This window comes from Pteronotus mesoamericanus, unplaced genomic scaffold (assembly GCF_021234165.1).
Source record: "Pteronotus mesoamericanus isolate MK-2021 breed Mesoamerican mustached bat unplaced genomic scaffold, CSHL_Meso_final contig_2, whole genome shotgun sequence".
Lineage (NCBI taxonomy): Eukaryota > Metazoa > Chordata > Mammalia > Chiroptera > Mormoopidae > Pteronotus > Pteronotus mesoamericanus.
The window spans coordinates 20,182,046-20,303,941 of NW_026555084.1; the positions used below are offsets into that span (position 1 = coordinate 20,182,046).

General features: G+C 39.9%; 1 protein-coding gene across 4 annotated transcripts; it reads left to right on the plus strand.

Moving 5' to 3' along the window:
• Nucleotides 1-24,905: 24,905 nt before the first annotated feature.
• On the plus strand, nt 24,906-119,918 carry NR3C1 (nuclear receptor subfamily 3 group C member 1). 4 transcript variants are annotated; one of them, XM_054568242.1, is made up of 9 exons: nt 24,906-25,132; nt 29,426-30,622; nt 94,192-94,355; nt 100,513-100,629; nt 103,292-103,564; nt 104,811-104,955; nt 109,546-109,676; nt 118,115-118,272; nt 118,861-119,918. In XM_054568242.1, exons 2-9 carry the CDS (start codon nt 29,439-29,441, stop codon nt 119,011-119,013), a joined length of 2,325 nt encoding a protein of 774 aa, XP_054424217.1. In that variant the 5' UTR covers nt 24,906-25,132; nt 29,426-29,438; the 3' UTR covers nt 119,014-119,918. The 4 variants fall into 4 exon arrangements, with proteins under 4 accessions (XP_054424217.1, XP_054424218.1, XP_054424216.1 ...); XM_054568243.1 differs by lacking the exon at nt 24,906-25,132 and adding an exon at nt 25,852-25,925; XM_054568241.1 differs by lacking the exon at nt 24,906-25,132 and adding an exon at nt 26,647-27,084.
• The last annotated feature ends 1,978 nt before the right edge of the window (nt 119,919-121,896 follow it).

Here is a 121,896-nt window from a genome sequence, read left to right on the forward strand (position 1 = left end):
ACATGAAGACAGGAACAAGTTGTTGAGTATGAATATTCCTTCACTCATCTATTTTACAAATCCTGATCCAGCACCAGAAAGTACCTGGTGCCAGGATTTATTTCCATATGAATTTCTCCTGGGGTCTGACTCGGAAAATATCTGCTGATTTAGTAGCTCTGAGCTGAACCAGGAAATTCACCAAAGTTAGGAGACTTACGGGATTCATGAGGGTCAACCTGAAAAGAAGTTATCCCGAGAGGAAAAATCCTCTGGTTGAAATTTCTCTCCTCTGACATTCCCTGCCTCACATTCAAAGCAAACAGCACACCACCGGTAGCTATTTCTTCACTGAGCATTGTGCAGTTGGCTTCTTCTGGCAAAAGGAATCTGTCATTTCTAATGGAGTTCATTCTTCTGGCACTCTCAGAAAGGGAGCCAGCTTCCACTCTGACTGAGCCAGAAGAAGGTTCTGTTAAGCCCTGGCTGGTGTGGCTCCGTGGATTAAGCAAGGTGCTGTTAATGTCCCACAGACAGTAATGTTGATAAGCACTTAATGAGTGCCTACTCTGTGCAAGAAGAGAGAGAAACAAAGCGCAGCTCCCGCTCTCCTGCAGCTTCAGCTGTAACTTCATAATGAGACTTTGTAGAGGCTGATTCATGTACGTGTCAGGATGGGTGTTATTTTTATTCCCATTCTACAGCTGGGTAAAGTGAGTGTTAAGGAAGTCAAGTTACATGCTAAAGGTTGCCCAGAGGTGATAGCATCAGCAAAATAAATGATCACAGGACTGACAGCATATGCATATGGGTAGTTTAAACTGAAAGGGGAGAAACCGTGAGTGTGTGTGTGCGCGCGCGCATTTATCTAGAAAGAAAGGTGTTGCTCTGAGTTTCTCGGTTTCATTTATTCAGCAAATTAAGTTCAGGCAGTAGTCTAGGCAATGAGGATATAGCTAGCAGTGAACAAAACACAACTCATTGGTGCTTGCCTCTAGACAAGAGAGCCAGACAATGCTGTTTAAGAGGTATATATAATGTGTGAGGTAGAAAGTGCTATGAAGAAAATGAAAACAAAGTGAGGGGAGAGAAAGCAAATGGGGGGGCCTGTTTCAGACAGAATGCGGTGAGGGGCTTCTCTGAGAAAGTGGCATTTGCACAGAGATCTGAATAAAGTGAAGGACAAGTTATGGGGATATCCGGGGGACCCCAGACAGAGGAGCAGCAGGAAGAAAGGCCCTGATGTAAGAAGGTGTTCGGCAAGTTTGAGGACCAGCAAGAAGACCGGTGTGGCTGGAGCAAAGAGAAGCTGAGCATCCACGGCGAGAGGCTGCCAGCAAGGCAGCCAAGGACCAGGGCGTGGACTTTGGCTTTGACTCTGAGTGAGATGGGAAGCTGTGGAGGGTTTTAAGCCAAGGACTGCCGTGACCTGTCTTCATTTTAACAAGATCCCTCTGGCTGAAGTGTGAAGAATAGAGAGTAGAGGGCAAGTCAGGAAGCTGCTACATGCAGTGGCGGCAATGGTGAAATGTGGTCATATGCAGCCTGTATTCTGCACGTGAAACCGGGATTTTCTGAAGGATTTGACATGGGGTATGCGAGAGAGAGGCTTACAGTTCAGATAATTTAACCGAGCTATAAGTCCCTCACAACTTAATATTCCGACATAACCATGAAGGCCAAGGAAAACACCCTTGCCTTGGACACAGAGCCCTTTGGCCTGCATGAGATGACATTATCTCATTAGTCCTGGTTCCACCCATTACCAGCTGAGAGACTAGGGCAAGTGAGCGGCCCTCCCTACTTCTCAGTATCTTTGCTGTGACTTAGGGATGATCATTTCTACTCTACCTACTTCAGAAGGATGTGTTGAATAAAACTGCAGTGTTAAGGCAGGGCAGACTTCAGGATTATTTGCTACAGCATCGGCACCATCAGAGTTAACTTTCTGAGTCAGCCAGTTGTCTTTGGGGGATCATTAATAGATTCCAGGAAGCTCCCCTGCCCAAAAGTCTCCCTCCAACCGCCTGTCATGATGAAAGAATTTCACAATTAGTCTGAGTCCTTTCTGTTAAGGCCTCACGGACCCCAGGCATCCTCCTTTAAAACAGAAACTCTAACTCCAGCTTCTGTCAACCCTTTGTCATTTTAGGTGATTTTCCAGATTAGATTGATTCTCTGTCATAATGGATGGCTTAAGTTTGGGGCAAGAAAGCATAAATGTGGTGCAGAGAATGCACCCGCTGGGGGAAGGTTGCTGAACACAGTGTGGACAGATTGCGAAGATCCCTTGGGGGAGGGGCCTCCAAAAATAAACTCGGACTCTGCTGAAGGACTCGGAGTTCTGTCGAGGAGCCCCGTCATGGTGGGAATCCACAGACCTGCGCTCTGATGCTGCCACAGCAACGCCCCTGGGGACTGGAAGTCTGTCCCCATCCCTGTGGTGTTAGGTGACCACCACCTGAAATCCGGCAGGCCCAAGGCTGGCAAATTCGGAATAGCTCAGTCGCTAAAGCTGCAAGCCCTGCTCCCCACTTAGTGAGATGAGAGGAGAATGCTTGGGGCTACGTGCAGCCAGGAGTCCCACAGCAAACTGATATGGACGCAGGTGTCAGCGAATCAGAGGAGGGCTCTCTCACTGGAGGGTGGTGAGCCATGCCGTGAAGCAGTCACACCAGGTGCCGACAGTGTTTCAGGTGCCCTGCCCCCGAGGTTGAGACTCTGCTCCTGCCATCTTTGCAGCTAACCACCACCCCCCCTAGGAGAGGAAGCTGCGTGCCAGGCCAACGTAACCGTGATTCGAGGCCAGAGGATTTCGTTACTGCCGTGCCCCGAGCGTGGGGCCCTGCTGGCTGCAAAGCTGCCTGAGTCCCACTGTGACAACCCCTTTTACAGGGTTCTCGTTCTTCCTGATCCCACCCACCATGCCTTGCTTCCGGTCTGCGAAGGGGGCCGGAGTCGGGGCCAGTCCTGGCATTGGCTGAGGGACCGCCGCTCTCTCCGCTAATGGCAGCCTCTGTTACTGGAACCGCAGCGCCGTTCCCCTCTTCCCTGGAGGCACCTGCTCCTCTACAACCTGACCTGCAGTTGAAGCACCCTTGTTTCACAGACTTAGGTTTGCAGGGGACTGGGGGCCGGGATTTCAGTCTTCTCTCTGGGGGGTTCCAAGTCCTCCTGTTGAAAATCGCCACATGCAAATGAATGCATCAGGGAAGGCCGTGGCCTACCTGCACTCCCGGAAGCTCCAGAGCCACAGTCCCAGCCCAGACCTGGAACCCTGTTGTTCTGAACCACACCTGACCCTTTTCTGTCTTTTCCCCTGAAGAGACACCAAACAGTACATCCCATGAAGCCACAAAAACTAAAACCTCCTCTCTCCTCCCCACATCCCTGCTCAAGTAGCATTGCGGGTGATTGAACTCGGGACATGCTTATCTGGCACTGAGCGCTAACTGGGAGGTCCTTAGTGGAAGTCAGAGTTACTTACAAGTTCCGAGCAGAGATGTGTTTTTAGTGGTGGCATGTAAATGCTCACCCTCTCAAACAGGGTGGGGCCTTGCTGAGGAGTCAGGCTATGAAATAGAGGGTACCAGCCTCTTTCCTTAAAATAACATGCATTGTGAAACTTTTCTCATAAAAGCAACATATCTTCATTGGAGAATGTAGAAAAGTATAGAAAAGTAGGTTGAAGAAAATAACTGTCATCTACTTCCCAGAGAGAGCCATGTTTAATATTTGCATGCATTTCCTGTGATATAACTTAGTATAAATTAATATATTTTAGAAAATATAATCTAACACAAAAGCATGAACTACATAAGATATATTTTTAAAAGGTGATGTTACTATGTATATTCTATATTCACATACAGTTTATGCATACACATATCTGTATATATAAATAAGTATATATTACTAATAAGTTTAATACAATAAATATATATAAGTAAGTATAGGTAATAATATATATGCATTTATTATTTGATCATGAGCATTTCCCCTGGTAATTAGAAAACCATGATTTTTGATGGCAGCATCCATCTTATGGATGCAACAGCGTTTAACCATCCTCCTGTTGGTTGATATTAAGGTGGTCACTAAATTTTTATTATCACATATGGCATCTCTTATGGTTAATGAGATAGGACATATTCTTAGAAGCAGAATTTCTTTCCCAAGGGATAGATATTTGGCACTTTGGGGGCTGTGTAGCCCAAATGCCCTCCAGACAGTCTGTTCTGTTCCAGTGCCCACCAGGGTTTTAGGAGTGAACTGTGCTGTGGAGAAGGCAGTAGCACACAGTTCAGCCTCAGCTTTTGTTTCTAATTTGCCTTCTGCGGTTTCAGTTACTCATGGTCAACTGCAGTCTGAAAATATTACATGGAAAGTTCCAGAAATTAACGATTCATGAGTTTTAAATTGTGCACTGTTCTGAGTACCTCATGTGGTCTTATCACCTGAGCACTGTATTACCTCACATCATCACAAGAAGAAGGGTGAGTACAGCACAAATATTTTGAAAGAGAGAGTTGCATTCACATAACTTTTATTATAGTATATTGTTATAATGTGTTCTATTTTATTATTGGTTATTGTTGTTAATCTCTTACTGTACCTAATTTAGAAGTTAAAATTTTATCATAGGCATAGATACATAGGGAGAAAACATTGTATAAATAGGATTCAGTACAATCCGTGGTTTCAGGCATCCACTGGGGGTCTTGGAGTGTATCCCCTGAGGATAGAGATACTGTGTTTTCTCTACCTTAAAGTGGATACACAGCCTTATCAAATCACTAAACTTTTTCCTGCCTCAGTTTACATATCTGGGAAATGAGGATAATCTCACTGATTTTGTAAATTGTAAACTATTATACAGGGATGAGATATTAGTTTAACTATATAATGTGGTTAGTGAGCTAAAATAAATTAATTGGTTCTCTGGCATCAGATTGCTGGTTTTGATTTCTCAATCCATGATTCATCATGTATTATTATTAACTTCATCAAGTAACTTCTCTTTTCCTCAGTTTCCTCATCTATAAAATGGATAACAAAAGCCCTTATTTCATAGGTGAGCATGAGATACAGTCATACATTTAAAGCATGTAGCACATTATGAGTTACTATTATTACCATTGTTCGTTATTATTAAGCAGTTAATTTAGACTCAATGTGAAGCTATTTAGAACTCATCAGCTTCCTGTCAAGTGTTCTTAAAGCCCTGGCCGTGTGAGTGTGTCCATATCATGCAGTTACAATTTTAATCAAAACACCATGTAACTTTATTTAAAATGCCAAATCCAATTTGTCAAGTCCATGTTTTCCCAAATGCACGCCCTGAAGTTATAAGCTCCACAGTGCGCCCCAGGGACCTGGGGCGGGGAAAGGGGTGGTCCCTCCAATGGTAAGGCCAGTGGCGAGGCCAAGACCCCTAAGCACACAGCAAACACTGCCAGCTGATAAACAAACCCATGTCTCCTTCTTGGAGCCACAGCTAGACCTCCTTTCCCAGGTCCCATGCCATCGGGTGTTGCCACGTGACCTTGTGGGCCACAGAGTCGCTGTCTCAACCACCCAACTCTGCCACTGCTGCAGGAAAGCCGACCCCGGCAACACACAAAAAAAATGGGTGTGCCACATTCCAGCAAAAGCTTACAGGACCCTGCTGCATGCTGCCAACCCCTGGACGAGGGCAGGGCGAGTGAGGGCGAGTCGGACGATGTGGGTGCAAAGAGAGAAATTGCCAGATAGGAAGGACCTTGTGGACCCTGGCGTGCAGTTTGCTTTTTATCCAAAAAGTAGGAGGGAAGCGTTCAGAGGGCTTTAGAAAAGGGTGTGACCTGGTATCAGTATTTCAGCTACAGTCACCCTATAAACCACCGGCCCCGTTTTATTACTTCCTCTGTAGTCTCCTCTAAGGAAATTCAAAGCAAGCTCTTCACTGAGGGGATATCTTGAGAGAGAGACCAGCAGGCAGACCCTCAGGGGCTTCATGAGGGGCTTTGATCATCTTTCGTGGCCTTAGGGCGAATCCACAGACTGGATCGGAACCCAACTCTGCAGTCCATCTCTCCTCCTGTCACAGTGACACCAAGTAAATTGTCAACGAAAACGGAGCTGCCACATCCGCGCTGCCTATTCTGTCCCCACAGACGTTCCTCCTTTGGAATAATAATGACAATACTCACCATGGTTAGCATTTATTAACCATAACTCTGTGCCTAGCACAGTCTAATGCACTTTACATGTTCACCTGTTTTAATCCTCACAACAAGCCTCCCAGGTAGGAACCATGGTTAAGCCCCTTGCGGAGTGAAAGCCAGAGGCTGTGTGACTTGTAAGATGACAAAGCTAGAATGTGGTGGAGCCGCGGAACTGGACCCGCATGGTGTGACTCACAGTCCGGGCAGTCAACTGCTACAACATGGTGTCCCCTCGGAGGCAAACGTGTTGATAGGTTGCTAGTGGACATGAGTCTGGGTAGGGAAGGAGGGAGGGAAATCCAAGTTCAAGGCCAGGAGGCTAACATGGCCTGATGCATCCAGCTCATACGCGAGCTGTGCTGCCAACAGGCCCTCAGCTTGCAGAGTGATCGGTCACAACACTCTGTGTGCCACCACGCTGGCCATGGTCCTCCCGCGGGGACAGGGCTTCCCACGTCCTGGGACGGGTCTGCTGGAGGGGGCATGCTGAGGTTTGCTTTACCAACTCTCTTTTCTCTCCGCATCTTAGCTTTCTGCCTCCCTGCCTGTTTAGGATAAACTTTGCATCTACTTTATGTAAATTTCATAGTTAAACTCTAAGGGCAATTCCCTCCCTTCCACCTCACCTTAAGGGCAGTCCCAGTATAATGCCTCGTGCCCACCTTGTAAGATGCAAAGCACTTCAGAATGTTTATTTTTATCTTCATTTGAAAAAGGAGTCACATCTGGAGTGAAATGGTAAAAACAGAATTTGCCATACTACATACTGAAAATCCTACCTTCTCACAGTGAAGACCTTGGGTCCTCCTTAAAGGTCAGCAGTGTTACACGCACCCGGGAGTGCTCGGGCGTTCCCTGGGGACAGCATCTTAGCTTTTGAACTCCCGTCAAAGAGGCCAGAACTGAAGGAAAACATACTCTTTGATAAATGATACGAAGTTTGTATGATTTATGAATTATATTCCCACAAGCAAATCGAGTCCTACCTCCACTGACACGGCTACACCGCCCACTGAAGACTCTAGGGGAAAGCTAGCACATTTAAGGAAAAGAGGGCAGGTACTGAGGGTGGAGTCTTCTCTGCCCAGAGTGCTGTGGGGAGGCGTTAATGCACCAGAGCCCCCGGGCGACCTCCGACTGACAGCCGCTCGGTGCCCTGCGAGAGCTTGTACAGTTCTCAAAATGACTAACTTGTACCTGTGTGATAGGATTGGACCCACTAATTAGTGTATTGTAAAGTTTTAATAAAAACTGGGTGTTGTTTTTTTTTTTTTCAAAGTGCTGCTTTGGTGAGCAGATGAATTATCATATGGGAGTTCAAAAATTAGTCAGAGGCGTCTTGACAACCACATTCTTTAAACATGGCCTACTCTTGGCCCCTGACTATTCTTGACTGTAATCTGCATGAACTTTTACTTTTCACCTAGAATGGAACATATGTCTTTTTATAAAACAAATAATAAGGGTATAGCTCTTATGTTTTGTTATTTTAGCTGATTTGTATCAGTGTATCACCCTTCCAGAGAAAATAGGTAGCCTATGTTGGTTTTTAATAATGCTTTTTGGGTTTTTTTATTACTATGACATAAACTTCACCATTTTAGAAAGTAAAATTCAGTGGGTTTCAGTATAATTTGAGTATAATTGTGTATAACCATGCCCACGATCTAATTCCAGAGCATGTCCATCACCCCCAAAATAAACCCTGAATTTATTAGCAGTTATTCCAATTTCCCATTTTTGAAACCCCCTGGCAACAAGTAACCAACTTTTGTCCCTATGGATTTGCCTATTCTGGACCCTTTACATAAATGGAATTACACAATACGTGGCCTTCCGTGTCTGTCTTCTTCCACTCGTCACTATGTGTTCATCCATGTTGCAGCATGGATCGCACAGTATTTCAACCGTTTTAATGGCCAAATGATATTCTATTGTATGCATACACCATAGTTTGTTTATCCATTCATCAGTTTATGGACATTTAGGTGGTCTCTACTTTTTGGCTGTTCTGAATTATGGTGTCATAAACATTCATGTGTAAGTATTTGTGTGGACACATGTCTTTATTTCTCCTGGGTAGATACCCAGGAGGGGAATTGCTGTCTTTAACTTTTTAAAGAACAGCCACAGTGGCTGCACCATCTTGTAACTATCAGCAATGTATGAGAGTTCTCATTTCTCCACATCCTTGCCAATACTTGCTACTTTCCACTGTGTTATTGCAGCCACCCTTGCGGGTATGAAGTGATACCTCATGTGTTAGTGAGTTCCCCGGTGAGTAAGACGTTGAGCAGCTTTTCAGGTACTTATTGTGTCAGGTCATTTGTGTGTCTTCTTTAGAGAACTGTCTATTCCAGTCATTTGCCCATTTTGTTTTTAAAACACAAGGTTGTATTTAAACCTTTTGTTATCAAGTTGTGAAAGTTCTCTGTATATTCTGGATCAATACCTGTATCATATGTGTAATTTGCACATACTTCATTCTATGAGCTTTTTCATTTTCTTTCTAATGTCCTTTGAAATATAAAAGTTTTCATTTTGATTTAGTCCAAGTTATCAATTTTTGCCTTGTTTCCTTGTGCTTTTGGTGTCATGTCTAAGTAACCACTGCCTAACCCAAGAGTATAGAGATTTGCACTTATGTTTTCTACTAAGTGTTGTATAGTTTTCCCTCAGAAATTTAACTCTCTGGTCCATTTTGAGTGAATTTTTACACTTTATGTGAAGCAAGGATCCAACTTCATTCTTTTGCATGTGGCTATCCAGCTGTCCCAGCACCCTTTGTTGAAATGATTATTCTTTCTTTGAATAGTCTTGACACTCTTGACCAAAAAAAAAAAAAAAATGACTGTAGACATATGCGTTTCTGGACCCTCAGCTCTGTTCCACTGTTCTGCTTACCTATCCTTATGCCCTTACCACAGTATCTTGATTACTGTAGCTTTGTAGCAAGCTTTGAAATCAGGAGTTGTGAGTCCCCCAACTTTATTCTTCTTTTTAAAAATTATTTTGCTCTTCTGGATTAATAACTGTTTAAAGCATCACATTAAAAATGAAGTTGCAATGCTCTAAAGGAAGAAAATTTCAAAAAGGCATTGTGACCTGTGTTTGGTATGTAGTTGGTACTTCTGAAAATGTTTGTTACAGGGAATGGATTGATTTCATCTCTATTCTAACTCTAGATGTCAAAATCCTTTCTCCTTTTTTCAACCCCTTCTTCTTTATAAGAAAACTTTTACAATAATACTCTGTGTATGTATCTGTGTATGTGTGTGTGTTTGTGTTTGTGTGTGTGTGTATGAAAGCAGAGGACCTGGAGCACTTCATTAGGGTATTAACTTGTTTATGTGTCTATTTTCCCCATTGGACTATAAGCCCGTGAACAACTAAGAATCACATCTAATTCATCCCTGAGTTCTCAAAGCCTTGTCCTGAGCACAAAGCCAATGCATAAATTTTGGAAGGAGAGAAGACAATGATGAAGGAGGGGATGTTAGGTGAGAAGATAAAAGGGAAGGGAAAGTAAAAGGAAAAGAGAAAAGACACAGCTAATGTTTACTTAATGTTTATAATATTCTAGGCATAGTTTAAAAGGCATTATCTCAGGCATTCTCACAGCAACCTTAGGAGATAAGGACTCTTATGGTCTTCATTTTACAGATGAGAACAGTGAGGCACAGAGTTAAATAATTTGTCCAAAGTCACACAGCCAGCAAGTGGCCTTGGCAGTCTGGCTCCTTGTCGTTCTTAAATACTACACCACGCTGCCTCTCACATGAAGACGAAAATAAAGATCCCTGGGCTCGACCCTCAGAGAGCGGTTCAGTAGGTTCCATGTGGTAGCCAAGTATCTGTGCTTTAAACAAATTCCCAAATTATTTGATGGACAGCTCAGTTGGAAACCAACCTATAAGGAGTGGCCAAATAAAACACTATGGAGGGTCAAAGCAGGGAAGAGTTCGGTGAAATTTCATATTTGGGAGACAAAGTAAGAGAAGGATGAGGGGAAAGGAAAAACAAACTCTTGGTTGTCTAACCAAGACGGAGAACTGAACAAGCAATGAACACCACTTCATCCACTCCCTCCCTTGGCCTGTAGCTGGTCCTGGCGGTGGCTATGTTGCATGCCCTGCAATGACATGTCCCTTCAACCAAGTCCACATCGTACCCAAAGGCTACTTCAGAGTATCCTATGAGCAAATGAATGAGCTATAAGAGCAAATAAGAATAAGTAGTAAGAGAAACGACTAATATTTATTCATCGCTTATATGCGCCAGGTTATGTCCTAGGGGTTTTCTACGTAAGAACTCACTTAATCGTCACAACAGTCATATGAGGCAGGTACTGTTGTCTTCCCTCATTTTACAAGTAAGGAATCTGGGGCACACAAAGGTTCAAAAGCTTATTAAAGTCACATAGGTAACAAGTGGCAAAGCCTGATTCAAACCCAGGCAGGATTACCCAGAGCTCATACTCTTCACCACTGTGCTGCTTCTAGAAGAAGGGAGGGAGGGAGAGAGGAAGGGAGGTAGGAAGGAAAGAAGGGAGGGAGGAAGAAGGGACCCATTAACATTGCAACTGAGAGAAGCCAATACTTAGAGCAAATCTCATTTGAAAAAAATGAGCACACAAATCCTTCTGCACACCTCTGTTGCTGGCCCAGCTCCGGCAGGAGCGTCAGGAAGGCCGTAAGAACGCAAAGGGCACCGGCCCCCGGCGGCTGCAGAAGCCAGCTTGGGGTGGCGATGAGGCCGGCCAAGACTGCTGCCCGAAAGACAGACTCCCACATTAAGGCCGATCGAGTCTCTTTTTTGGTGAATTTCATTAAAATCATCATCTAAAACAGGTGTTTATTCTTAGTTATCCGTGAGGGGGAAATGATTTTTTTTTTATTCCACTGTTTTGATAGCAACAAAAGTTTAAATTATACTACCAGGGGCTCTGAAGGCCTTTTGCTTCCAGAGGGATGTTAAAATATGTAAAATGTCTGAAGGCTACACTTTTGCAGCTGAACTCAGGATATCTAGGAACATTGCTGACTATGTTTTCTGATGATTATTGAAAGTAAGTAGTATATAGGTTACATCAAAGCCAGGGATTGTCAACTCCAGCACTAAGGCACTTTGGGCTGGGTGGTTCTTTACTGTGAGAGGCTCTCCTGCACACTGTGGGGTGTTTAGGACCATTCCTCGCCTCTATCCACTAGATGTCAATGAGACTACACCCTTCCATCAGTGACAACCAACAATGTCTCCAGGTATTGCCAAATGTCCCCTGGGGCAAAAATCACCCTCAGTTGAGATACTGATCTAAAGGAGGCCATTATAATTAATGACATGTCTACAGTCTCTTCAAGGTATTGTATAAAACACTCACTTTTTTTTAATCATAGTACTTTAAATAGTTGGGTGTTATTGAAAGTATTTATGAACAGAATATATTTAATAGCAAAATATCATTATGTTTGTGTCCTTGTAAGAGGGAGAGGAAACAAAGTAACAAGTTAACAGCATGTTGTTGGTGACACTAAAATGGTAATACTATTATTATAACTGTTACCTACTGCTATTATTAGTGCCAAATACAGTGCAAAGATTAGCATACGTAATTACATTGAATCCTTACAATAGCCCTAAGAGGGAAGACAATCACGATGCCTATTTACCAGACGGGGAAACTGAGTAACTAGGTCAGGATCACAGAACAGAAAAATCAGGGTCTATGTTCTCTCTAGTCCTGCCACAGTCCAAGTCACTTCTGCCAATACTGTTCTTTCTTTCAGCACAATCGTCACTCAAGCCCCAGACTGTATCTATCCACCTGCTGTCTACTCTTGCTCATCCTTGAAGTGTCGACCTGCTTCCTCCAGAACCTTCCCAGATTCCTGCCTTCGTCCTCTGACCTCTGGTGCTCCAGTTACAGCCTGTGCGCCTCTTATTGCATCTTTTTGTAGCACATCTATTTGTGGTCCTGTCTCCTTTTCACTGGGAGAGCCTTCAGGACAGAGCCTACCTTATTTATCTCTATCTCCAGTGCCTTGCATATAGGCATACAGTAGGAACAGGAGAGAGCAATAGGAACATAATTACTTCTGTGTATATTAGGAGATGGGCAGTGAAAGTCCAGAGACCAGAGCACAGAAAGAGAGTCCACAAGAGTAAAGACAGTCCCCAGATCAAGCAGCTGGAAGGTGGGGTAGTGCAGAAAAAGGTCCTAAATCCAAAAACAATGCCCAGCCTCCCGTCCCCTCACTCAATGCTTTGTCTACTCTGTTACACAAATTTTGATGGTGATGTAAAAGGGATTTTTGGTGCCATTGATATAAGTAAACAAATGATTCTGTGGGTTGACACATGGCCAGCAATAAATTCATAAAAGGTAAATATTGACATCTGAAGATTACATATATATATATATATCACTGTGTTCAGTGTGTTAGGAAAGCTTGCATGTTCATTTTGGTTCTTTGGCAAATCAGTAAGACTTCAGACAAATAATTCCATTTCTCTTGGCTTTTATTTCTTTTGGCTGTAGAATTGTGCTGGCTAAAGAGCATGTGATCAACTTCTATGCTTTTAAATGTCCTTATTTGAGCATGCTCAGCAGATGTGGAGAATCTATGGTTCTCTTGGGTTTCATAAGGATCAAATCCCACAGCAATATGTAACTTGTGTGGTTTATAGAATTATGGGGCCCTCAAAGCTGTGAGGAGCCTGATAAATCATATAGTGAAAATTTCCAGCTAGCGGCTGAATTTCTTTTACAGAATGCCCAGTAGGTGCTCAATAAGCCTTTCTTTACAATCTGTGGTAGGAGATGCAAAGTGGTTTAGTTTGAAAAAAGCTAGAGTAGCATGCGTGTGTATGTGCGCACATGTGTACATCTCACTTTCTGCAGGGATGATAATGATTTGTTAGTTTCCTTACATTGCCAGTCCCTTGCACAGGTCTTAATGACAACAATAATCATGTAACATAAGAGCATTTACAAATTGTCAGAGACTATGCAAAATGTTTTCCATAGAAGAGCTTATTTAATCTGTGTGAGAACCTTATGAAGCAAATACAATTATTACCTTTACTTTTCCAATAAGGGAACTAAGATTCAGAGAGGTTAAGTAACTTGCATAAAGATGTATGTCTACCAAGAGGTAGAGTCTCAAGTCTATTTCAGACTGAGCTGGAGCTATTAATAACTAAATAAATGTTTACTGAATCCAACTAATGATATCCCTATCCACCACCACACCTACTCCCCTGTTACAGATGAGGAGTATAAAGTATACATATGTACCACAGTAGCAATATTTATACAAGAATTGTGAATTTAATTCAACTAAGGGATTGATTTTTTATATTAGTGGAGTTTTTCCGTCAGCTATCTGGTTTGGGTTTCAATAATAATAAGATATTAAAATAATTTTATTATATACTTCACTAGACCATATTTACAGGTACTATATTTAAGTTAATATATTATCAAATCGACTATAAACAAAGCAATAAAATATAAGACTGGATCGATATGGAAAGCAGAATAATAATTAGGCTTCCCTAAAGAGAAACCAGGTAAGACATTTCTTTGAGATGATTACCAGTTTTGTTTAGTTTTTGTTCATTTGTTTTTTTCTTTTAAGGCATAGCCTAAAATAGAGATGCAATTTCTATATTAATAAAAATGTAAATCTGAGGCAGAATTAGCTAGGATGAGTGAATTAACTAAAGGTTGATATTGTCATTTATGTAGGTGTATTTTTAAATAAAGGAGTTTGACCATCTCACCTAGTTAATCATTAACAGGAAACTCTAGGCAAACTTGTAAAGCAGGTAAAGTCTCTCTCTGGCTTCTCTTTCTCTTTTGGGGTCACCCTGGATGACTGGTAACTTTAGCCTACCTCTCTCTTCCAGAAGGAGCAGCACCTCATGATTTAGGCGCTTATTTCTTACTCAAGAGCCTTTGACATGCAAGTATTAAAGAGCTAACTCCAACTGGCTGCAACAAATGAACAAAATTTATTTATCAGAGTGTGTAATAGTCAGATCTAGGGGTAGCCCTAGCCTCAGGATCTAGACATTCAAATGATACAGTTGGGATTCTTTCTATCTCCAGACCTCTATGCTTTTTGGGGGGCCAGGCGGGTGGTCAACCTCATTCTGAGGGAGCCTCTGAGATGCTCCAAAAAACTTAGCTACTACTGTTGAAAAAGGTCAAGTTTCTGAATAGTCCCAGATCTAGAATGAAGTGTCATGTGCCCATCTCTGAACAAAGTAATAGGTCAGGCCTAGCCCATCCATAGATTTTGGGATGGGGCCAATCCCTCAAGAAACTCATGGACTGAAGTTCGGGAAAGGACAATTTCCCAAATGAAAATTTAGGTCCTGGTCCCATGGATGAAGAGTGGACATGCTACAAGCAAAAAACAGTATCTACCTACCATATGGTCATGCTCAAGGACATCATAGGAGGGAGGTTGTTCATCAAAAGCATTGTGGTGTCCCTAAATAATCCCTCGCAGGTGATACTTCCCAGTTCCTATGTAAATCAATCCTCTTGAATTTGTAATACAGTTAATATAAGGATGGATCCAGCAAAACTGGGGCCATAAGCAAAACACAAGGGGTCTTCAGGTAGAAGCCTGTTCTGCATAGTCATCCATGACTTCTGCTCTAATTGAATTTTTCTAAAATGCCTAAAGGAAGGTGAAAGTAGAAAATGAGCTGGCAATGAATGAGCCTTTTTTTTTTTTAAATAAACCCATTAATGTGGCACATTTGGGTGCTTAATGATTGCTATGAATCACCTTTGCCTGAACATTTTGATGATACAGAAATACTTTCACAATGATGCAAAGATATACATGCAAGGATATTCATTACAGCATGGCTTCCCATAGTGAAAATTTGGAAACAACTTAAATATTCATCAACATATGAAGGTTAAATAAATTATAATGTAGCCAAATATAGAAAACAGTGCTCTTACCTAAGAATGTTGACATGAAAAGATGCCCAAAAAACATCTTTTTGATGATGTAATGAACAAAGTTGAAAGATATACATAGTAAAATCCCATTTTTTGGTTTTTTAACTGCATATATGTGGATGCATGCATTCATACACACATACATAGACATAAAAGCTCTGAAAGTACACATACCAACTCTTAAAAATAGTTATATCTGCAAAATGGGATTCTCTGAGGGAGTTTTTGCTGTATGTGTCTCTGCCTTCTTGCATTTGCATTTTTAAAAATAAGAATGTATTTTTGAAGCATGTATTATTTTTTAAAACTTTTTTTTAAATAGAGAAGTGATATCTAAAGTTCTGTTTTGTTCTTCCAAGGCAATCCACACTAAGACAACCATTTTTCTTGGGAGCCTCCAATCTTCCTTCTATAAAATATTTACCCACTTGTCATATTCATAACTCATACCCTCAATCCTCACTGCTCTCCATTTGCTCCATAGAGTGACCCTGGCAGGACTCACAGCCTCAGTAAACATTATTTATAATAATAATAATTAATAATAATAATAATAAACAATAACTACCTTGTAAAGCATTTGTGCAATGTGCCAACTGAATAGCCATTCAATAACCTATTTCTTTCTCTTCTTTTTCACAGTTTATCCCCTCACTATTTCCATGACATGACTTTAACTATTCATAGTAAAAGTAGATAGATAGATACAGCCAGATATAGATAGGTGGAATGAAATTAAGCAATTAGAAACTGATCAAGAAGACTGTTGGTCCTGATGTATAGAAACACATGTGATGAAATCACTAAGAAGTAAAATAGAAAATGAAAAATCAGGAGCAAGGAAAGAGGAATAAAAATATGCTGGACATCATTCAATAACTATTTGCTGATGGTAATTATAGGGATGGAAAACCCATCAGGCCTATGGAGCTAAAATTAATCAGCAAGTATTCATGGAGTGCCTCCTGCTTCTATTACTGGTTCTGGCTCCCTGCCTGCCCAGTGCCCAGGCTGGAGAAATTTGCATGACATTCAGCTTGTCCAGACAGAAAGAGCAGAAGAAGCAGACAGAGGCTCCCAGCAGCCTTCTCTCCCCCATCATGTCTGTTGGAATCACATTCAAGCGAGACAAATTCCTTCTGTGAAAGACCATAAAACTAGCTTAAACGTTGTAAACATCTCTATGTCACCTGAAAAGAGCCCAGTTAAGGAGAAATACTATATCTGCAAAGCAACAGTCAATTCATTTGTGAACTATTTGAAATTTTTAAGGTAAAAATCCATGTTCTTTTCCTATTAAAATCAGGGGTGAAAATTGGTAGGACTTGCAACAACTACACTTAATTTTCAGGGGTTTTTCCCTTGCTGACAAACATTTTAGGTCATGACTAATCTCCTTAATATGTAAACTATGATGTTTATGTCACTGTTAATATCCTGATAAAGAGCTATTGTGATGGACATCTGTTGTTTCCTGTACGCCCAACATCCCTTTCTCCTACTTTAATTTAAAAGTCCTGTTATGGTCTGTAGGGTGAGGCATGTTCTCTCTCTCTTTCTCTCTCTCTCCCCTCCTTCCTTCCCTCCCTTCTTCTCTCTGATTTGTATCCCCCTCTTAGATATCAGCGGTGGGTGCTTGACCCTCACCGTATTCATTGCTTACATCCCTTGGCCATAGTCATTGGTTTAGGGTTGAGCACATGACCCAACTAGGCCAGTGAAACTCTTCCTAGGGACATCCACTAATATAATTGGGGAGGGGGAGGGGAAGGGAACCCTCTCTTCCACTGAAGGTACTAAGTTGGTAGGATGTTTTAAATCCAGGTGCTGTGGGCCACCAGGTGGAGATAGCCTTCCCAAGAATAAAGTCAAAATGGAGGAAAGGAGCCCTGTCTGGTGTGGCTCAGTGGATTGAGCGCCAGTCTGCAAACCAAAGTGTCGCCAGTTGGATTCCCAGCATAGGGCACATGCCTGGGTTGCGGGCCAGGTCCCCAGCAGGGGGCGTGTGAAATGCAACCACACTGATGATTCTCTCCCTCTCTAAAAATAAATAAAATCTTTAGGAAAAAACAACACAGAGGGAAGTAAAGCTCCGCGATGGAGCCCAAGCCCTTTTGGCATCATTTGAGACCCTGGATCCGGCCTTTCTAACACTCAACTTCCTCTGGACTTTTAAATAAATCATAATCTTCTCTTTGTATTAACAGTTAGGTTTCTTTTCAATGTTCCCCTCCCACCTCCCCCCTAAAAAATGTTCTGATGGAATACTAAAGACAAGCTTTCTTTGTAAGTATTATTTCCATGAGAAATAACCAAATAACCTGGAGGAGACCCTCTAGAACTTAAGTCAGTCATGCTCACTTCCTAGAAACCCCCCTTTTCATCTTCGTACCCACACCTCCTTTCTTCTCCTTAAACACCCAATGATTACTTGGTGCATATGTCTGGACTGATAATGACTTATTACTGTGCCTGTATGCATTTCCTCCAGAGTAGAGATTATATCTTAACCATCTTGTGTTCCCACAGCCTTACAGTGGGGCCTAGCATGTAATAGTTGCTATTTTGTTGAAGGAGTTGTATTTTTGCTGAAGGAATAAATGGATGGGAGAGAAAATTATTTGGGGAAGTCCCTACTATTAATAAAGATTCCATAATTAACTGAAACCATTGATAAAATAGCTGATTATCAGAAGACCAAAGTGAACCAAATTGATACATCCAAACGGAATCCTGAAAGTATCAGACGTTGGTAGCAATGTAGTTGAGAATTTGTCCTTTCTCTCGTCACTGGGGTTGAAAGGGTAGGTGAATAGTGAGTGGTAGTTCTTATTTTTACAAATCATTTACTGTTTTTAAAATTCCATAAAATGTAATAACTTGTCTTGCAAATGTTCAGCCTGCAAGATGGGGTGCAGGTTGTAGGTTGTAAGGGAAAAAGCAGGGTAGCCAGGGGCTTTCTGAGAACTAGTAGGCAATATAGTGGGGCAGTTTATGATAACGTCCTTCTTTATGACATAGCGAGGACAGGCTGCGAACAAGGTCATGAGAAGCATAAACAGACAGCACTGTCTGTGTAGCACAGGGTGATTGAGTGAGAAGGAGTTTCAAAATTAAAACAGGCAAATGCTAAAAAAAAAAAAAAAAAAAGTCTTCCTAAATTGGGTTAGGATCAAGGCATAGGGATGAATAAACAGTACCTTGGTGTAGGCAAAAATCTCAATCAAATTTCTAGATGAGTAAGAAAACTTATGAGTATGTGAGTTCCAGTTATGACAGGTTACTGGTATTTGGAGTTTCCCCCTCCCCGCTCCCACTGCAAGGCAGTGCAGCCCAACTTTCCCCACGTATTTCAAAGATATTTACCTAAACTCTAATACTGCCAGTGCTTCCTTACCTTCTTTGACATTGCTGTTCCTTACTCTGTTTCTCAGGTACAGCTTCTGTGCACTCACTTCCTTCGACCATTGAGCTTTCTTAGTGTTTGCCAAATGGGCTTCCTTTAGCATAGCAGTTCCTAGAAGTCCATCTCTTCCGCAGAGCTGCTGAATGGCTGGTTTGCCTTCCGTTAGTCCCCAGAATTCTTCTCCCATCCCTCCACAGCTTCCCGCCCCCCCGCCACCACTCCAGTACAAGTCTCCATCTTGGCCATAACAATGCCCCTGCATCCTCACTGCTCTCTTTGCTTCCTCTCTTAGCCCCTACAACACAGGCTCCATGTTCTAGGTGGAATGATCTTCTTGCAGATCATTTAACTGTTGGGATGGGGGCAGTCTCTATGTATTTTCAAAGGAAATGAAAGTGAAACAGCAAAGATAGGGGCTACACTCATTTTTCAACGAAGGAGGCAACTTCTCTGATCAGATCGTAGTTTTCAAGTACTGGAAAAAATCTCCTCAATTTTTCATGTGATTCATAAACTAACATACTTTTAAGTTTAATCTTCATTATTAAAACGTCTTCCATCATAACCCTGACTGGTGTGGCTCAGTTGATTGGAGCTTCGTCCTACAAAGCGGAAGGTCGCCAGCGGGATTCCCAGTCAGGTCACATGCCCATGCTGCCAGTTCTGTCCCCAGTAGGGGGCGCATCCGGGAGGCCCCCCCACTGTTTCTCTCTGACATGGATGTTTCTCTCATTCTCAATCCTCCTTCCCCTCTCTCTCTAAAAATAAATAAAAATTTTTTAACATAATAAGATTTCTCCCATCGCTGTCTTAGTGTTGGGACAATCAAAATTCATCAAGCGTGATTTGTTGTGTTTTCCAATTCTACAGTGTAAATACTGTGCCATGGTTGATTTCAAGCTACCAAAGTAACATTTCTGATATAAAGGACATTCATGTCTTGATTTGGCATGTTATAATTTTTAAAAATTTGATGTCAGCTGCTCTCCCTCTCAGGAGCACGTCAGTGCCTTTCAAAAGTACATTCGTGTCTTGTTCAGGGATCCCATACCAAGAATATTTTGATCTTTAAACACCACTATTTCTAACTTAGCTTTAAAAACAAACAAACAAACAAAAAACTAAAATAAAACTCAATGTGACCTAATAAATAAATAGGGTGCAAGCACAAAAATGAAAATGTAGGTTCTCAAAAATAAGCTGATAGATTCCACCTAGAAATTGAGCAGATTAAAACAATCTCTACCAGAGAACAAGGGACAGAAAAGGAGATTAAATCAGAAGAGGAAGAAAGCTAATGACATAATGGCCAGCCACAAATGCCACAAATGAAAACAAAGTACGTAATACTAGCTACAATTATTCAGTGTGCTTGCTCTAAATGTCTCCAAACACTAAAAACATTAGGTTCCTGGTTATTGCAAAACTTACCTTTCTCATCTGCTGATATTTAACCTTATCCTTGAATCAGATATTGCTTAAACTAAGTTCTGCCAGCATAGAGAATATAGACTTCACAGGACACGCATAGAGCATTTCATGCATAAGAGCACAAATTGTGATATTTTAGATTGTTATGGCGAAGTCATTAGAAGTATCACAAGAAGAAACAAGACACCAGGGATGCTGGTAACAATTTAGCATTTCCCAGTTTATGTGGTGATGTTAATTCCAATTACAAAGAGAAGTACCAAAGTGGAATTCATTATGATTAAGAACTTGCTGGACCACATGTGAATTGTTTATGATAGGCATGTCTGGTATCAAATGCAAATATTGAAGCAGAGAAAGATGGGGCATTCAAAGCTCAGCTGGGTTCCCTTGGACTCTTACTTAAACAAGAATATAAGTGTATCCTAAGGCCACGGTGTTTGTTTTAAAAGGCATCTTATAGCTATGATAGCTTCAGGAACAATTTTTTAAAGTAAGCTTTGAAAGCCCACTAAAGCTGCTTGTGTTGGTTTAATATAAAACTAACATATTCAATGGACTATCATATTCAAAATGATTAATGTGTATAAACATGATAAAAATTTTCTTGATTCCAATTTAAATCATAGATTTAAAGTATATGTGGGGGAAGATAGAAAGATACAATAAATAAAACTAGGACTATGATGAGGAATTTTGGGCTATAGAAAAATAAGTCACAAGGAGGTGTCCTTATGTAAAAGGAAATATGTGATCAACAACAGTAGTGGTGGGAACGAATGTGGTATAAGCTGTGATCTTTCTTCAACTGGCTCTCTCTTCACCGACTCTACTCAGTGCATTCATCTCAACTAATCCCACCACTTGTTCTCCATTCTCCCTGGAAAGCAACCAGTTGATGCCCAGGATGTGCTGAACACTGGAGCCAGGGCTAGTTCTCATACTCCATACATTTCTTCTCCCACCTGTGAAGCTGTAGGCTTACCAATAGTTCTATGTGGTTTCCGCCACCCCCCCCCAAAATGTGTTTATTCCATTTGTGCTTTTTATTTTAAAGACTAAATTTAAGTAACTATTAAGTATAATGATGAAATAGGATTAAAAAAATAGTTGTTCTTTTCAACCTAAATGGAAAGCTGCCTTGTAAACAACTGCTTTCAGATGAGATGGACGTAAAACAACTGTAGAAGACTGAGGGGAGGGCAGGGGCGATGAATCATAAAATTTAGAAATCTACACTCTCATTTTGAAGTATTTTTAAATTCTTGCTCCACTTTTTTTTAAATGGAGGAAATAGTAATACTGAATATTAATAATTGCTAATGATTAAACACTTAGTATGTTTCAGGAATTAGTCTAAGCACTTCACATATATTTACCTTGTTTAATCTTTTCAATAACTTGAGTTAGTACTGTTATCATCCCCCTCTTACAAATGATGGAAACTGAGGCACAGATCATTAGGTTGCCCAATGTTACATTCCTCATAGGGGTGGAGGCGACCCAGCCAGTCTGGCTCTAACCGGCAAAGCTGTATGGTAGTTTACACGTGGACAAAGACCTCGAACTCCAGTCAGTGGACTCACAAAAGCTTTAGACCTTCATCAAAGGATTAGGAAACAAATGTTCAATTCTAGGTTTTATGTTTTAAAGTTTAAAATTTGCAAGTATAATTGTTTTTTTATAATTCCCTTGCTTTAACTGACTTTTTAATTTAATTAAATGCCAGCCCAACTGCATCACCTGGGAGCAGGTAAAAGATAGTCGTAAATACAGAATGGAAGTTGGGAAGCTGTATACAGTGGAAGAGAGAATTATTGTAATTAATTCTTTTAACATACATTTTAAAAATTGAAGCATAATTCTATAACCTGCAGACTTAACATTTGATGCATTTTCCAAGTCTTTTCAATCTTTTTTTTATTACATATGTGGAAATACCACTAATTGAAGGATTACTAAATATCAAACCCAAACACCATTTCATGTGCTTCTAACCATCCAGGCCCTTAGAAGTTAAATGATTGTTCAGGGTCACACAGGTAGAATTTGAAATCTGCTATTTACATCTCATGCATGATGTCACAGCCCAATCTTAACTACAAAACTACATACAGTAACTGCTTCCCTCTCCCCCATTTAGCATAGCTTCAGCATTTCCCAGAACATTAACAGTAATAATTAATTGGCAACTTTGACCTTTTATTGCATACATACACCATGATTAGTTGCTTGAGTAGGAACATGACATGATTTCATGTTTTAGGGGAGTTATCTGGCAGTGAGGCTTGGATTATTTTAATGAGAATGGAAATAATAAAACATGAACAGAATGGGAGAACTTACTTGCATGATATAGCAATTGCTATGTAAATGTAAAAGGTGGTTTGGTTACTATTTAGATTTAAGGTTTTATTGGCCTTAGAATACACTCTCAGACCCTTTCCATCCATTCATTCATTAGGTCATTCATTCATTCAACATCCACTGAGCACTTAACTATGCAGTAGTGATATACAGGATCCGGCACAAATAATGCCCGTTTTACTACAAAGTCTTTTATTACAAAATCATAAGCATGTAATTCTGTAACATGACAATATCACACTCAAGCACACCATATATTTTAGGTGAAATGTTCAAATTAAAACTATAAATTATTACACCCATATTATTACCCCACCAACCACACTCAAGTAGGCCTTACTTCTGCTGGACCTTGTGGTGGAAAAAAACAAAACAAAACTAACAACACAGGCCCTGCCTTCACAGAGCTGATGTTCTAATGGGGAAGTCAGAAATTTAATAAATGAGTCCACAAATAATGAACTATCATTGTAATGTGCTACCAAAGTACAGGAGACAATGAAAACAGATAATAATGGGTCTTGTTTATTTTCTTCACATTTTGTTTATTTCTGTAGAATGGAAGCACTAGGGTGTTTCAATACGAGATAATAAAAGTAAGGATCTTGAGTAATACTTGTACACTTTTCATGAACTCATTTGGCCTTCACTACAACCTAGTAAAAGTGATATTATGTTTCCTTGACCCAGTGTTTTATTATAACTGTAAAATATCTGCTGAGCGCCTACTATGTACTGGACTCTGTTCTCACAGTGGGACATACAATGAACAAGACAGATCAGGTCCTTGCCTTGACTGAGTTTGGACATCTCACCGTTATTCCCATCTCTACTTCTGGGACAATTATAGTCCCCCTCAGGTGAGGACTCATCCTATTTATTCTCTAGCAGTAATTACAACTTCCCAGGGTTACGGATTAGTAAATGTCTGTATGGCGATGTGTATAAAACATTTTCAATAGTGCCCAGCAGACAGAAGCTGTAAGTCAGAAGTTAGTAAGTTTATTAACTATTGTTAGAATTGCTGTTATTACAATGTTTAATTTCACATCGTTTCTGATACAGTGAATTTCATTTATTGAACTAAATTCCATACACACTTATTGCAAGCCTATCATGAGATTTGCACACTCTTTCATGGGAATGATGAGGTCAGCAAAGAAACACCTCTTTAATATTGTCTAATTCTGCCTTCCACACTAAGGATAAGCATGTGACCTTGAAAAAGCATTATTCTCGGTAGGCTTCAGTTTCTTCTAATTTTCATGAAAAATTCGCATAGTATCAATTAACTTGTCAGCAAAAAGAGTTGAGGAGGGGGGGAGTCAATAAATGTTAACCATAGAGCATAACAATTCTAACTCTGAAAAACAGACACTGGGTTAATTTACACTTTATGCATGTTTTCAAGTGAAAATGAAAGACTGAAGAATAATAATTTTTTTTCTAATTAAAAAATTAACAGGTACATTTAGACCACTGAAAAAGAAAAATCAGGAAAAGTTCACACTTGCTCAATTGAAAGTGTTTTCAATGGGAATTTTGAATTTAAAGTCTTCTTCCATTTAAAGATGCTCATCTGGACCTACAGGGAAAAAAAAAGAGTGGGGAAAACGTTAATTGGGAACTCTTGTAAAATTGGATATTATTCAAAAAGCAGAGTATCCACCACCTAGAATTTGAACAGATAAGATAAATGAGGCATATTCTTAGAGCAGAGATTCAACTAGAAATTGGATTATGGTTTGGGGATAAGCTAGATATCTTATGGTTCCTTTATATTATATATTTATATATTAAGTATCTATAGATAAACAATTCCTTGTATAACATTTAAGCGTATTTAGAAGGATAAGTTAACTAGCATCAGTTATTTAACTTTCTTTTGAAACATGCATTACATTATTGTAAGTTTGGGTCTTGATTTTCCCCCATAATATTGTTGGTGGTTTTGGAACCCGATCCACAGAAGAGATCTGACTCTAGTGCTTGAGACTTGGAAGGGGGAAAAATGGGCAAGTAGGCAAAGTAATGTTCTACAGTAAATTCTCACTTATTGTCTACTATAACCATTCAAGGCAAGGGTCTCCCTCTAGCTGACTTGCACCAAGTGAAAGGAAAAGTCATCTCTTCTGGATTCGGAAGGGGGGCTTGTTAACAACTGGGTTATTCAACGCCCTTCATAAATATTCTACTGACAGAGGGTTCTAAGTTGGCACAGGTTTTGGTTCCCTCTTTTCTGGGGCAGCGAGCGTCTCCTCCTTTGCCAAGATGGCGGCCTAGAATCGTCTAGGGGAGATCCGTGTAGATTGTCTCAGGAAATGCAGCTTGCTAGAAGCCTAGCTCTCTCCTTTCATGTGCGACAACACGGGGCAGCGAACCCCTTCAGAACCGAGGAAGGATGATTGCCGGTGCTCCGATCGAGAACCTTTGCCAAGATGGTGGCCGCGCCGCCGGGCGGGCGTCAGTGTCCTTTACCAAGATGGCGGCAGCTGGCTTCCGGCACGCGCTTCCCCGATCCTCTTGAAGATGTCAGAGCCGAGGCGGCCGCCGTCGGAGTCTGAGTGGCCAGAGGAGAGAGTGGCTGCGGCCGGGCGCCGGGGCAGGGACTAGGTGGAGCTGCGGCAGCGTCCGCCCCCGTCAGAAGCTGGCAAGCGCTGTCACCTGTGGGGGCGCAAAAGTTACCTCCCGAAACCCTAAAGCAACACAGCACTACCTTTCCCCGAGTCACAAAAATCATAATATATGCTGCACAAGGTAGGAGGCTCGATCCCGGTCCCGGCCCCGGCCCCACGCCCTCAGACGCGGGGAGCTGGGGTAGGGGGCTGGGGCGGGTACCTCCCGCGCGGACACCCCTTGCCCCAGCCCCTCTCCTACGGGATTGGCCACGTGTTTCCCTCGGGCTGAGGGGGAGGTGCGTAACGGGAACAGCTGGAGGGAGTTTAATGCTGACATTTTAAAGCTGCGTGTGTTTTGTTTTATTTGGAGGGGCTGGGGTCCCATCAACATGAAAAGGGTGGGCGACGCATGGAGTCGAGTGCAGCAAGTCAAGATTCGGGGAGGGGCCTCCACGGGACGCTTGGACACGGGCCCTGGAGGGGGTGAAAGGAGAGGTCAGGAGTTGCGGGGGGGCGTACTTTGCAAGCAACTTACTATTTCGTTTGCAACTCGCTTTTAGGCCTGCCACCCCCTGCTTTCCTTAAAAATAATGGGAAAAAAGTGCAAAGAAATCCAGCTCGCCGGAGGTTTTGCATTTGGCGTGCAACTTCCTTCAAGTGTGAGCGCGCTGGGGGAGGGGGGGCGGGTAGGGGTTGAATTTGGCAGGCGGCCCCTCCTTCTGCCGCCGCCGCCGCCGCCGCCGCCGCCGCCGCCGCTGCCGCCGCCTCGCAGACTCGGGGAAGAGGGTGGGGGACGGGACGGGGCGCGGGGGAGGGTGGGTTCTGCTTTGCAACTTCTCTGAGTGCAAGAGCGCGGCGGCGGCTGCAGATGGGCAGCTTTGACGATGCGGGGGTGGGGGACCTGCCGGCACGCGACTGCCCCCCAGCCCAGAGTACGTATGCACCGACCCTCTCCTCTGCTCTGCCCTCCCTTAAGCCTCCCCAGAGGGCGTGTCGGGCCGGCCGCCCCGAGCGCGTCCGAGACGCTGCTGCACCGTTTCCTTGCAACCCTGGAGCCCCGTGCTAAGAGACACACTTAGCGAAACTCGGCCCGGGGACGATGGCGCGGACCACCCCCGCAGCTCTCCTGCGGACCGCGCCCTGGCTCCCCTAGCCAACCCGCTGTCACCCGCAGGGGCGCCGGCAGCGATTGCTGTGAGCGACAGGGCGAGCTCGCGAGTGGGTCGAGAGTCGTGGAGCTGGGCGGGAAGGAGGCAGAAGAGAAACTAGAGAAACTCAGCTTCTCTCCTAAACGCGCCCTGTAGAGACTAGGTCGGCCCCCGCTGCCGCCTCCTCTCTTTTTTTCCTGGGGGTTGGGTGAGCGAGGACGATCCCCGCACGCCCCGGGGGCGGTGGCAGGCTGCCTGGGCGGGGGCTGTGCCGGGGCCACGGGCGTGTAGGCTCCGTGGGGGCTAGGGTGGCGGGGCCCGCGATGAGGGCATGGGGGGCAGGGGCCGTGGCCGCCCGTGCAGTTGCCGAGCGTCGCCAACAGGTTGCACCGTTCCCCGCTGCCGCCGCGCGGCCCCTCGGGCGGGGAGCGGCCGGGGGTGGAGTGGGAGCGCGTGTGTGTGCGAGAGTGTGCGCGCCGTGGCACCGCCTCCGCCCGCCCCCCGCTCGGTCCCGCTCGCTCGCCGCGTCCGGGCGGCCCTTTCGCGTGTCCGCGCTCCTTCCCTCCCTCCTCCTCCTCCATTTTGCGATCTCGAGTCTGTGACGGGAGCCTGAGTCGCCGCCCGCCCGTCGGGGACGGATTCTAGTGGGTGGAAGGAGACGCCGCAGCTGGAGCGGCCGAAGCGTAGAGGCGCCGGGACGGAGTACGCGCGCCTGGGAGACCCGGCCTGAGGAGACGGACGCCGGGCGGGAGGCTGGCTTGTCAGCCGGGAAATGCGAGACTTTCTTAGATAGGGGCTCCCCCTGCCATGGAGAAGGGGGCGGCTGTTTACTTCCTTTTTTTTAGAAAAGAAATATCTCCCTCCTGCTTTCACGCGCTAAGTTGTTTATCTCGGCTGCGGTGGGAGCTGCGGATGGTGGCGGTGAGCGGCGCCTCAAGCAGAGGTAAGAGGCTGGGGGCCGGGGCCGAGTGGCCGCTCGCTCCCCCGAGGTGCCGTTCGGGGGCTGCCGCGGGAGCTTGCAAACTTTTATTAGCCTCGGGGAGTGGGGGTGGGGGCCGGTGAGGGCCCAATGACGGTGACGAAAGGGCACTGCGCGGGTGACAGTGCTGGCCTCTTCCTCTCCCTCGGCCACCGCCCCCCGGCTGGGCCGAGGGGGAGGAACCTGAGCTCTTTTCTGTGAGTGGACCCTCTTGAGCTTCCCAGGGTTTCCAGCCTCTCGTTTTGCGGTGCGGAATTCTGCCCGCCCCCTCCCCCTTTTTTTTTTTAAAGTCCCTTCCTTTTCCCCTCCCAGGGGGCCGCCCCGACACCCTTTTTTACGGCGAGCACGCCGAGCCGCGTCTGATTTCTGATTCTGCTCGCCCGAGTGTTTCCACCCTGGTACTCAGGAGCGCGTCAGGGTTCTGTCGAGGCTCCAGCGCTTCTTACTTCTGGCGGGCTCGCCCGGGTGAGTGTGAGCCGCTCGCACTCAGGGGGCTGACAGCCTACGACTCGGAGACTTCGGCCGGGGCCCGCGTTATCGGGTAGGAGTGGGCGTGTCGGGAGAGAGCTCAACAGGTCCGGACACATTTCTTTATTAACCTCGCACTTTTTATTCCCGCTCCTGCTCCCTCCTGCCGCCCCCCTGCCGTGGTTCTTCGGCGCTTGGCGGCATTTCGCGCCTGACATTCATAAACTGATCCCCTTTTCGGAAAAGACCCTCCGCGGCCGGCATCGTTTTCTGGTGCGATTTTTGACAAGCGCGCGTTTGACGTTTGGGTCGCAGGGTTGGTACTGGCAGCCTTGTAATGCCACTTAAGACCCCACGGTCTCGTTCGTCAAGGCCGAGTAAAGTGCCGGGGTTATTTGCAGTGTAAACTGGGGGATCAAGACTTTGGAGAAGGGAATCCTTTGGTTTTATGAGGCGTTGTTTTGGTCTCGAGTTTGAAGGCAGCTGTCAAAGCGCGTGGAAATTCATTTGGTCCCATTTGATACCTTGTGTTTAGAGATAATTGTAGGATAAACAGGGGAGGGGAAATAAGCAATTTATCCTCAGGATTTGTAGTGACAGATGCCCACCGTTCTCTATACCTTCCTCACACTCCATTTTCAGTGAGGGCCAGTGAAGTGGATGCTTCTTGAAGTCTCCCTACAGGAAAAAGTTTCCTTTCATTGGATGGGATTTGACTATAGTGTCGCAAATGTGCTCAGGAAAGTCTACCCGTTTTTTAAAAACATCCTGATTATTAGCATATACTAGCAACCTAACCCTCTTGAGAATAGGCTCAAAATTGGCATAGATGAAGGTTTAGAATGCAGAGAAAATTATTCTAAGTATTTTATTGGATTTTTTAAAACCTGGATTTATATGAATGTAATTTTACAGTACTGGGAAGGAAATATCTAATTTAGAGATATATTATTTCATGCTGAGGGCCATAAGCAGCTTTAAAGAAATGTACCTTCATCTATATTTTATTGTGTCGTACAGATTGAGAGGCACTGCATTTGTTATGTTTAAATAAGCTAAACTTATAGTGAAAAGCTGCTACGTATTCTGTTTTACTTTTTAAAATCTGCATTTCTTTAGTTGGCCTATGTACAATGTACAGCACTTTGTGTGTCCAAAATTTGAAGGCAGACACTATCAACAGGTATGTTCTGGGAGAATTGTGAGTTTAAAAAAAGAGACTTTTCCTAGCCTATTGGAAAATGAACAGATCATCGCTATTTTTCAAATAAAATATGCATGGTTTTCCAGTAGGTTGTACTAAAAGGTTTGAATGCGTGACTAGCTAGTAGGAGGGGAATTTGGGAATAATTAGAGATGGAGAATTCTAGCATAATATTTATCAAATTTTATGTGTATTGAATCTCAGAAAAGCAACCAACCTTGATTGAAAAGAGGCTGGAATTTTCATGATCATACTTTTTTTTTTAATTAAATGCTTTGACATCAACTTGAACCTTTAGAGTAATCAGATGTAATGAATTATAATGCCTATAATTAACGAAGTTACAGTTCTGTGAGTGGCAGGATGAATAGTCAAGCTTAGTTTGATACAGTTTTGTTCTCAGCCATGCAAATGGACTGTATTGTACTTTTAAATGTAGCACACTAAATCGGAGCAGGGGACATGGCTTTTTTATTCTGGAAGACAGAAACTGCTCTTCTGATAAAAAGGAATTAGATTCGGAGTTAACTAAAAGGTTCATTTAACAGGCTCTTACTAATCGGATCATGGAGATAATGTGACTTTATAGCTTATTATATCTCCCCTCCCCCCCTTTTTTTTTTTTTTTGATAGCTGGTATTCATTGATGGACTCCAAGGAATCATTAAGCCCTGCCAGTAGAGAAGAAATCCCCAGCAATGTGCTTGCTCCTGAGAGGGGCAATGTGATGGACTTCTATAAAACCCTAAGGGGAGGAGCTATAGGGAAGGCTTCTACCTCTTCGCCCTCACAGGCTGCTGCTTCTCAGTCAGACTCCACGCAGCAACGACCTCTGGTTGATTTTCCAAAAGGCCCGAGAAGCAATGTGCAGCAGCCAGATCTGTCCAAAGCAGTTTCACTCTCAATGGGACTGTATATGGGAGAGACAGACACAAAAGTGATGGGGAATGACCTGGGATTCCCACAGCAGGGCCAAGTCAACCTTTCCTCTGGGGAAACAGACTTTAGGCTTCTGGAAGAGAGCATTGCAAACCTCAATAAGTCGACCAGTGTTCCAGAGAACCCCCAGAGTTCAGCATCTGCTACTGTTTCTACTGCCCCCACAGAGGAGTTTCCACGAATAAGCTCTGATGTGTCCTTAGAACAGCAGAATTTGAAGGGCCAGACTGGCACCAACGGCGGCAATGTGAAGCTGTATGCCACAGACCAAAGAGCCTTTGACATTTTGCAGGATTTGGACTTTTCTTCTGGGTCCCCAGGTAAAGAGATGAATGAGAGCCCTTGGAGATCAGACCTCTTGATAGATGAGAACTGTTTGCTTTCTCCTTTGGTGGGAGAAGATGATCCATTCCTTTTGGAAGGGAACTTGAATGAGGACTGTAAGCCTCTCGTTTTACCAGACACTAAACCTAAAATTAAGGATAATGGAGATCTGATCTTATCGAGCCCCACCAGTGTTTCACTGCCCCAAGTGAAAACAGAAAAAGAAGACTTCATCGAACTCTGCACCCCTGGAGTAATTAAGCAGGAGAAACTGGGCCCAGTTTACTGTCAAACAAACTTTTCTGGGGCAAGTATAATTGGTAATAAAATGTCTGCCATTTCTGTTCACGGTGTGAGTACCTCCGGGGGACAGATGTACCACTATGACATGAATACAGCATCCCTCTCTCAACAGCAGGATCAGAAACCTGTTTTTAATGTCATTCCACCAATCCCTATTGGTTCAGAAAATTGGAATAGGTGCCAAGGATCTGGAGATGACAACTTGACTTCCTTGGGGACCTTGAACTTCTCTGGTCAATCACTTTTTTCTAATGGCTATTCAAGGTAAGATTGTTTTTCTGTTTCTTAACATATGAGACAGATTGGTTTAAATGCTCATTTATTTGTATAAATAAATGTGCTTATTCAGGTGAATAACTTTAAGTAGTCTTTTAAAATAGTTATGGTAGACAACCTAAGTGATATTTCTATACATAACTATTTTCAAGTTTCTGTCTGAATATTGGCATTCAGTATCCCATTGGCCAGTGGTTGAAAATTTTATTTAAAAATTTAAATAATATCGCTCATTAACGGCTATCTTAAGTAAAAATTGTCTAAGTTCAAGGGGGTGTAATGTCTGCAGATATAACATGTTTATTGTGTATGTTCATTTAAGCTCTTACATGGCAATGAAAAGTACCCTTCCTCCTTTACAAAATCAAGAGTTCTGTTGTATCTGCACACTTGGGAAGTGTTAACTTGAGATTAAAGGGTTAAAAATAAGAAGTACTAACAATAGTCAAAGCAATGCAGTGAACAGTGTACCAAACCCATCGTATTAGACATTAGGCTTGCCCACTGGGTTGCTGACCTGAAGTAGCCAAATTGTGTCTGCTGATCAAACTCTGTAAGAAAGGAATTGGTGGCAAGTTGGTGCAGAACAAAATATTACTTTCAAATGTTCCCACAAGCTCCCAAATAGATAACTGATGGCGGACATGGTTAAGCTTCATTTCTCAACTATCGTTTGGTGTATTTCTCTGTCTTTTTTTCTCAGTCATTTATAAGTGTATTGACATTTTTATTTTACCTCAAAAGGAGCTGTTAAATGAAATTGCTAGGAAAAAGTTCTAAATGTAGATGTATCCATTGGTAGGGGTTGAGTTCTCTACCCGTACCCTCATCTCCAATTCAGATAAACAGTGGTTGTATATCACATTTTAGGTGTGAAGGAAAGTATGAAAATGTGATTGTAGAAACACAAGATTGATCAATGGGGTTTTTTTGAAAGGTATAGTAGACAGTTATTTATTTGTACATCAGCATTTCAAGTTTTTTCTTAAATATTAGTGATAGTCATTGTTCCCATTAACTAGGCATTGAAGATTTTATTTAAAACTCTCTTTAAAATACTTTTTGTTGTTGTTAAAAGATGTCCTAACACTGAGATGTCTTCTCCTTTTTTTTTCCTCTTTAAATAGGAAGCTTTTCTCGTTGGGGAAAAGTTTAGATTTAGATTTAGGCTATGTTCTATTTTTTTTAAAGGCTTAGTTGTTTCTCATCAAAAAAAAAAAAATAACACCTTGGCTCTTGTGTGTCTTAATGTAGATGACCTACTAACCTATTATTTAAATAATTATCTTTATTTAAAAGAACACTACCTCAACTTTGTATTGCCGTCATTCTGAATTGAAGGTTTAAAATATTCTTAGTAAGGAGATTGGAGATATTTCTTATCACTTAAACTCTTGTGTTTAAATGGTAAAAGACATGCTGTGTTTTAAATTTTTCAATCTCAAATTTTTTGGCAATGAAATTCATGGTTGAATGTGCTTGGTTGATTTGACTAAGCTGTAGGAAATTATTGCACTGATATATATATATATGTGTGTGTGTGTATATATATATATATATAACATATAATTATACGAAGTAAAATAATATATCTTAGAAAACTCTTAGAGATTATTAATGCATTTTGTCCTGATAATCACCAAGGTAGTAGCATTTTCCTTACTATAAAAAAGGCTTGGAACAAGATTTTTGATTCACAATGAACTTTCATTAAGCCCCATAAAATCTGAGATCTGGAGCATAAATCAGGTGAACGTAGTTACCCATAGATCATTAATAATACCTTTGATAGTAATTTATGACCTGTTAAGTACCTTCACGTATTTTTAACTTGAGCCTCATAGCAACCTTACGACGATAGACAGCAATGATGATGTGGCTCTTTCAAGATTCTTTAATATCCAATGCAATGATTCTTTTTACGCTGATGGGTGATTCGAATTATGACCAGTAGTTTGTGTCCTAATGAAGGTGTAGTATTTTATACAGGATCATTTGGTAATGTTTGAAAATTTTATACCTTTTGCCATTAACTTTGGGAACTATGATTACCCAGAACAAAGCTTCTTCCAAATAAATTGAAACAATGTTTCTTTTCTAACCATCATTGAATTAGTCTATTGTTTCCAAACAGCAACCCTGATAACACTAAAATTGGTTAATTGGTTGCTTTATCCTCTCTATATGTTACATGGTTCTAGCCAAACATTAGCTCTGACCAGTGCCCCTGAATGATTAGCAGGTAAATCAATGTGTTGAGACCACAACTGTATTGAATACTGACTTTCTGACTTTTGGTATAAAAATATTAAATGCCACTAATAACTTCACTTGCATTTCTTTTAAATTAAAAAAAATAAATCATTTGACTTTTTAAGATATCACCTAAAATTGCTTTTTCTCAGAATGCCTTAAAAAAAAACTTCACACTCTCTTTTGAGGGGGAAGGTAGTTCCTTGTAATGTGTCAACATGGCACAACCTCCAATTACCACATTAAATTGTAAAATCGCGAATGTCATGTTTGAGCATAATGAAGTATTTTCTTTTTAATGATTAAGTTCTTTGATAGTAGAACAAGAGAAATCTTATTAATATTCAGATGCATTCTTTTAAGTAAAATAAACTAGCCATTCTAACTTAATATGTTTTTTAAACACTGATATTCATTAAATTATGTTCTGAGTATAAACTTGTAACACTGATTAAGGCAGATTTCTGCATAATTTGATTTTCAGCATTGTTTCACTTCGGTGCTAATGGTGAAATGGCTGAAAAGAGTCAGAGAGGTAAATGGTTTCAGGTGGAATTAGAGCTTCTGCTGAGATTATTAGTGTTAAAAGGTTGACCAGTTTTTGAAGCATAAGATTGGAGAGAAAGAATGATGCAAGATGAATTTGTAAACTTGGTTTTAGGGTTTAGGCCTCTGACAACTGGCACCTAGTGAAGCTAAAAACATTTATGTTGATTTTAATCTCTGATTATTAATTACATGTGCGTCTAATTTATTAACATAATGAAATTGAAGACCTATACAAACACAAGATGAGTGATGCAACAAACTCTGTCCCTTTCTCATTTTTGTTATTAACATTGTATTGAATGTTTTCTCAGAAGTAGAGGAAGCATAAGAAGGAGATTTTGTTGTGATTTTATTTATCCTCTTTTTAGTCGATACTTTCTTTACATCCTACTGTTCCCCCTACCTCCTTCCAAAGGTTCTGGCAGTGAGTGTTTCAATTATTTTTTTTTTTAAGATTTTATTTATTTATTTTTAGAGACAAGGGAAGAGAGGCAAAAAGAGAGGGAGAGAGACGTCGCTATGCGAGAGATACAGCAATCGTTTGCCTCTCGCACGCCCCCAACTGGGGGCCTGGCCAGCAAGCAAGGCATGTGCCCTGTGTGGGAATCGAACCACTGGTTCTCAGGCCAGCACTCAGTCGACTGAACCATACCAGCCAGGGCTCAATTTTCTTTTTTTAGACTTAATATTTCTGATATTCACATATACAAAACGATTGCTGAATGTTAAAGGAGATTTGCTTTTGCTTATTTATTTACTTATTTTCAGCTTTACGATAAAAATCTTTTTTTAAACCCTGTACTTTGTTATGGCTGTATTATTAGTAAAAGATTAAAAAAAGATAATATGGACTGTGTATTCAGGTGTTTCAATTTAGTGTGTAATGACTCCGATACAGAAATGTTGGACCAACATGTGGTTAGATCTTATTGAAATTACTTCTTGTGATGTTTCTTTAGCTATTCCATGATATTTTTGTAATTGATAACATGATTTTTATTAAAATGCTCTTTTTGTTTTATCTGTTTGTGTTGCAGGTATTTTAGTTAGTCTAACCCTTTCAATATATTATTGAATGTCTATAAACTTATGAAAGACTTATTCAGAAATATACTTTGCATAAATGTAGGTTAAATGCAAATTGTATTAATAGTGGAATTCATATGTAGGTAGAAATCACTTTTGAGGCCTTTTGAGATTTTTAGAGCTTGGATCAAAAGGGCCTATTTTAGTATGAGTGCCTGTTGTGAAAGAGCATCTGTATTAATTGGTTGGTTATGTAAGTCTTATCACTCTGGCCTGCAGGTGATTGAATAGCCTAGTTATTAGAAAATCTAAATTTACATTAGGTTTAAAATAAGTCTGGCAGCATATCCTTAAAACATATTTGTTCTTTCTTTAAAGATCACCCTAATTTTGCCCTGGTCATGTAGCTAAAGTTGGGTAGAGCGTCATACCGAAACGTCAATATTGCTGTTCAATCCCCAGTCAGGGCACTGAAAGAGTCAACCTGTGAATGCATAAATAAGTGGAACAACAAGTTGATGTTTCTCTCTCGCTCTCTTTTTCTAAAATCAATAAATTTTTAAAAAATTAAAAATCACACCTAATTTTAATTAGCAGTGAGTGCTCATTGTGTACTACTACCAAAGTGAGCCAATTAAACAGGAAAATAGGTTCGTGCTTTTAGCCTTCTAAGGACCTCCTGATAATTGTGTAATGCAGTATTTACAGGTATTTTCCAAATTAATGGGCATTTGCTTCCATATTTCTGAACCATGGACAAAATATATATTGGTGAATTGTGTTGCAAAAGAAGTTTCAAGAAATATTTTGTTGAATTAAGCTATAACTGAAAAAAAAAAATCAATTACTTATTGACCTTTACAGAAGGGTTTAAAAGCCCATGCTCTCCTTCTTGTAGCTTCAGAGAGCCAAATGCTCTCATTGCCTTCCGGCTTATTCTACCTGGGTTTTGTACTTTTGAGGTAAATAAAAATATTCCTATGGAGGACTGCCCTTTTTATAAAAAAAGAAAAGACCCATTAAGTGTTCCTTTCCCTTTGAATTGGCTATGATCTTTTCTATGTGACTTTTAATGGTGATTTTTGAATTCATTTTACGCAGGAAGGTATATTTTAGAAAATGTCCCATTTCATCACAGTTAAAAATTCATTGCAGATAATGACTTCACCCCCAAAGAAACAATTTTGACAGATTTTCTTTTTTCCTCACTACCATCACAAATGTCCAGTAAATACAGGATTTCCCATGGAGTTTGTGAATTAATGGGTGTTGTGGGGAGGGCAGATGGGAGAGGGAGGAGCAGTGAGGGACAGAATGGAGGAAGTTTAGAAATATCAAGAACAATTCCAAAACCCAACAATTTGATCAACTGTCATGAATTCGGAGGACCAAAAAGAGAGCAGTATGGGGCTGTGTATAACGGAGTATATCAACTAGGATTACAATTTAGTTTCTTTCATGTGAGATAGAAATCTAAAGCTAATTGTGGCAATAAAACCCTGTTTATAGGGTTCGTCATTGGCTTTTGCTAGGCTGGTTACAAAAAAAAAAAAAAAAGGATGGAATGAACATTATAATTCTTTTTAGATTACTTCAGCTAAGGTCAAGTTCATATTTGTTGAATTTTTATTGAGGCTGCTATTTAATCAATGAGAATCTACTGGAATATAGTTGAAATAATGATGATATCTTATGTTATAACCACTTCATATTTTGTAGCACACTTTTATGTTCATTGTCATCTGACTATGGAATGCAACCCTTTCCTTTAATAATGTATTTCCATGGGTTGTGTATTTTTTGCTGGAATATTGAAGAAATTCTTATTTAATGGTACATATAAAAAAAAATTATAAGGTTCTGCAATTACTAGATAGTCTTTTAAACTATTTATATTGCGATATAGTCCTTAAAGGCAATTATTTTGAATGTCTCTTGGCCAGTTTAAATATTAATGATTTATCTTTGGTAGAGCTGCATACTTAAACATTTTTACAGAGTAACTCAAATGTTAATTTTGAGTGCACTCAAGTATTTTTTCTTTTGAACAGGTTTCAACAAGATTAATAGTGTCTATAGTGCAGCAAATTTAATAAACATACCTTATTTTAGAATTTTTTTCATTTCCCATATAGGGCACCAAATATATATATTATATCTGTGTGTGTGTGTGTATGTATATATCATGTCATTAAACCTTTCTCTCCCCATGGGGAGAGCATGTAGTGCTTAGGACATGCAGTTTGTTGCAATAAATGTTAACTTTTATTTCTTTTTCTAATAAAATTAGCCTTTATTCTAGTTGATTTCATAATTTTCCATAATGTTTAACTGTGTCTATTATGAAAGTATATTTGATAGCCAATTTTTAAAAGCTATTGTGAAATGACAAATAATTTAGTTCACGATTTATTATTCATGTTGATTGGGGCATTGCAGTGACTTATGACCTTATGATAGTCACATATTGAACATTAAACCTCTACCAGTTTATTATGAACACTGTTTTAATTTGTTGTTGTTATTTTAATATTTTGTTGTTTTATTTTGTAATTACTGGGGATAAGGGCTTTCTTAATTTCAGGATGATTTTAATTGCAAATTTGTTGCTAAAAAAAAAAAATGACCCTCAAATCCCTTCCAAACAATTTGACTTAGTTATTCAATAGTAGATACAGCAGAAAAGAACTAGACTGAAAATCAGAAGACTTGAATTCTAAGGCTGAGTTGAGCCAATCTATGACCTTGAGTTATTAGGTGTTTTGGAGTTGAAATACTGTCTTTACAATTACATAGTAATTATTTTCAAACCATCTCTGTGTGTTTAAAATCTTACAATCCTCTTAACTTATCACTTTAGTAAAGGGGGCAATGTGGTCGGGGATGGTATACAAAGTTGGTTCTTTGACCCTTTTTTTTATTTTTGTATATTATAAAGCACAAGAGGAAAGGAATGAACCCAGATTTGGTATTTTTATGAGCTAAGAATTTAAAGTAATGTAGTTGATGGTACATCCACATACCTAAGCACTGCTGTTGGTGGTGCCAGAGAGGTTAGGGGCCCTTGGGTTCTCAGAGCTTGATTTACGTGTTAGATACAATGATTATAGATGAGAGCTTAAAGAGACTTGAGAGCACATCTACTCCCCACACTCTTTATTTTTTCAGATGAGGAAATGAGACCATAGAGAGTATCTGGAGAAAGATCACCAAATGAGTGGTATTGCTGGGTTAAATATTCTAATTCTCAGTATCTAAGCTCCCCAGCAGGCTTCTTTTAACATCTGGTCTCTAGTTCTAGAGACCTGAAACATAATACAGATTAGCCAGGTGTTTTATGAAAGTTAATATGAAATCAACTAGTTTAGATTTTTAAAAATATCCAGTATCCACTTTCTTTCTTATATATATTTTAACCCTTTTATTCTGATAATGCTGAACACTAATTATGTGATAGCACTATGCTGAGGATGTTATATGCATTCATCTCATGTAAACCTCTTAATAATCCTGTGAAGGTTTTTAATTCTAGTTTCTACATTAAGTTATTGATTCTGTCAATATCTATGAAGTACAGAGGCAGCTGTTATTTACCTTAATCTTACAGGTGGGAAAACTTGAGACATTTAAAGATGAAAAAAAGAATAGTCAAAAAGTCAATACTGATCTGCAGGGAAATATTTTAATATCGTGTTAGAAATTCCTCCTGGATCTTTACAAATTTTATTTGTCATCAGTGAATCTTTAAATATATAAAGGAGAAATGGGATCAAGCCTCTGCTCCCCTTCTTGTGTTCCTCTAGTCACTTAACACTTGCTGTCAAGTTTCAGCCTCTGGAACACAGTAACAACACCCAGCATTTCCACCTGACAGCACTAGTGATGGGTGTTTACTTTGAAAATTAAAATGTACTATAAAAATTCAAGGTGGAATTTTTAAAGCTCTACCAAGCCTATTGAGCACAAAGCAGCATGTCCCTCGTTAGATGAGTGCGTTAGGGCACCTGTGCCTGGGTAGGTGTCTTCTATTTCTCAGATATTCAGGCTTTTTCGTTGTCTACTGTGTATGACCCTTGAAGGGACACAGATGCCAGTTTCATATGGGCTGCTCTGTTGAAAGCCCTTAGGTGCCAAGATCATTATATTTACATTGATTTTGTTGTGTTTTTTTTTTGTTAGTTTTTCAGTGGATTATTTTAAATATTTGTTAAGCCATCTAAATTTAATAGCCATATTGATAACCACCCACATTGTTATCTTTTTTATTAGTAAATGCTAAAATATCCCCTTTGTTTTATTATCTGGTATTCTTTAAAAAAAATACACAAGATCTTTTTTCATTAAGAAACTTGAATTTGCCTGAAAATGAGAATAATGTTATCAGCTTTAAAATTTTTTTACTTTATATTTAGCAAAACTGTGTGAAAAAGAGCTTCTGACTATATTGAATACCAAAATTTATCCTAAGTGCATAAATTTGAGAGAATTATGAAACTTACTTATAAACTACATTTTTTCTTCACTGATCAAGTGGTTAAACAAAACTTGAGTAAGACAGATTTTATGGATGAAACATAAGTCATAAATCTCTTTTATTAATATGACAAAGAGCCAAGTGCAGAAACAAGTTAAATTGCATTTATATTGGTAAACATACCAATGTAAACTATAACTTAAGTTTGTAGGCAGCTTTCTTAAAGGAAAACTTGAAAAAAATTAATTAGAACTCTACATGAAATCTGTTAACTGGAATCCAGCTGAGTTTATTAGGGACAAGGTGTGACTGTAAAATAGATTAATTTTTTTTTTAAACAGAAAACCCAAAATGAAAATTGTATTTCTGAGCCTCCACCTTGGGAAGCTATGTGTATTATTCCTCTTTTGAAATTGCCTTCAGAACCACCTTGTAAGCTGTAAAAGAATACTGGACCATTACACAGTATTAACACCTAAATGTTCTTGTGTAATCAAAAATGTATTGACTATATATATTCCTTAGCTTGATCATTCACTTTATGTGATTCCAAATGATCTGATTACTTCCAGAAATAATAGAAATTTAATCCTCTCCAAAATTATAACATTTGTTTTCTTTGAGGGTTTTTTTTTTTTTTTTTTTTTTAACCCTTGTAGGTATTTCTATAGAAGTTTAAAAGTGTGTTGAGTGTCCCTGGAATAAGCATCTAGCCTCCCCAAGGTGACTAATCTGAAATGGATGGTGCTCAAGTGGTTAAGTTCCGATTTCTTTTCTGTCAGCTGTCAAGGAGCTTTATGTTAACAACTTATATATTCCCTTTTCCTGACATAGTACAGAAAAAAACAGATAACTCACCTCTACACCTGATTTTTTTTCATGACTGTTTATGTTCAAATAAGGTGGACCTGTTTGCCTTGGCCTGTGATGATAGCAGATGTAAGCAAATGTAAATTCCTATAACAATCTCCCAAACAGTTTAATTGCCCATTCCTGTTCTCCAATAATCAGGAAATTAACTATCATTGACAATCATTATGACAAGAACAACTCAAGTCCACTAAAATTACTTAAACCCATAAAATAGTTTGAGTCTTATAAAATTTACACATTTTCTACTTTTATTTCTTATAACCTGAAAACAAAATTTTCTGCTCTTAGTGAAAGTACTCAAAAAACTAAATGGATTTTGGTTGTCATTACTGTTCTTTCTTTTTTTAAAGAAATTTGGCCATGTTTATTATTTATATAATGCTAAGATTGGAATGGATCCCAGCCTTTGAAATCATAAAGATACATGCTGTGGCACTAAAAATAGGATATACCTTCTGTAACCATGCTGTTGGTGCTGAAAGTCTTTGTGGCTTAAGAACTTTGTTTCCTATGTTTGTATTGAAAACAACCTTTTTTTCCTCAAATATTCTTTCTCCCCCAAAAATGACTTAGAAGTTTTCACTAAGGAAAGGGGATAAAGAGCCATTGTAGCATGGCAGATCTGCTTCATTGGTAACTTTGGTGTTATATTTTCACTTTTTTATTAGCCTTAAATCTCCTAGTTCTTTTGGCACGGAGGTTGGTAGAGTTTTCATTTAGGTAGAAAATGCTTCTGATAAGTAAACACATACACAATGGGCTAGTGTTGGTACAGGCTATGGAACAAGCCTTTAAATACAATCGAAGAAGAAGAAATATTTTTAAAGGGAAGACAGGAAAAATAGGTGAAATAATTTCTAATTCAGTATATTGGAGATGAGTGACCCTTTAATTGATGATGTCACTTAACAGGACTACACAGTGCTTTCAAGGTACCACCAACATATTTAAAAGAGAAAACAGTAAATGAGTGAAGGCACAGGGAAAAGTTGGAATTAAGAGACCCATGGAAAAAGAAAATGAAAGTTCTAAATTCTAGTTCCAGTGTCTGGTTAAATCAGATTTTTTACATTTGTGGTTCTGTATGAGCACTGGGAAGTATATATACCACAACACTACATTGTGTTAACAGGTATAAGATACACAAATGCATGTTCTTAGAACGTAATTCTTGACATGGGTGGAATGGGAGGGTAAAACCCCATGATCTCAAAGGTCCATCCAGCTGCACTAGCAGCAGCAAACATTTGTGGGGCTATGGGCATTGGACATAGAGATAAAGAAGATAAAACCCCCCAGCTCCCCAACATCATAGAGCTCCATGGTGCTCTTGTAGTGCAGCGATTTTCAACCTGTGTGCCACCAGAATTTTTAAAACATGCAATACCTGACTGTTTAGTCAGGGACACTGACTGCTTTTCCCTTAGATTATCAAATGAAAAGTGACAACAGCCAACACAGCAATGGCCACCCAGTCAAAATTATGCCTATATTTTTGTCAGGTGGGCAAAAAATATATTTTTTGGTGTGCCACAGAATTCTAGAGATTAGTTTATGTGTGCCATGAGATGAAAAATGTTGAAAATCACTGTCCTAGTTATCTTCATACCTGTTCCACCTCCTGCCCAATTTGCTTTTTGAAATGTGCACTTGAAGGATGTTAAACTTGTCCTCAGAAAGGCATAATTAAAACTTCATAGAGGAAAGTGTGGGGATGAATAGGGACCAAGAGTTGATTCAGCTATTTGGAATAAAAATGGGGGTAACAAGAAGTTGGAGACAGAAGAAGGAAAAGGTGGAAGTATGAGCTGGTCAGATTAGGAGTGAACCAGTGGAAGACTTCAGTCACCTGGGGAGGAAACTAACATGTATGTACGTTCATGCTATACATTTGTAATGAAAGAAAAGGAGAAGACACAACTTTCACCCGTAATGGATAACCTCAGGGTTATGCATCCTTGATGTAAGACTTTTTTTTTTTCCCCCCTTCTAGTCACTTAAGAGTGTCTTCCTATTCTCTAGAAGAAATATCATCCTCTTTCTAAGCACCCTGATGCATGAGGCCAAAACTGAGAAATTTTTGCCTGTAATGTTCTTCCTCCTGGTAGCCACATGGCTCATTCTCTCAATCTACTGTAGGTTTCCCCCTAAATGCCAGCTCCTACTGAAAGGGTGGCATCTCTCACACATTGCTCCTCCCCTCAACATTAGAGATCTAATTGTTTGTCTTGTCTGCTCTGCTGTCAGAATGTGTCAGGAGATCCGTGATATAGTCTGTCTTGCTTACTTCTATATCCCAGCAAGTAGAAGAGTGTACAGCACTTGGTAAGACCTGAGTACATACATGTTAAATGTATGTGAATAAACAAACTCGACATATAAGCCAAGAAGCTATGTAGGAATGGATTGCACTTCTGTCCTTCCAGAGAAGGGAAACGTCAGCAGGTAGTGAATTTCACTAAGAGGGATGGTAACCCAGGGTATCTTCTCCAGATAGGAGATCACTTTTAAGATGGACAAGCACTTATACATACAGAGAGAAAATAGGTATAAAGAATTTTAATTATCAGTTTTTAAATTTGCTCTAAGGCTGAAATGGGTTGCTTTTCGCAGATTCTTAGAGCAACTCTGGTACACTTACCATTGAACAAATTAGGGTAACCAAGGCTTGAGGGGAAAAGTTGGAGGTTTGGCTTTGTTTTCTTTATCTTGCTCAGGATAATAATCTTTTGTAGCAGAAGTTTTCATCTTTATGTCTTTCACTTGTTTACAAATTGAAATTATTCTAGCATCAGTCTAATGTTTACATTTATGTAGACTTACCTAGAAAGGCAAGAAATCAGTTTACCCATTTTTCAATTAAGTGTATAATCTCTGAATACTCCAAGAAAGGAAAGATATCTTATTTTTGCCTGAATTTCTAAATTTTTTCTTCAGCCTATTTAGATTTTGAATTTAACTTATTCTGTCTATAATAGTTTTTTGACTTGTTCTATCTATAGTGTATAACAGCAATTCAGAAGATTAGTAAAGTAAGTTTTCTCTTCTACTCAGAGCTGTGGGAGAGCCCTGGCCGGTGGTTCAGCTGGTTGGAGTGTCATCCTGTGCGCCAAAAGGTTTTGGGTTCAGTCCCCAGTCAGGGCACATACCTAGGTCATGGGTCCGGTTGGGGCATGTATAGGAGGCGACCGATTGATGTTTCTCTGTCTGTCTGTCTCTCTCTTCCCCCTCCCCTCCTCACTCTTTCCCCCTCACCCCTTCCTTCTCTCCTCCTCTCTTTCCCCCTTCCTCTGTCTCTGAAATCAATAAACATATCCTTGGGTGGGTGAAAAAGAGTTGTGGGAGAGTTCAAACTAATATGGTAAAGGTAGTACAGAAAAGAGAAAATGCAAGGTAAGTCAGCATTAGCTAAAACAAGAAAATCAGATTGGGTCATTTAAGAATGAACTGCTTTCGTGTTCAGGACACACAAAGAGGGAGAACCAAGGACAAGGCTCTGGAAGGCATCCAAGGAGAGCAGCCACAGAAGATACTGAATGAATAGCTGGAGGATGAGGAGACAACAGTAAATTGGGGCGGGAACAGAGTAGTTTGTGCTGTCAAGTCAACTAGGGTGGAAGAACAACAGAATATCGTAATTATGAGAGATTGTTGTTGAAGCCATTTCTCAAAATATGTAAACATTCTCAAAAGTCAAAGCCAGAGAAATCAGTGAAACCCTAAATAAAACAACATAACTAATGATTAGTTTATAATATTTTAAAAGAAGAAACCCAAAGTTTGAGAAGCTAACCAGTCTTTGAAATTTAGATTAAAATATTAAAGTAGATTATGAGGAACATTTCTGAGACCACAAAGAGCCCAAGACTGGGATAGGAGTAAGAGACAAAGGCTGGAAACCAGGAGGGCATTAAGTTTCTGTTCCCTGAGAAGCTAGCACAACAGGAAAAAAAAACTGGCCATACCCTAGTTCAGATTCCTACAACTTCAGCAGTCTCTTGAATATGCTCTTACTTTTTCCATCTCCTTTCTCAATCCATTCTGCACTCACTGGTAGATTAGTCTTCCAACAACACTGCTTTCAGTAGTATTCCCCTAATCAAAAAACATCTTTGGTTTGTTTCTCACAGCATAGTGGTTCTCCATCTTCTTCCTGCCATTCCCCTGTGCCAAGTGGCACATAGCAGAGAGCCACGTGAATATCCCAGCACTCTTGAAAGATGTGGATGATGCCTAATTTCATGCGACTCCATCCCAGTCTATCTTTTATGTAAGAAAGCATATCTGAGTGTAAGCAAGATTATAGGTACATTCTGAATTGGCTTGTTTTGTGATTGTTTTCACAATATTATTTTTGCAAATGTCTTTTCAAAATTTACAAAAAATAATGTGTGTTCATTCCCTTCAGTAAAATTATAGGTACCAGGAAAAGTTTGTAGACTTACTTATATCACTTCTGTTTTTCTTCCTTCATTTCCTGCCTGTGTCTCCCCAACCCACCATATAAGGTGCCTTGGGTTGTTTGCTTTTAAATAAGAAGAGGAGCATCTTATGCCACTTTCTCTGCAGCTTGCTTTTCCCGCCTAACAGCACGCCCTGAACATCCTTTCAGATCAACAGATGTGGATCCCATTCTCTCTAATAGTTGTACAATATTCCATTCAGGTTGTTTCATGACTTTTGTCACTACATACAAGCCTCCAATAAAACACCCTTTTCTGTGTATTCTTGCATATAATGATTTGTGTTTCTAAGCATAGCTCCCCCAAGGAGAGTTGCTGAGTCAAGGATATGCATATTTAAGTTTTTTAACAGCTATTTCTAGATTACTTTTCACAAGGATTACAGGAAGTTACAGCCAAACCTTTCCGTGTTTATACTTTTCTTTCCAATGAAAATACGTAAGTCATTACTAATAAATGCCATGACACAAATGCTAAAGTAGATCACAGCGTACCAGCGTGTGATGGAGCGGAGGACTCCTGCAGTCTGGGACTCGGCTCCGCTCAGCTTTTAGCATCGTGCGACGGTCCAGACCAGTGTAATGCCCGCTTACTTAGTGCACGTTCCTTTATGTAGCCCGGCTCGCAGCCCCCTCTCCCTCATCTGAAGGTACCCTGTGGCACCTGGTGACTGATAGTTCTTTGTACCTAACTCAGTGATTAGCACATAGTAGGTGCCCAATAAATATTTGTTGAATTTATTCTGTTTTCTTTATGTACTTCTGGTTTATCTCAGCAACTAGATTTGTTTTTCTTAAGGACAAGGAATGTTTTCATTACAGCACCTAGCACTTCCGATAACTCAATTTAGGTTGACTGTTTGAACACAAACCATGGAGAAGAGGAAACAAATAGCATGGCCTTGCCTTTAGTAATATATTTTACCCCTTTTAAGGGTAAATCCAGTAACAGCAAATGAGAACAGCACTAGTGTTGAACAATTACTGTATGCTAACAGTTGAAGTTGCAAAGGATATAGTGGTGAGCAAGTCCAATGCTGCCTCTGTCCTCATGGAGCTTACAGTCTAGGGGTGTTACATTTAAAAGATTTGTAGGAACATCAATGGTATCCAATTTCAGGCTCTTTCTAGCAGAGGCTATGTGATATTTATCCATTCATTCGACATTTAATTAGTGCTCACTCTGGCAGGCACTGAAGAGGAAACCCAAGGCAGCCAGGTCTTTGCTGGGAGGCGGGAACCAATCAGAGTGTGTGCATATGGGTAGTAGAGTTGCTCCCAAAGTAGCTTCCCTACTGTGCCTATCTGCATAGAAACGAAGAGCAGATGTTAGAGTCATCAATGTTGGCATATACTCCAAGGGCATTTCTTTTTAGATGCCAATCTGATCACCAACCAAGATAAAAACCACTAAGGAGATGCTCCTGTCATTATCATTGAACCACAGAATTCCAACTGGATCTAGTCTTTATATCGGTCCTCACTTTTTATATGAGGAAACCAAGGTCTAGTACATACAATTAGTGTAGTATTGTGGGTAAGAATTAGGACTCTGCAGTCAGATTCTCTGGGTGTAAGTCTGTAGCAGTTGAATAATCTTGAGCAAGTTCATAACCCTCTACGCCCTCAGTTCCCTTACCTTTATAATGGGCACGATGAGATAATGCATGTAAACCTCACAGCGTAGTGTCTGGCAGATAAAAAGCACTCATGAAATATTAGCTATGATTGCTAGTGAGATGGCTGAGATTAGACAGCTTCAGGCCAAAGGTTCCACCTTGAGAACTCTGTTCATTGTGCCATAGCAACGTATGCATAAGCCATTTCCACTACTTGATAGTTCCTAAACTGGCTTCATGATGGTCTTAACTTTCACTAAATAAAGGCACACTTCATTTTATTGTGCTTCGTGTTCTTGCACTTAACAATTGCGTTTTTCACAAATTGAAGGAAAGACCCTCCACCAGCTTTAAAAAAGGTGACAACTCACTTTATTGTGGTGGCTGGGAACCAAACCAGCAATCTCTTCAAGGCAGGCCTGTCATTATAGTTATGTAATGGAGACTTTAACCTCTAGTACCATTATCTGATCTTTTTGGCCTTAAGTTTGAGGAGGAACTGAAACATGCATATGTGATGGCTGTTTTGTTAGAACAAGTGCTGAGTGCTTCCCATCTGGCTCTCCCACTCTCCCCCCACTGAGTTCCTCTGCTCAGAGACACTCTTACCACCTGAAACTCAGAGGAACTTGATTAAAGTAAGTCAGAGTGGATCTGAAGGAGAGCAATCCTCTCCTGTCTTCACAAAGTCTTGGGGTTTTATAAATAATTTCATTGCTTCTATTACTGTATATTCTGATTTCTGTATATATCTTTGGCTCCTTCTTAAAGAGAATATTAACTTTCTAAAGGTCATAGTGTAATACAAAGATTCTGTCTCTTCAAAGAAGGAGTTTTAAAAATTGATTTTTACAATCCAGTATGAACTAAACCCCACAATTGGAATTGAGAGGACTTTATGGTTGTATATTTTATTTTGTTTTTTAAAAGATTTTATTTATTAGGGTATAAGAGAGAAAGAAAGAGAGGCAGAGAAACATCAGTGTGTGAGAGAAACATCTATAGGTTGTCTCGTGGCCAGCAACCCAGGCATGTGCCCTGACTGGGAATCGAACTGGTGTTCTTTTTGTTCATGGGCCTGTGCTCAATGCATTGAGCCATACCAACCAGGACTGGCTGTATATTTTCAAATGCATAATTGTTTGTGTTCATATCTAAACTTATATACTCTGAAGCACCTTGCATATTCTTGAATGGATCAAGTCACATGTTTCAGCCTTATTTTGCAAATTTTAGTCAAATAATTAAGGATTTGTTGAACATGTTTCTTAGTTTAATATCAATAATCTTTTCCATGTTGGGGCCTATCTTTTATTTTTTTTTTTGAAGATTTTTATTTATTTAATTTTTTAGAGAGAAGGGAAGGGAGAAGAAAGAGAGGGAGAGAAACATCAATGTGAGAGAGAGATATTGATTGATTGCCTCTCATACCCCAACCGGGGACCAAACCCTCAACCCAGGCCTGTGCCCTGACCAGGAATCGAACCTGCGACCTTTCCCTTTGTGGGAAGACACCCAACCCACTGAGCCACACCAGTCAGGGCGACACCCATCTTTTAGAAGTAACTTTTTGTTTCACTTTCTCTGCTTGCTGGAAATGGATTTGTTTGGTACTTGTGTCAGGTAGTCTTTGCTCTATAACAAACCACCCCAAAATGTAGTAGCTTTAAAATATCAGTCATCTCTTATACCTCATGAGTCAACAGGTCAGCTGTTAAATTCTACTGATCTGGACAGGCTCAGCTGATTTCAGCTGGGCTCACTCCGTGTGTCTGTGGCAACCGGCTGGTTGACTGGCAGTGACTGACGGCTGACAGCCACTTCTCATTATCCAGCAGGCTCTCCAGAGCTTGCTGAGAGTGGCAGCAGGGCTCCAAAAGAATCAGCAGAAGCTTGCAAAGCTTCTTATGGGCTATGCCTGGGACAGCTCTTTTTCTGCCACATTCTATTGGTCAAATCAAGCTACAAGGCCAGTCTAGATTTGGGAGAAGGAGGGGCTGCACAGTTATACTGCAAAGGGCATGACCATAGTGAGGAGTCTTTTTTTTTTTTTTTTTTTTTTTTTTTGGCAACCTGTCACAGTTATAGGAAATGGGTGTGTTTGAAATTCTGATCATTCTGTTCATGATATTCTAATTGCCTATGAAACTTGCCCAAGCTGGAAAGTCAGAGTCATCAAAATCAAAAAGGTAAAAGCTTAAAATTTAGAGACTAACTGAAGTTCAAATTGTAGCTCCATCATTTCTTTCAGCAATCCTACACAAGTTACTTAGCTTTCCTGGTAACACTTATAATGGTTGTTTGACCTGAACTTCAGATTTCTCATGTAATTTTTTTAATTATATTTTATTGATTATGCTATTACAGTTGACCTGATTTGTCCCCCTTTGACCTCCTCCAGCCAGCACCCCTCTACACTCCCTCAGGCAGTTCCCCTACCATTGTTCATGTCCATGGTCATGTGTATAAGTTCTTTGGCTACTCCATTTCCTATACTGTACTTTATATTCCCATGGCTATTCTATAACTACCTTCTTGTACTTCTTAATCCCCTCACCTCTCTACCCATTCCCCCACACCTCCTCCCATCTGGCTACCATGAAAACATTCTTCGTATCCCTAATTCTGTCTCTGTTCTTATTGTTTGTTCAGTTTGATTTTTAGATTCAGTTGTTGATAGATAATGTATTTATTGCCATTTTATTCATATTTTTTATCTTTTTCTTAAATAAGTCTTTTTAACATTTCATATAATAATGGTTTGGTGATGATGAACTCCTTGTGTAGTTTATTATAAAGAAAGGGTTAGGTACTTGCTAAGTACTTCTGTAATTGCTTTTATTAATATAAAATTAAAAATTGCTTCTATACCTGTCTCCCACACTTCAGTAAAAGTGCAAGACCCAATCACTTTCTTGGAATAAAAGGAAAGAAGGGAAGTTGTGTTAGGGAAGGGATAAATTCTAATTGTGGCCTCAGAATGAAGCGACTACTCACTAGAATATTTTCCTACAAGAAAAGAATGGCTTAGATCAAGACAGCTAGAGATAAAAATCCATAGGTCTCCTTGGGTAGGATTCACTATGATTCATGCGGTGAGAGTTGTAACATTAGACACAATCCAAATCTAGATTTTTTTTAAAAAAGAACTCCAGCTCCTCTTAGAAACAGTGGGTACCTTAACGCTAGATTTGGGAGTTGTCACACCTAGAAATCAGGTATTATATGAGATAGGGGGAAAAAACAGTATCATCCCACATGAACAGTTACATGTTGACTGCTTTTAAAAAGTTGAAAGGGGCCACCTTGAAATAAAGTAACATGCATTTCTTTTCCTTGTGTTGAAAACAGCTGTTATACTGGGTGGAAACGCAACTCTTAAATCTCTCCATTCTACCCGTAGGAAATAGAAAAGGGTACACACACACAACATGTGGTAAAATTGGGTTAACTTAAGTCACGCAAAGAACCAGATATTTCAGAATCCACTCCACCAGAAATGTTAACTGGAGTTTTTATTGCCTGTCATGGGAGAGGTACAATGTAGTGCTCTCAAAGGAGTGACAACTGAGATTGAACCACCTGTGGCATTAGTTTATCATGGGAAAACAAGCAAGTCAGTCCTTATGTCTGCACCTTAGCTGCCTGTCATATTTAATAATTACACATTCTAAGGAAAGAAAGTTTGGGTGTAGTTTTTATTAATAATAATATTTTATTGTGGACAGTAAAAGTGTGTGGCTTAGAAGCCCTTCATTTTTTAAAAAACTAAACTGGTCTTTATAGTTTTCAATCTTTGCTTTTTTTAAAATCAACATTTCTCAGTTTCAGTCTTTACAAAGACCATTTTCAACCATTAACCAAGGGGAACTTCCACTTCCCCAAACATTTTTGGGACCCAGGGATATTTTCCCAGAATATTCAGTGTTAATTTTATGCCAGTACATGTTTGCAGAGCCAGCAAAAATAGACTGTGCTGAGGAAAGAATCTTAGTTTGGAAGGACGGATTGGAAAGAAGAAAACTTTGACAGGCAAGTAAAGTTCAGCGCTCAAAAGTAGAGGGTCATAGAGAAATGGCAGTTGAAGAGTGTTTCTCCCCACCTGTTGATCAGCTGGGTCAATAAAATGTATTACAGGGGACCTCCCACCTGTTCAGTGCTGCAATTTGTGTTCAGAGGGAGGAAAGGGAAATCATATGTTCTTTCTGATTGTGAAGGTCTTGCATCTGGCTGGGGAGACATAATGCGAATACATGAAATAACTAAGAAACAGCTGTACAGGTGCTGAAGAGTATTCCAGGAGGTCATAGGATGATAAAGCAAGTGTGGGAGGAAGGACAGTCCAATGCATCATCAGGTGGTTCGTCCTTGCACGCAGATTCACATTTCCTGTGGGTCAGGTCTGTCCTAGGCTCACAACAAGTCCATGGATTACGCCCTCGGGCAGGCTTGGGGCTCGTTTCAAAATCCACCACATTCAGTCATGACTGCTTTGGGGGCCACCCCCGTCCTCCCCGTCCTGGGCCAGGGGCACTTTGCCCTTCATAAACCTGCTTTGTTTTAGTGGCCTGGGAAAGAGAAGCTGCATCAGCAAAAGATAACATTTGAATACTGAGAGGTATTTGTGTTTTAACAAGTGAAACAACTTTAAGGAAGGAATGAAATCCTTACGGTGGGATTTCAGGCATTTTACTGACTTTAGTAAAAAGTAAGCTAATTTGAGACAAAAGAGCCTTTCCAGGGTACCTCAGTCACAGCACCTACCTCAGGTGCACAGGAAGCCAGTGAGTAAGTACTACCTGTCTTTCCTGGAGCAGTCAGCCTTGTTTTTCTCCCACTATCATTCCTTGTCTTTGCTCCCCCACTGCACCTTTTCTAAACCCTGATATCCTTAAGTCACAGATAAGTCGAGACTGGTGTTTAAAAAACCAGTGGTACCAAGCTGTTCTTTCTACATACCCAAGTCCCCCTTTCCTCAGGCATGTACTTTGCTTCTATCCTAAGCTCTGAGGGCCCCAATGAGACTTGCTCCCAGGGGAGCAGTGGGTAGCAGGAGCTCATCCCCCTCTCAGTCCCTGATCCTGTCTCCAGGGTTCCTTCCTTTGCCTCAGTATAAACTTACTCTCACTTTCATCTGGGGGGAGAAAAAGAGCGAGTGGTACCAAGTTCTTTCTGGGATACTTTAAGAAAAGTATAGATTTCTGCACATTGCCTCTCCTTCTTACCCTTACCCCTGTTGAAGAGCTCTAGGGATGGAGCCCAAGCATCTGAATATTTTCAAAAACTCTCTAGAAAATCACCCACGTTTGGAACCACTGCTACCTGAAGGACAGCAAGGATGCCAATAAACTCAGTTGCTAAAGAGACGATCATGGGACTTGGACCCTGCTAACATGAAGAGAAGCCCTCCATAGCCAAATAGCCCATGTCCCCAGGTAACGTAAGAATAAACCAGAAGCAGCTGGGCAGGTGCGGCGGGCCCTTCATGCCCACTGTTGTCTAGCCCGACTTTCTCCTGAGAGGTCTTGAGCCTGAGGGGGAACGTGGGCTGGTAGACAGGTAGCACTGGGTGGAGAAGGGCAAGAGTGTGCCAGAAAGAATCTTGTCTGAGAAGGGGCTCCCTTAATGAAGTCCTAGCTCTTGCGGGGCCTCCATGTCCTTATTTAAGAACTTGCCTGAGGTTCTTTCCCATTCTTAACAATCTAGTTCCTACTGTGTGTGTGGGATGGAGAAAGGGTGTGTTCTAACCCCCTTCAGTTTTTTAATATTTCAGTTTATTTCTCCCTCTGCCTTTGTGTATCAAATATAACTTTTGTGACTTTCTGTAATCCTCCAAGTTTACTCTGACGTTTTTTTCTCCTCACTTTTCAATGTTCTAATGGGCAATCGTTTTTTCCCAGCTTGCCTTAGAAAAATTCTAGTTGTCACAGGCCTGATTTTAGGGAGCCTCTCTTAAAAGCTAACTGATGTGGAGGGTTTGTGAAAGTGTGGTAGAGCATTGTGCCTACTTTAAAAGGGGAGAGAAATAGCAACAAGTTGCAAAATACCTAACCCAGCCCTATGTTTTGCATTCTCTCAAATATTTATCCAAAGACTATTAAGAAATTAACACAACTATTTTGAAATAAGGATTTTTTCTTTGGTTTTTTAAAAAAATCACTAACTCCTTTGTTCCTCTTTCACTAATCACTTTAGCAAATAATGCAAGTTTATGTGGTTAGTTTTCAGAGTAGTAGAGTCTTGACAGAATCATTAGTGGTAGTGTGTTATTGTGATGGGTGCTACTCTTTTGATTACTTTTGATATTTTTTATACTTTCTGGAAGTTGACAATTTACTGTTGACCCTTGAACAGCATGGGGGATGGGGCATCAAAGCTCAGTGCAGTCAAAAATCTGCATGTAACTTTTGACTCCCACAAAACTTAACTATGAATAACATTGACCAGAAGCCTTACAGATCACATATCACATAAATAGTTGAATAATACATATTTTGTATATTATATGTATTATATACTGTAGTCTTAAAAAGTAAGCAGAGGAAAAATATGAAGTAAATCATAAGGAAGATAAAACAGTTACAGTACTGTACATACTTACTGAAAAAATTTCCATGTAAGTGGACCCATGAGTTGAAATCTGTGTTCAAGGGTCAACTATACTCGTAAATAAAAGTACAGAATCTTTAATTCTTTAAAATTTAAAAAAATTTTAAGCAACATTCTAATTTGTAGAGCTCTCTGTGTGTTTAAATTGTGTCTCTTAAACTGTGTCACGGACATCCTTCCACCACTTCATTCCAATGGCTATGTGGCTGTACCATGGAGGATTTAACCAGACCTCCACTGAAGGGGATGTAGATGAGCTTTCTTTAAAGTCGTTATATACCACTTTACCTAGGGGGTTCCATTTTTCCTCCTCATTAGATTTAACATGTTTCTCACATGATTCTTCACTCATAAGCTCCTCTGGTTCTGAAGGGTTACTCAGTGTCATCTTGATCAGCCAACCATCTTCATAACAAGAATTGTTGCTAAGTCCTGGATGATTAAACCTTTTTTTTTCTTTTTTGCTATTACAATATACATCTTTCTGTGCATATACATATATCTTCCCCCCTTACTCTCTCATTTCTGTAGGATTATGTCTTAGAAAGGTTTTGAAACTGCCTCAAGTAACATGAGAAGCAGTAAATATTTTTCTTGTGTTTTTCTTTTAAAATTATGTGTTGCACATATAACTAGCTTTCAGTGATTTGCTCTATATAAAATTCCTAAAATCTTCACTTTAAGAATAGATGGGATGACCAGACTTCCTTCATTGAAAAAGTGAGGCCTGTGAAGGATTCTGTGTTCAAATATAGCTGCTGACCTAACGTCAGCCTGGAGTCTGGCATGGCAGTGAGTTGAATCCAGTGTCTGCGTGCATTCCAGCTTCCCATTACTGACATTTGTGGTTTTCATCACTTCATGGTAACCATCCCAAGTTACAAGAAGGGGCCTCTGAAAACAGATAGAATGTGAAGGCCCAAGGAGCTTGAGAAAAGAAGCAGAGTCTAAAGACACAATAGAACATGACCTGAAAATTCAAGTCTCAGGCTCTAAATTCAGCTCCTTTCTTCTGTCTTCCTTTTTGATTCACCCTAAGTTTTTAATCCTTTGGTTTCATTTACTCCTTTTGTAAAACACTCTCTACACTGGTAGGAAGCTGAGGCAAATTATTAATGACTTAGACTATGGAAAAGGTAAACAATGTGAATATTGAATAGTAAACATCCTGAAAAGGCAATAAAGGCAGTAGCATATTTTAATATTAATAGAATAGCAAAATAAGACAGGAAAGAGAAACTGACTTTATAAACTACGTTGAAAACACATCTTTCTTTACTACCATAGGTACCACTTTTTAATGAATTATTTCACTCATATATAAAAAAAAACAGTTATAGCTTACCTGTATTACATGATTTACAGAAACAAGCACTCGCCGCCTCACTAAAGAAGCGATTGTGACTGGTACCTTTGGAGCTCACTGTGTGGTCTTTCCCAGTCATCCCCTCCTCCCCCAACCCGTGGTTATGATAAGACTGAAGTTTGTGTTTTTGTATTCTTTTGCTTTAAGATTCTACTACCAGTTTATACTTCCCTAAATAATACATTACAGGCAGACCTTGGAGATAGTGTGGGTTCAGTTCCAGACCATCATAATAAAGCGAGTCGTGTGAGTTTTTTGGTTTCCTGGTACATATAAAAGTTATGTTTATGCTATACTGTAGTTTGTTTAGTGTGCAATAGTATTATGTCTAAGAAAACAATGTACATATTTTAATTAAATAATTAATTGCTAAAAATGCCAGCTATCATCTGAACCTTCAGTAAGTCATAATCTTTTTGTTGGTGGAGGGCCCTGCCTTTAATTTGCAAAAACACAATATCTACGAAGCATAACATAAGGAAAGCACAATAAAATGAGGTATCTTTCTATTTACTTTCAGGTGTTTTTTAAGCTTCATGTAGTGGACTAGTGTTGAATGTAGCCTTTTACAACCTGTTTTTTTATTTCTAACTGTAAAATTCACGTAAAATGAAATTTATTGATACACACAAATGTTATATTTTTGAACAAATATAGCATACACATTTATCTGTGATCCTGCTAATGGACACTTGCTGTTTTGAACAATCCTGCTGTAAAACTGTCTCTTGGTTCGTACTTGCTAAGAGCCTTCTCTTAGGGATTTATACCAACGAGTGGAATAACTAGGTCAGAGGGTATACATCCACAACTTCTAGGTAATAGCAGATTGTTTCCAAGCAGTGTTAAAAGTATTCTTTTTGCCCCACATCCTCACCAACATGTGGTAGTGCTAGTCTTTCACTTTCGTGCCAGTAGGGTGGGTGTGAAATACTTCCATTTTGGTTTTTCATGGTATCATTTAAGTAGATTAAAAAAATATTTAGAAATCAAGGCAGTTTGTGTGTGTGTGTGGTTTTAATAAAGAAATTGAGATTAGGCCTTAGAATAAACATTGGTTACAAAAGTGGCTAAAAGGAACACTTTCTTGGAATTCTGGAGCTATTCTGCCTCATTGAATAAAACCAGTGTGTTAAATTATGTGTGTGTGTGGTTTACAAGGCAGAGCAGTAATTGTGCTTCTTGAACAGAAGGATCGTAAGCTGTTTCTGAACAGTTGTGCGAGGGACTCCTGTTGTGGGTCAGTTTAAGCCTCCCCAGCTTTCATGTGCTAAAAGCTGAAACAAGGTTTAAAGACAGACGTATTATCTGAGCAGGATGGTCACCAGCTATGATAAAGCGTAGGGAACTCTCGCAGGAAGTTTTGAAATTTACTGGTGTTTAATGAGGGCCAAGGGAGAGAGGTGGGAAAAAGGCTGAAGGAGGTCAGTTCAGCAGTTTGAGAGTAAGCAGAACAATTATTTAGGAAAGGGGGGGGGGGGAATGTGATTAACATTTTATCTTAGCAACAGTGGCATAGACAATGGTAAGTTATCACACAGAACTCGGACCATTTACTGAATGTCCACCTTTGTGATCTCCTCCAATGATAATGCTGAAGGAAGAGTGTAATTCACCCCTGCTTCATTGATAAAGACCCGGAAGGTAAGTGACAGGAAAGGAGAGGACCAAAGACACCCGCGGTAAGCGGCAGACAGAGATGGGGTGTGCCCTCGGGGCTCTTCTTGCCAAGCCCACAGTTCCCTTGCCTCATGCTTTTCTGCTTCCTCAGCACCACAGCTGCAGTTTCTGCTGTGGGTAATGTGTCAACAAGCGCGATCCTCTGCCCTCTGAGCACTCCCACGTCCTGTTAGGGCTAAAGAGAAAAGCCGTGTTCCTGCGCAGGGGCTTACGGTCTTAAGGAACAAGGGAAAAGACTGATAGGAAACACGAGGTCAAAATGGTTTCTGATGCAACCCTATACTGTGGTAAGAATCTGGATTAGTTATAAATTAAAAGCAAGGGCACATTTCAGATTGGAATAAAAATGTGAGAATTTAAAAGAAAAGTAATTTTCAAAATTTGAATTGAGTTTTAAGAAAGCTTAACTTTTCATCCTGGTATTTAAGGTATTACCAAATTGTCTGATAACCTCAGATAGCCACCTAATGTAGTAGAGGGTATACATATAATGAAAAAAAAAATTTATTTTTAAAGAGAACTACCAAATCCAAAATAAAGGTTTACTCTTTAGTGATCTTTGGTCAATTAAGGACTTATTTTAAGTTATCAGAGTAGGACTCACAGAAAACATTTAGTTTCCTATATTCCTACGCTTTTATTAATAGCCTTGCACTGGACTCTTAATTTGTGGTCTAAAGAATCCATGGACATTTAAAGGACAGATTTTAACAGCTTTATTCTGAACTGATACATCTCCAGAGTCAGATTTCCTTTACTCTCAGACCTGAGTTTCAACCACTTACAGTTCAGGTTCCTATTATTTGCTGTTATATAGACCTAATTTCACTGTCCTTAAGCTTTACGGGGGTTTTTTTTTTCTTTTATTTAATTGCTATTTTATTAAATTCTTGAGAATGAGTAAAAGCTTCCAAGTGGGAATTTTGGGGCTTCTGCATCTGTCTTGAAGCCACTCAGGTACATAGTCGTGTGAGTGGGGGTGCACCTGGCAACAGTCTGAAGCCAAACCACGACAGCCTCAGCTAAATGCCAGTCATTGCTGAAGCCTGGAAGGGGTAGTGAGTTCTAATGCACAGATCAGCAGCCAGTGTCCTTACTACGTTGACTACATGCCTCAAGACTCCCTTCTCTAAAAGAAGTGCTTAAGAAATTTATCATTCTGCTCCAGAAGAGACATTATTCTCAAAATTAATTTATCCCTTCATTTTAAGTAAAGGTGGCTAAATAATAATGACATGTTTATAATGAATTTTGAGAAGAATTATAATAATGTATATTACTCCACAGAATTAACATTTTATAGGTCTTTAAAAAACAAAAAGTCAGTGGGCTCGCTGTGCCTAGATGCTGTGCAAAGAGTACCATCTTGTCATTGGTTCCTGGCTGTCAGCCCAGATGACACACAGAGTAAGCCTAAAAAGCCGATAACATCCTCAGTGTGTTTCAGAGCTCTCGGGGCATTTTACTTTTGAATAGACACCAGAAAGTATCTTTTGGATGGGAGGGTTAGGGAAAGAGGGATTGGAGGGACTCTTTCTCCCAAGGCCCATTGAGCTGCTTTAGTATTTGTAACATTTTAACCCAGAGAGCCAGTTTCCATTTTAATGTCCTCTTGCATGAATTTTTAACTTTGTTCATTTAAAAAAATAAAACCTCCACCTCTAGCTGGTGTGGTTCAGTGGATTGAGCGCCGGCCTGTGAACCAAAGGGTCGCTGGTTTGATTCCTAGTGTAGGACATATGCCTGGGTTGCAAGCCAGGTCCCCAGCAGGGAGCAAATGAGATGCAATCACACATTGATGTTTCTTTCCCTCTCCTCCTCTCTAAAAACAAATAAAGAAAATCTTTAAAAAAAAAAAAAACAACACAAAACTTCCATTGAAATGCATTCTTTATTAGGCAAGTGATTATTTATTACAACATCTTTTACAAGTTTTATTTGATCCTCACAGTGTGGTGAAAGGCTTAGAGCAAGTTTAAATATTCCTCTTGTTTTGTGTGAAACAGGTTCGGAGATTAAGTGATGTGGATGTTAATTCAGCAGTTAGGATTTGAAATTAGGTCGACTTCTGATTCTGGGCCTTTTCCCACTGAAGTGCTTTCTGCTTCACAGAATTGTACACCTGAAATGTTTACTTCTCATATTTTTCAGAAGTGCATGTATTTTATAAATTAAAGCATTTCTGCCCAAGTTCATGGTTTTCTAACACCTTCATCCATGCTCCCTTTGTAAGCTTGTGTGAGCCCCTTTTTATCTCATAGTGAGAATCAAAAGACTGGCAAGTGGTCAGGTTCCAGTCCCAAGGAAGACATTGGATAATTGCACAGGTACCAGTGTGCTCACTGCTCTCGTAGTCGCACGTGTGATTGTGTAGAGCCGCACACAGGACCTTGTACAGTGTAACCACACCAGTTTTGAAGTCCCGGCTCCCAGCCTCAAAGCCAAAATCTAGGTAGGCAGTGTCCACAAAAAGAGACATCCTTTAAAAAGTTGTAAGAACACTGTGATGATAGAATTCAAATTTCCTGAAATCTTTATATTCACTATTGTCAGACTCCTCTCAGAAAAATGTTTATTTCAATTTTAAGATCTTAAAGATATCTTAAAATTGGTGACTTTTAAAGTACACTCTAAACTTGAGAATGATACTTAAACATCTTTTTACAATCTGATTTGATACTGTCAGAATGAATGAAGCATTAGAGCTCTAATAAGTTGAGAGTACAACATCCCAAAATGATACTTTTACATGGTTGGTTACTTTTCCTATTTAACTTAGATTAAACTTAGAACAGGGTTTTTCAGCCTCGGCACTACTGGCACCTTTTGAATTGCGTTCCTCTTTGTTGTGGAGAGATGTTTAGCAATGTCCTTGGCAGTCACTAATCTTTTTGGCTCTGGATTTTCCCACTGTGGACATTTCATACAGATGGTATACAGTGTGCCCTTTTCTGTCCTGCTTCTAACAATTAGCATATTTTCAAGGTTCATCACTGTGGTCTCATTGAACACTACATTCCTTTTTTAGGAGCAAGCAATATTCCATTATATAAATATATCGCACTTTGTTTATCTACTCAACAGCTGATGGACATTTAGGCTGTTTTCACTTTCTGGTTCTTGTGAATAACGCTGTTTGATCCCCCTTATCCATGAGGGATACATTCTAATACCCCCAGGGCATGCTTGAAGCTGCAGATAGTGGCTGTCCCATTTTCCAGCCCACCAGTAATGCATTTAAATCCTTTTGAAGCTATTGTAAATTTGTTTTCTTAATTTCATTTTCAGATTGTTTATTGCTACTATATAGTAATTTATCTGAGTTTTATGTGTTGATCTTGTGTCCACACATGCAACAGCTGAACTCATTCATTAGCCCTCGTATGTCTTTTAGGTAGGCTCTCCATGATTTTCTATATATAAAATCTTGTCATCTATAAATATAGTTTTACTTCTTCCTTTCCAATTTGGATGCTTTTTTATTCTGTGTCCTGCCTAATTTCCTTGCTAGGCTATGCGGTATTATGCTGATTAGCAGGGGTGAGCGCGGGCATGCTTGAACTGGTCCTGATCTTGGGGGAAATTTTTCAGTTTTAGCTGAAGTGTGTTTTAGCTCTGGGTTTTTCATAGATGTCCTTTTTCAGACTGAAGAAGTTCCCTTTTTTTTTTTTCCTAAATTGTTGAATGTTTTTATCATGAAAGGATGTTGGATTTTTTCAAATGCCTTTTCTGTTATCTATTGAGATGATCATGTGCTTTTTGCCTTTCATCTTTTTGATATAGTTTTTACATTAATTGATTTCATGTGGTGAGCTAACCTTGTGTTCCTGGAAATACTCTCACTAAGTCATAGTTGTTTATTGTTTTCGAATGCTTCTAGATTCAGTTTGCCAATATTTTGTTGAGTACTTTTACATTTTTCTTCATAAGGGATACTGGTCTGTAGTTTTATTGTGATACCTTTATCTGGCTTAGATACTGTAGTAATACTGGCCTCAAACTGGGTGAGGAAGTGTTTCCCTTCTCTCCTATTTTTTTGGAAGAGTGTGGAATGGATTATTGTCAATTTGTCTTGAACTATTTGGTAGAATTCACCAGTTGTGCCCTTTGGACTTTCTTTGAAATTTTTTGATTACTAAATTAACGTATTTACTGGTCAGACGTCTATTCAGATTTACCATTTCTTTTTGAGATAGTTTTGGTCGTTTATGTGTTTCAAGGAATGTATCCATTTCATCTAGGTTATCTAACTGGTTGCTATACAATTGTTTGTTGTATTCCTCTAAAATCATTTTTATTTAAGTAAGGTCAGTAGGAATGTTCACTCTTTCATTTCTGATTCTCATTAGTTAGGTTCTTGTTTTTCTTAGTCAATCTGAGTAAAGTTACTTTGATTTTCAGTGAAGCAACTTTGGGTTTTATTGACCGTCTCTATTTTTCTGTCCTCTATTTCATTTATTTCCACTCTGGTCTTTACTATTTATTTTCTTATGCCTGTTTTGAATTTAGTTTGCTCTTCTTCTTGTTTCATTAGGTGGAGGATAAGGTTATTGATTTGCATTCTTCTATATAAGGTAGATGTTTACAGCTATAAATCTCCCTTTTAGTACTGCTTTCACTGTATCCCATAAATTTTGGTGTGTTATATTTTTGTTTTCTTTTGTCTCAAGATATTTTCTAATTTCCCTTGTGATTTTTTTTCTTTAACCATTTGGTTATTTAGGGGTATGTTATTTAATTTCTATGTATTTGTGAATTTTCCAAGTTTCCTTCTGTTTATTAATTTCTAACTTCATTCCATGTGGTCTGAGAACATACTTTGTATGATTTCAACCTTTTAAATTAATTTTCCTTGTTTCATGACCTAATGTATAGTCTATGGTAGAAAATGTCCCATGTGCACTTGAAAAAAATGAATATTCTTTTGTTGGGTGGAGTGTTTAATAGATGTCTCTCAGATATTGTTGGTGCTATATGATGGTGTTCAAGTGTCCTATTTTCTTGCTGATATTGTCAAATTGTTCTGTTACTGAAAGTGGGGTATTAAAGTCTCCAACTGTTATTATTAGATTGCTCATTTCTCTCTTTAATTCTGTTTTCCTATATATATTTTGGGGCTCTATTGTTAAGTGCATGTATGTTTATATCTCTTATTTACTATTTTATCACTCTACAATGTCCTTCTTTGTTACTGGAAATAATCTTTTGTGTAGTCTGTTTTGTCTGATATTAGTATATTCACTGTAGCTCTATGGTATATCCTTTGCATAGAATATCTTTTTGTACGCTTTCACTTTCAATCTCTTTTGGTCTTTGAATCTAGGGTGCGTCTAATAGCTTAAAATTGGATCGTGTTTGTTTAATTCATTTTACCAACCTGTTTTTTCATTAGTTTAATCTATTCATATGTAATATAACTATTGATAAGCAGGACTTGACATTTTGCTCTTTGTTTTTTTCATGTCATGTCTTTTTTGTTCATCTCCTCCATTACTTCCTTCTTTTGTATTAAATATTTTTTAGTGCGACCATTTTAATTCCATCATCATTTCTTTTACTCTCTTTTTAAAATTTATTTTCATACTAGTTTCCCTCGATATTATATGGATATTTAATTAGTAGTGATGTTCTAGTTTGGGTTAATACCAATTTAATTTCACTAATGTACACAAACATTGTCTCTATGTAGCTCTACTCCTTCCCCTTTTTGCCGTTATTGTTACAGTTTTTCTCCACATACATTGTGTGCCTATCTACCTAGCTTTATAATGATTGCATAGGCAGTTGTGTTTTGAATCAGATAGGAAGAAAAAGGATGTTACAAAGATACATTTCTACTGTCTTGTGCATTTACTTATGTAGTTATCTTTCCTGCTGTTCTTCATTTCTTCCCTGCGAAGTCACTGTCCAGTGTCCTTTCGTTCCAGCTGAAGGACTCCCGTCGGCATTCATTGGAAGGCAGGTGACAAACTGCCTTCATTTTTGTTACCTAGGAATGGGGTAATTTCTCCTTCATTATTGAAGGATTGTGTTGCCAGGTATAGAATTCTTGGTTGACATTTAATTCTTACAGCACTTGGAATATGTCATTCTACGATCTTTTGGTCTGCCCTTGCATAGTTTCTGATGCAGAATCAACTGTTAGCCTTATTAAAAATCACTTGTACACAATAAGTTGCTTCTCTCTGCTTTCAAGGTTTTCTCTCTCTGTAGCTTTTCGTAGGTTGTCTGTGATATGAATAGGTGTGGATCTTTTTGAATCTATCCTATTGAAATTTATTGGGTTTCTTGAATGTTTTTCATCAAATCTGACATACATATTTTTTTCAATTTGGCACATTTTTGACCATTACTTATTTAAATATTTTGGGGGTTTTCTTCTCTTCCACCTCCCATGACTCCACATTATGCACATTTGATGCCGTCCCACAGGCCCCGAGAATCTGGATTTTTAACCTTTTATTTTTCTTTTGGCTCTTCAGCCTGGATGCTCTTGGCTGCCCTTCCTTCAGATCTGCGGCCGCTTCTGCTTGCTCACAGCTGCTGGGGAGCCCCTCTGGTGAATTTTTCATTTAAGTTATTGTGCTTTTCCACTCTAAAATTTCTATTTGGTTGAGTTTTATAAGTTTTCTTTATTAATCTTAATTTAATGAGATTATTTTTACTTTAGTTGTTTAGACATAGTTTATGTCACTGAACACATTTAAAACAGCACATTTTAAGTCTTTGTCTACAAAGTTCAACATCCGGGCTTCCTCAGGCAACTTTTATTCTTTTTTTTTTTTTCCTGTGCATGTACCATACTTTTTTATTTCTTTGAATGCCCTGTTATTCTGACCTCTTAAAATATTGCAATTGTAGCAATTCTGGAAATTAGATTCCATCCCCCTTCTACAGTGTTTCTTGTTGCCTAGTACTGTAGATGTTGGTTGGTTGGTTGTTTAATGACTTTTTTGAAGTAATTCTGTAAAGTTTGTATTTGTCCATTGTGGACCCTAAAAGTTTATTAAATGTCTGGAAGCAAAACAATCTCCCCATCTTTGCCTAGGGGCCGTGTGTGTGCGCCCCCGCGCACGGATCAGCGCGGGCCTTCTGCTCTCCCAGCTCTGGGCAAGCCTGTGCTGCCAGCTTCCACTGAGCATCTGAGCAGCAGGAGGTGAGAGCCTGGGGCCTCCTTAGATCCTTCTTGGGCACACACATGGCCCTGCTCATCCTTGTGGCCTCCTAGGCTCCCAGGAGTATGTCAGATCTCTTCAAAGCCCCAACCTTTCCTCCTAAGCTTTTTGGGTCACTCTATTACTTGCCTCAGTTGTTATCTATCACCTCACTCAGGAGCAAAGTAAGAGGTTGTTAGCATGACCGTTTGTAACAAATTACTCCCCCCCTCAACTCTGCCGCATGCTGCACCTCCACCCATCTCCCCCCGAAAGTGTGACACTTCAGCGTCAGGCCCATTATGAGTTAGGCAGAATAAAGGCAATCATTTGAGGCCTTCCAGGGAGCCATCAGAGAGGTCAGAAAAAATTATTAATTATAATTCTTTGCAAATGAGGTTTATTCCGCTACTTCCTGGCACTAAGAATGTAGGCTGTTATTTTCATGGCTGCTGCTGAGCTTGGGACCAGGGGATGGGACAGGTTACATTGAAACATCCTGAAGTTCACTGTTTTTACCAGGAACCAGCAAGGTAGGGTGGGGATTGAATACACATTGTCTGGTTGCTGCAAGCCTTTGGTTAATTTTCAGAGATCCAGAAAAGTTGATTCTGACAGTTTTTGCCTTCTTTTCTTTGTTCTTATGGAAGAACGAAATCTGGAGTTAGTTACTCCACCATTTTTTGCTGACTTAATTCTTCTATATTAAAAGCACTTTTTGTAAAACCCAAATGTTTCCTCTCTACAGTCTCCTAATTCTGAATAATGAAAAATACAACTATGGCCCTTGGTTTGGACAGTGAATTCATATTGGCCAAAATCCAGTACTGGAGCTCTTGCAAACCACTGTACTATTTGTCTTTAGAATATTGAGTTTTTTACACTGTCTAATATACAGGTGGTTCTTAACGGTCGTAAGTTCAACTTTGGAACAAATAAGCTTTTTTGTGAAGTGGCAGTTGTTTGAAAAGTTGTATGAAAAGTGTGCAAAGCTGTCTCCATCAGGCTGCTTTGCCCGGGAGACCTGTGTTCACGTGGGAGCTGGCAGGCATTCCCGACCATCCCGTGGAGGCGTGCTCCCCCCCTCCAGCAGCTTCACCCTCCTGCGGGTTCCATCTGCACGGTGGTATTTGAGCAACTGTGTACGCAGTGTGTATGGGAGGACTCGGAAGAATTAGGAGTGACTGCAGTGCTAACTCATGGTGTTGGGGTCAAGCACAGAGAAACCGACCCAGCTTTTCTCCCATACCTTACGTGTAGTGAAGCTTTTTTATTTGAAGAGTTCTAGGGTTTTAAAAAATTATTTAAAATGCCACATTACATTATATCTTATTTTATGTTATTTTAAACATTTTACTTATTTTTAGAGACGGGGTGGGAGGGAAAAAGAGGGAGAGAAACACTGATGTGTGAGAGAAACATCAGTCGGTCGCCTCATGCATGCCTCCACCTGGGGACTGGGTCCACAACGCAGGCCCAGACCTGGGATCAAACAGGCGACCCTTCATTCTGTGGGATGACGCACAACCAACTAAGCTGTGCTTGTCAGGGCTTCATGTTATTTTAGAGAAATTAATTGAAAATAGAAAAATTACAGTACTGAGCTAAGGATAAAAATGTTGGTTTCTATATTAATAAAAAATTAAGACAGCAACAGAAATTGTGAGTATGCACCAAACAGTGACTCTTTGGCTTCACCTCTGTGTTCCTTACACTTAATCAGGTAGATGGTTTAATAATAAAGGGGGTGGAGAGAATCAGAGAATGTGCATGAAGTATGGAAATATATCACTGAATATTGTGTCTTTAGAATAAAGCACAAATAGGGATTCTGTAGGGTGTTTTAACTCTCTTGTGATAGAACATTTCTGTACCGCTCTACGCACTGCCCCTTGTAAAATGTAAATCTTTTCACTTATCACAAATGATTTAAAAAAAGTATTGTAGTAGGAAATTAAAAACATTAAAACATTAAAAAAAGTATGGAAGTAGGAAATGCCTATATTTATCCATGAATCAAGACTCTGTATTGTCTAAGAAATAATTTATAGAAAGCATCTGCCAATTAACTTATTTTTTATTTTTTTCCTATTATAATTCTATTAAAAATTAACACTATAGAATCGCTGCTACCTATTTTGTCTTCTGCCATATAGCAGTGCTTCCTGCTTCTATTAAATAAAACTAGTTTAATCTAACAATAAAAAATAAAGTTACTGCCTAGTTTAGGAAAATAGCTCTAAACTGTTTCAAACTAAATATTTAGTAGACTCGCCAGTTGCTGAAAGGAAAATGCTCCATCCAAAATTGTCCTACAACATGATGTTCCTCATCCCTGTTCCTCCTTCTGAGGGGTATCTTCTTTATTTAAAATTATATTCAGTATGATGTAGCTTCTGTGAGTTTTGATTCTATTTTTCACTGGGTAGACTAAAAAAACAAAACTTTCTGTGTCCCCCTCAGCAGTAGCTGTCTTTATAGTCGAGACAACCACGTGGAGCTTACACGGGGCTAACTTGGAAGTCACTCTGCTTACTATTTATCAGTAGCTTCCCAGGAGCCCCTTTCGTGAGATAATAGAAACATCAGTAAGTGAAATAATGTCACTGATGTTTCATTAAATATCATAGATAAGAAATTCCTGGTACCAATTTCAGCATATCTGTAATTAAACACCATATTCCTTTATTTTCATGCTGGTACCATTTCTTTTATGTGTCAGTAGAAAATTTTAGACTAAGCTTAAGTTAATCAGCAAAGATAAAAGTCTGGGAGCATCAGGAATATTTTATGTTCTAAATAATTAACTGATCTAGTAAGCTACTCCCACAGAAATATAATTAGCCAGAGTGAAAACTTCATTTTCTTTTACATTACCATCTTGAATGTTACATCTTTTAAAGCTGACTCAAGTTCTTTCTGAAACAAGGCAGGCATCTTTTATGAATTAAAAAAGAAGAAGGTTGATAGTACAAAAAGTTGCGGAGAACTTAAACATCTTTCAAAAGTGAATCATATACAAGTCACTAGAAGTAGTTTTACAAAGTTTACAAATAGTGGAAGAGATTAGAAGTCATACATTAATATATTTCAAAAATTTTGATCAAATACTGTGCTATGGAAACACTTTGGATAATTATTCTTCAATCATGTGTATGAAAAATTTGGCTTTTGCAACCTCCTAGTTTTTCTGTGCACCAAATGATAGGTTTTACATTTTTAATTATTCAACAGAGTACGTTGAAGCCACAAATACCACTTAGATCAAACTGTATGTATCCATATAAGCTTTTTCTATAAAATACATGGGATTCAGGTCTTCATTTTTAAAATTCAGGTGTGGGTTTTATTTTCTTCACTAGAAATAAAAGCTTGAGTTTTAAAAACCCAAGCTGAGGAAACAACTATGTATATTTCTCTACAAGCAGTCTTGACTATATGTCATGTGGCCCATTCATAATAAAGGCAGTCGCTTCAGGATTCATGAATGGCAGAAGTCACTGAGTATTTGGGAAGTAAGAGGAGAAAGCTTTTGTTGAAGAGTCTAAGGCAATAATGGGCAGAGTAAGAAAAAATCTAGAGATGCAGTATAGTCCTCAAAACCTGTTTGGTTTTTTTTTTAGCCCTGGCTGGTGTGGTTCAGTGGATTGAGCCCCAGCCTGTCCACCAAAGGGTCACTGGTTCAGTTCCTCGTCGGGGCACATGCCTGGGTTGCAGGCTGCTGATTAATGTTTCTCTCCCTCTCTTTCTCCCTCCCTTCCCCTCTCTTTAAAAGTAAATAAATAAAAATCTTTAAAAAAAAACAACAAAACACTTTTAAGTGGATGAATGAATGCAGTTGGCTTGCTGAGGGACACTGAGACCACATACTGACTAGAGCCAAGGTCCTGCAAGAAACTGGGGGGACGGGGGAAGATCTTTGTGCTGACGTTGACCAGCCTTGTTAGGGTGTGGGCTTTATAGTTTTACAAAGAGAAGAAGATTTGAGGTTGAAAATGACAGTTGGAGCTGATCGTGGAGACAAAGTGAGGTTTTAGGACAGTGGTTTCCAACCTCTGTTTAAATACAAAGTTTCATGGTAAGCGTGACATTCCAATTTCAGTTTTGCTGGTTTTATCAAAACAATCTCCCTGAGTGTTTTCTATACAGATTAATGTTAGGAGTTTGAATGCTTTCTCAGTATAATAACACTTTTAACCTGTTTCATGTATTGGGGGTTCTGCATGAAGTTTAATCTTTCCAAAGAAAGGATTTTGCTGCTAGGGTCTTAAAACTTGTTTTAGGAGAAATGGATTTGAGCGGGTTAAAACTACAGGCAAAATGAACAGTTAGGACGCTCTTGTGTTTGGAATTCTTTGCTAACATTTCCAGTAGACTCCCTTCCATAAATATTTAATGGTATCAGATATTAAGTGGTTGTAATGGCTGAAGTGTTCGAAGGATGCTATTGTATTTATGACTCACGATCAAAACGACTTTCAGGCTATCACTCTTCAGAATTAAATCATTTACTCGCACAGAATACTTGCTGGTAATGCAGGTGTCCCCGGGTTCGTCTGCCTTTCTGCTGTCCTCTCGTGACCTTTCCTCTGCTGAACTAACACCTTTGCTGGGGAGTCCTCTCCACACTAAATGTTAAATAATAATGTTTGTGGGCAGCAAAACATGTGAAAGGATGACTAAAAAACAGAACTTACAGTGATACAAATGTTTCGTTTATTGGGATGGGGAACGAGAAGAGCTCCTGATTAAAAAGGATATGAGAAAAGCAATATCTCCCTGGACTTCCTTGTAGCCCATTTAGGCTAATCCTAACATTACTGACAATACATTTCCTGTCCAGTAGCACACAATGGCCTAAGCATTGAGCTTTCTGAATTTGGCTGTTCTCAGGTGAAAAAACTGGTCATTTTGCTTGACTGACAGATATTTGCTCAAGGAAATAGTGCTTAAGTTTTTTCTTGTTTACATCAGGTTTTTCTGTTAACTAGGAAACCAAAATTTCAGAACTAGTTTTAGACCTGGAAGTCTAACAAGCATGTAAGGGAAGGCAAGGAAGGGGATGATATATGAGGCATAGGTCAACCACCTTAAAAATAGGAGACAAGTGAATTAGAATAAAATAACGAAGGCATGTTTTTTCCCCCCCACTGAAGACAGTTAATATATTACCAACATTTTTTTTTAATTGAGTGTTAGAAATGTCATTGTATTATTTTGAAAGTACTCTTCTGAAAAACTTTCTAAAAAGTAATGGGGGAGGTGAGGAGGTAGAGGGGAGCATGGTACCCCCCATTTACAGTGAACGGCCTGGGCCTAAGCTGCCCTTCTGTAACTCAGCTACAAGCTGAAGATTACTGAATTATTTTTAAGTGTCTTAGAGAATTATTTTTGACTTAATAAGTAAAAAGTGTCTCTTTTGATTTTGTTCAATTTCTTGCTTTCTCATGCCGTGATGATCAATTTTGGATGGAATAAAGTTTTATGTTTTTGTTACTTTCATTGGTTAAAAGGGAAAGTGAATGTTAGAAATTTATCTGAGAAATGGAACTATTCCTATAATAATTACACTTACCAACCTATTAAGTTTGAATTTTCTTTGTCAGTACTATATATCTTAGCATCAAGCAGTTGTTCATTGTGTTCACAAACCAACTTGATTTCCTATAGCAAATGCACTAGGAATAGATTACATATATAAAATAAAACTTTCAATCTGTTTAATGGATAGTTGATTATTTTTAGCCCTTTTGATTTAAAAATGACTGAAGAAGTGAAGTAGTACCACTTCCTCAGCATTACCTTGAAATCCTGTTTATAAATTATGTAATTTCCAAGGCCATGAGTCTGGTGCCTTTCCAGGTACTATAAAAACAAAGATATAATTTGGTTTTATTTATTTACCTGCTGATTGAACTCTAAACCTCACACCTTAGTGAGGTCTTAGAAACAGCACATGCACTCTGCTCTATAGCTAATTGCAGTACTTTCTGGGTCTATTCTTTCTTGTTTGGACTCCTAAAAAAGCAAATTAACCTAAGTATGTTGATCATTAACACTAAACCACCCCCCCCCCAAATTTTACAAAGTAGTATAGGATAATTTTGTGAGTTATTTAATAGAATTGGCACATTCTTTTTTGAAGAAATGGAAATTATGAGAAACAAAAAGGTGAAAGACATTCTATAAGAATAAAAGTTGCAGGAACTAAAACTCCAAAAATATTAGGCATAATGGACTTAAAACATAGAGGAAAAACAGAACAAAATGAAAAAATCCAGAGTAGCTCTGAGGGTCTAAATAATCCTATATTATTAATAAAACAATTTGCTCAGCCTTTTGGCCTTGGGAATTGGGTAAAATTGCTGAGATCCTAGGAAACGCTGTCATGAAATGACTTATTTAGGATACTGTAATAATAAAGAAAAAGTAGGTCTTTAGAATCCACTGAAAAATTGATTCAAGAAGCACATGGGGTGGGCAAAAGTAGGTTTATAGTTCTATGTATGGAAAAGGACATGAAGGTAATGATTATTACAATAGCTTTATTAACTTAAAAGAATGTCACATTGCAACTGTCACCTACTTTTGCCCACCCCTGTGGAAGGAAGAAGCAGGGGAGCCATGTCTCACACAGTAGTGCTTTCTGTCTGTCTGAGAGCAGCCAGCTTTGGATGCGTCTGTGGTGTTTACAAGCCCCCTCTTTCCAGAGGCTGTTGAAGATATCCCTCTCATTGCTGTGGTGGTTAATTGTTTTGTCACAGCTGTGTGGCTTAAAAAGTATTTTTTGGTTCCTAGGGTCGTTGGAGCTGGGGGTTTTCCAGAATGCTTGTTGACTTAACTTGGTGATGATGTTGATGTTGGTAGAGATAGCCTGAGACATTCCCTTTGTACATGGTACCAGTGATGGCATGTAACCTTGGGAAGACATTTAGAGAATAGCTATGGTAGACAAGTTTGGTCCAAGAGAAAAAGGTTTCTTATTACCCAGCTATCCCTGAACTGGCCAGTGTGGGTGTGAAGAGGCTCTCCAAGGGCCAAGCAGCAAACCTGACTTCAAGGGCAGGGCGGGAATCACTTTCTAGAATCCTTGTGTTTTCTTACCCACTTCTCACAAAAATCAGAGTTCGCTTTTCCTGTTTCCTACTCCTTCTCTGGACGTTCCATTTCTCTTGTTCTGTTTTTATTCTAAATATTGCTTATTTAAAGGTTTCAGTCTAATTGATTAAGTTCAGATTCATTTTAAGATAGATTTTATCTTAAAGGCATTTAAAAGTTGTATTAAAAAGATACTTAAAATTATTAGAGGACGCCACTTGTTCCACTGATAAGCTGTTATTTTAAGATTGTCTATTAAAGGGTGATTATGTGACTTAAAAATGCTGAGATTTTGGAAACTGGATTGGAATATTTTGGAGCAGTATTAAAAATAATACCTCTGAGAATTTGATCGAGCTTAAAACCCCTCTTTCTCTGTTGTTCTGTCTTGAAAAGACAGTCTGACTACGTCTGTAGGCATTCCTGCTCTGTGGCGTGATTGGTAGACAGGGAGTAAACAACTTACTGTAAATGGGCACCATGCCAGCTGGCGTCAGGCAGCGTCAGGCTTGTGATTTGCAGTCAGAGTTAGGAAAATGCCTTTTAACTTGTTCATTTCCGCTTCCTTAAACATGGGGGAAAGGCACGATCATGCTAATTTATTAAGTACCTTGTGAGATCTTTTAGGGCTTGCAAAGTCTTTAGGAGTCCCCTGGAAATTATTAGTACTGTTCCACTGGATCTGAGTATCTCTCACAAAATAATGACAGCTTTTTAAAAGGAAGTTTTAATCATTTAAAGGGATTTTTCAAATTGGTTTGCCCTCACCCTGTCTGATTTATTAGGGATTGTATTTCAGAGTTTCTCTGACCTACTTTCAAAGTATTTAACTTACTATCCAACACTATTTTAAGATAAAACCCCAAAAAATCTTAGAAAAGAGGAAAAGAGCTTACCTTTTTCTTTGAAGATGTATTATGTCCAAAGCATTTGTTCAGTGCCGGTGAATCATTTAAGCACCTAAGGTTGCTGAGTGTCATCCATGCATGAAAAGTGGAGGCTGCTGAATCCTGAACAATTTTTTACTGAAAAACCAGTCAAGTCCTGTGGTTCTGTATACATTACACACAGAACATCTCTGGTATTACTGAATATTCTATTATATTGTATCCACAACTCAAAAAATGCTTGTGCTTGGATTTTTTAAATTAAGACTAGAATAGTTTTATGGAATCAAATTACCAATTGGAAGGCTTCTAAAAGATATTTGCAGGTTTTTATTTACTTGTAAATTGTATAGTGGGAATTCTGTCCAAATTAAAATTTATTTTAAACAATCAAAACATTAAAATCTAAGAAGAACTTTTTTAAACAGGAAAAAGCCTTATGTATTTAAAACTATCACTTAAGAATACAGTAATGTTTACATTATTCACCTTTAAACACTTCAAAATCTTTTCCATATCTGAAAGTCTTTCAGGGTGGAGTTTAACTGCATGGTGTAAAATTTGATTATTAAAACAAATTAGAAAGTTTTTGTTGGGGGGAAAAGATATTTATTAAATTAACATATGTTCCCCTTTATTAGATCTTTGAAATGCCTGTCTTTTCATTGAATTTTAAAACTAATCAAACTGTAAGCTAGAACCAGGATATTTGATTTTAGATAGCCTGCCCATCTTTCATTGTTCAAATATGAAAATAATTTTTTAAGAGTGTACAGTGTATTTTAGTGAGCCTTCAGTTCAGCTCCCTGAATCAATACTTCTAAATTTTCTTGGGCCATAAATTTGTTCTGATAAAATTGTCCTTCTCAAGAAAAAAAATTCATGAAACACATAAACTTAGAATACTTTAATATTATAATTGAGGTGCTTCTTGGACCTAGCTAAAACTCACTAGTGAAACTCAAATTAATAAGTCCTGTGGTTCTGTCTACATTGCACACAGAAAAAAACACAGAGATTTGAACATCTCTGTTGTTCCCAGTGTTTAAGAACTCAAATAATATAAAACTCTTCTCCTTGAAAACTAGAAAAGCAAGTCAAAACTGGGATTAGCATTTGCTATTTCATACAATAATGCTTTAAATTATAGCAATGAGCTAAAAATTAGAATAGTTGATGATGTAAATAATACTAAGGAATTGCTTGTTCTAAAAAGTATCCATGGTGGTTTACCAAAAAAAAACCAAAAAAAAACCAAAAAGCCAACAACAAACAACCTCAGTCAAGACAGTCTTCTTGATTTGAATTCAACTAAACAATTAGCAATGACAGAGGCACCAAATATAAATTATTTTGATTTTGTGCCCCATGTGTATGTAACATATAAATTATATGTTGTCACCTCTAATTGCTACAAAAAGATGATGGTGAGTAAAAGGTGGATTCTGTAGCTAATCACCAAATCAGAATCACCTGGAAAAGTCTTAGACTGCACACCAGATTTACCAGATCAGAATTTGGGGGTTTTAGATTGGCAATCTGTAATTTGAGCTAGCCCTTCAAATGCTTCTGATGTTTCTTCCGAGAATCATTGGTAACATAATAGCTGTGGCCATTATAGGGAGTACTCTATCATATTTAAATATTAATAATATTTTGTGGCTGAAAAATAAACCCAGCATGTAAAAAAAGAGAAGAAATGTATGTTATAGATGATGTTGAGATTTCAAGCAATATGAATGAAACTGGCTTTTCTCTAATTGAGAACATGCTAAGTGGTACTTGTAGATGGTGACAGACTTCATGGCATCCCGCTACGAACCACAATGCCTCAGATAATCAGTTTGTGCTACGAATCGAAATTTTGACTTCACGATCATAAATATTTGCCATACCATTCTCCCTAAGGAGTTTTTTTTTAATAAATACTATTTGTTTGGGATATAGGATATATAAAGTGTACAATAACCCTCTGTTTACTGATCTTAGGGTCATTTCATTTATATTATCATTTTTATGTCTTTAGATACAAACACACACACTTATGCATCATATATTTTATTCACTATGTATTGTAATGCAGTAGTACGGCAAGCAAAGTGAGTTATAAAAGGGGGACAGCTTTGCAAAGCGTGTTTTATTATCACTGCACTGTGTTTAGTATGTGTGTGCTTGTCCACATGTTTGTCCATGTGTGTGATTGTGCAGAATCTTAGGAAGCTACAAAGAGAGACAAAGTTAATAGAATTGGGATGTTGAGGGATTCAGCTATGCCTAAAATTACATAATGAAACCTGCTTAACTTGTTAGGTCATCTTCAACACTGCCTTAGACGTGCCGCGGGCCTCTCCAATTTGTTCGGATTAAAATCGGTCTGGAAGTCTTAAATGGCTTTTGACCCATATGATTATTTCATAATAATCATGCGGTGTAACTAGAAAGCTGTAACTCTTGCTGGTTTAGTGCAGTTTGTACAAACTGCCATCTCCCAGGTGGAAACCATCAGGCAGCTTCTGCAAGATCGGCAGGAGGGAACCTTGCAAAAGAAAGCCGTTATCTCTTTCTGTCCTTCGTCCTTTCACTCAGCTGAGAGGGTAGTAGAATGAGTGAACTGACAATAAGGTGGAAAGTTTTCTAGTGTAACAGATTAGTATTTATAAAATGCATTATTAAATGTTAAAAAAACCACCATTTTTCCTTCTCCTGAAGTTGTGTGCTCCATGCCAGACCACTGCCAGGAGTGTCTGGGGCGCCTGACAGTTCTGCTCTCAGACGCTGTTTGCTCTCCGTGGGGGGAAAGTGAAGAGGGCCCTGGATCCCTCCTGTTCTAAGAAAGAAAAGAAGAAATTGACCTCACGTACATGCCCATCGTACAAATCTTGGCTTTTTAAATGTTTAAAATAAATGTTTAAAATCAGCCTTTTTTACAAAGTCAGGTGTGTGGAGGTAGAAGTCCACATCTGTTTGGAATGTGGGGAAACAGCCTGACGCGTACATTGGGACCAAATAATGGGACCCCTTGGACGTCACGTTAAGGGCTTCAGGTTTTTATTCTGAAGGCCGTGGAGAACCACTGTGCGCTGAAGCCAGGATCAATTTGTAAGCTGTATCTGAGAGAAATTACCCTGGCAATTGTGACACAAGCCAGTCACACAGATCAGGCAGCTAAAGTGTGGCCTGCAGCGAGAGGGGGCAGTGGCCAAGGAAACAAGGTTGGCGGGGTGGTTCTGGGAGGGGGGATGAGGCAGCTGACCTGGGAGCATCACTGGTTTCTCTCTGCGCTCCAGTGATGTCTTTCCAAAGTTATCAATCCGTTTCTTGTTGCAAAGTTCAATGGACACTTTCCACGGACCTACTGTGCACCACCCTGTGCCAGACACCAGGCTCCTATTTGTAAGGGCTTCCTCCTATGGTTTTTGTAACAATACTTTTTCTAGTTTTCCTCCTCCTACCTCTCTGTCCTCTTCTTTGCAAGTTCCTCTTCCTTTTGCAGTTTCTCAGAGCTCTGCCCTAGGCCCTCTTCTCACTCCTCCCTCTTCTTGGGTAATCTTACCCGCTTTGGTTGCCTTCCATCCACGTGCAGTGGACACCCGTCTTTTCTGTATCTTCAGCTCAGACACATTCTCTTGACCTCCTAACCCCTATGGCAGTCCCCTTATCTGCAGTTTTGCTTTCTGTGGTTTCAGTTTCCCATAGTCAACCCGAGTCCAAAAATAAGAAATGGAAAATTCCAGAAATAAATTCATAAGCTGTCACTTGTGTATCATCGTGAAAGGCATGATGGAATCTTGCTCCATCCCACTTGGGATGTGAATCATCCCTTTGTCCAGCAGACCCAGGCCGCCGGCGCCGCCCTCCCACAGCCGTCTCAGTTACCAGATCAGGGTGGACTGCCCGGGTCTCTCAGGGCTTGGGTTCAGGTCGCCCTCACTTTACTTTTTAACAGCCCCCAAGCGCACGGGCACTGATGCTGGCAATCTGGTTATGCCAAGGAGAAGCCAGCAGGTGCTTCCTATAAGAGAAAAGTTATGAACAGCAAAAAACATAGTACATATGGGGCTTGGTACTGCCCACAGTTTCTGGCATTCACTGGGGTCCTTGGACTACCTCCCCTGCAGGTAAGGAGGAACTGCTGTATTTCCAACTACCTATTGAGTATCTTCTCTTTGGTGAGTTATAGGCCTCTGAAGCTCAGTGTGTCCCAAACAGTTGATCAGCTTACCCCAAGCCGTGCTCCCTCTTGCTCCTGTGCGCCCTGTCTCTGCAGCCACAGTCCTACGTCAGTCCCATTCCCCAATGTGGAAATCTGGACATAATTTCCAATTACCTTTCCCCCTCCGTCCCTACATTTCAGTCATCAAGCCTCATAGATTTGATTAGCTGAATGCTTAATTTACCCACCTACTTCTCACTGTCTTCTCTAGCCTTTCTCTGGTCTTCTTTCTCTAGTCAGGCTGCTGCAACCTGGTAGCATCGTCACCTTGACTGGCTCTCTTGCCATCTGCAGGCCACACTCCCCTCTGCAGCTAGAGTGTTCAGACGTGCAGCTGCCCGTCCAGGCATCTGTTTGTAACACCTCAGGGTCCTTGCAGCCTCGGGACAGTGTAACGGTTCACTGTGACTACAAGGGCTCTTCTGCCCTGGCAAGCCTTTGTGTTGTAATCTTCACACACTGGCTTTGACTTCCCTATTTCTTTGCCTAATGCGGTTCCTTATTCTTCACCCCACCTCTAATGCCCATATCCTTTCTACTTGCGTAGCCAACTCCTCACGGGTAGCCAAAACCCAGCAAAAACGTCACATCCTCAAACAAGCCTCATCCCTGGTCTCATCCGGGTTAGAGTCCCTCCTCCGCGCCATCGCAACGCTAGGCCTTTCCCCCATCCCAGCAGTTACCTCGTGTGCACCCCTGGTTTGTTTGCCTGTCTGTGCCTCCCTGTGGTCTGAAAGTTCCCTGAGAGTAGAAGACCACGTGTGCGTTTTCCACTGTGGTGTGCCCGCATGCCTGGTTTGTGAGCGATGCTTGATGAAGGTACATTGAATGTATCAATAAATGAAAAAGCAAGCAGGAAGATGGAGGAGGTTTAAAGGCAAGGAAACAAGACCATGACAGATGTTGAAAGGAGTGGGTTAGGAGACCAAAGAAAAGCTGTTTTAGGAGCTACTGTGTTTTGGACCATGATAACTGAAGCAAAAGGACTGCAGCGTGGGTACAGGGTAGAGCCATCAATTGCGGCCGCTGGTGGGTGACAGGGTGGAGAGGGAGAGCGCCAGGCTCCGAAGCCAACCTACGAGCATGGGCGGCGTCCCCAGGAAGGGCGACTGGTTGCCAGGCTCACAGGGTGGAAAGAGGAGCCTACCCCACCTCACATGTCAAACAAGAGGGGTGACTGGGCCGTGGTGGAGAGCGTAATGGCCATGGCGCAGCAAAGGGGAGGAGGCTGCGGACCCCTCCTCTGGGCCTTGCATCTCCTGGACTGAAGCAGTTACAGAAGGAGCAGCCATCATCCTCAGACGGTGCTGTGGGGAAGACGGTGTCGGCGGTTTCTATACAGCAGAGCAGCTAAGGAAGAGGGTTTCCCCATCCTTCACCACCACCACCACAGAAAGACAGAGCAGTCATCTGACTGTCCCCATCCTTTCTCGGGGACTGGGAAGGCTACGAAGAGAAAAGGCGGAGGCTTCTTCCCCCAGCCACCCTCTTCAGTTCCGCACACCTTGCTCAGCAACAGTTAGAAATGTATATAATTTTCTCTGCGATGGCATGCATGAAGAGAAAAGAAATTATTTGGTTATTTTCCTTTGTCAATAATCCAAAGGAGCATTTGTGGGAAAATATTTACAAATACAGTAAGAGCCATTATCTTTCTGCATTTATACAAAATTGTAAAACTGAGCCCTTAGATTCTTTTTTAAAAAGAAAAAGCAGTTACCCTGACAAACAGCATGTGGATATAACAATCTCTGTTGCGTGGAGGCGTGATGAGCGGGGGATACAGCGGTGGGTGAGCGGAGGGGTATGCATAGTTGATGTGGACAGTGGGTGGATGTGGATAATGCATTGAGAGCTGCGTCAGGGGTCGTCAAGCTGCAGCCCGCAGGCCAAACATGGCCTTTCAAAAGTTGTGAGCTAAGAATGGTACAGGGTTAGGTTCCTACAAGCCTCTGGTCACAATATTTTGCCAGTCTTATCAGTACATTTCCTTGTTTTATATGTGTTTCTGGTTAAAGACACCTTCATAGATATTGTTGATTAATTAACATGGAAGTCATGGACGGTACATTGTGCCTGATCACAGCTTATCTGAGGCACATCACAGCCTTCTTTTGCTGGGGGTACTAAGCACGTCAGCACTGTGGCCAGAGAAGTCACCCACAAAAGCACGAAGGTGGAAAAAAAGCCTGGCACCAAACATCCCATGAGCAGGACCCTGTTCATGGTACGAGGGCTACAACGAGGCGGCAGAGTTGCCCCGGCCGAGAAGGCGCTTATCTGCAGGTGGCCAGGGAAGCACTGCGAGTGGTGGTTTTGGAATGACAAATAAATTTTAGCAAGTAGGTAGCCTTGCAAATATTGTATATAATCTGAAAATAACAAGGATCAAATAAGCTGAACCAGTTTGTTTGCTTGTTACAACAGTGGTGCAGTACTTTGTAACGTTCCTGCCCTGATTTTGGGTCATGCTCTGAAGTTGCAGGTTAGCGTCAGTGGGCATTTTCAGCAGGCTCATTAGAAGTCACATTACAAATCCTAACCACTGAGGCTCCAGAGTGCGTTACCAGAAAGGTGAGCTAATGTAAAACCGTTGGATAATCCACCATCATAGCGATGAGCTGAAAAAAATTTTACACCTTCTGCAGGCCCTGAGATTTGGGCTGAATACAGAAGAACCGTGGGCAGGGTGACTTTGTCAGGTTACCTGTGCTTTGAGGGTCTGGGCCTCAGACCAAAAAGACAAGTGGACAGGCATTCAGATAACCTGGCCGGAGGACAGAGACGGAAAGCCGACGCTGGGGTGGGCCCTTAAAGGACTAAGAGCTCAAGCTGGAAAGGGAGGTTGGCACAGACTGTGGGGAGCTGCACTTGCAAACTAAGGATATTTGGACTTTTTCCTTTACAAAACAAAGCTGTTGGTTCTTGAGGGGGTGCGTGAAAACTTTTATTTTAGTAGCGTAGGTTTGACAGAGTTCTTTTACCAAATGATACTCCTCTGTGTTTAGGTTGGCCTAAGTTTCTGCAGTGGGAATGTGATTCAGTATTCTTGATTACTGGAAAGAGATGGCCTTTTTAGGCTGAAACTCTTAGGCAGAAAAAGTTCATACCTAACCAAGCTCCTGGCAATCTCCAGTTCTGTGTGTAGTGAAGGAGGTTTCCCAACAAGCAGTGTCTCATGTCTGTAACACATTAGAAAGGTAATGTAATGTAAGTGGCACTTACAAGTTGAAAAAAGAAGGCCTTTACTTTTTTTTAACAATGTAATAACCCTGTAAAAATAATTCACATCAGAGTTGGGCCCTAGAAGTAGGGGCCCTGCCTTAAGGCAGGAGTTTTCAACCAGAAAGCCATAAGAATGTTTAAAACATGCGACACCCAACTGTTTAGTCAGGGGCAGTGACCCTCTTTTCCCTTAGATCGTCAAATAAAAAAATGGCAGCAGCCAACCCAACAGTCGCTGTCCAGTGTGAATGCATCAAAATTATATGTTTTGTTTTGTTTTTTGTCAGATCAGCAAAACATATTTTTCAGTGTGCCACAGAATTTTAGTAATTAGTTTATGTGTGCCATGAGATGAAAAGGGTTGAAAGTCACTGGCTGAAAGTGTAAGTTTTCAGGTGCCAGTTTTTTCTGTTTTTTAAACAAGTAAAGGGGAAAATGCCAGTAGTAGGTCTTACGGTAAAGATTGTAGTTTATTAAATCAAAATTTTGAACTTTAGTCTTTATTTTCTTTTACTACTTTAGTAAAAGGTGATCAGAATAAATTGCAGTAAATATAATTGCAAAAGATTTTTGCATATTTATGGATATGTGGATATTTGGCATCTTCTGTATCAAATGCACATTTTATATACTGTTACATTTAAGCATCAGGAAAAAAGAGGGAGGAGATTCCTCCTTAAGACAAGCTGCTTCTCCAAAGAGGGACTTCCTTTCCAGCTCTGCTTATTAATCCCTAACTTGTAAGTCGCCCAGCCCTGAGCTGCACATAAACTCACCCACTCATTGTTGCTTTGGTAACATCAGAAGTCAGTTTTCAGTAACCTTGTAGCATTTATTGTTTCTGCCAAGCAATCTTTGTAAAGGAATCTTACTTGATACTCTGATTCTCCTAATCGTTTTCTTCCTAAATTGAAAAACTGCTACATAATTAGCTTTTTAAAAAATGTGTAAGTCTTGAAGTTTCTAGTCATTTCAGTTTTGCTGCTATTCCTTATTAACATGTTTTAAGAATGTTTCATTTTAGACTTTCCTGGGACCTGAAAATTATCTTGTGGCATTCTTTTCCTTGTAATCTGAGATTTTCAAATTTGGGAAATTTTAATTTCCTAGATTTATAACTTTCTGCGGGGAAAAACACAGAAATCCAGTTTCCTATCTATTATTCAAAACCCTAGAACTTTTGTCTAATTATTTTAAAGTACTGATGGCATGATAGATAGGAAAACCATACAATGAATTAAGGTTAAAATGAGGCTGCCTTTGTTAAGTGGCTGAATAGAGACCTCCTCTCCATTTCTGCTGTGTCTCATTTTTTCCTCTGGAGCTCACTCCAGAGTGAAGGCATGAGGTCCGCAGGGCGGACACGCATTGAATTGTAAGCATGTGCTCAGGGGGAAAAGCAGTCAGTGGCAGGGACCCTGACGTAGCCCCCTAGTGGACCATGACTGCTAACTCATTCCACGAAGTGGGTATCAGCTCAATTGCTTGCTGATTATCTCTAGCTTTTCAGTAACTAACTTTGATAAACTAAATTTAGGATCTGACACGATGCAATGTATGCCTCATTCATAATCTGCCCTGTATTAAAGGCGTAACAGTGTATGAGCAGCATAGCAGTTGAGAGCGTGGCGTCCAGAGCAGCCTGCTTCATTGGGATCCCACTACAGCTGCCTTCTAGTTGGTGACTTTCTTTAGGAAAATAACCTAATCTTTCTTCACCCATAGAAAGGGGCTTTTGACACATATGGGAAATGAGAAAGCTGCCCTCACTAAATGCTAGCTATAGCACCCTGGGTAGGTAATTTCTCTGAATTTGCATTTTTCTTGTCTGCTTGGGAATAATAATCGTATCTACTGCATATGGTTGTGGTGAGGCTTGAATGAAGTAGGTTTTTGTAAGGATGAGGCTGAGCTAGTATTTATGAAGCCCTTAGACTATGTCTAGCATATAGTAAGCACTCAGTATTAATTGTTCTTGTTGCTATTATTTTGACATGGGTCTTGTTTGGCTCACTTGTGTGCTAACAGGATACATTGAAATAAAGTATAGCTGACTTCATGTTAGAGAGAGCAAACTTGTGTACAGTTATGGATATAGAAGACTGTGTTGGGAGTCTGTTTTTCTCTTCTGTGTCTAATTTATCTTAGTCCTTTTAAAGCCTGGATTCCCCAAACCAGACATAGAAAAATATAATATTTAAATGCTAAGTACTTTATCACAATACAGTAACTTAAAGGTTGCCCCATGTTATACCTTATTAGAACATAATTAATAAAAATTTAACTTAGAAAAATGGCCAGCCTAAAATCACTGATTTATAAAAAGTCTTTTATTAATCATCCTTTTATAAGTGAATTAACCACAGAAAGTTAAGTGAAAACTCATGCGGTTTAGCTCCCTGACGTCGGCCTCATGAGCCTCTGCGCCACGCAGTGTTAGAAGGCGCCCAGCAGCGGAGGCCGTGAAGCCTGGATCCCAGCCCCATCCTGGCCGGACCGCTCAAGAGCTTCGGTCACCTCACCTCTAAATGGGATAACAATGCTTACCCTGTCTACCTTCCAAGAACTTTATGAAGATACATTACTACTGTGAAAATACTTGGAAAAAGCTAAGAATGATCAATGTACACAGGGTGACAGTGCCGGGACCACGGCTGCTGCCAGTGCGTGGACAGGCAGCCTGGCGCGCACGCTGCTGGTGAAGGGCCTGAGCCTGTGGCTGGACGCCTGGGAGAGAGAGCTGGCTCCACCAAGTGCTCGTTATGTGCCCTTGGGCAAGTTACTTCTCTAAGTTTGCATTTTCCTTCTCTGTTAGATGATGATAATAGTGCCTATTCATATGGTGGTGCAAAGTTTGAGTAAGGCAAGGAATGTCAAGTGCTAGCACATTGCTCAGTCCTTAAAACACAGTATTAGCTACTATTACTGGTTCTCATGAAGACAGTGTTACTGTTGCTGTTCATCTCTTGTTGTTTGCCATCGTGTGTCTGAGTTAGAGAATTGTGGATGTTAAAACTGAAAGAGTCCTGAGAAAATTATCAGGTCCAGCATCCTGGCCCCTGCAAGGTAAGTGGCTTTATCTGTGTCTCAGAGGGAGGAACTTGAAGCCCAGGGAAGCTAAGTGAGTTGTTGATGGTCACCCAGTGAGTTGGTGGTAGGACCTCAGGGACCTGTCCAGTTGCCCATCTCTGGTGGGGCAGTCTGCTTTACACTAGAATGCGCTGCCATTCTAAATATCAGTGTGCAGTATGGCACTTGTGTTACTGAGATTTCTGTCTTACTACCCCCTTCCTTATATGCTGTCTTCCTTTTGCACGTTACAAAATTTAGGCTTTGGCTCCCAGATGACTTTGGAACCTTGGTCGGACAAGATTTTCAAGTGTTCTTAGTACATTCTTGTTGGTTCTATTCTATTGCCTTTACTGTGAGTCTCCCAAATGAGCTGAGCTCTGTGTACCAAGAGGCCTCTGCATGCTGTCTTCTCTCCCTCGACCTCCCTCTCCTACTTAACTTTTCTAGCTCTTAGCGTTGATGCTGTGTCCTCCAGGAGGATGTCCCCGGCACCTCTCCAACCAAAGGCCCATCCCCATTGTCCCAGGGCAGCCTGAGTCACAGTGCATCACTGCTCTCCATTTCCCTGTATCTGGCAGTGGCCTGTGGGAGCTTCATGAAAACAGAATCTGTCTGACTTGTAACCCTAATATTAATAGTACATTTCTTAGCTCTTGCTTTAGAACCCAATCACCCTTCCTTCCTTCCTTGCTAAATATTATCTGATTCCATCTCAAAATATTTTGGGGCATCTTCTTGTCTTGGTTTTGCTAATAAAATTTTCTTCTACTGCCATGAAGTCTTTTGATAACTTTTCCAACTTCTCCTAAAGTTGATTCTTACTAACTGTTGTGGCCATGTCCTCAGAATGGACAGCAGCAACAGGGAGCAGGCACGACACTCTTCAGCAAGCAGCCTGAGGTCTTGGTTCAAATTCCCACAGAGCTGTCACCTTGGTGGCCTTGGACAGTTGACCCTCTGAGCCTGTTTCCTGGTCCTCAAAGTGGGGATATTAATAGAACCCATTCTCAAAACCTCACCAAGGTGGAAATAACCAAGATCATTTCTGTACAGCATTTGGCACAGTGCCTGACACTTACTAAGTAAAAGATAGCAACAATTAGTTACAAATTAGGCAAATTGAGTAACAGATTAAATATAAGGGAACCAAAATGGAAGAAATTCTGTTATCCTTGAAACACCGTATGTTTGAGAACTTTTTTTTTCCCCCTGTGGAACACCTGCCTGGCGCCCTATTTGCTATTCACGCTGTTTGGACTGCGGCTGCCCTGGGTCCTGATGAAGGTTGGAGAGACCATTTGTCATTTTGGACATGGCGTTAGTGGAGCAGCTTATGACTCAAAACGCGCATCACCCTGGACAAGCGTCAGATGGGCCTGAGCCAGGACACAGTGTGAAGACAGACATTCATTTCTCCCTCTTCCTTCTCTGTTTTCTTTGCCACAGAACTGTTCATGTCACGCACATAACAGAACATTTAGGCTGAATTCATAATAAGAACAGAGGGCATTTGCCTGTATTATCTGTTGTAAATTGATTATAGTCCCATTTTCCTTCCACTGTTGGAAGGAACTACTATCCTGACACCTACAATAATTATTTTCTTGCCTTTCTGACTACCTATGTATACATCCTTAGACAATATAGCTTCATTTGCATGTTTTTGAACTTACGAGTAGACTATTATGTTTCATTCGCTCTACATTATACAATTCATTCATGTTACTATATAAAACCGTAGTTGTTGCTGTAGCCTTGTACCATTATTTATACATATTATTATGGACATTTGAGTAGTTTCTATTTTGGGTTTACTACAAAAAAATGCTCTGTCAGCATTCTTAGACATGTTTGTTTTTTTTGAGTATGTATCGAGTGATGGAGTTTCTGGATCATAAGATGTTGTTTTCATCTATACTGGATAATGCCATATTCTTCCACTTTGTCTTCCAAAGTGGTGTGCTATTTAGACTCAGACCCTTATTGTCAGGTATTTAATTTTTGTCAATCTGGTGGGTGTATAATAATATTTCTTGGTGGTTTTAATTTGCATTTCCCTGATTACTTACGAAGCTGAATAACTTTTCATACATTTATTGGCCATTTGGAGTTTCTGTTTATTAACTTATGTACAAGTGTGTGCTTTTTGTCTGTTTTTCTGGGTGGTTTTCTGTCCTTTTATTTGAAACCCAAATTTGTCTAATTTGTAAATATCCTCAGAGCACAAGTGACTGAGGGACTTTCCTTTATATTTCAACCTAAGTCTTCATCATTTTGTCAGCTCACAAGTGTTCTTAAGGACATTTTTCAAAAATATTTTTTATTCAACATTTTGGGTTTTTTTTACAGGCAAGCTGCCCGCATAACCTGGCCTGCCATTTCTATAAAGAGAAGCCTGTAAATATTCTTAAACAGACTATGAGCTGATTTTGACCCCTTGCTTGTATCCCCAGCCTCTGAGCCTTTTGGAAGTTCTGTCACAGTAAGTGGGTTGTTTCTTAGCTTCCCCGCTGGCGACAACAAACCCAGACGCCTGAGACAGTGTGACGTGTTGCAGTGGTATCTCTTCTCTTCCCACCCCCCACCCCAGGATTATTGTGATATAATTGACAAAATACTGCCTCTCTTGTCTTTATCCTTAGAGGTTTATGCCTTTAAAAATGAATACTGTACCTTCATTTTACTGGGTTCCGGAGGGAGCTAAAGTAAAAGCATGTGTTAACGATATCTTTTAACCAGAACTACATTTGGCCATTTTATTTTTGAGCTCACGTACACTTCAGACTGTAATATGGCTAAAAGAAGTATTCTCACGTGAGCAATAGTAAGGGCTCTGAACATCATGGGGGTGCATGTGTGTGTGTGCGCATTCAGACTTGAAATATTTTAAAATATGACTTAAAATGAGGGCTTTTTAGCTATGTCCTCAGTAGATTGTGTTGAAATACTTAATATCTAAAAGATTCTTACAAATTGAGAAGACAAACACCCCAATAGACAAATAGGCAGTTTCCATCCATTATCGACCAGATGTGTTTTATGTTGGGAGTGAGTATGGGGGCCGCGGGGTGCAGGTGCCTGCTCCCCAGTAAGGGAGGGCAAACAGTGGGACAGCATGCAGAAAGCCCCGGCTCTGGGCGCTGGCTTTCCTCGTGCTTCTAGGACTGGAAGTGTTTCAGCAGAGCTGTTCGCCAAGGTCTGACAATGAAGAACAGAACAGGATGACAGGCAATGAGGGAAGGGTGACATCCCAGCGGGTCCTTGCAGCCGCGCAGGAGTCATGTAATAAAATAGTATTTGCATAGAATAGGGATTTTTCTCAAAATGTTAAGTGATGAACAACAAATAAACAGTGCCTCACATATAAAAAGCTGCATACAAAGCAGTCATCTATAGTGTTGGTCCCAAAATAAATGTATACAATTTTTTTTAACGTTAAGGTGTGTTTAAAAGCATTTACTGGTTTTCTCTAACAAAATTATGATAGCTTTATTTTCTAATTTAAACTTCTGGATGTTTTTCAAATTTTCTGTTATTTTTATAATTTACAAAGTATCTTCCAACTTAGCTTTGTTTGGCAAGTGGAATATTAAGCAATAACCTTGGAATAGACTATGAACTAGATATAAAGAGAGAAACTATGAAAAAAATACTTTGGGCTTTATGGACACAGTAACGAGTTTTCTTCAGCATGGGAACGTGGTTCTACTGAGTTCATTTAGGGTACCTATCCCACCTGCGTGAAAAATCTGGCAGGCCTTCCCCCAGAACCGCCTTAGCATGCCAGCAGGGCGGGCAGCAAATGGCCTCCTATTCCAAACAAGACCCCCAGGCCCTCACTATCCACTGAGTGCGTGGCAAAAAGTGTGAGCAATTCATGTTGTCTATTGCGTATGTTTCCTTTAGTCAGGGTTTCTCATTTTCTCAGGTTTAGGGTTTACACTACATTACAGAAAACAAAAAATTTCTCTTTATATTAGTTTGCATCCTTTTGTCCTCCTTTATGGGGGAGTGGGCAAATTTCTTCCTGAGGCTATATAAGTAGGCAAACTTCTGCAAACTTACCTCCGTTGTAATTTTGAAAGAGTCTGTCTTCCTCTTGCTCTGGGTATTGTTAATTACCATGTCTCGAATGTTAAGATCCAGTCTGTGGTTCCTGTAGAAGGTGGTGGATAAGAAAGCACCAAATGAACACCACCGGTGTCCAGTCTTAAAATTGGCCTGGAATAGATAGCTAAGCTCATGGATTCACTATCCACCTAGCAAGTACCAGTCCACATTGTGACGTAGTGTTTTACTGGTCTGAAAACTTGTCGGCTTTCAGTATTAATGTGGGCGAATCACTGATCAGCAATGAAACGTTTAGTGCAGAGTTGTCATATATTTATGCTACAAATTAATGACTTGTCCTTAAAAATATCAATTCTGTGATTCATGCTTTGGCAGATGGTAGATGTTTTGTGTTCTATTTTAGGCAATGGGTGAAAATTTTGTCAGTCATTGTTTTATTAGTTCCTTTTCTTCCCCACTCCTCTCAGAACCTTAGAATTTTTTTGTTGCTATGTTTAACTGTGAATTGTGACTTTTTTTAAGTTATCATTTTGTTGAAAGTAACAAGTCAAAAAACTACTTTGCTGTTTCAAATGGAGGATTTGTTTTTCAGAAGTTTCATTTCTCTTAGACTTTGGGGCAATGATTTGACAGGAATGTCAGATCCGCACTGGTATTCAGCAGTTTGATCCCTGCATGCAGAACTCATTGCTTACATAAGAACTCATTTTTAAAATGCTTTCTAATGGCTGACTATATACATTCTTATTCTTTTAAGGAAGGGATTAGGTTTAGTTAAAATAATTTTTGTAATACTTTTGTGAAGATACAAACTTTGACAGTTTTTTAAGACAAGCTTGAGAGAATTGCAGTATTGGTTTTATTTTTAAGTCTGCTGCAAATTATTTTAGAAATAGAATTACTATTGATCATAAATGGTTATCAATTTCAGAGCTTCCAGATTGCAAATTTCCCACTGAAAAATAGTTACTATTTATCTGTACTCAAAAACGTGCAGCCTATGCCCTTGAAGTTTTTACATTCTGAAGAATATCTCCCAAAAACTTTTAAACAAAAACCACAACATTATTTGCTTTCAGAGTTTCTGTTCCGTCCCCATGTGGTTTCTAAAATGTTAACAGATACCATGTTAGAAGAAACAGAAGTTGCTTTTCTGTTGAATATTTTAGAATGCACACCCTAAGATGAGCTGCAGTGCCCTGGTCGGGCAGCCGTGTGGGCTGGAGCGCTGTCTCACACGTGGACGCCTGGGAGTTCTCTCCCTGGTCAGGGCGTGTATGGAGGCAACCAATTGATGTTTCTCTCTCTCTTTAAAAAAAAAAAAATCAATACGCATATCTTCAGGTGAGGGTTTTAAAAAAAATGAACTGGAGTAATCAACACTTACATGAACTGTGAAAAACAAACAAACCGAAGCTTGCTTTTTTTTTTTATTACTAAATTTGTCAGAAGTGAAACTACACAATAGCTTACGTTGCTTATCTCTGTTTTTTTATGAAATGTTATTGAGATAAGGGGGTATGTGGGCAAATAATAAGAGTCCATATTATATACAGTGCCACAATACGTTAGTTTTTCAGTGTATTTTGACTGATAATTAATTATATAATTTACCAATGAATCTTACCAAAGTAAGGAAATTACTGAATTTTAGAACAATTCATATGTAGTTTTTAAAAATGTTGTCGGCCTTCTTGACGTCTGGAGAGTGCAAGATAAATAGATAATAAATGGGTATTAGTGAAAACCATTCATTCTAGGCCCATGGTATCTGTCACTTTGGGCATCTGTTCGCCTTAGTGTCTGTGAAATAGAGCTCTAATGTCCTGTAGTTAGTATTGCTATAATCTGTTCTAATTAAATCACACTAAGGTTAAGAATCTGAGAGCTGAAGCCTGGGCTCTGGCCTGAGGGAAGGGAGGGAGGCTGTGGCCTTACAAGGTGAGGTTGGTTCTGAGGGGTTTGCTCCTTGCTTTATGTTAATATGAATATTAAAAAACTGTTCCTATTTGTTTGATTTTACAAACATCTCTGTAGAGATTTAGGAATTGTGCTAGTCAGGCAATGAGAAATATACATTAATTTGTGGATCATTTACAAATTCAGCCTGTCACAGAGCATGTCACAGTGGACGCTGCAGTCACTTCCCAGTTGTCTGTGGAATACAGGATTCCTAAGGCGATGGAAGACACCAATGGTTGCTGTCAGAGGGTGAGGGAAGGAAGAACCAGGCTGTGGACCCCACTGGGCGCGCACCGTATACACTGGAGGAGCCCAAAGGCTTCTCATCACAGTGGGCAAAAAGGGGTTAGCAGCCTGGAGGGTGGGCTGGAGAGAGAAGCAGTAGCCCCGTGGGGTTATAGGGAGTCATCAGTGGACTGTGGGAAAAGGGTTGGAATCGGCAAAATCTGCGTTTAAGTGAGGGTCACCAGGTGTAGTGAGAGGAAGTCGGGTCCCTCTAAGAACGGAGTAGGGTGTTTTAAAATGTTACTGTTGTAGCTAAGGGGGAAATGAGTAGTGTTTTTGGTTTCTGTACCTTTTATTTAAATACGTCACAGTAGTTAAATTACAAATTACAGTAAATGTTAAAAATTCCAGAACTCATTAACTGTGTATCTAGGGTTGCGGCTGAGGGCTGTGGAGTTGTTTTTGAGTTTGACTCTCACCAGCGATTTTTTTTTCACATCCTTTCATGACTTGATTTTCCTCATATGCCAATGTATTTGTAGTTTTACTAGATTTTATTCTTAGGGAGTAGGGAAATAACATGTTACCTTCCCCTTCTTACGTTGGTTCAGCTATGGTGCTCTTCTCTGGGCATCCGCATTTATAGTGAGTTATACTTGAGAGGGCAAGTAAGTGTGCCACTGTCTCAAAGCCATTCTTGCCGTCTTTGAAGATGTCACCTTCATAATTCTGCATGTACCCACACACCAGCATTCATTAGCTCATTCGGGGATACATGGGCAGTCAGAAAGGACAGTCGCCTGGTGGCGCAGCTGGGTATTTCCATTTTTTCTAATAAACAAAGGTAAGAAAAATGCAGGTGACTTTAATGTGTAAAAAAGCACCCTTTAGGGCTAGTGCTGGAGGAAAAAATGAAGTTAAGCTACTGACTCAGGCTCATCACTGGACCCACGTAGCCCCCGGCCTCAGCCCTGCTTTCCCCCTCCCTCTGGACTGGCCTTGAATCGAATGGCATGTAGGGCCACCTCCACAGGGTGGCTGCTCTGTTTTTAAAGATAGTTCAGAAGATTTTAAAATGTTTCTGGTCCTTGTTGAAATTGTTTTCCTCCACTTCGTGTTGCCTGCAGTTTTGTGGCAAAGGTGTCTTAGCCTTAGCACTGCCAGCATTTGCCGCTGGATAACTCTCTGCCGTGGGGGACGTCCTATGCATTCTGGGGCGTTGAGCTGCGCCCCGGCCTCCTCTCACTGGATGCCAGTGGTATTTCCCATTTGGACAACCAAAAGCATTTCCATTCGATGCCCAGTGTCCCCTGGCAAGTAAAACTGCTCCCAGCTACTTTATATTATTGGGACAAAACTCTTAAGCCAATGAGAACACACCTAATTCCATTTGTAGTTTGCAAAAATTAACCCAGTTGTAGAGCTTTATTTTCAGGATTTTTCCCAATGTTAGTTAATACTTGTTTCCTGAGGTGGCAATATGCTTTTTGCTTTTTTTAATTTGTAATGGATTTACTGCATTTCATTGAAAAGCTGCTGATTCAATTTACTTAAATTGAAGGGAAAGCCAACCACCTCCATCAGGTTTGTGACAGTGCGTCATCTCTGTTTTGCCGCTTTGAGGGGAAGCCTCTGACTCAGTCCGCAGCCACTCTGCCAGGCACAGTACAACCCCCATTTAGGAATGGGACCATGGAGCTTTAGGGAGATTAAAAGGTCACCAAGCTCCTGCCATGTATTTAGGTGGTGAATTCTAGCCTGACTTAGAGCCCTCAGTATTTGCTCTTCCAGCAATTCTCAACATGTGGTCCTTGGACCCCCAGGGAGACCCCAAGGCTTTTCAGAACTCTTCATGATAACACATAATTTTTATTTGCCTTGTTCACTTTATTGATATTTGCATGAATGGTACAAAAACAATGATGAGTAAAACTTCCGGCATCTTAGGGTAGGTGCAGTTACTAGTGCATTCACTGCCATGCACACATGGTTGAAAAGAAAAGAAAGCCTCCAGTTTCTCTTAAGAATATCCTTGAGGAAGCAAAATAGTATTCTGTTAAATCTCTACCCTTGAATAGGGGTCTTACACATCTATCTGTGTCACAGAATGGGAAGGTTCAGAAAGCAGGCATGCCGCATACAGCATTCGATGGCAGTCTTAACAGGAAGCGCGCGCGAGACTGAGCTGTGAGCTGACCAGGCCCCCCTTTTCATGGTATACCGTGGATAAACTGCGACTTTCAGCCTTGGTTACTTGGCACATCTTCTCAAAAATGTCTGAAGTCAGCTTATCACTTCAAGGAAGATAACTGACAGTATTTGTTGCCAGTTGATAAAAATTAGAGCTTTCAAACGAAACAGAATTTTGGAAGATACAACTGCCACTGTGAGCTTAACAAACGGGCCTCCTTTGCACTGGATAATGAACTGTGTCAACACTTGGAAGGGCTGCGTAACCCAGGGAACTGGTATTTTCCAGATGACTAAGGCACACTAGTATACAACCACACGTGGGATCCCTTCAAAGTGCGAGACAGACCAATGGATTTGATGTAACAGAGTTAGTTACAAAGAGTTCACTAGTAAGATTCCAGATTCCACATTGGCACACTAACCTTTACAAAACTAAATTGTCGAATTTTGATATAATAGCAAAAGAGTATCTACAATGACCCAAACTTAAGCTTCTAAGGGACCACTACCTTTCCCCTGGCTCACATTTATATAGTACTTCTCCCTTTCCCTAGGATACTGCAGAAGGGAGGGAGGAATTGGGAAGTGAAAAAGGAAGTTAATGGTGGGGGATTGAAGAGAGACATAGTGTTTGATGATCCCCAAGTGTGTGCCCAGAACTTTCTATAAACGTGATGTCATATCATCCCCACAAAAATTCCTAAAATGGAATGGATAAGGGCACAGGCTCGGGCTGTCCACTTGCCACTGCTGCCCACCGCCAGAACCCTGGAGCCAGGGTTCAAAACGGCTGGTCTGTTTACGTAGCAGACTCCTTCCCTAGCAGTGCCATGACACAGGAGGCAGCTGAAAAGATACTCCGCTACTCCTACATAGATCAGAGTTTCAAGGTTCATTGCCATCTCAGTAACGCACTCCATGCATGATGTGACTTCCTTGTAAGACACAGCCTGCACATCCTCACTGCGCCTGGCTTTCAGGTGCCAGGAAGCATGTGCTGGATGAAAGGGTGTAATTTGCCTGCACACTTTGCATGCTCTCAAGGCGTGTGATGGACTTCCACAATTCATCCACGACTGTCCAGCAGTCGAAGGAAGGCAACCCTCCTTCCAGCAGTTGCTTTTCTTGCAAGAGAGCCAAATAGAAAAACACAGCTTCATACATGTTTTTTCTCTCATAAACTCAGCAGCCTCAGGAGTCACTTGGCGTCCACTCTGAATGAGAAACAGCATTCCGGTGTGCACCTGGAACAGTCGTTTTGTTCCCGTGACTCTTCACTGAAAAGCGCCCTTTTCAGTCGGCTACCAGTGTAGTCGGCTACCAGCAGAGCCTCCGCATCTTCCGAGCGCAGTAGGCACTCTTATTGCAGTGCTGCTTTTCCTCTCCTTCTGCCCCACATCCCTAGAAAATGGTGATTCCGTGGGGTTGTCCTTTGAGCTCTCACCGTTTTGTCATTGCCCTTTTTCTCAGCAGTATCATAGGGCTGCATTTGCAATTGAACACCCTATTGCATTCATCCATCCATTTCTCCCAGTGGTGGTCATTATAGGGCCCCACTAGTCCTCATATTTGTGTGACAAAAACTGATTTTTTTCCACTGATGTCTGTGGTACACTTGGCAGCTTTCCCCGTGCTCAGCGCTTATCTGATGCAGCCCAGAGTGACTGCCTGAAGGGACGCCAAGGCCTGGCTTCAGCTCTGGGCCCTCAGCTGCGCTTCTGTCAATCCATTTGTTCATTCACTTTGAACTTTCTCGTCTGTCGTCTGTGGCTCAGTTCGGTGGCCTGATGCTCTAAGTTGTACGTAAGAATTTGAGAATACTGTTGTAGGTGTTAGGTTTAATACTATTTTCCACTTAAATAACATTTATATAATGCTTTTCATAAAATCTCCAGGTCTCCTGAAGGAGGAAAGAATGAACATTTATCAGATGCAGGAGCCATAGGCATGACTCCCTGTGTGTGCTCTTTCCAACGCGCGCGCGCGCTCTCTCTCTCTCTCTCTCTCTCTCTCTCTCTCTCTCTCTCCCCACTCATGGTGTCCTTCCCAGTTCACTCATGAGGAAACTGAGGCTCAGAGTTGTAGGTACCTACCAAGGTCACACAGCTTTTAGGTGGCAGAGCTGGGATCTGAAGCCTGTCAGTCTGATCCCAAACAGCCTCCTTGATCAACCCCCTCGAGTGCCTGGCCTCGCCGAGAGCCCGGGGCGCCCTTTCCACAGGGCTGTCGAGGGGATAGAGGAGTTTCCGTTCCAGAAAGCGGTTTAACACTATGAAGTATTACAAATGCTATTTAAAATTCTTAAAATACATACACCCATGTAAGTATATTACATATGAGAATTAACATTTCAAATATTTAAATATTGCACTTATTTTCCATAAACTAAATACACAAACAACTGGCTGGTCCCTAAAAATAGATGTCAGATGACAAGAGACTGGCTGAGCAGGAATAGGAGCATCTTCCGAGCAGAAGCCAAGAAGTGCTGCTCCCGACACGTTGCCCCGTCCGCTCACTCCGGAGCCCTCCTGCCTCTGGGAGACTCGCACCTGGGGCGGCTCCTCTGCCACAGTCACGGGTTTCCATCGATCGGGGGTGGCTCATGCCAGACCTACAGCAGAGTTAGCTCAAGTTATTCTTTCATTGCAGGCTTTCAGTGTGTACTCAGTCCATTCTCCCAGATCTACTAGGGAGTCACTGCCTCGTGATATGGAAGCATCGCGAAATTCTCCTTGACAGCGCTCACAGGACACTGGGATGGTGGGAATGCCGCCCCGTTGACTAAGCCTCTTGGACAAGCAAGGGTTGCCAGGGTGCAGTAGACTTCCCTTGAGGACAGAACCTAGGGGGAGCTTTTGGGTTTAGTGGCCTGCTTGCTTCAAGTGACATTTGTAAAACATATTGTCATTCTATAATTACCTTTTAACTTTTATTCCTAAAAGAGAACAAAGATGTTACTTCATAAATTTCTAACTATGTTGATAACCAAAACAATTTGTTCACTCTGTAAATTTGTCATTGAGATTTAATACAGAGTCCTCACTTAATGACATCCATAGTTTCTGTGACTTTAAGTGAAATGATGTATCACAGAACAACACCGAATAACTACTTTATTTGGGAACTCACTGTACTGTTATAGAGGATGACAAAAGGTCAGCTTACACCCAGTCTAAGTGTATTCCTCAGTGCCACCATCTCTTAGAGAATGGGCAGATTATGAAAATTGTAGAGAGAAGTAATGGTATGCTTATGAACTTTCTTATATAGGTAATAACACACTTTAATATGTATGGTTCCAAAATGAATAGATTGCTGCCATTCATATTTTTGAAGAACATATAACCAGAGAAGGAATGGGGGCAGTCTCCAGAAAGTCTTTTTAGAGACTCTTTTTAGTTACAGAAAGGTACAAGGTCAGAAACCCTTTTGAGTTACACAGTAGTTTTGGTTCTAAAGTTAGCATGTAAGATGACAATTCCTTAGGAAAATACAACATTGGAAAGCATCGTATGATCTATTATCAAGTGTTTCATCGTTCATTTTTCCTTCAGCATTAAAAGGATCACTGTTTTGTTGGTGTATAAATATATATATTTATAAGCAAATGTGGCAAAATGTTAAGAATGGTGAGCACAGGTAAAGAGTATATATCCATTGTACAAATCTTTCAACATTTAAAAATTTTCATAACAAAAATTAGGAAAAGGATGTTTATCTTTAAACACTAGTCCTGTACTCATTGTGGTAAAAAGTCTACAAATTGAAAAATGAAACCTAGTAGAAGCAGCAGATTCCCATTTTCCATCTTTTTCTCCGGAGCATGTCCTCGTTGAGTGGGGAGGGCAGGACCGTCCTGACCGCCAAGAGCCTCGTGCTTGTCCACTCACACAGCAGACAGCCGAGAAAGCTGTGCAGAAAGGCTGCCGCCTCAGGCCCCACGGCCGTGGGAAGCCTGGTGTTGCGAGGAAGACACTGGGAAGGAGCGGTGCAGGGCCAAACACGCCTGCTGTGAACCGCTTCGGCTCAAGCGGAGGACATGAGCAGAATTGTGCTGAGACATGATCAAACTTACCAAGATGCCTCCCGATATATCAAAAATTGGAGGGAAGGTTGATGTCCTAAGCAATTAAGGGGTAGGAGAAATCGTTTGGGGGTGATCTCTTGATTGTGGTGTTAGTTGTAAAACTATTTAGCAAATTTATCAATGGTGAGTGTTGTTATATATAAATGATATTTATAATCACCTTCATAAGGTGAAGTCAATTAAGGTGATTATAAATATAAACAAATCCTGAGCAACAACTTCGTAATTTCTAGTGAAGCACAGCTTCTTTTTAGGGGATACTTAAAAGGAAATGACCTCATTCTTAATTTTCTGTGAAATAATTACTTGAATATATTTAGGTAGATAGGATTTTTGAATGCTTGCTAGTACTTGAAGCCAGTTCAGTGAAGTGAGAGGCGGAGAGCACTGTATTTCGATGTGTGTATTTTTGAGTCGTGACAGCTAAATGACATCACTGCTTTCTCCCTTCTTTAGCCCTGGGATGAGACCAGATGTGAGCTCTCCTCCATCCACCTCCTCAGCGGCAGCAGGACCACCTCCCAAACTCTGCCTGGTGTGCTCCGATGAAGCCTCAGGATGTCACTATGGGGTCTTGACTTGTGGAAGCTGTAAAGTCTTCTTCAAAAGAGCAGTGGAAGGTAGTGTGTGTTTTGAAGAGTTTTATTTTTCCTTCTTTTGACTCTCATTTCTCAGAGTGGATTTTGAAATATGTTATAGGCAATGCTCATTAAGGCTAGAAATCAGTAAGGGGGCCAGTGGAGGGTGGCTCCTAGGTCCTTAGAGGGAGAGAGATATTTTAAAAAGCAACCAAGAACAGAACTAGAATAAAGCAGAAAATAAACTGAAGGGAGAGAACTTGGCCAGAGAACAGAAGGTAACGTAAGAAAGTGGTGTCATGTGATAAGGTGACGTTGGGTCTGGGCAGTCACATGACCCTCACTGTATTAGAATCACAGGCTTTAATTCCCATAAATTAATTGGTTTTAAAGTCACCTACTATTTCAGTCTGGCAAAAATGAGTGACAGAACTGAGGGGCACAAAAGGGTGTTTTGCTTTTGGGCCAGGGCACTGTGCTGAGCGGTATGAATACAACACGCGTGTTGATCCCTGCCCTCTGGGAGGTCACATTGTACATGACATGCAGGCTGAGTTAAGAGGGTGCCGAGTGTTCAGTGCAGGGGAGCAAGGGATGGACTGCCCGGAGGTCAGGAAAGAGGGAATTTTAGAGGAAGTATTTTGTTCTGCAAATGTTATAGTAATACGGACTTTACCTTTGCTATAATCTCAGCTTGCGGACAAGAGCATCAGCTCTTTAAAGCATGAGAAATTGCTTCCATAGCAAATTATTATCGGAAGTCACTAAAATTTTTCTAATAGCAACAGTGAATCCTCTTGGGAAGATTATGTATTTCGGTCATCTGGAAAGCAGTTTGAAGGCCATGTGGCCTGAGTAAATTACCTAAACATTGCTCTGATTATATTAATTTTTAAAGAAATAATGATTTATTCATTCATAGTATGAGAAGGGTTATTATTTTTTGGCTAGAGTTCTGTTTGCATATCCTTAAGAAGTTAGATGAGTCATTTTCTTTTGTTCTAATTACCTTGTAAAAAATACAATGAAATAATTTTTTTAAATTACCATTTAGCCCCCTTACATCTCACTCTCCCCTGCAGTCACCACACTGTTGTCTGTGTCCATGAGTCCTGTTTCCTTTTTGCTGGATCCCTCCACCCCCCTACCCTACTCCCCACCCCCAGCTGTCAGCCTGCCGTTTACCTGAGTCTGTCCCTATTGTATTTGTTATTTCAGTTTGTCCATTAGATTCCACATGTAAGTGAAATCAAATGGTGTTTATCTTTCTCTTACTGGCTTATTTCACTTAGCATAATGTTCTCCAGTTCCATCCATGCTGTTGCAAAGGGTGAAATTTTCTTCCTTGTTTATGGCTGAGTAGTATTCCATTGTGTAAATGTCCCATAGTTGTTTTATCCACTCATCTACTGATGAACACTTGGGCTGCTTCCATATCTTGGTGATTGTAAATAATGCTGCAGTAAACATCGGCCTTCTTGTGTTCTTTAGAATTAGTGTTTTTGGTTTCTTCAGATATATTCCCAGGAGTAGAATCGCTGAATCAAAAGGCAGATCCATTTTTAATTTTGGGGAATATCTCCGTACTGCTTTCCACAGTGGTGGTGCCAGGCTGCCTTCCCACCAACAGTGCAAAAATTCTCCTTTCTCCACATCCTCGCCAGAACTTGTTATTTGTATATTTATTGATGATAGTCATTCTGAGCTGTGAGGTGATACCTCATTGTGGTTTTAATTTGCATTTCTCTGATGATTGACACCGAGCATCTTTTCACGTCCATTGACTATCTGTATGTCCTCTTTGTTAAAGTGTCTACTCAGGTCCTTTGCCCATTTATTAAATGGGATTGTTTTTTCGGTGTTGAGTTTTTTAAGTTCTTTATAAATTTTGGGTATTAAGCCCTTATCAGATATATTGGTAAATATAGTCTCCTTTCAGTAGGTTGTCTTTTTATTTTGATGGTTTCCTTTGCTGTGCAAAAACTTTTTGGATTGATGTAGTCCCATTTGTTTACTTTTTCTTTTGTTTCTTTTGCCTAGGGAGATAGATCAGGTAAAATAGTGCTATAGGCAACGTCCAAGATTTTGCTACCTATGCTTTCTTGTAGGATTTTTATGGTTCCAGGTCCAATATTTAAGTCTTTAATCCATACTGAATTTATTCTTGTATGTGGTGTAAAAGGTGGTATAGTTTCATTTTTCTGCATGGATCTGCCCAATTTTCCCAACATCATTTATTGAATAAATTATCTTTAGCCCATTGTAGGAGTGTGCCTCCTCTGTTGAATATTAATTGACTACAGAAGTGCGGCTTTCTTTCTGGCTCTCTGTTCTGTTCCATCAATCTTTGTGTTTTGTTTTTATACCAGAACCGGACTGTTTTGATTACAGTGGCCTTGTAGTACAGTTTGATATCACGTAGTGTGATTCCTCCAACCTTGTTGTTCCTTCTCAGGATCATTGCTGGATTACTTTCTTTAATACATTAACAAAGTATAAAATTACTCGTTACCCAACTAAGCACAGGGATGCACATTTTAGCCAGTTTAGTAGCTCCCAACTGTTGAGTAAAGTCATAAGTAAAGCCCACTCCTGCTTAGTGAAATGCCTCTAACAAAGTATTAATAGATGTTATTTTCAGCAGACCCAAGAGAAGGAAGCCTCTTCTTGTTCTCACTTTATTCAGCACTTTCATAACTGAACAGTTATTTCCATGATGTAAATGCAGTGATAACAGAAATATGGTATTGCTGTACATAAATAATATTGACAAATTGATTTCTGAAAGTGAAATTCAGATTGAGACAGTGGAGCCTTAAAAGAAATACGGTATTTTAAAAAATATTATTCATTCTCCTCCATTTTAATTAAAATTACTCTTTAAAACAGGGCTGCAGATTGAAATGCCTGCAGGGACCAATTATGTCATTCTGGCCAAATGCAGTGCACCTGGGTGTGGGGCACAGGGGGCGAGCAGTCACTGCTGCTGGGTGCAAGTGCGCCCCACCAGGAAGCATCCCAGTGCAGCTGGAAGGAGGGACATAAGCTGAACGTGCTTCTCGAGCAAAAAAAAAAACACTGCAAACTAGATGCCCTCTGGTCTTAATCCCTGCTTTAGAATTAAATTCTTACATTTGTTTTTAGGTAAAATTTAACTGAATATTAGCTCCACTGTTTTACTTTTATCATTTAAATATTTCAATTAAGTAAGTCTGATGGTTAGGTTACATGAGTAATAAGAAAGGTTTAAGTGTTGACTGTGTTAAGTACCCTTTACTTGGATTTTAATGTTCTCCAAGGTCCCTTTCAGCTCTAAAATTCTGTAATCCTTCGATAACCTATCAAGATGCATGATGAGAGGGACATCAACTGGTTCCTTCCCATGTGCTCCCCGACTGGGGCGCAAACCCGCGAGTTCTGGCACAGGACAATGCTCCAACCAACTGAGCCACCCAGCCAGGGCACTGTCCTATTGACTAACATTTTTCTTAGATCATTATTTTATTTTTTAAAAACTTTACTATCCCTACTGTATTATCTATTGCCATATAACAAACTGCCCCCAAAATGAAGAGATTGAAATGAGGCATTTAGTATGTCACGCAGTTTCTGAGACTCAGTAATTTAGGAGCAGCTTTCTAGATGGGTAGTCTTGGGACACTTGTGAGGCTATGTTCAGACCACTGGCGAGGCCGCCATCCGCCGAAGGGTCGCTCCCACCGCATTAACATTGCTTCTGGCAGGAGGCTTCAGCTCCTCGCTGGCGGAGCCCACCCTAGGACTGCGGCCAGCCTGACAGCTGGCGTCCCCCAGAACACATGGAGCCGCGAGAGAAGGCGTGACCGAAAAGGAAACATCTTTAGAGCTTAATCTCAGATGTGACACATGGTCACTTCCGCTCTATTTTATTGGTCACACAGACTGATCCTGGTAGAGTATGGGAAGGGATTACACAGAGACCGTCGGAGGCCATCCTGGAGGTTGGCTACCACGCCTACCACAGATACAAACTAGAATTGCTTGCCAAAAATAGATTTTAACCACAAAAATAAATACGATGCAAACAAAACAATGTTGAGAAATTCCAGTTCACTTGAAGGCTTTTCCCCTGATGTGTCCACTCTATGAGTTAGAAAGGGGCCTGAGCAGGTGCTGTAAGACAAAGGGAGGCTCCAAACTGAGGTGTCCTGTTGCCTTATCAAAGGAGTAACAAGGAGTGACTATTTGCAGTTCATGTCCGTGCCTTGTAAAAAAGTGACCACGCCTCATTTTATAAATAAGACACAGATTTGCCCAACTTCATACTAAAAACCAGAGAGGTAGGACTAATTTTAACTTAAAAGATACAATGTCCTCCCAATCCTGTAGCTACAATTCTTAGATGTGCTTAAGACATAGACATACCTGGGTTAAGGAAGTCATTTTTAGCATAATGTGCACATGCTGATGTTTTGTTTGGATATAAAAACATTAGAATTTTTTGTTTCTGGCAATGAGTAATTTTTTCAGTCATCTTTCCAAGTAACTGCAGGACAGCGATTTGGTGATATTCTTAGGGAATAGAAATTCTTTCTTTATATTATAATTGTTTCAACTATGACTACATTTGTTGTTCCTACTTTTGCTTTAATACAGGACAGAAGTATTGGGTTAATGCTTGCACTTTATATTCAAGTAAAGCAGCTAGGAAACAAACAGTGTAGAAAGGAACTGAAACAGCTGGTACAGACATTTGGTATCAGAGACCAGTTCTGGAACTGGATCCACAACAATTAACCATCTACCCAAAACTAATGCTTACAAAGCGCTGTGACTTATATTAAGGAGTAAATAGAGTTTATTTTCAACGCAAGTATTAGGTTGTCCTATGCATAAAGGATCTTTTCATAAAAATCAGAAGTATATTCAACCTAGTGAATTGATTTTTTCTTCTCTTTGAAAATGATTGATTTATTTTTGAGGAGGAAGTGGCTTGTAGTCTTGTGAAGACTGTCCCCACTAGTGGAGGCTACTTGGACCTTTGGGTCCCTGGGGTGTTTGTTTACACCTGCTGATCTAGTGTAGGAGGGTCCTTTGTTTTTGCCAGGCCAGCAGATCCTCAGATAATTTTCTTCAACATTCAATAACCATATTAAAAGAAAACTACACGATTATGTATGTGGCCGGGGCGGGGGGGGGGGCGGGCAGGGGGCGAGGTAGGGAGACTTTCTATCTTTTCCTTTTAAATTTTTTGTGAAAATTTTTGCCAGGGGAAAACTGCACTTCTACCTCTAACACATCTTGTGGTACCCAGTTTATTTAATTAATTATTAAATGAATATATAATTAATTATATGATTTATTATATAATAAATTTATTAAATTTTATATATATATCTTTAATCAGATCTCTATATAACTGGGTACCACAAGATTTTAGACAGTAGTGGTCCTTTAACATTTGCATTCCATGGTGAAGTCAAACATTCTTGTATTCTAAAAGCATGTGAAATAATTAACAAATCTCTGTAAGATCTATAGACAGTAGTTTAGTTTGCCAAATCTGTGACTCACCTACCTAGTTAATGGCAGCCTTGACTTTTAAGATGAAATGTTCACCTGTTGCTTCATTTAAAATTGGGAGGAGGAACACATTTTATTTGCATGTGGCGGCATAAAGCTGAATGAAAGTCATTTTCCTTTTCAGACTCGCACAGTATTTTAAAGCCAGTCTCCTTTTTCTTTAGTCCTCCTTAGCATTAGGTCAGAAGTCACCATAAAATAGCAACCAAAGAGATGTCTTCTGTAACTGTTAAAAGACGACAGTGTTTAAAGCACATTTCATCACGGAAGAGGTTGCCCTTGATGGGGAGTGACTAGAAAGGGGTAAGGAGCGTTTATGGGGTGCTGTTCAGCTTCTGGATCGGAGAGCTGATAACATGGAGGTGTTCGCTTGAGACATGTATTAGGCAGTACATTTATGACTTGTGCGCCTTTCTGTATGTATGCTCTGTAAAGTTTTTTAATGACCTATGTTTAATTTGTTCAACAGAACAAAGATTTTTTTCAGTTGACCTTTCAACTTTCTAATGGCAATGAAGAAAGCACACTACACCTTCCTTAATCAATGCCTTTGCCCCACCTGAAACAAAGAGTCACTCCAGAAAAATATCCTTTAATACCTGTGACATTTTAACAGTGCCTTTATTTTTCATAACAGGACAGCATAATTATCTTTGTGCTGGAAGAAATGATTGCATCATTGATAAAATTCGAAGGAAAAATTGCCCAGCATGCCGCTATCGAAAATGTCTTCAGGCTGGAATGAACCTGGAAGGTAATGTAAAGACCTGAAAGGAGTTGTTATAAAATTTTTACTTCTTAAAATATAAGTAAGCAGATGTAATAATTTAGTTATTATAGTATATATATGTGCTTGACTAGCACAATATTATTGCTCAACAAGAGTAGGAATTTTTAAATGAAATTTTATATTTTGCTTAAGTTTATTCATCAGCTCTTATTACTAAATTCAGTATAGCCAGACTACAGACTTAAAAAATGAAATTATATAATAATAATAATTACAATACTTGAGGCAACATTACTTTTGTAGCTCTTCAGAGGGGGGAAAAAAGGTACCCTGCTTGTGTAACAAGTTTTATAATTAACATTAATCTCTTACAAGCTTTCCTCTGAAAGTTTGGAATCCTGCTTTAATTGGAATTTCACGTTCCGTGAGGGCGATGATGGTGATCTAGTGAGCCACGTGCCTGGTGCTGGCTGTGCTGGCAAACACTGATTCAGCAAGTGCTCACCTCACCAAGAGGGCAGACACCAGAGAATACAACAGTGCCTGTATTCTAGGAGTTTACTGTCTAGTTAGGTGGCAGAGTCAAGCCACAAAGTGGGATGGCACACTGCACAAGGCCAGAGCCCCACTCCACAGACAGGGTCGCCCAGTCCTGTCCTGAAAGGCAAGGAAAACAACGTTGAATTTGAAATCTAAAAAAAGCTGAGTAGCAATTAGGCAAAGTAAGGGCAGGGACGTAATCGTATTTGTATTTTAGAAAGACTAATCTCGTATGAGAGACCAATTAAACAGGACATGGTAATATTAGAGGGAGAATGGAAACCATGTGGCTCTTTTGAGAGAAGAGAGGCTGTTGGAGTGATCTATTAGCGCACACTGTATGTGTTTTCAAATATAAAGTAGATTTATGGGTGTTACTATGTAGTTGTCTGTCATTTAATAATATATTAAATATTAGCACATAGCATGCAGTTGATAATTTGTAGAAAAACTAAAAGGCTTTAAAAAAATCTGAAGTTCATAGAGTTTTTTATGTATGTGTAATTTTAGTGTAAAAGCCTCAATTACTCCAGTGTATATAAAACCTTTATTTGGAGTAAGTGCCAGAATCTAGCAGACCATATTTAAGAACAAGATAGATGAGCCACAGATCTCATACTTATTTTTTACAACCGTCAGAAATAGCCTCCCATTCACTGGAGCATTTCCCCCAAGCCGAGCCCCGCAGTAACTTTGCTGAAGCCACTGGCTCTCTGAGCCAGATTCTTTCTGTGAACTTAATACAGCAAGGAGTGTGTTTTGATACTGTTGCCTCATAGTAAATAATTCTCAAGCTATATTTTTAAGGCAGCCTTGCTTAAAGCTCCTAGCCTTTGACTACAAATAAGGTGGGTTTTGTCTAATTGATTTGAGAGAGAGGGGAACTTTGATTTGCTGTTCCACTTACTCATGCTTCTTGTGTGAGCCCTGACTGGGGATCAAACCCACAGCCTTGGCCTCCTGGGTCCATGCTCTAACCAACTGAGCTACCGGGCCAGAGCTAAATAAAGATAAGGTTTTTTTAAAGGTGATCTTAAAAGTTTTATAGTTATCTCATTTTAAGGTGCATTGTAATCATTCCAAAACATTGCTTTATTTTTGATAGTCAAGTGAGCTCTGGCTGGTGTGGCTCGGTGGATTGAGTATTAGCCAGCAGAAGGTCCCCAGTTGGGGGCGTGCAAGAGGAAGCCAATCAGTGTTTTCCTGTCTTTCTCCCTCCCTTCTCCTCTCTCTAAAGATAGATAAATATATTTAATTCTGTGCTTCCTTCAGCAGTATATATACTAAAAAATAATTCTTATTTGTCACTAAAACAACAAAGGGTATGACTACATTTACTAAAAAAAAAAAAAAAATCTACAGAACCCATGTCATAATTTGATTACACTGTTTTGAGAGTCAAAGATAACTTTAGTTACTTTATATAATAGTAATATGGAAATGAATGCTTTAGGTTTATAGTCAATATAAATCTCTTATAAAAGGGAAATTACCCACTAATAATGTATGTGAAGAAATGTAAAGTTTTTCTTTTTACCCAAATGTTTTTAGTCCCAAGTAGTAGTTATTAGAGGCAAAAATAAGTGGATTTTTCTGCTGTTAGAAGTAATGCTATCTTCAGCGTGTGATCTGCTATGTCATTTTTCTGTCTTGATAAGAACAGGGCTTTGTGCAAGGGACTAAACAGTATAGCTCTCTTCTCTATATATAGCCATAATTTAGAGTAACCCTAGGATGGAATTTCTTGTTTGGCATTACAAGCTCAGATTCTTTCTTTCAATTGATAGTAAAAGTAATTTGCCTTATGTAAGCAATGAAAATTTTGACTTTAGCATGAAGGAGGGACAGAGATTAATTTATTGAAGAATCTATGAAAGTGATTTGCTTAGATTGCTTTATCATAGTATTTACTGTAAGGCACTTAATTTTGTATAAAGTGTAACTGTAATAGAGAAGCAACTGGCTTATTTGTAACAAAAAAAAATTTTTTTCTTATTCCATGTCACTTTATCATGATTGCTAAATAAAAGTTTCCTACTCTTTCATTCTAAATAGTTTCAGAAGTAAAAATGCCTCTTGAATAAACTTTGCCACCTCTGCCTTCCCATCACAGCTCATTTCTGTGTATTTTTTTTAACACCCACAGCTCGAAAAACAAAGAAAAAGATAAAAGGAATTCAGGCTACGGGAGTCGCACAAGAAACTCCTGAAAATCCTGCTAACAAAACAGTCGTCCCTGCAGCATTACCACAAGTCAGCCCTACCCTGATGTCACTGCTGGAGGTCATTGAGCCCGAGGTGTTGTTTTCAGGGTATGATGCCTCTATTCCAGATACCTCTTGGCGGATCATGAACACACTCAACGTTTTAGGTGGACGGCAAGTGATCGCAGCAGTGAAATGGGCAAAGGCATTACCAGGTGAGATGCAGAAGATGGCACCGCTAAGAGACAAGCCTTCGTGTTTTCCATTTTTATACCTTATGATGTGATCGCTATGATATGTTTAGTAGCATCTGTCGCCGTACAAAGTTATTACGGTATTATTGACTCTTCCCTGTGCTGTACATTACATCCCTGTGATTTATCTTTTAACTGCGAGTTTGTACCTCTTATTCCTCTTCACCTTTCCCATCTACTCCCAGTTTATCCTCTGTATGTGAGTCTGTTTCTCCAACAGAAACACCCTGGCTCTCCGTCATCCTGGTCCCACGGTGTTTCTCATGCTCAGTTATGGGAGAGTGGAGAGTCTGTGATCCAAGTTTTACACTGCTCCCGGCTTTTCAGATTATTACTCAGAGCATAGTAATTTCAGATAGAACAATGCAACATCACAAACAGTTGCAGTTATTCAGAATTCCTTTTACACTTAAGTAGGGGGAGAAAATGTAAACTACTTCTTAGTTAAAAATCAGGTTATTTGTAAAATTGGTAAGTCAGGTGTAGTGACACTTTGTCAGAATGTACTGAAGCAGACCATCTTAATTCTTCCCTGACTTTACAGTTAGAAGGGATTCGACAAGCCTTTGTCCACACAGATAGAAACAGAACAAGCATGAAGGGACCACCTGTCATCCCTAGTCTGTCAGGGAAGGAAAGAGGTATAAGTATCAGGGAAAGGTTTTTAATTTAACGTCCCAAGCCAGGACTCTGGATTTTCCTTTTTATTAATTAGTTTATATTGACCTAAGAGTAGCCCTAGTTTTTGTCACCTTTTGTCTATTCAAGTCTTTGAACACTGAATGCTACTAAAAGCACTGAGGGCCCTGCCCAGGTGGCTGAGCTGGTTGGAGCACCATCCTGTACAGCAAAGGGTTGTGGGTTCGGTCCCCCAGGCAGGGCACATACCTCAGTTACAGGTTCCATCCCTGGTTGGGGCACGTGCTGATCAATGTTTTTCCCTCGCATCACTGTTTCTCTAAGATCAATAAACATATCCTCAGGTGAGGATTTAAAAAAGAAACATTTAAAAAGCACGGAGAGCTTTGAGCATTAACATGCACATGACCAAGGAAAACTGAGCCCCCTTGGAGCTTCATTTCCTCTATCTGTCCGCGGTCCCCCAAAACAAGGCTGATTCTCACCTGCTCTTCAGCAGTGTCCAGAGGGACGGTCTTCCCTTTGGCAGCTGCAGTTTTTCCTCACACCTTTGTTTCTCTTGCTTCAGGATTCAGGAACTTGCACCTGGATGACCAAATGACCCTGCTGCAATATTCATGGATGTTCCTCATGGCATTTGCCCTGGGATGGAGATCATATAGACAGACACAAGGGACCATGCTGTGTTTCGCTCCTGATCTGATTGTTAATGAGTAAGTCATTCTCCCTGTATTCATAGAGTATTTCAACCAGCTGACCGTTTCCTGATGGACTACTGTGGTCATTCAGGACTGGATCAAATGCTACCAGGTATCTTGGCACTGGGCCAACTTGAAATAGTGTTTATCAATGCTTAAGGGAAGCCAGGTAAAACATGGAATATACATGTGGCATTATCAAGGTCCCAGGACATATTTAAGGATATTAAACAGTAAGCATCTCTGGGTTAGTAAAGTCTATAGCAAGTAAAATGAAATCTTGTAAGGCATTTTCATTACATAACCCTATTCCAGTAAGAAAAAGCATGATGTGATTCACTGTGCTCCTGCTTTCAGCAGGGACAGGGACAGGTGAGGACACACAGGCTGAGGGATGGGAAATGCAGATCCAGAGAGAAGAGGTGCCTCTTTGAAAGGCAAGGGCCACTCAATGTTCACTACTTGGAAAGAGCAGAGGAACAAGACTGCTCTTTGTAACTGAGAGAGAACCCACCGAGCTTTAAGATTTTACAAATCAGATGCCCTCTGATCCTCTAGGCAGGTGTGTCCCTCTGCGAGCTATTTTGAATGCCTCGTCCCCCACAGCTCAGTGCAGCGCTTTCCTAAGTAACTAGCTTCCTGCATCCAGTGTACTCGCCATCGCGTTGACTGACTTTTTCTTCCGGAAACACTGTGTGCTCCCATCACGTGTCCCCCCCGCCACACAGATGTTTGCAGCCCTCCTCGCTGACCGCCCCGTGCACTCAGCATGGTTTCCGGGATTCCAGAACCTGGCCTCCCTTCCCTCTCCTTGTTCTCCATCACACACTCCCTGTTCCCGCTCACATGGCCCATCTTTCAAACATGCCCTCCGTTCATGATGCTCAGAGCACCTCGTAAGGCCTCTCTGCTGCACGCCCTCGGCTCATCGCTGTCTCCCTTGTCTTCTGTATTGGACTACGAACAGGGAACTCGCATACATGCCCATGGTCTGAGCAGAGTCAAATATGAAGGGGAATTTACGTGGAGGGGGAAAAAGGATATTTCTTTAATCACGAGCACTGGGCACTTAGTGTTGACAAATGTTCAAAAAAAATTAACAAATTCTTAAACCACGTTAGTAGAATAGTCCCACTGCACTCTGTGTGAGTCAAGCATTATTAAGTAGTCTGTGTTCAGAAGCAGATGCCATGTGAATACAATGACAAGTGTAAATATGTCCAGAGTGACAAGGAGTTGGGAAATTAACATTAGTTGATGAGCAGGAGATATATGGAAGAAAGAGGGAAGGTGGCCTGAAAGCGCTAAGGACAGCCTGAAGAGGCACTGTGAACAGAAAGCCGACGTGTTGCAGCATCTCTTGGGAGGGCCTGCTTTACGCTGCAGCGTCCTTGCATTACTGTGCTTTAGTAGAAAGTGGATGGTGCTAACTCCAGACATTTTAAAGGAAATTCTTAGGCATCGTGCAAGGAGCTGCAAGTAGTGGGGTAATTCTCTAGATTCAGGACACAGTTTCTTCGTACTACTACTAGGTAATTCCAAGACCATGTGTCTGTCAGGCTAAATAGGAACTACCTACAGGAGAAAGTTCAAGTTTTTCCATCTGTTAGGATCGCTGCAGGCAAAACTAGTGTAAAACCCCTGACTGAATTGTGGAGTTAAACTTAGTGTTGCTTCTCTCTTGGTAACACTTTCCAGCACTGTGTGTGCTCAGTGTTACATGAGTACTTACCAAGTGCCTGATACTAGGTGAGGAGCTTGAGCTCTAACAGTGAATACAACAGATGACACCCCTACTAACATTTGATGGGGAAGAAACATGTGACCAGGATTATTTTGGAGAACCGTGATATAATAGTGTCACAGAGGGGAGGGGAGAGAGGCATGTGCTGTTAGACTTGGGGAACATAGATGACCTTCCCAAACAGCTGAGCACTACATAGAACAGGTTCTTTGAAAGGGAGGGAATTCCAGGCAGAAGAAATGAGGGCAAAGGCTGGAAACAACCTCGGCACCTGTGGGCACCTGAGAAAAAGCCATGGAGGGAGGGTGCTGGATGAGTTTAGAGACCCAGGCAGGGGCCAAGACAAGCAGAATTGTGTAACCCATGAAGTAGAACTCAGGTTTTATTCCAGGAGCAAGCAGCCTGGAAAGGCTTCAGAAAGAGGGAAACATGATGGAGAGACTGGTGTAAAGGGGAATAACAAATACTCATCACACCGCTAACCTGTGTTGCCTGGCACTAGAGCAGAGAACAAAACAGATGAGGCTCCTCACCTTTATTGCTGACATTCCAGCTGGGGAGACACGGATAACCACCAAACAAGTAAAATTTCAGATTGTGATAAACTTTTTACCAGACAGAGCTTTGCAACAAATAGGGCAGCTCATGGCCTCTTGGAGGAGGTGCCCTTGGAACTGAGACCTGGAGGAGAAGGCCCTCCTTGTGCTTGGCCGGACCAGGTCTTCACATGGGCAGAAGGTAGGGCACCTCAGCTGGCTGCTGCCAACAAGAGGCCTGTTCAAACCAGGGGCATCACAGTTTAACAAGATTGGTTTGCTCAAATTTTAAATTAACTGATAAATTTATATAGCTTCTATGTAAGCTTAATGACATTTAAAATGCAACCACGCTTACTTATAGTCACTTTCTGACTATAAGTCATTTAATTGGAATTTTAAAAACTGAGTGGAGATTTCTATGATAAACCAATTTACCTTTCTGTTATAAAGTTAGTCTAATTTGGGGTTTTTATTTTGGCAACACTCATACTGAGATTTAAACAGTCACAGCATCACCTGCTCAGGCCACATGCATTCCTTACACCCTGCAGGAGCCGCAGAAATGTGTTCTCAGGGCTCAGCTCTATTGGAGGATAAACGGCTGCACGAACTGTAGTTGGAAGAGGCTGTTCTGACTTCATGTTCTCTCCGTGTGTGAGGCAGGAAGGCCTGCACCTGTTTCCTCCAGCTCACCGTGTCCCCACGTTGCCCTGGCATCTGCAACAGGCCAGTTCTGACCCTCTGTGTAGCTTGTGGAACAGTTTCTCATCATTGTCCTTAGGTCAGAAAAGTTGTAGAAAATACTTTTTAACAGCCAACTAGAATGACATTTTTACTCTACTACATTATAACTTTGTCAAAACTACCACGTATTAGAAACTGAAAGATAAAAAGATAACCTCCCAGGAAAGAAATGCTAAACCCCTATTAGGGCCTTAGGGGAGAGTGTCCCCCAAGCTTCTCTGTCACCACTCTGGCTGGACACCATTCATGTCTGGTTCATGTTATCATAAAAATAAACCACATCCTCAGAGAATAATAGTAACATCCTCAGTAGAGAATAATAGTAACTTTTTTTCCTGTTAAACCCAAAATCACTTTCTCTCAAAAACTTAAAAAACAAAACAAACTATGAACTGGGCCCAGATTGACGCTCTTAGTGTCATTTAAAAGTTGGATCTATCTGAAAATCATAGTCCTGGTAACGATTGTTGAGAATCCCAACTGAGAACTCGCTTGGTACCTTTAGTTAGGAGAGTTCAGTCATACAGCTCATCTGTCAGAGGCAGATTTGGAGCATCAAAGAGCCTAGGTTCAAGTTCTGACCCTTTGCATAACTATAAATGTAATTGTCTTTAGAATGGAATGCTGTGCAAAAAAGTACCTTTTGATTTTTAGAACTTACCTAATTGTCCATATTCAAATGCTACCATAAAACCTTGATTTAAATGAGCAAGTGGTAATAAATTCTAAACACTCCAGTAAATAAAACAATACACAGCATGCATGATAGAAAAGTAATTTCTCCAATGCAAAATTAGGTTATTCAGTAGTTTCTTTATATGCTCGAGACCTCAGGAACAAGTTTAAGGAAAGTTTTCTAAAATTATGATCTACAGAGTAGTAGTAATAGTATTGTATTAGGTTGGCCGCAAAGTCCGTATGGTTTTTTTCTATAAAATAAAAGACCCATTTTTTAATTTAATAATTGGTATTAGTCACGAATAACTTTACTGACTTGGCTGTTTTGGGTATGTTGGCTATCTTCTGCGTGGTGTAATGTTGATTGTTCTCAATCAATGTCTTGGCTTGATCACTGTCAACCTCCGCTGGTCTAGCGGACCAAGGAGCATCGTCCAGCGAGAAACTTCACAAACCACTTTTGACACGTCCCATCAGTCATGGCATCTGCTCCATCCATACACTGCACAAATCTTTTTTTGCATTTCAGTTGTATTTTTTCCTTTCTTCAAATAATAAAACGTAATATGCCAAAAATGTTGCATATTTTCTCCCATCTTCAATATGAAAATGGCTACACAAAAATTCACCAGTTTTAATAAGGTTTTTTTTAGTGCACACTGATATGACAGCTGTCACAATACAATGTAACAAAATTGTTTCAAATGAAGTTAAAGACAGCTAAGCTCTCCTAGAGCCATCTTGTGGAAAAAGTAATTGACTTTTTGGTCAACCCCCGTAACAGTCTGGTTTTCCTTTGTGAGTTCATAGTTTTGCAAAATAATGCCTAAATATCTGTACCCTTTTTTTAAACAAGTGCTATTTATTTCTAATTCAAACACTGATATTTGTCTTTCACAGGGAGAGGATGACTCTGCCCTTCCTGTATGATCAGTGCAAACATATGTTGTTTGTTGCCTCTGAGTTACAGCGCCTTCAGGTATCCTACGAAGAGTATCTCTGTATGAAGACCTTACTGCTTCTCTCATCCGGTAGGTGGAACACCTGTTCACTTCTAAAACTCACTTCCAAATGTGTCAAAAGCATGAAATATAGATGTCTAGAAACAAAGGGTTATTTGTATACATAGCACTAATACTCAAACCAAGTCTTTTATTTTCTGCTAGTCAGATTTTCATAAATATAAGATTTTAGAAGGGCACAGCTAATGATACCACAGTCAGTAGGGCACATTGGTGTCGTGGAGGAATATGAGCTGCACGCGGGTCTCTTGATCTGGTATGTGTGTAGACTTCTTCCTTCCTGTGACCTTTGATAACACCACTATCACATATTGGTAGCCCATTCACCGTAGACCAGCTGAACAAGCTCTGGTCTCACATAATCACCAGAGATCCAAAATGAAAGACAAAAGAAATACGGAAAGGCATTATACAAAGAGATAATGGCTGAAAACCTTCCAGAATTTTTAAAAGATACCAATCCTTGTATCTGGGCCATGCAATGAATTCCACATAATATATTAATAAAATCCAGCTGACTCAACAGCAAGGTTAACAAGAAAATCACTGAACAGGCAGAGAAAAAACATCTTCAAAAGAGAAGCAATTTAACTGAACAAAACAAAAACTGAAAAAAAGGAATGTTTTCAAAATGGTAAGGAAAGAAAATGAAGGTGGACTTCAGTTTCAGCTCTCACAAGTAAACAGCTTAGAAATTATCACCTATCCTCACAACAAGAAAAAGCTGATCGAACTGAAGATCAGTGGCTTGTCTTAGATTTATCAGAGAATTGAGATCACAGGGCAAACCACCACCTCAAAATCTGTAGAAACAAGCAAATACGGAGAAGCACAACCCCAGGTGAGCTTACAGGGAACAGGAGCTACCAAAGCCAGTGACTGGTAGGAACACTTGTAGTAGTTTGGATGAATTCTGAAGACCCAAGGAGGGATAGTTTTGAGAGCTGAGAACTCCTGGGACCCAGTCTGGGGAGGGGGCTTGTTTCCCCATAATGACTTGACATTTGCCTCCTGAAACCCCACCAGGTTCTCATGGTGAAGACCTAAGAACGAGGCCCTTATGTTTCTGCCTGCTAGGGGAGACTGCTGTAGCAGAGCTTTATCTGACCTGAGAGAGGGGACAAATTCAGAATTTTAGCTCCCTCTACCTTTCTATATTATACAGGGGTGTCCAACCTGTGGCCCACGGGCCACATGCCGCTCAGGATGGCTGTGAATGCAGCCCAACACAAAATCGTAAATTCACTAAAAATAGATTCTTTTGTGATTGTGTGTCGCAATGCATTTAATGTGTGGCCCAGAGATGTCAAAAAGTTGGACACCCCTGAAAGGGAAGGGAGAAGAGAAAACAAAGGGTTCAGAAACATGTCTTAAGAACACAGCCCAGCAACCAGGCCTACTAAAAACAGATTTAATCATAAAGGTATAAAATGTTCCACCTTACCGCAACATCAACAGAACTCTTGTATATAGTAATGAGTTACAGTGGAGAAAACTGTAGGACACAGATATTTAAGGAGGAAAGACAACAGGGGAAACTATGAAAAAAAAGAAACTAGAACCTCTTTAACACCTACACCAGACATTTAACACCGCGCAGTCCCTAACCAGATTACCATAAAGCATCACCCTGTAAGTCTACTTTAGTTCTGACACACAATTTCTAGCTTTTTGCAAAAAATTGCAAGATATGCTAAAAGGAAAGAAAGAAACAACCTGAAAAAAACAAACATGCATTAGAACAAGATGTAGATACAGCACAGAGATATAATTATCAGTTAGCAAATTTGAAATACCTATGATTAATATATTAAGGACTCTAATGGGAAAAGTAAAATAAACTACATATAAGAACACATGGAAATTTTAAGAAAGAATCCAATCCAAAGGAAACACTAGAAATTAAGATGCTGTAATATAGAAATAAACAATGTTGTTGAGGGGCTCATCAGAAGACTAGACACACCAAGGAGGGAATCACTGAGCTTGAAAACAGTCAGTAGAAACGTACCAAACTCAAATGTAGAGATAAAAAAGAATGAAAACCAAAAAATGGAACAGGGTATTTATGAAGAGTGGAAACAGTTATAAAAGGTGTAACCTACAAGTAATGGGAAAATCAGAAGTAAAAGAAAGGAACAGAAGCAGCATTTTAAGAAATAATGCCTAATAAGTTTCCAAAATTAGTGACAGAAACCAAAACATAGATCCAGGAAGTTCAAAAAGCACCATGAAAGAAAAATACAAAAAAATCTACACCTAGGCATATTTTACTCAAAGTACAGAAGAGCAAGAATAAAGGGGAAATCTCTAAAGCAAGCGGGGTGAGGAGACAGCTTACCCCTAGGGGAAGAAGAGTAAGAAATACATCAGCACTCTCATTAGAAACCATGCAAGCAGGAAAGTGAAGTGAAATATTTAGTGTTGAAAGAAAAAAAAAAATCACCAATTTAGATTTCTGTATCCAGTGAAAATATCCTTCAAAAGTGAAGGCAAAATAAAGACCTCCTCAGAAACAAAAACTTGAGAGAGTTGGTCTCTAGTAGACCTGCCTTTCGTAAAATGTTAATAGAAGTTCCTTAGAGGAAATGAAAATGATACAGGTCAGAAATATGGATCTACATAAAGAAAGGAAGAGTATTATAAAAGGAATAGATGGAGATAAAATTATATTTCTTCTTAATTGATCTAACAGGTAATTGCTTGCAGTAATAACAGTGACAGGGTACGGGGTGAGGACAGCCCGGATGAGCTGGCTGAGTGAGGGCAATGGGCAAGGGGGGTGCGGGCGGGGCTGCACAGCTCTGTTTGAAGGTACCTGCACCACCTGCAGCGACATTTTGAAAGGGAATGCAGGCCTGAACTCCTTGGGTCCACTTTCTTTAAAGATTTTATTCATTTATCTTTAGAGGGGAAGGGAGAAGAACATTGATGTGCGAGAGAAACCTCGATTGGTTGCCTCCCGCATGCCCCCAGCTGCATGCCCTGACTGGGAATCGAACCAATGACCTTTCAGTTCACCAGCCGGTACTCAATCCACTGAGCCACACCAGCCAGGGCATGCTTGGGTCCATTTATATGCAGATTCCCCCCCCCCAAATAAATACAGTTGGTCGTTTGTATTCAGATTTTGCATTCTCAAATTCAACCAACTGCAGATCAAAAACAGTATTTTCACATTCCCAGCCGCAGTTGACTGAATCCACAGATACAAAGGGCCAGCTGTAGATTCAGAAGTTACAAACAAGTGGATTTTCAACTGCATGCTCCTCCCCCTGCACCAACCCCCACATTACTTAAGGTCAACTGTGGTTGTGAATGTATATGCAAACTCTAGGGCAACCACTAAAAACAATTTTAAAAAGAATATATAACTGATACGACTGAGAAAATGCTCAATTAAAATTAGAAAAGGCAGAAAGAGGGGAAGATTAAAAAGGAAGCAGAACAAATGCAATGAGCAGATAACAGTTACAAGCATGGCAGATACTAATCCAAATATATCAAACAATTGCTTTAAATTTGAATTGTCTAAATATACTAATAGTCCTTTTTTTTTAAATGACGGTTAAAAGAAAGTTTGCCACCACGAAGCCTTACTAAAGTAATATTAAAAGATATCAATTCTTAGGCTAAGGGAAAATAATCCCATCTTTAAGAAGGTAAAAAGAACAAAGAAAGTGGTAAATATGCAGATTCCATCTAACCTAACATTTATGTATAAAATAACAGTAATAATGTCTTTGGGGATTTAAAAAATAGAACTGAAGTACACAATAATTACATGTAAGAAAAAAAATTAGAGTTTGGTAAATTAAGAATGAGTGTTTGATGACAACAAGGAACAAAGTGGATGTAACGCACCAACGCCATTAGGGAAGAGAGGAAAACATGGTGAGAAAAAACAATGCAAAAGAGTGAAATGAGAGGAAAGGGAAAAAGGATAAACAGAAAGCATCATAAGAGTAAGTAACAGGTGGTTACAAATACATTCAAATATATCAGCAACTTCACAAGATATAAATAAAGATAGTTAATAAAATAAAAGAATGTACTATGCACGGTATAACCCAGTAACAGCAAACACTTTCAGCAGAGGCCAGATGCTAAACGGTTCTGGGTTTTGCATACATTCTCCGTTACAAGGGGCTGCCCTCGACTCTGCCCCTTGTGGCATGAACACCGTCATCAACAATTCCTGAAGAGAGCAGGCATGGTTCTCTCCCAGCAAAACGTTGCTTACAAACACTGGCTGTAGGTGGGGTTAGACTATGAGCCATAGTTTGCTGACCACTGCTTTAACCAAAAGAAAGTTGAAGCAGCTACGTTAGTATCAAAATAAACTTAAAGGTAAAAAAACCCCAAAAAACCTCCATTAAAGATATGTATTACATAAAGCATTCTACTCACCGGGAAAAATTTCTAAATACATGGTCTCCAAAAACAAAGCAAAAATTCATGGAACTGCAAGGATGATTTTGGATGGATGAAATTCTTTTTAATGTAAATATCAAATAGGGCTTCTACCATAATTATTTTTAGAGTTAGCGTAACAAGCAGGAAAAAGTATATAAATAAGCAATCACTTTTAAAAATTAGGTGACCTGTAATATTAAAATAATATGTAAAATTATTAATACATCACATACATGATAGGCCCTTATCACTCCTGATTAAGTAGTCTTCATTTTTTCATTCAATACTGACATTTTAGAAGTACCAGGTATTGCTTTATGGGATCAAAACATTTCCCTGTATGTTTTTTGGTCTAATCCTAATCAAAATCCAGTGAGAATGATATACTACATTAACAAATTAAAAGATAAAAATCATATGATATTCTCAGTGGATGCATAAAAAGCATTTGACAAAATTCAACATCTGATTGTGATTAAAAACTCTCAACAAAATGGGAATAGAGGGAACATACGTCACCATAATAAAGGCCGTATATAACAACCCACAGCCAGCTTTCATACTCAATGGTGAGAGGCTGAAAGCTTTTCCTCTAAGATCAGGAACAAGGCAAGATGCCTGCCCACCGTTGCCGCTTTCACTACAGCACCGAAAGTCCTAGCCAGGGCAATTACAACGAGAAAAAGAAAGGGCATCTGAATCAAAAAGAAGGAAGTAAAACTCCCACTATTTGTAGATGGCATGATATTATGTATAGAAAATCCTAAGGTTTCCACCAAAAAACTGTTAGAACTTAAACAAATTCAGTGAAGTTGCAGGATACAAAAATCGATATACTAAAATCTGTTACACTTCTGTACAGTAATAACTAGTAGAAAATAAAATCTGGAAAACAATTCCACTTATCATTGCATCAAAAAGAATAAGGTACCTAGGAATAAATTTCACCAATGAAGAAAAAGACCTATACATTGAAAACTGCAAGACACTGATGAAACAAACTGAAGAGGACACTGGTGGAAGGATATTTTGTGCTTTTGCATTGGAAGAATTAATGTTGTTAGTGTTAATTTATGGCAAAGTAGCCAATATACAGTGGCAAAAGCAGTCTCTTCAGTAAACGGTGTTAGGAAAACTGAACGGCCACATACAAAAAGAAAGAAAGTGGACCGTTGTCTTATACTACACATGAGTATTAACTTAAAATGGATCAAAGACCTAAATGTAAGACCTGAAATGATAAAACAGATGGTAAGCTCCTTGACAACAGTCTTGGTGATGACTTTTTTTTGGATCTGACACAAAAAGCAAAAACAAATAAGTGGGACTGCATCAAACTAAAAAGCATCTGCACAACAAAGGAAACCAAGACAAAAGGCAACATACCAAATGCAAATCGTATATCTGATAAGGGGTTAATGTCGAAAAATATTGGGTTGGCCAAAAAGCCCATTCAGTTTTTCCCATAAGATGGTTCTAGTAGCACTTCTCTGTCTTTAACTTCATTTGAAACAATTTTGTTAGACTGTACTGTGACATGTCACATCAGTGTGCATTAAAAAAAAAAAGTGAATTTTTGTGTAGCCATTTTAATATTGAAGATAGAAAATATGCAACATTTTTGGCATATCATGCTTTATTATTTCAAGAAAGGTAAAAATGCTACTGAAACGCAAAGGAAGATTTGTGCAGTATGTGGATAAGGTGCTGTGACTGATCGAACATGTCCAAAGTGGTTTGCACAGTTTCGTGCTGGACATTTCTTGCTAGGTGATGCTTTGGTCAGGTGGACCAATCGAAGTTCATAGCAATCATATCGAGACATCCACTGAGAAGAGTCAACATTATACCATGCGGGAGAGAGCTGACATACTCAAAATACCCAAATCAAAGTTATTGGTGAAAATGAAAAATGTGTCTTTTACTTTATGGAAAAAAACCATAAGGACTTTTTGGCCAACCCAATATATAAAGAACTCATACAACTCAATAGCCAAAAAACAATCTAATTAAAAAGTGGGCAGAGGATCTGAATAGACATTTTTCCAAAGAAGACATACAGAATAGCCAGCAAGTACATGGAAAGGTGCTCAACATCATTAATCATCAGAGAAATGCAAATCAAAACCACAATGAGATTATCACCTCACACCTATGAGAATGGTTGTCCTCATCAAAAAGACAGTAACAAGTTTTGGCGAGGATGTGGGGGAAAAAGGAAACTCTTGTACTGTTGGTGGGAATATAAATTGGTGCGGCCACTATGGAAAACAGTATAGAGATTATGCGACAAATTAAAAGTAGAACCACCACATAATCCAGCAATTCTACTTCTGGGTATCTATCCAAAGAAAACACAAACACTGACTGGAAAAGATATGCAACCCCATTGACAAATCATTCACAGTGGGCAAGACATGGAAGCAACCTAAGTGTCCATCAATGGTTAAGTGGATAAGAGAACGTGAGAGAGAGATTTATATTCCATGGAATATTATTCAGCCATAAAAGAAAGGAACGCCTACCCTTCATGTCAGCAGGATGGGCCTGGGGGAAAATTATGCTAAGTGAAGTAAGCCAGGCAGAGAGACAAGTACCATATGATCTGACTTAGATGTGGAATCTAAAAACAAGAACAAGCTCATGGATACAGAGAACATATTGCTGGATGCCAGAGGCACAGTGTGGGAAAAACGGGTGCAGTGGGTTACAAAGTACAAACTTTTGGCTATAAAATAAATATCATGGGGATATAATGTACAACATGTGGACTGTCATTAATAACACTGTGCTGTGTATTTGAAAGTTGCTAAGACAATTTTCAAAATTCTCATCACAAGGAAAAATTTTTGTAACAGTGCATAATGATGGATGTTACCTAGACTTACTGCAGTGATCATTCTGCAATATATACAAATAGGTAACCATGTTGAACACCCAAGACTTACATAATGTCATGTTAGTTAAATTTAAATTTGTTAAAATTAAAAAAAAAAAACTAATCTAGGGAAACAAGTCTACTGGGCAAGTAAGAATTAAATTAAGACTTCTTGCTCTAAATCCAGCTTTTCCTCTGTGCCAGCATTTCCTAAGAGGTCAGCAGTGGTGAAGTTTGGGAAACAACATGTTCCCCTGTCTGGGGACCACGTAATTATGGCTCTGAGAAGTTCTGCAATCCAGGAGTGCACCTCACTCTGTGTTAAACAGTTAGCTTTGCTTACATTCGGACCATCAAATCCTTTTCCCTAGCCAGTAACACAGATCCAGAGCTCCTAGGAATATACTTTGAGAATGTGGCATTCTACAAAAGTCAATCTCTGTAAGAGTAAGGGAAACCATGATTAACTCTCTGCTCACAATCTTCACTAGTATCTGTTTTTGAATAATATTAAAAATTGATTTTACACCAGTTTTATGATCCACAATTCATGAGGTTATTTACTATATTTCTGAGTACAGAACAGAAGACCAATTATTTCCTTCCCAGGGGGCATATATATATAAGCCACATAAAAAAATCACATTTCTTTTTAGATTGATATCATATCAACTCAGTATGTTAATGCATTGACTAACAAAAAGTATTACATGCTGTGCTGATTTTAAGGTTCTAACTGACCAGTGATATCACATATATTCCAAGATGTAACTGGTGGAATAAACACTGTTGTGGAAGCTTTCTCCATGTCTGTACTGAAAGTGAACCGAAGGGCAGAACGGCAGTCACCGTACTATGTATCAGTATTTGGTCTTCAGGCAGCTTTGTGAACTGGAAAGGCAGGTGTCCTCACCAGTGGCATTTTTACAGATGCGAAACAAAGTGACTTACTGAAGGTTAAGTCCTCCAGTTTCCTCGTATTCCTTATGTCCTTGGCTATAGTTTCATGATCCTTTGAAATGTTTATGTTTTAATAGAGTGCATTAAAATCATATAGACAATGGGAAGTTGTGAATTGTGCTATTAATTAAATGCCCCACTTGAGTATATAAAAAGTTATCACGACTTAATTGACTACATCTTAATCTTTCAGTTCCTAAGGAAGGCCTGAAGAGCCAAGAGCTGTTCGATGAAATCAGAATGACCTACATCAAAGAGCTGGGGAAAGCCATTGTCCAGAGGGAAGGAAGCTCCAGTCAGAACTGGCAGCGGTTCTATCAGCTGACAAAACTCCTGGACTCCATGCATGACGTAAGTGTCGAGCACAAATCCAAATATCAAAACTTTCTGGGATAAAAAGTATGTTCTAATTACTGTATAAAATTATATGCCAATATTTTTTTCCCCACTTGTGGATATTGATGATGGTTTGAGTTCAAACTGACTTCAGTTCAGTACACATTTTTCCTAAGGCCAATTATGAAATTTAATTTCATCTAGTCATGTCCATATAACGAGATGCACATCTAGTCATGTGCATATAACATGATGCCAGTAGAGAATTTAACAGCACTGATTTTTAAAATGTAGAATCCCCCAGTTTTGCATGATTAATCTATGAACTAGAGTATGTCTCATGTATTATAGTACTACAGTTCATCATGAAGCACTTAATTTTATATAATTCTGTATACAATTTAAGGGACTCAAGATATCTTTGGTACCTGAGTGCTCATTTTATTTAACTAAACTATTCTTTTAATTTGGAAAATTCCAGCAGAGACTGGTATATTCTATGTAGGTCAGATATTTACTTTTTAAAAATAGAGGCCAACAGGCATGAGATGTCCCAGCTGGTAAGTTTTTTGAGACTAATCATTACTCTATCATCTCTTGTAGGTAGCTGAAAATCTCCTTCACTATTGCTTCCAAACATTTTTGGATAAGACCATGAGTATTGAATTCCCAGAGATGTTAGCTGAAATCATCTCCAATCAGTTACCAAAATATTCAAGTGGAAATGTCAAAAAACTTCTGTTTCATCAAAAGTGACTGCCTTAATAAGAAAGGTTGCCTTAAGGAAAGTCGACTTTATAGCTTTCATTGTACAAACTATTGGTTTGTCCTATAGCAGTTTTATTTTTCCTCTTTTGTTTACGTCTGGTTTCTGTTTCTGTTTGTTTTAAACACGCACTACATGTGGTTTATAGAGGGCCAGCCCTTGGCCACAGACGCAGCAAAGCTGTCACCTCCAGTGATGGGGAAGTAGGAGGTGACAGTGGGTGGGTCCCAGAAATCAGAAACAGGGACATGGGGCAACCTCCGGTGTCAGAGAACGGTGGCACCCAAACCACCAGTGCCCGAAGTCTGCACAATGAATTTTCTGCTCATATTTTTCACAGTTGGCTGGATAAAATTTTCTAGACTTTTTGCTGGTGTATTTTGCCCTGTATAGTTAGCATAACATTTTTTGATTTATGCATGGAAATCTGAAAAACGTTTACAAGTGTATATCAGAAAAGGGAAGTTGTGCCTTTTATAGCTATTACTGTCTGGTTTTAACAATTTCCTTTATATTCAGAGAACTACGTTTGCTCATTTTTTTCTTACATAATTTTTGTATTCAAGTTATTGTACAACTGTTTAAGATGGGCAGCTAGTTCATAGCTTTCCTAAGTAAACTCTAAACATTGATCTCCTTTGTGAAAATGGGTTGGTGCTTCTAACCTGATGGCACTTTAGCTATCAGAAGACCACAAAAATTGACTCAAATCTCCAGTACTCTTGTCAAAAAAGCTCATATTTTGTATATATCTGCTTCAGTGGAGAATTATATAGATTGTGCAAATTAACCATCCTAACTGGTATAGAGCACCTACCTAATCCAGCGACCTGCTGGGTAAAACTGTCGATGATGGTTGCAAAAGACTAATTAAAACAAGCAAACAAACAAAAAACTACCAAGAGGCCCTGTTTATACCTAATGCCCTATCCCTGCAATGGTCAGATGGCAAGAAAGTTAGTATACTGTCTTTCAGGACCTTTTGTTGTAGTTTGTGTAACTTCTGAAAAGTTATGATTCCAGATACCAGCTGAAACGAAGCTGAGAAATTTTAATCAGACCAAGTACCCCCCAAAATAAATAACATGGCAAAAGTGGCCAGACACCCATTTTCACATCCCCATCTGTCACCGACTGGCCCATCTTTCCTGGTGGTGCGGGAAAGCTCAGCTACTGATTCCCGTCACGTAGACTGTGTGTCAGACTTCCGTGTTTGTGAAACTGCACATCCCTCACAGCCCTGGACGTGCCATAGAGTCTAACAAAAGTCTTGTGAATTTTTCCTCCTCACTGTTGAGAATTACCATTTTAAACAAAATAGAAGCTGTAGTAGCCCTTTCTGTGTGCACCTTACCAACTTTCTGTAAACTCAAAACTCGTATTTCCTAAGCCACATGAAATTTGATTTCTATTCCAGGTGGCCAAATTATTTGTGTAATAGAAAACTGAAAATCTAATATTAAAAATATGAAACTTCTAATATATTTTTATATTTAGTTATAGTTTCAGATATATATCATATTGGTATTCACTAATCTGGGAAGGGAAGGGCTACTGCAGCTTTACATGCAATTTATTAAAATGATTGTAAAATAGCTTGTATAGTGTAAAATAAGAATGATTTTTAGATGAGATTGTTTTATCACGACATGTTCTATATTTTTTGTAGGGCTCAAAGAAATGTTGATGGATAATCTTTATGATTTATAATGAGTGCAAGCATTCGTACAGGCAGCGATGGTCTCAAAAACCAAACAGGTTTGCTCTAGGGCAAGAGGGACAAGCAGACTGGCCCTGTGTGCAGTGAAAGTTGCTGAGGCTCCGCCCACGCAGATCACAGAGGACGTAATCCTCTGCCTCCCAGAATGACCGACCACCTTTCTCATTCCAACAGTGAGCTGGCAGCGCAGTGTTGTTGACTACATCTCCCCTTGTGCCACAGTGTGTAAGCAGGGGACAGGGCGGTGTTGCTTGCACACTGACGGGCACCGTCTCCTAGCAGGGTGACTTCCCCAGGCAGCCTCTCCAACGGGTTAATAAAACCAGAGGCTTTAGAAGTTTGGCAATAATGTGCATAGAAGTACCAGCAATATGTAAATAGTGCAGAAGCTCATAGGTTGCCAATAATACACTAATTCCTTTCTATCCTACAAGAGTTCATTTCCCCCCAAAAAAACAAAAAAACAAAAAAAAAACAAAAAAAAAATGAGGACATGTTTGTTTTCTTTGAATGCTATTTGAATGTTATTTGTTATTTTTCAGAAATTATTTAATAAAAATGTAATAATCTGCTTTTTGAATGCTATCTAAAAGGGAATGTTCCTTTTGTAATGGTTTAAATTGATCTCAAAGTATTTTAAGATGGTTTGTAACCGAGCTGGATGTGAAATTTTTGGTGCCTAAGAAATATCGCTTGAATATAACTATCAATGACAGTGTTAATTTTCAAAAAGAATTTCTGAAAGGTAAATTGTTCATTTATAGAATGTTATATGGTTAAAACCAGAAAGCACATCACACATTAATCATATTTTAGTCCCAACATCCTTGGCTCTTAAAAAAAAAAAAAAGACTTCAGTGAAAAAAAAGATATGAGCACTTTGTTGTTAAATCAACTGACATTCATAAAACTATAGGAGGCTGTACATTAAGTGGAAAAAGCAGTTGTGCCCTTTTTGAATATGTGAGAAAGAAGTTGTCTTAATTGTGTTGTTCATCTAAGTATAATCACGGATTCAAGTGAAAAAGATGGTGTTACTTGAAAGTAGCTTCATTTTCTATGTATGTGGTATCTTGCCATCCCAAGCTAAGTTTGTAGTAACGTCAGTGAGAGTTGGTGAAATGCCTAGGTGACTCACAACAAATCCTGAAGC

Coding starts and splice junctions, on each gene's coding strand:
- NR3C1 (XM_054568242.1), top strand. CDS start 29,439: ATGGACTCCAAGGAATCATTAAGCCCTGCCAGTAGAGAAGAAATCCCC. Junction 100,630..103,291: donor GGCTGGAATGAACCTGGAAG/GTAATGTAAAGA, acceptor TAACACCCACAG/CTCGAAAAACAAAGAAAAAG. Junction 104,956..109,545: donor CCTGATCTGATTGTTAATGA/GTAAGTCATTCT, acceptor TGTCTTTCACAG/GGAGAGGATGACTCTGCCCT.